This window comes from Oryctolagus cuniculus, chromosome 7 (assembly GCF_051225735.1).
Source record: "Oryctolagus cuniculus isolate XC-2025 breed Fujian yellow rabbit chromosome 7, ASM5122573v1, whole genome shotgun sequence".
Classification (NCBI taxonomy): domain Eukaryota; kingdom Metazoa; phylum Chordata; class Mammalia; order Lagomorpha; family Leporidae; genus Oryctolagus; species Oryctolagus cuniculus.
Genome location: NC_142873.1, coordinates 153968715 through 154094669, shown reverse-complemented (window position 1 = coordinate 154094669; position 125955 = coordinate 153968715). Strand labels below are relative to the sequence as shown.

General features: G+C 62.0%; 4 protein-coding genes across 12 annotated transcripts; 2 read left to right on the top strand and 2 right to left on the bottom strand.

Moving 5' to 3' along the window:
* Positions 1–24884: 24884 nt before the first annotated feature.
* Positions 24885–42363, top strand: NECAP2 (NECAP endocytosis associated 2). 5 transcript variants are annotated; one of them, XR_016211264.1, is made up of 9 exons: positions 24885–24993; positions 26769–26869; positions 29593–29697; positions 29780–29861; positions 30709–30817; positions 31628–31738; positions 33197–33374; positions 36316–36400; positions 42142–42363. XR_016211264.1 is itself a non-coding variant. In XM_089301438.1 (8 exons), the coding sequence occupies exons 1-8, from the start codon at positions 24902–24904 to the stop codon at positions 42173–42175; spliced, it is 786 nt and encodes a 261-aa protein (XP_089157564.1). In that variant the 5' UTR covers positions 24885–24901; the 3' UTR covers positions 42176–42363. The 5 variants fall into 5 exon arrangements, 3 of the variants coding, with proteins under 3 accessions (XP_089157564.1, XP_002724162.1, XP_008251444.1); XR_016211263.1 differs by lacking the exon at positions 42142–42363 and adding an exon at positions 38916–40054; XM_089301438.1 differs by lacking the exon at positions 31628–31738.
* Positions 42364–45718: 3355 nt separating this feature from the next.
* On the top strand, positions 45719–93091 carry CROCC (ciliary rootlet coiled-coil, rootletin). 4 transcript variants are annotated; one of them, XM_089301436.1, is made up of 37 exons: positions 45719–45794; positions 51801–51942; positions 53033–53187; positions 57334–57519; positions 57615–57698; positions 57786–57847; positions 57932–58097; positions 58547–58653; positions 63951–64175; positions 64546–64642; positions 65157–65240; positions 65658–65891; positions 66231–66430; positions 68681–68863; positions 70280–70424; positions 70825–70971; positions 71327–71557; positions 72529–72722; positions 72999–73126; positions 74596–74765; positions 75988–76167; positions 76749–76883; positions 77099–77242; positions 77645–77883; positions 78291–78450; positions 79881–80048; positions 81596–81968; positions 84842–85011; positions 85120–85240; positions 85387–85550; positions 88746–88961; positions 89529–89753; positions 90187–90336; positions 90554–90754; positions 90845–90976; positions 91799–91978; positions 92375–93091. In XM_089301436.1, the coding sequence occupies exons 3-37, from the start codon at positions 53053–53055 to the stop codon at positions 93074–93076; spliced, it is 6438 nt and encodes a 2145-aa protein (XP_089157562.1). In that variant the 5' UTR covers positions 45719–45794; positions 51801–51942; positions 53033–53052; the 3' UTR covers positions 93077–93091. The 4 variants fall into 4 exon arrangements, with proteins under 4 accessions (XP_089157562.1, XP_089157560.1, XP_089157561.1 ...); XM_089301434.1 differs by lacking the exon at positions 45719–45794 and adding an exon at positions 51182–51373; XM_089301437.1 differs by lacking the exon at positions 45719–45794 and adding an exon at positions 51186–51373 and having other exon boundaries at positions 92451–92919.
* Positions 93092–93888: 797 nt separating this feature from the next.
* MFAP2 (microfibril associated protein 2) lies at positions 93889–99562 on the bottom strand. Of its 2 annotated transcripts, none has more exons than XM_051828504.3 (9): positions 99187–99562; positions 96416–96492; positions 95829–95915; positions 95612–95638; positions 95436–95525; positions 95302–95346; positions 94793–94880; positions 94522–94595; positions 93889–94346 (listed from the first exon to the last, which is right to left on the bottom strand). In XM_051828504.3, exons 2-9 carry the CDS (start codon positions 96450–96452, stop codon positions 94243–94245), a joined length of 552 nt encoding a protein of 183 aa, XP_051684464.1. In that variant the 5' UTR covers positions 96453–96492; positions 99187–99562; the 3' UTR covers positions 93889–94242. The 2 variants fall into 2 exon arrangements, with proteins under 2 accessions (XP_051684464.1, XP_051684463.1); XM_051828503.3 differs by having other exon boundaries at positions 95829–95918; positions 99187–99367.
* A 3097-nt stretch (positions 99563–102659) lies between these two features.
* Positions 102660–122130, bottom strand: ATP13A2 (ATPase cation transporting 13A2). Its single transcript, XM_051828498.3, has 29 exons — positions 121911–122130; positions 115685–115779; positions 115421–115603; positions 115113–115171; positions 114875–114989; positions 114604–114683; positions 113719–113796; positions 113521–113590; positions 112641–112775; positions 112501–112567; positions 112279–112410; positions 110798–110953; positions 110355–110465; positions 109157–109203; positions 108893–109081; positions 107632–107838; positions 106875–106970; positions 106636–106795; positions 106418–106538; positions 106195–106319; positions 105405–105565; positions 105190–105306; positions 105028–105107; positions 104714–104866; positions 104535–104631; positions 103640–103863; positions 103413–103564; positions 103135–103304; positions 102660–103036 (listed from the first exon to the last, which is right to left on the bottom strand). Exons 1-29 carry the CDS (start codon positions 121918–121920, stop codon positions 102899–102901), a joined length of 3528 nt encoding a protein of 1175 aa, XP_051684458.1. The 5' UTR covers positions 121921–122130; the 3' UTR covers positions 102660–102898.
* Positions 122131–125955: the final 3825 nt, after the last annotated feature.

Here is a 125955-nt window from a genome sequence, read left to right as displayed (position 1 = left end):
CACACTCAACCCTACCTAGAGGAGAACCCCACAGTCCTCACCGGCCTTCGATCCAGTCTGAGTGGGCTCCGAGGGACTGCTTAGCTCAAACAAAGGAAGCCACGCTGCCTCCCCTTGCTCCCAAACCGCCAGGCCTAGCTGCTACGGCACAGCCGCTGCTAAAGTCCGTTCTGTTTTAAGGGAGAGCAGGCAGCCCCGGCGGCGGCAGAAGACCCACCCCCCGGAGCCGGGGCACTTCGCCGGGCACAGAGCAGACCCCTGTGCCTCCTGCAGATGTGGAGCTGCCGGCACTAGCCCCGGAGCCACACGCGCTGGCTCTGAGCGACCCAGAGATGCTTTTTGCTTCTTGGAGTTAGGCGCAAGAGGTCGGGACCTGCATCTCTCAGACAGGGTGGGGGCGGCCACAGCACGTGCCCAGCACCACCCTGGCATGCCCTGTGGGACCCGAGGCAGTCCCTTCTGTGTCCTGCAGCCCTGCGACCGTGGCTGGGGTGCTGTAATCGCTGGAGTGAGTCACGCCCACCTGTGGGACTAGAGGGCCCTATTTATACTCCTCTGCTTCCGGCTGGCGGCCACCAGTCCACAATCCTCAGCAGGACCTGCACGGGCCCAGTGGGTCCCGCAGCTCTGGGTCTAAGTCCTGGGGAGGATCCTGTCTACAACCCACCGATCCAGGCTTGCCGCTGCTAGTGCAACGCCCCCAGGATAACCTGAACCAACCCGCAGAAAAGGCAAGGCCGGGATGGTCACTGTCGGGGCTGTAGTCCACAGTTACAGAGTTCACCCCACGGGACCTGGGGAGGACCGACCTTATCTGCATTCTACCGCCCCAGACCCGTGCTTGCCAGTGCACAATCCCAGTGTCACCTGTGCACGCAACACGGGGCCTGGGTAAAATCTCCACTGCGTCCTGCAGCTCTGGGACAGCGACTGTTGGCTCAGGAAATCCTGGGAACCCTGCACTGGCTCTGTGGGAACGGGAAGGCTCCACCTCCAGCCCACTGCTGCAGGCCCGCAGCTGCCAGCGCATAGTCTCCGCATAACCTACACTTTTCCCGTGGGGCCTGGGCAAAGCACCCTTCCTGCCCTGCGGCTTCTGGGACCATGACCATTAGTACTCTGTTCCTTGGGGTCACCAGAACCCACCCTAGAGAAGATCCCCCCTGCATTCCAGTCCTCTAGGCCTACTCCTGCCAGGCACAATCCCCAGCATAACCCATCTTAGCCCCGTGGGACCTGGGCAAGGTACCCTTCCCACGGCCCCAGTTCCTGGGCTGGCGCTCCTGGTGCTACAGGTCCCACCACCACCCTTGCCTACCCAGCAGGACGTGGGGAAGGCCCCTCCACGTCACAGCTGTTGGTGCCACGAGTCCCAGCATTACTCAAGCTTGCTTGGTGGGACTAGGGGACAGCTACTCCTGTGTCCCACAGGAACATGGCTACTGCCATCACACACCCTAGAGTGACTGACATCCGATTCCTGGGGCCTGGAGGCACACATCTCAGGAAGTCCACCTCCACTCCGAGGTCACACTACTACCTCCGTGAACTGCTGCAGGCTAGGCGACAGTGGCTCCCAGACACGGCCGACATGGGCTGCAGCCGAAGAAATCAAAGAGCTTGTACTTCTGGGCTCAACTAGAACCAAAGCCGAAACAACCACCCAACTGACACCCATTCCATCGAAAGCAGAGATTCTTTTCCAGTAAAAGCTGCTCCAGGGAGAGGGAGGAACCGTTAGATGAGCTGTGCTGACAGCAACGTAGGGGACACAGGACACGTGAAAAAGTGGGGCAGCGTGATTCCTACGGAAGAACAAAACAAGTCTCCAGAAACAGATCCTGACTTGAAGGAAACCTGAGATGCCTGCAAAACAATTTAAAATAAGGACCCTAAGGAAACTCAAGGAGGTGAAAGAGGGTAAAGACGGATGAGGGCAGGGGTCGGGGCTTGGTGTAGCAGGGCAAGCTGCGGTCTAAAGCACCAGCATCCCATATGGGTGCCAGTTCGAGTCCCGGCTGCTCCACGTCCAATCCAGCTCTCTGCTAATGCGCCTGGGAAAGCAGGGGAGGATGGCCCAAATATTTGTACCCCTGCACCCCTGTGGGAGATCCTGAAGAAGCTCCTGGCTCCTGGCTTCAGATCAGCCCAGCTCTGGCTGTTGTGTGGCCATTTGGGGAGTGAACCAGAGGATGGAAGACCTCTCTCTCTTTGTCTCTCCTTCTCTGTAACTCTTTCAAATAATCTTTTTTAAAAATGAAAAAAAAGCCGGCGCCGTGGCTCAATAGGCTAATCCTCCACCTTGCGGCGCCGGCACACCGGGTTCTAGTCCCGGTTGGGGCGCCGGATTCTGTCCCGGTTGCCCCTCTTCCAGGCCAGCTCTCTGCTATGGCCAGGGAGTGCAGTGGAGGATGGCCCAGGTGCTTGGGCCCTGCACCCCATGGGAGACCAGGAAAAGCACCTGGATCCTGGCTCCTGCCATCGGATCAGCGCGGTGCGCCGGCTGCAGCGGCGGCCATTGGAGGGTGAACCAACGGCAAAGGAAGACCTTTCTCTCTGTCTCTCTCTCTCACTGTCCACTCTGCCTGTCAAAAAAAAAAAAAAAAAAAGAAAAAAAGATTTATTTATCTAAAATGCAGAGTAACAGAGAGCGCAGGGAGACACACACACACACACACACACACACACACAGATCTTTGATCTACTCACTCCCCAAATGACCTCAACAGCCAGGGCTGTGCCGGCCTGAAACCAGAACCTGGAACTACTCCTGGGTCTCCCACGTGCATGGCAGGGACTTAAGTGCTTGGGCCATCTTCCGCTGCCTTCTCAGGCACGTTGGTTGGGAGCTGGATCAGAAGCAGAGCAGCCGGGACTCGAACCAGCACTCTGATGCTGGAGTCAGTGGGCAGCGGCTGCCGCTGAGCTGCAGTGCCGCCCCCCCCCCCTTTCTTTGTGCGTTAGCTGACAATGGACACCTGGACTCACTCCCTCTTAGCCGCTGTGAGCAGCAATGCACGAACGTGAGGGAGCAGGTTTCTCTGATAGAGCAACTTCACGTCTTCTGAATACGCACCCAGAAGAGGGACTGCTGGGTCACATGGCAGTTCTGTCTTTAGTCGATACAGAAATCCCCATACTTTTTTTTTTAATGAACTTTTAAAAAAAATATATTTCCTTCCTCCCTTCCCCCCTCCCTCCCTTCCTCTCTTCCTCCCTCCCTCCCTTCCTCCTTTCCCCCGTCCTCCCTCCCTCGCTTCCTCCCTTCCTCTCTTCCTCCCTTCCTCCCTCCCTCCCTCGCTTCCTCCCTCCCTCCCTCTCTCCCTCCCTTCCTCCCTCCCTCCCTCTCTCCCTCCCTCCCTTCCCCCTCCCTCCCTCCCTCACTTCCTCCCTTCCTCTCTTCCTCCCTTCCTCCCTCCCTCCCTCGCTTCCTCCCTCCCTCCCTCTCTCCCTCCCTTCCTCCCTCCCTCCCTCTCTTCCTCCCTCCCTTCCCCCTCCCTCCCTCCCTCGCTCCCTCCCTTCCTCCCTTCCTCCCTTCTTCCTCCCTCCCTCCCTTCTTCCTCCCTTCTCACTCCCTCCCTCCCTTCTTCCTCCCTTCTCACTCCCTCCCTCCCTCCCTTCTTCCTCCCTCCCTTCCTCCCTTCCTTCTTCCTCCCTTCTCCCTCCCTCCCTCCCTTCTTCCTACCTTCCTCCCTCCCTTCTCCCTCCCTTCTTCCTCCCTTCTCCCTCCCTTCTTCCTCCCTTCTCCCTCCTTCCTCCCTCCCTTCTTCCTCCCTTCTCCCTCCCTCCCTCCCTTCTTCCTCCCTCCCTTCTTCCTCCCTCCCTCCCTTCTTCCTCCCTTCTCACTCCCTCCCTCCCTTCTTCCTCCCTTCTCACTCCCTCCCTCCCTCCCTTCTTCCTCCCTCCCTTCCTCCCTTCCTTCTTCCTCCCTTCTCCCTCCCTCCCTCCCTTCTTCCTACCTTCCTCCCTCCCTCCCTTCTTCCTCTCTTCTCCCTCCCTTCCTCCCTCCCTCCCTTCTTCCTCCCTTCTCCCTCCCTTCCTCCCTCCCTTCTTCCTCCCTCCCTCCCTTCTTCCTCCCTTCTTCCTCCCTTCTCCCTCCCTCCCTCCCTTCTTCCTCCCTTCTCCCTCCCTCCCTCCCTTCTTCCTCCCTTCTCCCTCCCTCCCTCCCTTCTTCCTCCCTCCCTCCCTCCCCCCTTCTTCCTCCCTTCTCCCTCCCTTCCTCCCTCCCTCCCTTCTTCCTCCCTTCTCCCTCCCTCCCTCCCTTCTTCCTCCCTTCTCCCTCCCTCCCTCCCTCCCTCCCTTCTTCCTCCCTTCTCCCTCCCTCCCTTCCCCCCTTCCTCGCTTTCCCGCCTTCTTTGAAAGCCAGAGGGGAAAGTATTGCAGCATAGTGGGTTGACCACTCCCTAAGGCACCAGCATCCCGGCTACTCCACTTCTGATCCAGCTCCCTGCTAAGGTACCTGGGAAAGCAGGGAAGATGGCCCAAGTGCTTGGGCCCCTGCACCCGCATAGCAGACCTGGAAGAAGCTCCTGGCTCCTGGCTTTGGACCGGCCCAGCTCTGCCCACTATAGGCATTCGAGGAGTGAACCAGCAGATGGAAGACCCCTCTCTCTCTCTGTTTGTCATTCTGACTTTCAAATATATAAATAAATCTTAAAAAAAAAAAAAAAGCAAACAGGCAGAGTGACAGGGAGAGAAAGAGGGAGACACAGAGAGAGAACTTTCATATACTAGTTCACTCCCCAGATGCTGTGGCCATGGCCTGGGCCAAAACTCCACCCTCATCTCCCACTCAGGTGGCAGGAGCCCAAGTACTGGCGCCATCACCTGCTGCCTCCCAGGCTTGTGTGGGAAGCTGGAATCAGAGGCAACGTGGGACTCAGTCCCTGACACTGTACCCGGGACGCAGGTTCCACGTCTGCCCCGGCCTGCTTTCACAGTGGCTGCACTGATGTACCCCCACCAAGAGTGCGTAAGAGGCCCCTCTGTCCACTGCCCACCAGCATTTGTTACTTTCTGTCTTTCTGATAATAAGCCATTCGAATGGGGTGAGGGGGTATTTCATGACTGGGTTTCTTTTTATAAAGATTTATTTATTTATTTGAAAGACAGAGTTACAGAGAGAGAGAGAGAGAGAGAGAGAGAGGTCTTCCACCCACTCGTTCACTCCCCAGATGGCCTCAATGGCCAAAGCTGAGCCGATCTGAAGCCAGGAGCCAGGAGCTTCTTCCACGTCTCCCACGTGGGTGCAGGGACCCAAGCACTTGGGCCATCTTCCACTGCTTTCCCAGGCCATAGCAGAGAGCTGGATTGGAAGAGGAGCAGCCGGGACTAGAACCGGTGCCCATATGGGATACTGGCGCTACAGACCAGGACTTTAACTAACTGTGCCACAGAGCTGGCCCCTTCATGGCTGTTTCAATACGCACTTTCCTGATGCTTAATGACAATGAGCATTTTTTTTTCATGTATTTGTTGGCTATTTGTATTTCTTCCTTTGAGACCTTTTCCTATGCCCATTTTTTAACTGGGCTCGTAGCTTTGGGTGTTGCATTTTTTTTTTTTTTTTTTTAAGATTTACGTATTGGAGCTGGAATTACGGCATAGCAGGTTAAACCTCAGCCTGCAGTGCCGGCATCCCATATGGGCACTGGTTCGAGTCCCTGGTGCTCTGTTTCCGATACAGCTTCCTGCTAATGCACCTGGGAAAGCAGCAGAAGATGGCCCAAGTCCTTGGGCCCCAGCACCCACGTGGGAGACCTGGAAGAAGCTCCTGTCTCCTGGCTTCAGATCAGCGTAGCTCTGGCCATTGAGGCCATTTGGGGAGTGAATCAGTGGAGGAAAGAACTCTTTGTGTGTCTCTATTCTCCTTGTAACTACTTCAAATAAGTTTAAAATATATATTTATTTATTTGAAAGTCACAATTATAGAGAGAGGGACACACACACACACACACACACCCCTTCCATCTGCTGGTTCACTGCTCAGATGGTCACACTGGCCAGGTTTACAACGTGGGTGGCAAAAGCCCAAACATCTTCCACTGCTTTTCTCAGGCCGTCAGCTGGGAGCTGGATAGGAAGTGGAGCAGCTGGGACTTGAACCAGCACCCTCATGAGATACCGGCAGCACCGGCAGCAGCTTTATCCACTATGCCACAATACCAGCCCAAATAAATTTTTAAAAATAGTGTATATACACAATGGAATACTACCCAGTTATTAATAAAATTCTGTCACTTGTATGTTGGGTGCAAATCAAAGAGAGAGCAAAGGAGTAAGTTCTAGTGTGACACAGCCCAGTGGGGAGACTACAGTTCACAATAACCTAGTATATATATGTGAACAAATTGAAGGAAGACGTTCCAACCACCAGTCATGAAGTAGTGTCAAAGAAGGGGAAATGGGGGCCGGTGCTGTAGCATAGTGGGTAGAACGGCCACCTGCAGTGCTGGCATCCCCTATGGGAGCCAGTTCCAGTCCTGGCTGCTCTGCTTCCGATTCAGTTCCCTGCTAACGTGCCTGGGAAAGCAGGAGAAGATGGCCCGAGTGCTTGGGCCCCTGCACCCACGTGGGAGAGAGGGATGAAGTTCCTGGCTCCTGGCTTTGGACTGGTGCAACTCCAGCCATTGAGGCTATTTGGGGAGCCAGCAGATGGAAGACTTCTCTCTCTCTCTCTCTCTCTCTCTCTCTCTCTCTCTGCTTCTACCTGTCTGTAACTCTGCCTTTCAAATAAATAAATAAATCTTTAAAAATAAAAAAAGAAAGAGAAATGTTAGCTACCCTGTTTTGATCAGTATACCTTGTATAGCTATACTGAAATGTCATGTTAGCCTGTAAATATGTACACTGTTAGTTTTAAACAGGGGGCCTTTAACACTGACTGATTTCAAGACTTATAAAGTTTCTATAATCAAGAAAGCATGGTATTGGAATACAGACAAATAGAACAAAATAAACGCAGACACAGACTCACACATACCAGGAGTCTTCAGAAATGCGTATTCTGAATAAACTATGCATGGGTTTAAATTTTTTTTGCAGCAAATACGTTTATCTTCCAGTTTCATTTTCCATGAACTGTTTGAAATCCCCTCATATACAGCAAATTGATTTTCAAGAAAGGTGCAAATCGGCAGAGAAAGGATGGTCTTCAGCCACCGAAGCTGGAATAAATGGATAGCCACATAGAAAGAACAACATTCACAGAGCACACACAAACTACAACAAGGTGGATCGTGAGGGACAGGCACTCGGTGCAGCAGGTAGGACGCCACTCGGGTGCCAAGGCCCACGCTGGAGCGCCTGGTTGAGTCCCAGCTCCTCAACTTATGAATCACTTTTTTGCTTGGACACACCTGGGAAGTAGGTGGTGCTCAAGGCCTTGGGTCCCTGCCACCCACGTGGAAGATTCAAATTGAGTTCCAGGCTCCTGGCTTCAACCTGGCCCAACCCTGACTGTTGTGGGCATTGCGGGAGTGAACCAGTGGACAGACGGTCTCTTTGTTTCCATCGCTCTACCTTTCAAATAAAAACTAAAAACTAAAAAAAAAAAAAAAAAAAAAAAAAAAAAATGGTTCATAAACCTAAACCATAGAATTCTTTGAAGAAAATACAGGAGGGGCCAGCGCCACGGCTCACTAGGCTAATCCTCCACCTAGCGGCGCCGGCACACCGGGTTCTAGTCCCGGTTGGGGCGCCACATTCTGTCCCGGTTGCTCCTCTTGCAGGCCAGCTCTCTGCTGTGGCCAGGGAGTGCAGTGGAGGATGGCCCAAGTGCTTGGGCCCTGCACCCCATGGGAGACCAGGATAAGTACCTGGCTCCTGCCATCGGATCAGCGCGGTGCGCCGGCCGCAGCGCGCCAGGCGTGGCGGCCATTGGAGGGTGAACCAACAGCAAAGGAAGACCTTTCTCTCTGTCTCTCTCTCTCACTGTCCACTCTGTCTGTCAAAAAAAAAAAAAAGAGAGAGAGAGAGAGAGAGAGAGAGAGAAAATCCTGTGACCTGGGCTTAAGGAAAAATTCTAAAATATATCACCAAAATATGTGGCGCAGCAGATTAAGCCGATTACAACATCTAGAGTCCTGGCTGCTGCACTTTAGATCCAGCTCCCTGCTAATGTACCTGGGAAGGCAGCAGGGGATGGCCCCAGTCCTTGGGCCCCTACACCCACGTGGGAGACCCAGATGAAGCTACTGGAACTCCTGGTTTCAACCTGGCCATTGCGGCCATTTGGGGACTGAACCAGCGGATGGAAGAGCTCTCTCTGACTCTGTCTCTCCCTCTCTCTCTCTGTAATCCTGCCTTTAAAATAAGTCTTTTCAAAAAGCAAAAATGGGAGGCCAGTGCTGTGGCATCATAGGTTAAGCCTCCACCTGCAGCACTGGCATCCCAAATGGGGGCTGATTTGGGTCCTGGTTGCTCCACATCTCATCTAACTCCCTGCTAATGGTCTGGGAAAGCAGTGGAGGATGGCCAAGTCCTGGGGCCCCTGCAGCCATGTGAGAGACCCAGAAGAAGCTCCTGGCTCCTGGCTTTGGGTCATTGCAGCCATCTGGGGAGTGAACCAGCAGATGGAAGACCTCTTTCTCTCTGTCTCTCCCTCTCTCTGTAACTCTGCCCCTCAAATAAATAAATAAGTCTTTAAAAATAAAATAAAAGGGCCAGCGCCACAGCTCACTTGGCTAATCCTCCACCTGCGGCGCCGGCAAACCAGGTTCTAGTCCCGGTTGGGGCGCCGGTTCTGTCCCGGTTGCTCCTCTTCCAGGCCAGCTCTCTACTGTGGCCCAGGAGTGCAGTGGAGGATGGTCCAGCACCTTGGGCCCTGCACCTGCATGGAAGACCAGGAGAAGCACCTGGCTCCTGGCTTCAGATCAGCGCAGTGCACCGGCCGCTAGCACGCTGGTTGTAGTGGCCACTTGGGGGGTAAACCAACGGAAAAGGGAAGACCTTTCTCCCTGTCTCTCTCTCTGTCTCTCTCTCTCTGTCTAACTCTGTCTGTCAAAAAATAAATAAATAAATAAATAAATAAATAAAATAAAAGCCTGTTTGGGGCAGTGTGTTTGCCATCAAAAAATAAAGCCAGACTGCTCCAATCTCTTCAAATATATATATATATATATATAGAAGCAAAAATGGATAAATTGCACCCTAAAAAAAACTTCTTCCAGTGTTCTACAGAGCAATACAACAGTTCACAACAATTTATTCTACATTTTGTAAAGAACTAAAGAGTTCCAAGCTCCTCATCACAAAGAAACGACACATTTTCCAGGAGAGGAGGTGCTGCCTGCCCTGGTCTGATCACTGAACACACTCTGTACACATGCACACTCCACAAACACGCCCAGTTATAAAAACATTTAAAGTTAAAATATTGTTCAGTTCTTAGAAAGTTGCTGTTAAAATAACGGAAAAAACACGTCACAGATTGGGCGCAACTATTCCCAAATCAGGTGTCTGATAAAGGACTTGCGGGCAGAGTGGGTAAGAGCTCTGAACCTCAATAATAAGGAAACAAACGACCCAACCAAAAACGGCGGCGGGGGAGGCAGTGAAAAGACATCCCACAGAAGGGGGGACAGTTACTAGTCAGGTGTCTGCTAACAGTCTGGACTCCGGGGACCGGCGTGCACCGCGAGAAAGGCTGCCTCCCGCAGCCCCGCAAGCTGAACGGGCGCCGGACGTGTCCCTGCTCCTGCACCTCCAATCCAGCTCCCTGCAGTCTGGGAAAAGCAGTGGAGGATGGCGCAAGTGCCTGGGCCCCTGCCACCCACGTGGGAGACCTGGAAGAGGCTCCTGGCTTCTGCCTGGCCAGCATTGGCCATTGCGGCCAGCCGGGGAGTGAATCAGCAGATGGAGGAAATTTCTCTCTCCCTGTCTCTCCCTCTCTCTGTAACTCAGTCTTTCAAAATAGATAAATACATCTTTAAAAAAAAAAAAAAGTCTAGTGTTCAGGACAAACAGAACTCTCTCATGACTCAATGATACAAGGACACAAAATAAGGGGTGGGGGATTGAACAGGCATTTCTCCAGAGAACACCTGCAAATGGCTGTAAGCCCGTGCCGAGACGCCCGGCATTGCCGGTCATGAGGAAAACGCAAACCAAGACCGCGGTGAGATGCGGCTGCACACCTCCGTGAATGCTAACAGTGAGAACGGCAAGTCTGCGGGGGTCCTCACGCGCGGCCGCTGGGGTCCGACCACGTGGGAGAAAATGCTGGGAGTCTTAAGAAATCCAGTCATTCCTACGCATTTGCCCAAGACAAGCGGATGCACCCACGTAGGCACAGACATGCACAGACGTTTCATACGACGATCAGAGAAGGACAGCAAGGTTGGCATCCATCAAATCACGGCATTCGTCTGATGGCGAACGACTCAGCAAAACAGGAATGAAGGTCTGACATTCAGCGTAGCACCGAGGGACCTCACAGCAACCCGGTTGAGGGAAAGAAGCCAAACAGCACGCACGCTGTACGATTCCGTGTGTGTGCGCGCAACTGCGGGAGACGGGAGCCGACCCCGGGGCTGGGCGGAGGGATGGGAAAGGGCACAGAGAAACCGCTGGAAGGCGATGGCCGCGCTTGCTTTCCTGACGGGGGTGACGGTTTGCTGGTGTGTGCAGGTACCCAAACATCCAATTGCACCCTTGCCACATGCATCAACTAAGTCACAACATGGAATAATGAAGCCGCACGGCTCAGCAGCTAATAAACACGTCCCAGTATTGCCAGTGAAACGACCGCCTGCCCCAGCCTGCGACACGCTGTGGTCCCCACTCCGGGCCCCAGGATACCTCCATGGCAGAGGGGGGCAGACCCAAGTGTGTCTGATCGGGGGGTGGGTTCCTCTGCCTCCCCTGTGGGTCGGTCATCCCATTCCCTGCTGCCCCGTTTCCTCGGGGGTTACCTGGCAACTCCTGGGAGGCTGCCCCTGCACAGAAGGCGGCCTCTCCAGCTCCTGCCCTGGCCTGGCTGGAGCCTGGTCCACTTGCAGCTCCCTGGGCCCTTCCTGAGGGGTCCAAGATGACTGCTTCTTCCTGGGGAGAAAGGACAAAGGCACCTTAGCTCCAGACTGGGGCACTGATTTCTTTTTTTTTAATTTTTTTAAAAGATTTATTTATTTTATTTGAAAGTCAGAGTTACACAGAGAGAGAAGGAGAGGCAGAGAGACAGAGGTCTTCCATCCCCTGGTTCACTCCCCAATTGGCCCCAATGGCCAGAGCTGCACCAATCTGTAGCCAGGAGCTTCTTCTGGGTCTCCCACGCAGATGCAGGGCCCAAGAACTTGGGCCATTTTCTACTGCTTTCCCAGGCCACAGCAGAGAGCTGGATGGGGAGTGGAACAGCCGGGACTCGAACCAGCACCATATGGGACGCCGGCACTGCAGGCGGAGGCTTTACCTGCTACGCCACAGCACTGACCCCTCTTTTTCTTTTAAATTTATTTATTTTTACTTATTTGAAAGGCAGAAAGACAGAAAGACAGAGAAAGAGAGATCTTCTATCCACTGGTTCACTCCCCAAATGCCCGCAACAGCCAGAGCCCAGAACACAATGTGGCCATTCAGGGAGTGAACCAGTAACTCTGCCTTTCAAATCAATGAGTAAATAAATATCTTCAATTCTGTATGTACACATAACTATCATTAACCATTTCCCTATTGTATGGGCATTTAGAGTATTTCAGTGTTTAATACTGAAAATGATGTGATGGAGTGATGGCTTAGTGAGGTAAACCACTGCCTGTGATCCTGCATCCCATATCAGAACGCTGGTTGGGGTCCCAGCTGCTCCACTTCTGATCCAGCTCCCTGCTGATGAGCCTGGGAAACAGTGGATGGCAGCCCAAGTGCTTGAAACCCTGCCACCCATGTGGGAAAACAGTATGGAGTTCCAGACTCCTGGCTTTGGTTTGGCCCAGCCCCAGATGTGGAGGGTTTTTGGGAAGTGAACCAGTGGATGAAGATTCTCTCTCTCTCTCTCTCCCTCCCTCAGTCACTCTGCCTTTCTTTCTTTCTTTTTTTTTTTTTTTAATTTATTTGACAGGCAGAGTTACAGACAGTGAGAGAGACAGGGAGAAAGGTCTTCCTTCCATTGATTCACTCCCCAAATGGCTGCCACGGCTGGCGCTGCGCCAATCTGAAGCCAGGAGCCAGGTGCTTCTTCCTGGTCTCCCATGCAGGTGCAGGGGCCCAAGCACTTGGGCCATCCTCCACTGCCCTCCCATGCCACAGCAGAGAGCTGGACTGGAAGAGGAGCAACCAGGACTAGAACTTGGGGCCCATATGGGTTGCCAGTGCCGCAGGCGGAGGATTAACCTAGTGTGCCATGGCGCCACCCCCCCCCTTTTATCTGCCTTTCAAATACATAAAAACATAAATTTTAGGGCCAGAGTTGTAGCGTAGCATTTAAAGTCACAGCCTGTGACACTGGCATCCCATATTTGAGCGCCGGTTGGAGTCTCGGATGCTCTGCTTCCGATCCAGCTCCCTGCAAATGCACCCAAGAAAGCAGCAGAAGATGGCCCAAGTGCTGGGGCCCCTGCCACCCACATGGGAGACCCAGATGGAGTTCCAGGCTCCTGGCTTCAGTCCAGCCGGCCTTGAGACCATTTGGGGAGTGAAACAGCAGATGGAAGGTTTCTTCCTCTGTCTCTCTGTCACTCTGCCTTTCAAATAAATGAATGAATAAATAAATAAATATTTTAAAAAGCTAAAGAAAGAGAGGTGCAGGTGCGGGTGGCTCTGCCTTAATCCGGGGAGTCTCTCTGCAGGGGGCTACCAGCTCACCCTGGTCTGGCAGGAGGCCTCTGCTCCTGGACCCGGAGCTGCGTCGGCCCCTCCTCGGCCACCTCGCCGTGTGCGGGCCCCTCTTCCGGCCCTTCTGGAGCGGATGCGGGCTGCGGCCCACGGCCCCCTTCTGCAGCACCCACAAACACAACCTGCAACAGAGATGCAATGGCTCTGGTTCCAGAGCTGGCCCGCGTACCCGTTCTGGGGTGAGTCTCCCCACTCGTGCTGGGTGTGCCCTGGCCTCGGGGACAGAGACCCGTGCCTACCTGCGAAGGGTGTTGGAGAGAGACAAGGAGGAGCCAGAGGCAGTGGGCAAGGGGGTGGGGTGCGGGTCGGCTGTTGTTCAGCACTAAGAGCCCGCCGTGGACCCGAGTGCAGATCTGCGGCTGAGCCAAGGTGCTCACAGCGAGGACAGCGTGCGGGGGCACCTGAGGGACTTGCCGCTCCTCACAGCTTCTGAGAAAGGCCTTCCATGGTGTCCACTGCTTCGGAGCTCCGGCTCGGGGCCTGGCTGGTCCATCAGCCCCCACTGGGTGACCTGGAGCAGCCAGTGCCTGAGACTCAGCTCCCAGCCTCGCCCAAGTCCACAAACTCCACACAACCGGGGGCAGCATCGGGCCTAGCGGGTGAGACGCTGCCGACACCGGCACCCTGTGCCCGAGTGCCTGGCTTTGAGCCCCAGCTCTGCTCCCAATCCTGCTGCTATGCACCCTGGGAGGCAGCAGTAGCGGCTGAAGTGCTTGGGTCCCTGCCATCCACGTAGGAGACCTGGACGGAGATCCTGGCTCCTGGTTTCGGCCTGGGTGAACCAGTGGGTGAGATCTCTCTGTCTCTATCTCTGTCTCACTTTCAAATAAATTAATGAATAAAAACAAACTCCAAATAACCTAATTACTTAATCGGCAGTAATTATTATAAAGATGCTGCTGGTGCCAACACTAACGGGCACCTATCACAAGGCAGGCCTGTGCCCAGTGCCTTACAGGGCGGAACCTCGTTAGTCCACACCACGAAACACGACACACGCCCAAGGTCACAGGGCTGACCGAGTGGTGGGCCCGGGACCCCATGGCTGTGCTTGTTGAAAACGCAAAGGATTGGGTGAAGGAAGCCCCGAGCGGGTGCCCAGCTGCCCTCCAAGACTGCTCCTCTGCGGGCCGGCTTCCCTCCCCAGGGACACCAGCATTGGTCTCAGAGGCTCCGGGGCGCCGGCCACTCTCAGCCCAAGGGAGTGTCAGTTGTCACGGTGACACTTTGGGCCCGTGGGAACCAAACCCGTCAGGGATGTCTGTGCTCTTTGTGCTACTCGGTGCTTTCGGAAAGAGAGCTGCGAGGTGTGACGGGGCCTCCGATGCAGGCGGAGGGGCCCGGATGGAAGCTCTGAGCAGCGGTCAGGGAATGAGGGATGGGGCGGAGGCCACAGAAGCACCAGGCGCAAGTCGGCAATTCTTGGTTTGCCCACCCAGAAGCTCCTGACGTTACAGAGGCCAGCGATCCTTTCCTTTTTTCTTTTTGCATTTCACGCTCTCATACTTAACGCTAAAGGGAGTTACACTAAAGCAGGCAAAACTTCAGACAAAACGGCATTGAAGACCTGCTTCATCAGACGGGGCTGCCTCGGGCGTGGGCTTCCCAGGTGCGATGCGGGCTCCCGCCTTCCCCTCCCGCTGGTTCAGAAACAAGCCGTCGCTGCCCAGGGTGGCCCACGGGGCCCAGTGGAGCTGGCTATGGCCTCTGTCTCCACTGTTCCATCGGCTCCAGGCCAGCGCCACCCCCACCCCAGCCCCAGCACGGAGGCCCATACTCCGGCCTGAGGACAGAACAGTGCTACCAGAGACCTACTCATCTACTGCAAGGAGGCTCTTCTTGTGGGGGATACTACTACGCCAGATGGCGCGAGGTAGGGAGGCGGAGATGGGAGCGGCCCGGGCCACCACCGCCGTGGCGCAGGGAAGCCTAACCAGGCAGCCGGGAGATGCTCACTGAGCACCACGGTCCAGCCCTCTCTGGACTCTGCCGAGGGATCTGTCCCTTCCCCCAGCTTGTGCTCTCATTCCTGCTTAATCCAGCTTGAACTGGGTTCTGTGTCACCTGTAGCCGAGACCTGAATTCCAGCAGAGGCGGAGGGAGCCTGGGCGGACGAGGGAAAGGTGCCGGCGGGCAGTGGAGCGCGCAGGACACGAGGTGCGGGCACCCACCTGGCCGACTCCCGAGAGCGCGGGCTCAGCAACAGCTCTCATTGGGATGTGCCTCAGGCCGGGACTCGACGGCGCCCCTGGAGCCTTGGTCCGACCCTCTGCGTGCACTGGGGTGTCTCTGGTGTCCATCAAGCCGGGTCCAGCAAAGGCACGGTGTGAAGGGCATCAGCTGCTGTGCCCCGGGAGGCCTCCAGGCAAGGGTCGGCCTGGTCTAATGGCTCACTGATGTGTCCGCAGCCCCCGGGAGCCTGGAACGCAGACAGCCCGGCTCAGGCCTGCACGGAGTGAGGGGCAAGACGTGAACCCAGAGAGCCCGCCCAAGGTCCAACACCCACGGGGTCACAGCAGGATCGGAACCCAAACCCACACCCTCCCCCCCCCATCTGCATTTCTGAAAGGGACCTTGCTCCCTAGAGGTGCTCCACGCGGCTTGGAAGGTGCTGGGTTAAGCAACATGGAACGGGCTCTTTCCTGCAGGGCCTCTGCCGGCCTTTAACACACTAACGTGCACTCTAAGGGGCCTGGGGAGAGGGCTGCGGCTCCAGACGGGGGCTCCAAGCTCTTACCTGTCCCTGTCACGGAGACCCCAAGGTCTCCGTCTGTGGTTGGCCAAAGACCCACACCCTGCCCTGGACCGTTCTTCGCATCTCTCTTGCTGCCTCCCCCCACCCCGCCCCGTCTCACAATTGCACAGCTTTCGGCTGCAGCCAGGGTAGATGCCTGCAATGCGCCCCCCCCCAGCTGCTGTGCCTGCCTCCCACATCTCTATCTCCCTAACACCCCCGCAGCACCCCGCAAGCGTTTACCTCTTCTCCCAATTTCCAACCACCTCGGCCACTGAACCCCTTTGGGGCAACACCAGCGCCACGTCTATGGGTACGTAGGGAGCCTTGCCACTGTTAGCTTCTGGGGGGAAAACCCTGACCCCGCCCAGCAAGCCCAGGTGACCTTTGAAGATGACCTTGATGGTACCTCTTGCCCTTTAGATCACAGCAGGCCAGCGAGCGTCCCTGGAGGAACCTTCTGTGTGCTGGACGTTTGCCGAGGGATTCTCCTCACAGCCCTGTGAGGTCAGTGGGTTCAGCCCTGTTTTAAGGATAAGGAAACCAAGGCTCAGATTAGCCCAGTGTCTTTCCCAACCCCACACAGACACTCCACAGAGGACTAGATCCAAGCCCAGGCCTGTCCCGGGGCAGGCGTTTGGTGCAGCAGGTAAAATGCTTCGTGGGGCTGCTCCTCCTCCTCCTCCTCCTCCTTCTTCTTCTTCAAGATTTATTTATTTTGAAGGTCAGAGTTAGAGAGAGAGCGAGAGACAGAGAGAGCTTTTCTACCTGCTGGTTCACTCCCCTGATGGCTGCAATGGTCAGTGCTGGGCCAGGCCCAAGCCAGGAGCCAGGAGCTTCATCTGGGTCTCCCATGTGAGTGGCAGGGGCCTGAACACACTTGGGCCATCTGCCACTGCTTTTATCAGGCCATTAGCAGGGAGCTGGATTGGAGGTGGAGCAGCTGGGTGAACCGCTGCCCACACAGGAAGCCGGCGTCGCAGGCAGTGTCCTAACTTGCTAGGCCACAGCACTGGCACCAGGGCATTCTACTTCGGATCCAGCTTCCTGCTCATACAGACCCCGGGAGGCAGCAGACAATGACTCAGGTATGCGCATCACTACCACCCGTTGGAGAGCTGGACTGAGTTCTGGGCTCCTGGCTTTGGCCTGGCTTAGCCCTGTCTATGGCAGGCATTTGAGGAACAAATCAGCAGATGGACGATCTCTGTCTCTGTCTCTCTGCCTTTCAAATAAAATGAAAATAAATTTTTTTTAAAGATTTATATATTTATTTGAAATTTGGAATGTCAGAAAGAGAGACAGAGACAGAGAGAGATCTTCCATCCACCGGTTTACTCCCCAGATGCCCCAATAGCGGAGGCTGGGCCAGGCTGAAGCCAGGAGCCAGGAGCTTCCTCCAGGTCTCCCACATGGGTGCAGGGGCCCAAGCACTTGGGCCGTCTTCTGCTGCCTTTCCTGGCTCATTAGGTGGGAGCTGGATCAGAAGTGGAGCAGCCAGGACCTGAACCAACATTCCAATGTAGGATGCTGGTGTTGCAAGCAGTGGTTTAAACTGTTGTGCCACAATGCTGGGCTCCAAGTTAATTAATTAAAAAATAAATAAATAAAGGTGGGGCCGGCATTGTGGCGCGGCTGGGGAAGTCACCACCTGCCATGCCAGCATCGCATAGGGTGCCAGTTTGAGTTCAAGCTTCCTGCTAGTGTGCCTGGGAAGGCAGTGGAGGATGGCCCAAGTGCTTGGGCCCCTGCACCCACGTGGGAGACCCGGAAGAAGCTCCTGGCTCCTGGCTTCAGACCAGCCCAGCTCCAGCCATTGCAGCCATTTGGGGAGTGAACCAGCAGATGGAAGACCTCTCTCTCTCTCTCTCTCTCTCTCTCTTTCTCTCTCTCTCTTTCTCTCTGCTTCTCCTTCTCTCTGTGTGTAACTCTGACTTTCAAATAAACATGAATAAATCTTTTTAAAAAAATTAACAATAAAATAAAAGTAAAAGTCCCACGTTGTGACCTGTTCAAGTCCTAGTTGCTCAGCTTCCAATCCAGCTCCCTGCTAATGGATGGAGCCCAGCTGGAGTTCGGGGCTCCTGGCTTCGGCCTGGCCCAGCCCCACCTATTGCGGCCTTTTGGGAATGAACCAGCAGATGGAAAATCTCTTTCTCTCTCTTAACTCTGCCTTTCAAATAAATAAATCTTAAAAATAAAATAAAACAGGCCAGCGCCGCGGCTTAGTAGGCTAATCCTCCACCTTGCGGCGCCGGCACACTGGGTTCTAGTTCCGGTCGGGGCACCGGATTCTGTCCCGGTTGCCCCTCTTCCAGGCCAGCTCTCTGCTGTGGCCAGGGAGTGCAGTGGAGGATGGCCCAAGTGCTTGGGCCCTGCACCCCATGGGAGACCAGGAGAAGCACCTGGCTCCTGGCTTTGGATCAGCATGATGCGCCAGCTGCAGTGGCCATTGGGGGGTGAACCAACAGCAAAGGAAGACCTTTCTCTCTATCTCTCTCTCTCTCACTGTCCACTCTGCCTGTCAAAAAATAAAAATAAAAAAATAATAAAACAAAACCAAACCCAGGCCTGACACCCCAGACTGTTTATCTCTTGGTATCATCTTGCCTGTCAAGAAGTCTAAGTCGAGCCGGCGCCGTGGCTCAATAGGCTAATCCTCCACCTTGCGGCGCCGGCACACCGGGTTCTAGTCCCGGTTGGGGCGCCGGATTCTGTCCCGGTTGCCCCTCTTCCAGGCCAGCTCTCTGCTATGGCCAGGGAGTGCAGTGGAGGATGGCCCAGGTGCTTGGGCCCTGCACCCCATGGGAGACCAGGAAAAGCACCTGGCTCCTGGCTCCTGCCAGGATCAGCGCGGTGCGCCGGCTGCAGCGGCGGCCATTGGAGGGTGAACCAACGGCAAAGGAAGACCTTTCTCTCTCTGTCTCTCTCTCACTGTCCACTCTGCCTGTCAAAAAAAAAAAAAAAAAAAAAAAAAAAAAGAAGTCTAAGTCTTTTTCATTTGACGACTGAGGCCACGTGCCGGTGCCAGACAGCCCGTCGGGCCCTAGGGATGCAAAGGGGCTCCACGGCTCAAGGCCTCCCTCACAGCTGCTGACGCCAAACCCTACTTCCTCCTCTTACCCTGTGGGTACTTCCTGTTGTTACACCCGAGCCCCCTCAATGGAAATAAAACCTCAGCTCCTAGCTGGCCCTGCCCCCTGCCCCAGGTGCAGCTCCAGCCCCCCAGAAGGACCCAAGCTCTCACTTGGGACTCCTCCGGGCCGTGGCCAAGTCCCTGTCTCTTCCGCTGGAGTTCCTCTCTTCTCCCCGGCCTCTCTCTCCCGAGGGTTCGCCTGACCATTCCCCCAGACTCTGAGCCTTCCTGTATTGGGGCGATGACCCATCTGGGGACAGTGTCCCCCAGGACACCTCACACACACCCCCCATTGTCCTCTGTCTCCACCTCGGAGCTCTCGGGCCCCAATATTCCACAAACTGTGCTGGAAGGGGACAGAGCCCCCGGGAGGCCCAGCCCCCTCGTAACTGTAAATTCTGTGAGAATTTACAGATAACAAGGGGGAGGGCCCCCCTCTGCAACTTGTCAACCACCAGAATTTATGGACATCAAGGGGGAGGCTGGGAACCCAAGGGGAGAATTGGGGGAAGAGGTGGCAAAGGTCCCCCCATCTTTCACACCCCACACAGTTCTCCCATTCAAAGTGTAACCTCATCAGTGTTGTATTTACAGTCTCACAACCACCACCACAGCTTCAGAACATTTTTATCTCTCCAAAGGGAAGTCCCGCACCCCTGCTCCTCACCCCGCCCCGTCTTGCTGCTCCGCCCCCAGCCTCGCAGAAGTAAATCCACTCTCTCTATCCAGTCATTCAACAGAAGTGGAGGCCACAACGCGTGGTCCGGCAACTGCCTTCTTTCGCTTCGTGGGCTGATTTCAAAGCTCACCCACGCGGCAGCGTGTACCAGCACTTCTCTCTCTCTCTCTCTGCACGCTCCGTGCTGTGCCACTGTAGGGACAAGTCAAGCTTCGTTACCCATCCTCAGTGGACAGACGCCATTATGAACGGCGTGGCTCTGAGAGAGCGCTCCCGTGCACTTCTATATGGGAACGTGTCGTCACTGTTTGTGAGCAGATCCCTGGGGGCGGCACCTCTGGGTCACGCGCTAACTGTTCAGCCACTTCGGGAGTGGCCCGGCTGTTTCCCACAGGGCTGCGTCACTGCACATCCGAGCCAAGTTCTCCACATCCGCTCAAATGCTTAATAACTCCTGCCTGTCCCTTATCCCAGCCATCCCAGCGGTGTGGCCGTGAAGTGTTACACAGAAGTGACTTGGACTTGCGTTTCCCTCTTGGCTGATGATGTTACCCACCTTTCCACGTGCCGGCTGGCCGGCCTGTAGCTACTTTGCATATCATATTTGTAGATGGTCATTTGTAAATGGCTATTCAGAACTTTTGTTCATTTATATTGTTTTTCCCTACTGTGTGCTCTTTGTAAATCCTAGATATGAGTCCCTTATCATATATAGCATTTCCAAAGTTTTCCTTCTGTGAACTGTATATTCAATTTTTTCTCTTGAAGTACAAAAATATTTTAATTTTGTTGAAGTCCCATTTGCCTCTTTATTTTGTAAAGATTGATTTATCAAGTTAAAAGGCAGAATTAGAGAAAGAATGAGAGAAAGAGAGAATCTTCCAGGCTCTGGATCATCACCAAACAGCCCCAAAGGCTGCTTTTCCAGGGTCATCAGTGGGGAGCTGGATTGGTGGAGCAGCCAGGACACGCACCAGTGCCCGCCCATACTGGACGCTGGCGTCACAGGCTGTCATCTCAAGGCGGGCCTGTGCTGGGTGCAGTGGGTTAAGCCACTGCCTGTGATGCTGGCACCCCACATGGGCACCCGTTCGAGTCCCAGCTGTTCCACTTCTGAACCAGCTTCCTGCTAATGTGCCTGGGAAGGCAGCAGAAGATGGCCCAAGTGCTTGGGCATCTATACCCACGTAAAAGACTCAGATGAAACTCCTGACTCCTGGCTTCCATTTGGCCCAGCCCTGGCCATTGCAGCCATTTGGGTAGTGAACCAGTGGACTGAGGACCTCTCTCTCTCTCTCTCTCTCTCTCTCTCTCTGTCTCTGCCTCTCTCCGTCTCTGTAACTACACCTTCCAAATAAACAAATTTTTTTAATGTGTCATATCTAGGAACCCATTAGATTCTTTATTATAATACAAATCCAATATCCTGAAGATTTATGCCTATATTTTATTCTAAGCATTGTACAGTTTTAACTCTAACATTTAGGCCTATGATTCTTTTTTAAAAAAGATTTTATTTTATTTAAAATGCAGTTACGTAGAGGCAGAGGCAGAGAGAGAGGTCTTCCATCCACTGGTTCACTCCCCAGATGGCTGCAATGGCTGGAGCTGAGCTGATCCAAAGCCAGGAGCCAGGAGCTTCTTCCAGGTCTCCCACATGGGTGCAGGGGCCCAAACACTTGGGCCATCCTCCACTGCTTTCCCAGGCCACACCAGAGAGCTGCATCGGTACAGAGTGCCTCAGCTGAGGAGTGGGAAGCTTGTCTCCAAGCGGCTATGCCGGCGACGGGCGGGTGGTGCAGTGGTGAAGCTGCCACTTGGGAATGACTGCGTATGGGAGTGCCCGGGTTCAAGTCCAGGCTCTGCTCCACATCTGGCTTTCTGCTAACAGGAACCCTGGGAGGCAGGAGGTGATGGCTCAAGTAGGTGGGTCCCTGCCACCCACATGCAAGACCTGGATTGCATTCCTGGTTCCCAGCTTTGGGAAGTGAACTAATGGATGGGAGATTCTCTCTCTCTCTCTCTCTCTCTCTCTCTCTCTCTCTCCTCTTCCTTTAAAAAAAAATTTCGGGGGGGGGGGGGTTGGTCCTGTGGCATAGCAGGTTAAGCCATCATCTGCAGTGTCAGCATCCCACATGGGCACTGGTTCAAGTCCTCACTGCTCCACTTCTGATCCAGCTATGGCCTGGGAAGGCAGTGGAAGATGGCCCAGGACCTTGGGTCCCTGCACCCATGTGGGAAACCAGGGAGAAGCTCCTGGCACCTGGCTTTGGCCTGGCCCATCCCCAGCCACTTGCAACCATTTGGGGAGTGAACCAGTGGATGGAAGATCTCTCTCTGTCTCTCCTTGTCTCTCTGTAATTCTGTCAAATAAATAAATAAATCTTAAAAATATTTCTATAGGCCGGCACCGCGGCTCACTAGGCTAATCCTCTGCCTAGGGCGCTGGCACACCGGGTTCTAGTCCCGGTTGGGGCGCCGGATTCTGTCCCGGTTGCCCCTCTTCCAGGCCAGCTCTCTGCTGTGGCCAGGGAGTGCAGTGGAGGATGGCCCAGGTGCTTGGGCCCTGCACCCCATGGGAGACCAGGAAAAGCACCTGGCTCCTGGCTCCTGCCATCGGATCAGCGCGGTGCGCCGGCCGCAGCACGCTGGCCGCGGCGGCCATTGGAGGGTGAACCAACGGCAAAGGAAGACCTTTCTCTCTGTCTCTCTCTCTCACTGTCCACTCTGCCTGTCAAAAAATAAAAAAAAAATTAAAAAAATATTTCTATGATGGCAGCAAAGCACAGCAGAGAAAGGTAAGTGACTTGCATTTCTGGAGGCTGCCAGGGAAGCTTGCTCACATGGGACGCCCACCTTGGCTGTGGCCTACCGGCCAGCAGCTACACAAAGCACGGAGAGACGTCGCACCCTCTCACCTCCTGCACACAGGACAGGCTGGACCTGAGCCTCCAGGCTGCCCGCCGGGCTGCGCTGACTGCGTTTGGCCCCGGTAGTTACGCTGCGAGAACAACAGGCCTAGCTCGTGTCAGCGACAGGGGTTTAGAAATGCCTTCTCGCACTGTCCAGCTAGGGGTGGAGAATCAGGCAAGGGGCCGTCTGGCCCCCTCCAGCTCCGGGATAGGCTTGTCACTGCCGCAGCCACCCTCATCACACAATGAGGACAACAATCGGTGCCCTGCCGACCTCACAGGGGCAGTGCCCGGGTAACCTCTGAGAGCCCTCCCTGCCAGCCCCCGGACCAGCACCAGTCTCTGCTCCCACAGCTCACTGTGGGCTTGCTGCTGCTTGTACTTTGTCTTTTCTTTTTAAAGGTTTATTTATTTGAAAGGCAGAGTTACAGAGACAGAGAGAGAGACAGAGAGAGAGAGAGAGAGAGAATCTTTCACTTCATGGTTCACTCCCCACTTGGCTGCAATGACTGGGGCTGGACCAGGCCAAAGCCAGGAGCCTGGGATTCCATCCGAGTCTCCCACGCGGGTGGCAAGGGCTAAAACACTGGGGCCATCGTCTGCTGCCTTCCCAGGAACACGGGCAGGGAGCGGGACCAGAAGCAGAGCAGCTGGGACTCCACCTGCGCTCGTATGGGAACGGCTGTGGCCCCGGGTGGTGGCTTAACCCGCTGCAGACAGCGCTGGCCCCGGCTTGCTGCTGCTTAGCCCTTCTCACCGGGCGTTTCAATGGCGGATTTTCCCTGCTCCCCGCGTCTGTGAACTCCACGAAGGCGGAGCTGGCCGAGCCTCCTCAGGGGCCCCGGCACGTGGTAGGGACTCTACGCCGGCTCCGTTAGCCTGAGTGGAACTGAGAGTGGTGAGACCTGGCTGCCCCGGCAGAGTGAGGATTCCGGGTGGCCCACGGGAAGGAAGCTGTCCCACCCGTGGCAGCCACACGGTGAGGTCCAACACTGTCGGAGTTGGAGAGGGGGCTGCCTGCGAGCCATCGCCCCAAAGTCGCACCCCTAAGAGCGGGTCCTCGGGAGTCTTCCCGCTGAAGTCTGACTCAGTGGGCCCATGAGCTCCAAGAGACACCTCGTTCTCCCCCCACACACTGACACAAGGAGCCGGGACACGGGAGAGAAACCCTGGAAGCTGTCCTCAGCCTGCTTAGCCCGGGACTGTGGCCATTTGATCACACACTCACACTCACACACTCACAGTCACACAGCCACACACACACACACTCACAGCCACACACTGTCACGCACACTCACACACACACACTCATGTACACACACAGCCACACACAGCCACACACGCTCACATACATACACACACGCACTCACAGTCACACACACAGTCACACACACATGCACTCAGTCACACACTGTCACGCACACTCACACACAAACGTACACACAGTCCCACACAGCCACACACGCTCACATACATACACACACGCACTCATAGTCACACGCACTGTCACACACACATTCACATACACACACAGTCACACACAGCCACACACACTCACAGTCACACACTGTCATGCACACTCACACACACTCATGTACACACACACAGTCACACACAGCCACACACGCTCACATACATACACATACAGTCACACACACAGCCACACACGCGCACTCACACACACACTCATGTACACACACAGTCACACACACTCACGTACTCAGTCACACACACTGTCACACACACAGCCACACACGCGCACTCACACACACTGTCACACACACTCACAGTCACACACACACTCACGTACACACACAGTCACACACAGCCACACGCACTCAGGCACTCACAGCCACACAATACCCCCACACCAGGGGTTGGAAATCGGGAGCCCCAGTGGACAGAAAACTATAAAAGGCTGTGTAACGCCACTGGGGGCCGTGGGTCGCCTTGCTTCGCCTGTCACTGGTTTTGGCGATATTCTGTTTTAGCCGCCGAGGGGACGCAACTCCAACAGCCAGGCCTGGACCAGGCGAAAGCCAGAGACGAGAGCTCCGCCAGGTCCCACCCAGGTGGCAGGGCCCCCAGGGGCTGGGCCGCACCCCTGCCTCCCAGGTGCCTAAGCAGGGTGCGGGCGGCCCGCCACAGCTTAACCCTCGGCATTCCGTTTAGGTTACCTCAGTAACCAGACCACAAGGGGCCGCGGGCACACAAGTGGGTTCGGCCTCCCGGGCTTGGGGGGGGCAGGGGAGATCTTTCTAGAAGCCGCCTCGGCGAGCCTGACAGGGGACACCCACGCAGGGGAGGAGCCAGCTGGGCCCACGCGTGAGGGGCCAGGCGATGGGGGTGATCCACAGCCAAGCAGACCCGAAGTCACGACGGCCGCCCTACTGAAGCCCGCTGGGCTGCCCCGGGGCCTGGGGAGGCCCTGGTCCCTGGCCATCCTCGCCTGGCGGCCCTCGCCGCATGTCTCCAGCAGAGGGCGCACGGGCGAGGCGGAGCGGAAGCCCGCGACTGCCGCTCTAGCCGGAGCTCGGGCATAGAGTCGCGCCGCTTCCGGTCCCGCGCGGGTAGCGGGGAAGGAGCCGGAAGTCCGGCGGGCTCCGGACGGCGAGATGGACGAGAACGAGTACGAGTCTGTGCTGTGTGTCAAGCCGGAGGTCCACGTCTACCGCATTCCGCCGCGGGCCACCAACCGTGGCTACAGGTGACCTGCCGCCGCCGGGCCTGGCTAGTCCCGCGTTGACCCCTTCCTTGCCGCCCCGACACACCCACTGCGGGAGCCGAGGACGGCCCTGGCCGCTGTAGGGTCGAGGGGGGACGGAAAGCCGCGGCTTCTTCCAGCTTGAGGCCGGAGCAGGGAGGGGACGCAGAGTTTCGGCCGTCTCCGCGGGACGCGGCGGGGAAGGCGTTCAAGTCGCGTCTAGCGCTGGGGGACCCCGGGGGACGGCCGAGTACCCCGACCTCGGTCGGGGTGGGCGTATCACAGATCTTTCTCTCGGAACGCTCGCCGGCGGCGGCAGAGACGTCCTAGAAGCGCCTTACGCGGGGACGAGGCCTGGCCGTGTCGGGAGCCGCCAGGGGGAGGGGAGGGAGCCCGGGGCCAGCCGAGAGGACCGGTCCTCGGGAGCTGCACACTAAAGCCCAGGGACCCCCTCGCTACCCCTGCCACCGCTGGTCCCAGCCTGTGGCGTTTGGAGGGGGCCCACCCGCACGTGTGGCGCGCAGCCGTCCCCGGAGACCCATGGGCTTGCAGTGTCTCCAGCGTCTGGAAGGGAACCCGGACTGGGAGAACCGGGCTTTGGCCGTGCACCCTCTCGTACTGTGTGCATTTTGTTCCCTCGCGTGTACCCGAGCAGAACAAGCCGAGAAATGTTAGAAGAAGAAAGATCTGCAGTAGCAGCCAGCCTGGCCCCTGGCTGTTTCGTGCCAGTGAGTGGGGCGAGGGGCTGGCTCCCGAGGGCAGCGTGCGCCCCGTGGCTCGGGGGTCCGGGCGTCCACACGCCTGGTCTCTCCTTCCGTTTCCCGTTGTGTTTGCACGCGCTCGTAGTAGCCGATTTCGACACGTACTGTTTCCGTGCTGTGATTTTAAGCTAGTGTGGAAGCGACAATGACAAGCGCACGTTTGCTCTCTGAAATCAGGGTGGCGATGGGCCACAGACCAGGGAAGCCCGTCCAGCCCCTCCGGCCTGTTGAGTCCCCCCCGAGAGCGAGACGAGCGAGCGTCGGGCTGGCTGGGCTGGCGCAGAGGAGGCTGCTGTCCCCTATGGCAGCCTTGGAGCCCTCTTCAGCCCCGCGATGAGGAACTGAAACTGTGGCCGCTGACTTGCGGACCGACAGTGGGTGTGGGCACAGCCCCGGAACAGCTCACCCAGGGTGTGGAGGGACTTCCTGGGCACGCCCACGGCCCTGGGTGTTCGGGGGTCTTACTGAGCGGCTGCTTGGCCCACCTGCTTGTACAGAGGCCGTCTCCGTGGGCGCGGGGCTTCCTGGGAGCGTGCTCCTGGGCGCCAGCCCCTGCTCTCCCTTTGTCTACTGGTGGCCGCTCCCCTGAGTGCGCTTCCTCTGGGAAGGTCTCCATGGTTCCACACGGACCAGAGGGCCTGGGCAGAGGCCGCGGTGCCCGCGGCAGCTTCCTCCACAGAAAGGGAACTGGAGGAAACCCCCTGCAGACGAGGCCGCCGTGGTCTGGAACGGGTGGGCACGGCCCAGCGCTCGAAGTTTCTGCTTTTGAAGTGGCTGCGGGAGATTCTGAAGACGGGTGTCTCTCTGGACAGTTTTATTGGACTACAGCCACACTCTGGAGAAAAGAGTTAAAGTACTTGGGAACAGCGACACAGCCCGCTGGCCTTGGCCGTGCGGCGCGGGCGGCTATGTGGCCTGCAGAGCCTGCCCGGGAAGAAGCCCCTTCCGTTCCCGTCCCCATGGTGGAGGGAGGAGCAGGAGCGCCTGGCTGAGGCTCGGTGGTTTTTGTCCCCGCAGGGCCGCGGAGTGGCAACTGGACCAGCCGTCCTGGAGCGGCCGGCTGCGGGTCACTGCCAAGGGGCAGGTGGCCTACATCAAGCTGGAGGACAGGACCTCAGGTACGGCCCTGGGCTGAGGCGCCCGCCCCGCTTCACAGAACAGCAGCCCAGGCCTGGACAGGCTGCTCGGAGGTCGGAGCCCCGGGGCCTGCCTGCATCCCCCACTCTGCCCTGTGAAGCCCCCGGAGACCTGCAGGGGGTCCCAGCAGGAAGCGCTGGAGCAGAGTGGGGTGAAGGCGACGACGGCTCTGTGCTGACCACGCCCGGTAACAGGGAGCTGGGAATGGCTGCGAGGCGGCGGCTGGCGGCTGGTGGCTGCAGCTGCTGGGGAATCCTCTCTGAGCGTCGCACACTGTGGCCTTTGGTGGGCTTTGGAGGCACCTGCCTGGAGCCATCCCAGCCCGAGACTGGGCGTGGAGATAGGGATGGCGCCCGGTCAGTGAGAGGCCGCGCTGCACTTGGGCCTTCCTTTTTCTTGTTCTTTTTTTATTTACTTGACAGATAGAGTTAGATAGTGAGAAAGAGAGACAGAGAGAAAGGTCTTCCTTCTGTTGGTTCACTCCCCAAATGGACACTATGGCCAGAACTATGTCGATCCGAAGTCAGGAGCCAGGTGCTTCCTCCTGGTCTCCCACACGGGTGCAGGGCCCAAGCACTTGGCCATCCTCCACTTCCCTCCTGGGCCACAGCAGAGAGCTGGACTGGAAGAGGAACAGCTGGGACAGAACCCGGCGCCCATATGGGATGCCGGCACTGCAGGCGGAGGATTAACCAAGTGAGCCACGCGCCGGCCCAGTCCTTTATTTTTCCTAACGTGTAGAGGTTCTCCTTTGTGGAGCAAAAGGAAGCACAGAGATTGAGAGGCAGAACTGGCTGCCCTTGTTTCTCAGCTGGCAAAGCTTGGGCAGGCCACGTGACCGCTGCAGCCTTGGCCTCCTTTTAGTGGCCGTGGAGGTCCCTTTAGTCCCTCTTCCACAAGGGGGTGGGAAACAGGGGGTGAGCAGATGCCGTTCCAGTTGGCTTATGGACTGCAGGTGGCCTGGAGCAGGGACTTGTGCTTCTGGGGTAGAACGCGTGAGTGTTGCGACACACGAGTCTGAAGAGGCAGCTCCGTGGCTACGCCGGAGAACTCTGACCGGAGACTGCTGGGTGTCCCGGGGTGTCACAGGGGATGGCAGTGACCAGAGACTTGCCGGGGTGTCCCGGGGTGTCACAGGGGATGGCAGTGTCCAGAGACTTGCCGGGTGTTCCGGGGAGTGTCACAGGGGATGGCAGTGTTCCTTGGGAAACTTTGGGACCATGGCTGCCTAATGCCACAAACACTGCTTAGGGCTGAGTGTCACCTAAGGCCCACCCTGAGGTGCTCACAGCTGCGGGTCACGGTCATCTCCGTCTCCTAGTTGGTAGTGAGCGGGTCACTCTCGGCCAGTTCTCAGCCTCTGTCCCGCTGACAGCTGGAGCTGGGCGAGCCTGTGTAGCAGAGGCTACCGAGTCCAGGTGGCCCCCAGCAGCTCCCTGGCTTCTGCCAGATGTCCGCACCTCCTGGGTTACAGCAGTGAAACATGGCTGCAGGTGTTCCTTGCCAGGAGGAGGAGGAGCAGAGTCACCCGGGAGAGACGAGGCTGGAAGGGTCCGGGTGGGCTGGGCCCCAGGGTACAAAACGGGGCAGAGCGGTTGACAAGGGGCTGCAGACTCGGCTCACTGGTGTCGATTCAGTTCAGCTTGGTTACGGGGTGGCCTCACAGCCCCAGGGCTCGTGCAGTCCCAGGCTCCATACTCAGCGTGGACACTGCCACACTGCTGGGGCTGTGCCGAGGGGCGCCTGGCACCGGGCCCCTTTCAAACCCGTCACACCTGTGCCCTGTCTGGGGGACTCCATCAGCCTGCTTCAGAGCCTTCCTCCTTTCCACACGGTTCCTCGCCCCTCTCCCGGTCCTGCCTCGCATCTCAGCCTTTTCTGAAGGTGTGACACACCCCCAGTCCAGGGGCTCAGGGCCCTGGGGGTTCAGGCAGGTCGCGTAAACGTGGGAACCAGATGGGCCAGGTGGGTAGCAGCTCCAGCCCGTTACTCTCAAGAATGGAGGGCCAGCACTGATGGAGCTTTTACTTGTAAGAAAAGCCAGAAGTCTGGGTTGTCTTGCCTGTGAGGTGATTCTGAGACGGATGCTAGCACGGCGGCCTGGATGTGACCTGTTGGCCGTCTGACGTAAACCTCTCCTCGCCGCCCTGGGCATTCCATGCCGTGGTGATCCGCCGCTCGGGACGTCCTCATCCCGTATTGGATTGCCGGGTGTGAGTCCCGGCTGCTCTGCTTCTGAGCCAGCTTCCTGAGAGGCGGCCGGTGATGGCGCGAGTCCTCGGGCCCCGGGCCCCCGCGCGGAAGACTGCGTTCCCAGCCCCTGGCGTTGGCCTGGCCTACCTCTGGCCGCTGTAGGCATTCGAGGAGTGAACCAGCAGATGCCAATCTCGCTCCACATCTGTCTCCCTCTCCCTTTCAATGACAATAAGTAGTGAAACAAACAAGCCCCATAGTTCTGCGTCTTCCCTTCGGTGAGAATGGATTTAGTCTGTATCCCCGAGTAAGGTGCACCCGTCAGCCTTGGCCTGTTGCAGATACCTTGTGGGAACAAGGCCCGATTGTGGACTGGGAGCACCGGGCTGGGCGGGCGCTCGGGGCTCGGCCGTGTGCCAGGAGCCCAGGCTGGGCGGGCGCTCGGGGCTCGGCGTGTGCCGGGAGCCCAGGCTGGGCGGGCGCTCAGGGCTCTCCTGACTTGTGCTTGCAGGGGAGCTGTTCGCTCAGGCACCAGTGGATCAGTTTCCTGGCACAGCCGTGGAGAGCGTGACCGATTCCAGCAGGTACTTCGTTATCCGCGTTGAAGACGGAAACGGTACGTGCGGGTCTGGTGCGGCCTTTTCCGGAGGGTTGGCTCCGCCCCTGGAAAGCAGGGTTAAGCGAGTGCTGTCCCCCAGGGCGACGCGCGTTTATTGGAATTGGCTTCGGGGACCGAGGCGATGCCTTTGACTTCAACGTCGCGCTGCAGGACCATTTCAAGTGAGTGGCGCCCGGACGCGTGCTCCTGCCTCCTCCCTGTTTCCCCGACAGAGCCGCAGCCCGGGTTGGGGTGCCGAGTGGCCGTGAGTGATTTGCCTGCGGCAGAGCCTGGGGAAACTCCCCTCCGCTCTGCCGGGCCTCATCTCCGCTGCGAAGGTGGCTGCTTTCCGGAGGCCACTCTGTTCTGTCCCAGACAGCCGGCCCGGTCTTCAGGGTGTCAGACTCCTCCCTTAACAGGCCCCTGAGCCGCCAGAGGCCTCGACAGGCCCCGTGCGCGCCCTGGCCCTGCTGCTCCGTGATGTAATGAGTGGCGCTGGGCACCGTGGTGTCCGTGTCGAAGCTGAAAGGGCCGGAGAGTGCTCCTCTGCCATCCGCGGGGCTGTTCCCCGCTGGTGCCCCCAGTCCTGGTGGCTGCTGGGTGGCGCTGTGCCGAGGGGAAGGCCTCTGTGGCGCCCGTGTCTGCTCGCCGCCTACAGGATGAGCACTCAGAGATGCGTGGGGACCGTGTCTTGCTGCTTATTCCAGCTGAGAACTTCAGTGTTGCTGGGGAGGTGGGGGCCAGTTCTCGAACTTCCTGGAGGTCGGTGTTAGCGGCGGGTACGGGCTGCGTCTCGTCCGAATCTCAGCGATCTTTAGCGCCTGTAGAGTGGGAGGAAGCTGCTCGGGTGCCGCCCTGTGAGGTCAGAGTCAGGATCTGGAGTCGGGCCGGACGCCGCAGCCTGCGCGCTCTGTGCTCCTGCCGCAGCCCCAGCGCCTCCCGGGCTGACCGCGGGCGGCAGTGAGCTGGGGCGGGAGCGCGGGGCCGCTGGGCGCTCGCTTCTCATCGTCTCTTCTCTTCTCTCTCCAGGTGGGTGAAGCAGCAGTGGGAATTCGCGAAGCAAGCCCAGAACCCCGACCAGGGTCCCAAATTGGACCTGGGCTTCAAGGAGGGTCAGACCATCAAGCTCAACATTGCAGTGAGTCCTGCCCTAGCTTGGCTGCCTTGGCCTTGGCCACGTGATGTGCGTGGCCGCCCAGCCCAGGGGCCGTCACTGTTCCCGCAGTTCCACTGCAAGCATTGATTGAGTTGGGTGCACTGTGCTGGGTTTACACCAAGGCTGAAGAAGAGGCTCCGCCCTCGTGGAGCTCACAGCTCAGCTGAGATGGGCAGTGAATGCGATCACGTCGTGGCCCAAGAGCTCCCTTACCAGAGGAAGCACACACAGCTGTAATTTGGGCAACCAAGGAAGGCTTCCTGGAAGAAGCAACCTGTTGGCACGAGAAGAGGGCTCAAAGGGTGGTCTGGGCAGAGCTTCTGAGTTGAGAAAGCGCATCAGCCCCCAACTAGTGGACCTGGGGTTCTGCCTGGCTGTTGGAGGGGGTCAGGAGGGGTCAGCGTGCTCAGCGGAAGCTGCGTCTTGGCCTGGTGCCTTGAGGAAAGGAGCCAGGCAGGAAGGCGAGGGGTGGGCGCGGGGAGCCAGGGCGGCCTCTGCTGGTGCTCTCCGGGCTCCCTGTGTCTTCTGAGCCACTCCGCAGCTGGCGTTGCGTGACGCCGTTGAATAGGGAAGGCAGGCCTGGGCTGGGGCGCCAGGCTTGGCCTTCCTTGGCTGCAGGGGTCCGGGGGAGATGGAGTTGGCAGTCAGGATGTGTGGGGACCGAGGACCAAATGGAACTGGTGGTTTTTTTTTTGAAGAGATTTTGCAACTCAAAAATGATGCTTTTCTTTACTTACCGTCTCTCTCTCCTCTTTTCTGCTTCCTGCTGGTGGTGACTTGGGACCTTTGCAGTTGGCCGCTGGCCCTTAGGAGAGCGAGGGCCAGCCCCTGGACTGGTTGGGATGTGATTCTTTCTCTTGCTTGGCGGAAACTAACACTTACTGAGCAGCAGCTGTGGGCCAGGTAGTGTTTTCAGGCATTTCTCGTTGAATTGAACGTCCTTCCCTCTGCTCGCAAAGGCAAGCAGGTCGAAGCCTGGAGGAGGGAGGGCACTTGCCTGGGCCGGGCGCCTCCACCCCAGCTCCGTGCGTCCTTGGACTCCAGGGCTGTCTTAACGTTTGGTCGAGCTGCTGCTGTCCTCACGGTGACATCACCTTCAGCCCTGCAACCGGCGCTGCTTCCCGGCTCTGCCTCGGTGCTCAGTGTCGCGCGCGTGTGTGTGTGGTTAACATTTTGTTGACGTATAATAAGCATATTTAAAAATGCACACATGTTAAATGCAGAATTCAGTGAATCCCCAAAACCTGCACTTAGCGACCTGGCCGCTCACTCCCGGGTCCAGACACAGAAGCTTGTCTCCACTCCAGAAACACCCCCCGCCCCCCATCACTGCCTGCCCGAGCAACCACGGCCTGGCTTCCAGTGCTCTGCACTTCCTGGGGTCTTTCTTTTTAAAAAAGATTTATTTATTTGAAAGAGTTACAGAGAGGGAGAGACAGGGAGAGGTCTTCCATCCACTGGTTCACTCCCCAGATGGCCACAGTGGCCGGAGCTAAGCTGATCCAGAGCCAGAGACCAGGAGCTGCTTCTGGGTCTCCCACACACTTGGGCTGTCTGCTGCTGCTGCTTTCCCAGGCCAAAGCAGGGAGCTGGATCGGAAGTGGAGCAGCCGGGACCAGAACCGGTGCCCATACGGGATGCCGGCGCTGCAGGTCAGGGCATTAACCTACGGCACCACAGTGTGTTCTTAACCTTCATGAGCTGAGTTGTGCACTTCGTACCCTTGAGTGCAGTTTTTTCTCTCAGCCGGTGTAGCACTGTGGGAGCCGCCTGTCCTGTCCCCTGTCGCGGGTTCATTCTCATTTCGCAGCCCGGGCCACAGGGAGACTGTCCTCGGCTTCCTTGCCTGTTTTGCTGGCGGTGGGCACTTGGGTGGCTCGCACTTCGGGGCTGTTGCAAATAGCGCTCCTGGGAGGCTGGAGTTCACGTCTCGGGTGCACTGCTTTCGGGTCTCTGGCATGGACTCGCAGGGTCCAGTTCCTGTGTTGAGCTTTATGGAGGCTTTCCAAGCGGTCTGACCCGCTGACGCCTCCCCGGCACCACGTGAGTGTCCTGGTTGCGCTGTGTCCTTGTCACTCCTTGACCGCGTTGTAGCCTTTCTGAGGGGGTGTGATGGTGACCCGTTGGATTTTTGATTTCTGCTGCCCTGGTGGTCAGTTGAGTTGGGTGCTGGGTTTTAAAATGAAACGTTTGTGGCGGATGCAGAACGTGCTGTGTCGGCCACAGCTCCTGACAGAAGGCGCTAGGTGTGCTCTCCGTGGGTTACACGGGGCCTGGGGGTCCCCTGTCCCCCTCATGGGTTGTCTGAGGCAGTGGGACTCCAGCAGAATGGACTAACACGCACGCTTCTGCTCTCTTTAGAACATGAAGAAGAAGGAAGGAGTGGCTGGGACTCCCCGAGCCCGGCCCGCCAGCACTGGAGGGCTGAGCCTGCTTCCCCCTCCGCCGGGCGGCAAGACCTCCACCCTGACCCCTCCCCCTGGGGAGCAGTTGTCTGGGGGCGGATCCTTTGTCCAGCCGGCAGCTGCTCCTGGTTCAGGTCAGTGCCCCAGGGTGACAGCTGGGGCCCGTGGCTTTCCCTCCTCCCATACATCGATTTGGTGTTGAGTCCTGTGTGTTTCGGGCTGGAAGGTGGGCACCACAGTGGGTCCTGCACACAGCACCCACTGGGTCAGGCGTCCCCTGGCGCCTTCTCCTGGACCTGACAGGCGCGGCTGGCGGCCCGTGTGTCACTGTGGGTTCCAGGAGCTCACTGGCTGCTCAGTGGGCGTGAGTGGGTGCTGGAGACGTGGTCTCTGCTCATGTCTAGTGGGAGAGAGGAGCCATAGGCACAGAGACCAGGTGTGTGCAGCAAGACTCACTAGTGCCTGGTGTGATACGGCGATGCTTCGTGGCAGCCTGGAGCCGGATTTGAAGGCATGAGATGGGGGAGGGGAGGGCGTTGGCATTTCAGGCAGAGACAGGAGCATGCATCAGGCTCAGACTTTGCCACCTGCTGAGTCTGGGGAGACGGCTGCAGTGTGAGGGCTGCCAAGGGGTGCTGGAGAGGCGGGGGGCTGAGCTGCTCTGGGGGCGGCAGGCGGCCCCTCCACAGCTCCACAGGCCGGGCCCACGAGCTCTGTGGAGACCTCCAGCTGACAAGCCAGTGTCCCCCGCCTTCCCGGGCTGGGCGGCTCTGCGTGCAGCTCTCCCCAGGTTCCTGGTCCCGGCCGGAAGCCCTTCTGCTTCACCAGTTCTGAGAGCCCCGATGTGTTCAAGCCTCAGCCCCGTGGGGAAGGCCCCAGCCAAGAGGGAGGCAGCATCGCAGCCAGGGCGCCTCTGCCCGGCACCAGGAATCACTCAGCGATTTCTCAGAGGAGGGTCCTGGGGCGCCCTGCCCTGGCATCCTGTTTACAGTCTCACCAAGGTCCGAGCCGCTGCCTCTGGCCGTGCAGTGGTGTGTTTGTTTGTTTTGAGATTTATCTATTTTATTTGAAAGAGTTACAGAGGGGCTGGCGCTGTGGCGTGGCGGGTAAAGCCACTCCCTGCAGTGCTGGCATCCCATATGGGTGCCAGTTCGAGACCCGGCTGCTCCACTTCTGATCCAACTTTCTGCTATGGCCTGGGAAAGCAGTAGAAGATGGCCCAGTGTTTGGACCCCTGCACCCGTGTGGGAGACCTGGAAAAAGCACCTGGCTCCTGGCTTTGGATCGGCACAGCCTCAGCCATTGTTGCCAGTTGTTGCCAATTGGGGAGTGAACCAGTGGATGGAAGACACCTCTTTCTCTCTCTCTCTCTCTCTCTCTCTCTCTCTCTCTCTGCCTCTCCTTCTCTCTGTGTAACTCTGCCTTTCAAATAAATAAATCTTAAAAAAAAAAAAAAAAAGTTAACAGAGAGGGAGAGGTCTTCCATCTGCTGGTTCACTCTCCCGTGTCCACAACGGCCAGTGCTGGGCCAGGCCAAAGCCAGGAGCCCGGAGTTTCATCTGGGTCTCCCACGTGGGTGCAGGGCCCAAACACTTGGATCATCTGCTGCTGCTTTCCCAGGCTCATTAGTAGGGAGCTTAATCGGAAATGGAGCAGCTGGGACTTGAACCAGTGTCCATACAGGATGCTGGTGCCGTAGGCAGCCACTTTACCTGCTAAGCCGCAGTGCCGGTCCTGGGCCGTGCGTTAACAGGTAACTTAGAGTACCTGCGGTGTGCAGGCGGCGTGTTAGGCACTGGGGAGCCTCGTGTTCTGAGGTGCAGGACTGGCAGCGGACGTGCCGATGAGGCAGTGGCGGGTAGTCCATCATGAACAGCCGCCATTTCCTCAGTGTCTACCGCGTGCTCCGGAGCCAGACTGGCTGAGTTAAACGCCAGCTTCCTAGGTAAGCCTTGGAAACCACTCAGTCCTCCGCACGTCAGTGCTCTCGTCTGTAGTAATGGTGCCTACAGCAGAGGTTCCAATAAGCCAGGCCATGCACAGCCCTTCGGGAAGTGTCTAGAACATGGTACGCGCTTATGGCTGTGAGCTCTCATGCTGATAATGCCATTATTGGTTCTCTGTGCCAGCCTGTGGCAAGCACTCTGTATATATTAACTAGTGTCATTCTTACACCAGTGCTAGGAAGTAGTTATTAGGAATTGATTGATTGATTGCTTTGAAAGGTGGAGTGACAGGGAGGGAGACAGATTACCATCTGCTGGTTCACTCCCACAATGGCTGAGGCTGGGCCAGGCTGGAGTCAGCAGCCTGGAACTCCATCCAGCTCTCCCACATGGGTGCAGGGGCCCGAGTACTAGGACCATCTGCTGCTTTCCCAGGTGCATTAGCAGGTAGCTGGATTGGAAGCAGAGGCATCACAAGCAGTAGCTTAAGCCCCTGGGCTGCAACATTGGTCCTTGTCCCCATTTTAGATAAGAAAACTGAAACGTAAGTGACCTGCGCAGTCACACAGCTGTCCTGGCCTGTCTTCCCCTCGGGACTGCGGTGACTGTCAGGGAAGGGGGTGGCAAACAGTGAAACTAAATCGCCGAGGTGTTCCTAGAGTTGTCTGGGCTCCCAGCCCAAAGCAGAGTAGAAATGGAAGCTGGTAGCAAGCTGGAAGGTGGCGGGCGTAGGGCCTTCAGGAGGGTCACTGGGCAGCAGTGGGGAGTACTGGAAGGGCACAGAAGCCGGCACTGCAGCCCTGTGACACCACCCACTCTGATAAGAGAGACACGAGGACCAGCTCCCATGTAGGCTCTTCTGGAAGGCTCTCCCCGAGCCCTAATCGGCCGGGGGCTCAGGGCTTGGCCCCTGTCTGGCACGTCGTATTCCCAGCTGTTTGCTGCAGACGCTGGGCTGTGGGCGCTCAGGGCGGCCGAGTCTCAGCCACTGCCCCCAGGAGACTGATGACTGAGTCCCGGGATTTGGGCACCAGGGGAAGCAAAAGAGCGGTCTCGGACTCTGCTGTCTCCAGCTCTGACTCTCCTGTCTCCGTCTCTCCCTACTCATCGGACTCGGGGACATCAATAGGAGGTGCCACTGTGTCCTGGCCACAGCCCAAGCCTGCCACTGCCGCCTCTGCCGACATCTGGGGAGACTTCACCAAATCCACAGGGTGAGGAGAGCCACGCTGTGTGGTGGGGCTGGGCCAGGGCTGTTTCCCTAAACGCTGGGGTGGTTTGTCTCACGGCAGCCAGAGGCTAGAGCCCCGGAGCCTGCTTTGGGTCGCACATTTCTCTCCAGGAAGGCTTTTTGCTGCTTTCCACTGCCAGGCAGCCTGGGGCTCCCTTCTGCAAATCTGTGTGGACCTTTAAGGCGTCTCACCGAGGGCCTTGGCTTGCCCCCAGTATTCCCCGTCTCCCCCCATCTCCAGCTTCCCAGCATGCCACGCTCAGGTTAAGACCCAGGTGCTCGCTTTAGCCCATCACGGGACCTCTGAGGCAAGGCGTAGTGTCTTCTGACTCCTTGAGATGTCAAGCCTTCACTTTGGGTCAGAGTGAAAAGATGCTAAATTCCTGTCTTGCCATTAAAATGGGGATGAGCACACATTTTATTTTTTAAAAAGATTTATTTGGGGGCCAGCAGTGTGGCATAGTAGGCTAAGTCTCCTCCTGTGGCCCTAGCATCCCATATGGGTACTGGTTCATGTCCCAGCCGCTCCCCTTCTATCTATCTATCTATCTATCTATCTATTTATTTATTTATTTATTTATTTTTGACAGGCAGAGTGGACAGTGAGAGAGTGAGAGAGAAAGGTCTTCCTTTACCGTTGGTTCTCCCTGCTCCCCTTCTGACACAGCTCCCTGCTATGGCCTGGGAAGGCAGCAGAAGATGGCCCAGGTGCTTGGGCCCCTGCACCCACATGGGAGACCCAGAAGAAGCTCCTGGTTCCTGGCTTTGGATCGGCCCAGCTCTGGCCATTGTGGCCATTTGGGGCCACAGATGGAAAACCAGTAGATGGAAAACCTGTCTCTGTCTGTAATTCTGCCTCTCAAATAAATAAATTCTTAGAAGAAGAAAAAAAGGGATTTATTTATTTGAAAGGCAGAGTTACAGAAAGGGAGACACAGAGAGAAATATCTTCTGTACACTGGTTCACTCCCAGATAGCTACAACAGCCAGGGCTTGGAAGCCAAGAGCCAGGAGCCTTATTCAGATCTCCCATGGTGATAGCAAGAGCCCAAGAACTTGGCCCATCTTTACTGCCTGTCCAGGTGTGTTAGCAGGGAGTTGGATCCAAAGTGGAGCACTCAGGACGTGAACTGGCACTCATTGGATGCCTGCATTGCAGGTGGCAGCTTGAGCCACTGTACCACAATGCCAACCCCTTATTTTTTTATTTATTTACCTGAGGGGCAGAGAGATCTTCCATCTACTGCTTCCCTCCAGTGTCTGCACTGGCCATGTCGACTGTCCCAAAGCCTGGAGCAAGAAACTCAATCCAGGTCTCCTGCGTGGGCGGTAGAAACCCACCTGAGGCATCAGCCTCCAGGATTCACATTAGCAAAGCTGGAGCCAAGAGTAGGGCATGCAGGCATTCTGTGGAACACAGCATCTGAACCGCGCCTTAGCCACGAGGCTGGGTGTGCACCCCTACATTTTCTTTCTTTCCTTTTTTGGGAAGATTTACTTACTTTATTTGAAAGGCAGAGCAACAGAGATGACATCTTCCATCTGTTGGTCTCCAAACGGCTGCAGTGATGGAGGCTGGCCCAGGATGAACCAGGAGCCTGGAAGCTACTTCCCCAGGTGCACTAGCAGGGAGCCAGGTCAGAAGTGGAGCCCCCAGGAATCGAACCGGCACTCCAGTAGGGGATGCTGGCGTCTGTCTGTGACTTAACCCACAGCACCCAAATGGCAGCGCTTCCCTGCCCCCCATTTCCTTTTTTTTTTTTTTTTTTTTTTTTAATTTTTCTGTCCCCCACCCCATTCCTGTAAAGGACTGGGCAGCAAATAGTTAATTTAATTATTCTTTAGAGATTTATTCTGTTTGTTTGAAAGGCAGAGTTAGGGAGGGAGAGCGAGATCTTCCGTCCACTGGTTCACTTCCCAAAGGCTGCAACAGCTGAGGCTCTGCAGAGCCAGGAGCTTCATCTGGGTCTCCCATGAGGGTGCAGGGGCCCAGGCACTTGGGCCATCTTGTGCTGCTTTCCCAGGTGCGCTAGCAGGCAGCTGGGTTGATAGTTGTGCATCTGGGATATGGGATGCTGGCACTGCAGGTGGCGGCGTCACCCGTTGCACAACAATGCCAGTCCCCAGCAAATAATTTAGGCTACTTGGGTCATGTGGTTTCTGTTCCAGCTGTTCAATTTTGTTGTGGTACAAAAGCAGCTACAGAGAATTTGTAAATGAATGGACATAACTATGTACCAGTAAAACTTCATTTGCAGAAATAGAGGTGTAATACAACTAATTTAAGAGTCTCTTATGAATGAAGTTTAAATGAAATACTAAAGAAACAGAGAGGGCCAGAAGTGGTCCCTGGGCTGTAGCTTGCTGAGTGCAGCCCAGAACAATTAGAGGCTGATTTGACGGAGCTCTTGGTGCCCAGGGGGAAGGAAGCTTTGGTCTGCTTTGTATTCTCTAACACCTAAGGCCTCCCCGCAACATCCCTCCCTCTCCCCGAACAGGTCAGCTTCCAGCCAGCTTCAGCCGGGGACAGGCTGGGTCCAGTTCTGAACACAGCTCTTTTCCTCCTGTGACTTCCGGGAAGCAGCCACTTCAGCTGGGCACAAGGAAGGAGGAAGAAGCCCTCCCCGCCGGCCTGTGGGGAGCGTAACTCTGCTGCCCTTGTCTGGCTCCCTTAACTGGCCGTGCGTGGTAGGAGTCACGGGCTCCTGTCACTGTTTCCTGGGATTCAGCACACATCCAAGACACAAGACGCTCCGGGATCCCTGTCCCCATCCGCCCGCTTGCTTGAGAGACTTGAGACTTGGGCGTCTCCCAAGTGACCCCTATTAAACACAAGCCCGAAGCAGGAGTGGGTTGTGTGTGCCGCGTGGACTCGACCGGCCCTCTTGGGGTGTGCATCTCTCACCTGCTTGCCGTGGCGGGGGTTTTGAGCACTCCCGTGGGCTGTAGTCAGGGCGCCTTCCGGAGCAAGGATCCTTGCCTGATTTCTAGCAGGGTCTTAGGCCGTGGTTGGAATAAACCATTGGGGCGAAATTGGAAGGGTGAAGCAGCTCTGTAAAATGTGTAATGATTTGCTTTCCTGCTGTGCTGATCTGCACTAACTGCTTGCCTTTGTGGAAGGGACCGCGCCGGCACGTCCTGAGCCGCCAGCAGCTGGTTCCGTGTCTGCCGGGCCAGGCTGGTGCTGCCGGCTCGAGGCTGTGCTGGAAGCCAGGTGGAACAGCGCTGGGGCCGGAAGGGGAAGCTGTGGACGTGGAGTTGGGTCGGCCTTCCTGCCTGCCTGCCGGCCGGCCGCTCTGGACTCACAAGTTCACAGTCTGCTCTGGGCAGACGCGGGTTTCCCTTGGGTGGATTCTGAGTGCCTTAACCTGCAGGCAGCCTCGTAACTTCCTTTTCTCCTCCAGGGACTGTGACAGACAGGCAGGAGGAGCGTCATGACCTGCACGTCCAGGGCAGCCTGGGCCCCGGGTTTAGAAGTTGTAGCCGCGTGCACCTCTGAAACGCCTTAATGCACTTACTTACCTCTCACTTGAAAGAGTGCTTTTGAAGGGTCGAGACCGTGAACTGAAAAACTGCTGGCTTTTCTGTGGGACCAGGTTTTTAAGATTAAAACAATAAATAATATTTGTACTTGTCAGTGGGTGTCAGAGGTGAGTGTGTTTTCGGAAGCATGGATGCCAGAGCTCCCGAGGGCTGGTGTGTGGCCCATCAAACTGCTGCTTGCGACTCCCACATCATGTGCTGAGTCCCGGTTTGGACGCTCTCGGTCCAGCTCCCTGCTGGTGTGACTGGGAAGGCAGGGAAAACAGCCCTGCCTCCCGCATGGGAGACCCGGATGGACTCCCCGGCTCCTGGCTTCTCTCTGGAGTAGGAACTTCCGGGTGCTTCGGAGGCTGGGAATGAAGGGCTGTTCCCGGGACTCGGGAAGCCCTTAGTGGAGCCACTGCCATTGGAGCAGGCGTTTGGTGCAGCAGTCCCGCGTCCCAGTGCTTGGTTCAAGTCCCGCTCACCCACTTCTGATCCGGCTTCCTGCCAGTGGGCACCCTTGGGGGGCAGAGGGAAATGGCTCAAGTCCCTGGGTCCCTGCCCCAGCTACCGTGGGCCTTTGGGGTTAACCCATGGATAGTACGTGTGGCTCTGCCTGCCTGCCTGCCTCGTTAGCAGGAAGCTGGAGCAGGACTTGAACCCAGGGACTCTGACGTGGGATGCAGGAGTCCTAGGTGGTGGCTTATTTTTTTTTAAAGCTTTTATTTAATATAAATTTCATAGCTTTTGGATTGTAGTGGTTCTTCCCCCCAGGTGGTGTCTTAACACTGTGCCAAATACCCATCCCTAAATGGGTTTTGGTCCAGGCTGTCCCCAGGTGAGAGGTGACCACGGAAGTGTCACTCAGATGGGGCATGCCAAGCACCAGCAGTGCCTGTCGTAGAGTTTGTCCCTAAATCACCTTCCTCTCAGGTGCTAAGCCTAGAACTCTTGTTGGCTGTGAGGAGGAGCAGCCGATGAGGCCTTGGCCACCAAGGACCTAACCTGCAAAGCACTTGGAGCAGTCTCGGGGGGACAAGGGACAGGTGGGTGCTCTCCATCACTGATGGGAGTCCCAGCTGGGGGAACAAAGAAAAAGATTGTTGTTAAAGTACCAGGATCGGAGAAAAGAAAAACGTTGTTAAAGTACCAGGATCCTTAGCAAAACTTCCTGATAACAAGCCAGGCATCTCTTCGATCCTACCCCTGCTGGAGCTCACAGAGAGGTGAGGGCTCCGTGAGACCTGGCTGCCCCTTGCATGTGGGAGCATTTGCCTACACTGGGGGCGTGGCTTCTGCTGCCCACAGGCTTGGGCGATGCCCTTCCCTCGTTGACCTGTGACCCCTGGCCAGTGGGACACAGCAAAGGCGGCCCGATGCCACGTCCATGGTCACGGAAGTGTGTACCCTGCCTTGCTGGTTTTGGAGTGAGCGGCTGCTGCAGTGTGGGAGCTGCCCCAGGAGGTGGTCGGGTGGCTGGAAGTGAGGGCAGCCTCCGCTGGCAGCCAGCGCAACCCGGAACTTCTCAGGCCTGCTGCAGCCCACCAGCGATGGGGATCCTTTCCAGGTGAGACCCCAGGCCTTTGACTGCAGCTGTGCCTGGGGCCCTGCTAATCTGGGCCAGACTCCTGACCCTCTGAGGTCATAAGCGTGTTCCGCCCTGGGCCTCACCGTCCCTTGTACAGTGAGATAGCTGTTGCTTCTGCAGACACACAAACTCCCTCATCTCAGCAGCCCTGTGCTAAGTGCGGGTCTGAATCCTTTCAGGCGCTGTAATAGGCCAGGTGGTAGGTGGCTTATGGATTTATTTCTCGCGGTGCTGCAGGCTGGGAAGTGCGAGGTCAAGGCACTGATGGAGCCAGGGAGGCCGTCCTCTCGCTGTGCGCTCAGTGGGTGCCAGGGCTGAGAGCTCGCTGGGGCCTCTTTTACCAGGGACACCCCTGCCCTCAGGAGGGCTCCACCCTCCCGGTGTAACCGCCCCGCCTCCTGAGGCCCCCATCACCTAGGAGGTTAGGGTTCAGCATGAATGGGGGTGGAGGGAGGGGAGGGGACACATTGTCTTTGGCTGTGGTCTTTCCCGTTTTTAAAATGTTGAGATGCCACTTGGGGGGCCAGCACTGTGACAGCAGGTAAAGCCACCACCGGCAGTGCCAGCATCCCATGTGGACGCCGGTTCTATTCCCAACTGCTCCACTTCAGATCCAGCTCTCTGCTGTGGCCTGGAAAGCAGTAGAAGATGGCCTGAGTCCTTGGGCCCTGCACCTGTGTTGGAGACTGGAGGAAGCTCCCGGCTCCTGGCTTCAGATTGGCACAGCTTCAGCCACTGGGGGAGTGAACCAGCAGATGGAAGACCTCTCTCTCTGCCCCTGCCTCTCTGTAACTCTGCCTTTCAACAAAAATAAATAAATCTTTAAAGTAAAATGTTGGAATGCGCAGTGAGGTCATGGCATTTGCCCAAGGTCACCTAGTTGGTAAGTGGCAGGGCTGGGATTTGAACCCAGGCAGTCTGGCTCCCGCATCCATCCTTGGCCTGCCGGGCCTGGCACGGAAGACCTGCTTACCGCGTGCAGGTTCCTATTCCTTCTGTAGGGAATAACGCGGCGTGAAGTGGCAGCTTCTGCAGCCAGGCCTGGAGGGGTTTCGTTCCTCTGTGACAGGTGCATCACGGACACTCACCCGTAGATGCTCAACGGCCGTGGAGGTCTCTGAGCAGAGGAGGAGAGCACACTCTGGGCCGAGCAGACGGCAGTGGGGAAGAGACCAGTGTTTTCCTTCCTGCAGCTTGAACGTAGACAGATACTTGGCAGTGTAGTATTCCTGGCTACAGACTGGAAAGCCGAGAAACCACAAAGACCATCAGAGCAAAAGTGTGGCAGCAGCCCACCTGTCCGTATCAGGTGTCCGCTGTGGGGTACCCCTCCCCCACCCCGGAAGTACGGCAGCTTAGTGCCACCACAGGCCGGGGGAGGGGGGGTTGGCACAGCGGTTAAGACACTGCTTGGGGTCGGCCGGTGCTGTGGCTCAACAGGCTAATCCTCCGCCTTGCGGCACCAGTACACCGGGTTCTAGTCCCGGTCGGGGCACCGGATTCTGTCCCGGTTGCCCCTCTTCCAGGCCAGCTCTCTGCTGTGGCCAGGGAGTGCAGTGGAGGATGGCCCAAGTACTTGGGCCCTGCACCCCATGGGAGACCAGGAGAAGCACCTGGATCCTGGCTTCGGATCAGTGCGATGTGCTGGTTGCAGTGCACCAGCTGCAGTGACCATTGGAGGAACCAACGGCAAAAGGAAGACCTTTCTCTCTCTCTCTCTGCCTGTCAAAAAAAAAAAAAAAAAAAAAAAAAAAAAAGACACTGCTTGGGACGCCCGCATCCCATGTTGCAGTGCCTCATTTGAGTCCCAGCCTCACTTGATTCCAGCTTACTGCAAATGTACACCCGGCAGGCAGCAGAGGACACATGGATTAAGTACTTACGTCCCTGCCACCCATGTGGGAGACCCACATTGTGTTCCTAGCTCCAGCGTGGCCCAACTCTGGCTGTTCTAGGAATGTAGGGAGTGAACCAGCACACAGAAGCACTATCTGCCTCTGTATCTCAAAAAACAAAAAGTTGTGTAACATTTGGGATGACATCATAGTATCCCATTATATGAATAATCCATGACTTAGTATCTCAGTTCCCTGTTGCTGGACTGTAAGTCCATTTTTAAAAAACATTTATTTTATTTATTTGAAAGAGTTACAGAGAGAGGTAGAGAGAGAGAGAGAGAGATCTCTTCCATCCGCTGGTTCACTCCCCAGATGGCTGCAACGGCTGGAGCTGCGCTGATCCGAAGCCAGGAGCCAGGAGCTTCCTCTGGGTCTCCCACATGGGTGCAGGGGCCCAAGGACCTGGGACATCTTCTATGCTATCCCAGACCACAGCAGAGGAGCAGCTGGGACTAGAACCAGCACCCATATGGGATGTGGGTGCTTCAGGCCAGGGCGTTAACCCACTGCGCCACAGTGCGGCCCCTGTATGGTTTTTTTTGTTTGTTTGTTTGTTTGTTTGTTTCTTTGGTTATTTAAGTCAGGCATTCTAGAAAGCCTTTGCATGTCGATGTTGGCCTTCAGTTACTCAGCAAATGCAGTTAACCAGAACGCCCGCCCTCTAAGCCTCCTGGTTAATGTGGTTTTGCGCGTGGTGGGCAGAGTCCACCCCAGCCGATCCGTGCCAGCAGCCTCCAGCCACTTGCTTCCCTGTCAGCTGAGCCGCAGGTTTCAAACCCCGTGCAGCCAGCAGGTGAGCACAGTGGCTGGTCCCGGGGTTGCTGGGGTGGGCACCACCTGGTTATAGGACGGGGTGACCGGTGGGCAGCAGCAGTGGGAGGTCAATGATCACAGCCAGGCTGAGCTGAGCAGAGCCAGCCGGGAGAGAGGAGGCTGGAGGCCCTCAGGGGCGGGCCGGGGTGCGTACTGGCTCCCCTGCGGCAGCTCCTGAGCACCGGGGAGCTGTTTGTCTCAGTGAGGCAGCAGGAACAGCATGGGATCAGAAGCCTTGGAACTTCCTGCTGTGTGTCCTGGGGCAAATGAAGGTGCCTCTCTGAGTCCCAGCCTCCCCTGCTTACAACAGATGATCCCAGAACCCTCACAGCTCCGCCCCTTCCTCACCTGAGCCCAGCACGGTGTGGCTCGCAGCCTGGACAGGCTGCCTGTGAGGTGTGGGCTCCGGTCACCCAGGGAGACCTGCGAGGCCCAGGAACAGGCAGGGCCCTGGAGGGAAGGGCACAGATAGGGACCTGTGCTCCGCCCGCGGTGCTACAAGCTCCTTGAAGCAGGCCACACGGACAGGCAGGACCAGACTGGCCTGGTGAGGCGGTGAGCCCGCCAGCAGGGCTGGGGACCCCAGGCAGGGTGACACAGACCTAGGCCATGCCAGGGCACCCTGGTGCCAGCTGTGCTGATTGGCAGGAGGTCAGCCAGGCCAGGCACACCCCAGGGAAACTGCCCTTCCCCCAACCTCCACACCACTCCCTGCACCCCAGGCCCCAGGGTGGCCCCTCGCCCACTGCGGGGTGTCAGAGCCCTAGGGGCCCGCCCGCGGCCACTGATGGAAAGGCCAGATTTCTCTCTGATGAAGATAAACTCCCCCACCCCCTCCTACCACCAGGGGAGCAGACCCAGCCGCTCAGGATCCAAGTACAAGACCATGGAGGCAAGCTCGCTTTTAAACAGGTACCCCCTCCCACAGCCCGGGCGGCCCCGCCTGCCTCCCCCTTTGAAAATGATCCGATCCAGTAGAGTGGAGACAGCTTAGGCCGGGGAAGGGACGCAGCGAGCGTGTGGCTAGGGTAGAAATGAACACGAGACACTTTCCCGTGTGCTCTCCTCCCCACTGCACCTGAGCTGGGGGTGGGGGTGGGGGCGGCGCCAGGAGCAGCGCAATTTCACAGGCGAACAGACTGAGGCCAGGAGAGCGTGTGCCAGTCACCGGACGCTTCCCTGTGGCTCCCGGGGGCTCCGGGGTGGCGGGAGAGGGGTCTGGACGGCCGGAACTTTTAAGGCCCGGCCTCCGCAGCGGCGAGGCCTGGAGCGCCGCGCAGCGTCTCCACCCCACTTCGTGCCAAGGCGCTCCTCACCGGCTCACTGGCCAGTGCAGGGAGGTGGAAGCCACAGCGCGCGAAATCAGAGCCTCCGGACCGCATAAGCGCGCTAAACGCTGGGCCCGCGGCACCTAGCTCCGCCCCCGCCCCGGGGCACGCCCCCGCCCCGCCCCGCGCCCCGCCCCCTCCGGCTCCGGGAGCGCGCACGCCCCCGCCCCGCCGGCCCCGCCACCGCGGCCTCGGCGGCGGCAGCGGCGGTCGCGGCGCGCGCAGGTAGGAGGCCGGCGGCGCGCGCGTGCGCTCGGGGGCGGGGGCGGGGCGCGCGCGCCCTGACGGCGGAGGCCACGCGCGGGGCTGGGGTGGCGGCCGCGCGCCAGGGGGCGGGCTGGAGCCGTCGCTGCCGCCGTCGCGGCCCTGGGGGGGTCCTGGGGGCGCCCCGGGGACCCCCGCCGCTCCCGGCCGCTGCTCGGCCCCGTGGACGCCCTGCCCGGGTTCGCGCGCGCCGCGTGGGCGGCGGAGCCCGGCGCCGGCCGGGAGTGGGGTTTGCCCGGCGCTGGGGGCTGCCGGGGGAGGGCCTTCCCGCCGGGGCCGGCGCACCACAGACCGCTTCCGGCGGCCTGGACAATGCCGGCCCGCCCTGGCCCTGCAGTGTAGGGCGCTGTGGCATCCCCAGCGGACGGATGAGGAGACAGGCCCAGAGCTTGGGGTCCTCGGCGTGGGGCCCGAGCCCCTGGACCGGCCCGTTACGCAAACCCGAGGCTGGGGACCGCGCGCTGGCCCTGACCCTGGCCCAAGTCTGCCTCCGAGTCTGGGGGCTTCGCGGCCAGTCCCCGCAGGAGGGCCCTGGGGTGCCACCTGGTCACTCAGAGTTCCTGTGTTCCCCTGCTTAACTCCCCGCAGGCTGAAGCCAGTCAAGGGGAACTGGTTTTCTTCTTTACTGTTTTTTTCTTGTTCTTTTTCTTTTTTCCATTCTATCTCTCATACTGTTGAGTATCCCTTATCCCAGCTGCTTGGGACTAGTGTGGGTTTTTCTGGATTTTGGAGTATTTGCATATGCATCCCGAAATTTCTTGGGAATGGGACCCAAGTCCCTTGTTTCGGGCACTGTTTGCACCTGTAGCCTGAAGGTGACCTTTTTTGTTGTTTTTAAGCATTTTTATGGTGGTGAGTTACACATGACAACTAAATGCTTTTCTTTTTTTTTTTTGACAGGCAGAGTAGACAGTGAGAGAGAGAGACAGAGAGAAAGGTCTTCCTTTGCCGTTGGTTCAACCCCCAATGGCCGCCGCGGCTGGCGCGCTGCGGCCAGCGCACCGCGCTGATCCGATGGCAGGAGCCAGGAGCCAGGTGCTTTTCCTGGTCTCCCATGGGGTGCAGGGCCCAAGCACCTAGGCCATCCTCCACTGCACTCCCTGGCCATAGCAGAGAGCTGGCCTGGAAGAGGGGCAACCGGGACAGAATCCGGCGCCCCGACCGGGACTAGAACCCAGTGTGCCTGCGCCGCTAGGCGGAGGATTAGCCTAGTGAGCCGCGGCGCCGGCCAACTAAATGCTTTTAAGAGTTATTTATTTATTTGAAAATCAGAGTTACAGAGAGAGAGAGGTTTTGCATCCGCTGCTCAGCCCCCAGTTGGCCGCAATGGCTGGAGCTGCGCCAATCTGAAGCCAGGAGCCAGGAGCTTCTTCCAGGTCTCCCACATGGGTGCAGGGGCCCAAGGACCTGGGCCATCCTCTACTGCTTTCCCAGGCCATAGCAGAGAGCTGGATCGGAAGAGGAGCAGCAGGGACTTGAACCATTGCCCATATGGGATGCCAGTGCTGCAGGTGGTGGCTTTACCCGCTATGCCACAGCACCAACCCCAAAAGATATCTTCTATCCCCTGATCTCCTCCCCAAATAGCTGCAGTGACCAGGGCTGGGCCAGGCCACTGCCAGGAGCCCGGAACCCCAACCAGGTCTCCTTCATGGGTGACAAGTCCAAGCGCTTGGGCCATCTTCCTCTGCTTTCCCAGGTGCATTAGCAGGGAGCTGGATCAGAAGTGGAGCAGCCAGGACTTGAACTGATGCCCTGTGCCGGCCTGTGGCACAATGAACTGGGTTTTTCTGAAACAGAGAGTGGGAATGCGGGGACAAGGACGCAAAGAATGGAGCCAAGACAAGTCCTGATCAAGGCTCGTTTATTGAATAAATCCAGTAGTATTTAAACATGACCAGTTGTTTACAAGAAGGAGCACAAAAGATTTACATATCAAAAAGGCTCTTAAGGTTACAAAGAGTTCCCAATAAGGTTCTTAATTATTGATTACAAGGGTACAATAAAACACTTAGGTGATAAATGCAGGTTACAGGTGTGACTGTATCATCTCTTGTGAAAGGTTTAGGTTCTTCCTGCCTCTTCCCGGAATCTCCCTAGCCCAATTGTCTGTGCCCGGGAAGTCTCCATTCACATGTTTAAGTGTAAACAAAGGGAGTGACTACCTGTGGCTGCCCACAATGCCCGTATGAGATGCTGGTGTTACAGGTGGCAGTTTAACCCGCTGCACCAAAGCGCCAGCCCCTTTAAGTCAAATTTTAAATAGATTTATTTATTATTTGAACAGCAGAGTGATAAAGACAGAGATCTATCTGCTGGCTCACTCCCCAAATGATCCCAACAACCGGGGCTATGGAGGCATTTGGGGAGTGAACCAGAGAATGGAAGACCTCTCCCTCTCTCTCTCTCTCTCTCTCTCTGATTTTCAAATAAATTTCTAAAAGAATTTAAAAACAAAACAACAAGAAACTTGGGAGCCAGGCAGGCCTGGGTCTCAGCCAGGGCTTCAAGTCTTCATGGCTGGGTGCATTTGAGCAAATGATTTGATGTCACTGGGCCTTAGTGGTGTCCTCTGTGAAGTGGGTAGAACGGTGCCTGCATCCTGGGGCTAACCTACCGCGATGTATGGTACAGACGGCAAGTTCTGGCCCCAGGGGCCTGGCTCTCGTTTGCTCCAGGGTCTTTGTTATAATTACCGGTCAGCAGTGAATACAGAAGGGTCGGTGGGTCAGAGCAGCTGGTGGGTTTGAGTCTCCCAGGTGTTCGTGGAAGGGCTGCAGGGAGGTCAGCCTTCCAGGGCAGGTGGGCGAGGGCCCAACAGGGTGGGGAGGGAAGGGGTGCGGAGCTTGGTGTTGCTCTGCAGTTACCCACTGGACAACTGCTGGGGTCTGGAGCCAGGGGCGCCAGCGTGAGTAAGGATAGCGATGCTAAGCGTGGTGATGACAGCAGTGAAGGCAGCCCTAGCCGAGGGGATGGCTACACCCGGGGCCTCAGGCGCCTAGCGCGTTAGAGGTCATTTCTCATTCACGCCTGCTGTTGGCTCATTGGCAGGTGGTCCTCCGGGTGGTGGCCCACGGACCCAGACCACTTCCATCTGGGGTTCCCCTGGGACCTTGCGGTTTTTCCTTCTGGCTGAGGGACAGGGCGGGACAGAGAGCAGTCCTCATGGGAGAGTTTTAACGGGTCAGGTCAGAAGTGGCACTCTCCTGTCTTAATTCTGCTGGCCCGAGCTCTATCACGTGGCTGCATCTGACTGCAAGGGAGTCTGGGATACGGCTTCTGCCAGTACTCCCTGGAGGAATCAGAAATCTTTCGTGGTGAATGTTAGGAAAAGTGCAGAACAGAGAGGAGGCAGTGTCCAGATCTACAGCCAGACCGATTTTATTCAGAGAAAATAAATTCGCAGAGGTGGGTGACCAACTGCTGGCGAGCACATTGATGGAACCCATGGCAGAGGGCCTCGACCAGGGGCAGGGCTGTCTTATATTTTAGGAGGGCTGGGGCTGGGGCTAGGATGGGGGTGAGGGGAGCAGGCGGAGGGGAATTCCTGGAACAGGTCTTTCAGGTTGGTGGGGGCCCTTAGGAAGCTGCAAAAGTGGGTGGGGTATGCAGGCTATGGGGTGTGAGACCCAATTGAGATTCAAGGGCGAGGAATACATTCCAAAGGTTACCTGTCTTTTGGGCAGAGAGCGAGAATGGCTGAGGCTTATGTCTTTGTTCCATCAGTGAACACAGCAGTTTCTAAGAGGCCATATACAGGCCCCCAGCTCAGCGTGGGGCATCTTAGTGTCCCACTGTGTGTGGGGTCGCACAGGCTGGGGAGGACCACAGCCAAGATTGAGTCCCGCTGTGATATCCGGGTACCTATGAAGAGCTCAGTCACTTGCTCTGGGAGGGGGGGAGCTGCAGGCCCTGGAGCTGGGACATCCACATGGGGATCCCTGGAACCCAGCAGGACACTAGGGCAGCGCTGGAGCCAAGGGTTGGAATCACCCAGTGCCTGGGGTCTGATGTCCTCCTTCCCCCGTGGCGTGGGGGCACTGGCTGGGGGAGGCACGGAGGAACCCAGCTCAGGTCAGCAGGCACATCCGAGGTGCCCGCCCTGCTGAACTGGGCGTGCAGTGGGGGTGGCATCCTGGCCTCCCCTGGCTGCAGCCTGCAGAGACTTGATGGAGGCCGGCTCTGCGGAGGGTGGGCCCTGGGTTTTGGGGCCCCTGGCTGGTTTGGTTCTGCCTGAATAGGTCTTGCTTTACCATAGCAACTTGGCGGCCCTTACCTTCTTGGCTGGGTGTGCCCTGTGTCCTGGTTTCCATTTGCTAGACAGAATTCTCAGCACCTGCTGTGTGCCTGCGTCTGACCTGGGCCCAGTGGTAAGAGCGTGGACATGCCACGGCGCTGGCCTGGCTCGGGGCGCTCCCTGGGAGGCTTCCTGGCCTGAATGGAGTGAGCTCGGGGCCTCCTGCTTCTGGCCGAGGTGAGAGCCCCAGCCTCTCTGGTCTGGAGATGGGTGGAGGTGAGGAGTTCAGGAGAGGATGCAGATATGCCCCCCGGGGAGCCTGGCACCCAGCGCTGACAGGAGCAGGAGCCCGGCGCCTGATGCTAACGGGGAAGCAGGCAGCAGCCACTGCCTAACGGATGGACCGCAGCCCCTCCCCTTTCTCCGCTGTGTGGCGCGTGTTACTATTCCTCTTTCAGAGATGAGCTTTAGCAGGGTCTCTGGATCCCGCAGCCCTCACGCTGTGCCAGCCTCCGCGTGGCAGGCGGGGAGCGCTGGGAGGCCGAGGGTGGAAGCCTCGGCCCCGGTGGGTGCCCTGGGGTGCGGGCGCTGTGCCGTTCAGATGAATGAAATCAGTGTTTCCCAAATGCCTGCCCGGTGAACTGGCGCCGGGCCGCGTGCGTGCTGTTCACGTTTTGTTGAACCCTCAGACAGCTCTGAGAGGCGAGTAGCAATGTTATCCCCAGGCTCAGGGGGAGGGGGGCTGGGGGGCCGGAGGGGGGATGGGCTTGTGCCAGCCCTGCACGTGCTGTTGGAAGCTGTAGTGCCCTGCGGACACTCACCTTCTTAGCAAACTTCGGGACGCCCATTCTGGGCTTCTGGCCTTTCCCGCCTCGCACTGCTGACCCCACCCTCTGGGTTGGAGGGCTCTAGGACCCAGCAGTTTAGGGAGGGTGGAGATGGTGTATGTAAGGGGGGAGTCCTTGCCTCTGGGTCCCGCCCCTCTTCCTCCCCCATCCCAGTCTTTTCTTTCTACTTCCCTCCCTCTCCACTCTCCCCCTCCTCTTTCTCTTGTCTCCTTTCCTGTTCCCTCCCCATGCCCCCCCCAGCTCCTCCCACTGCCGTGGTCACATGGGGTCACCGCCGGATTTAAGCTTAATCTGCCTGCTGCTCAGCACAGCAGCCTGGCCTGGGGCCCCCCAGCCTGACCCAGTCTCGGAGCCCTGGAAGAGGGGGCCAGAGGGGAGCCCACCGCCTCCCCCTCATGAACTTGGGGCTGGCAGAGTCCCTGGAGGCCCAGGTGGCACTGGAGACAGTTATCCAGGTGGGTCCCTGGGGCCGGGCCCACCCTGTCCAGCGCAGGGGAGTGAGGCCTGGCGGCGTGGTGAGCGGTGGGTGCATTCTGGGGTCAGGGGGCGGGGAGTGGTGTTGGGGGTGTGAGCCCTGGCAGGACTGGGGATAGAAGGGCGCTCTTATCCCGGTGTCCTGCCGTGGGAAGCGGTTCCTTCCCTTGATCTCAGGGTTCTCAGGACCTCTGGTAGGACAGCACCCTCCCCTGCTGGGCTCGGAGCAGGACTGCAGCCCCCAGCGCCGTGTGCTGTCCCCGCAAGCTTTGTGAGCCCGCCGGGTTTGCTTCGCTCGTGTGTCTGGCCATCACTGGGAGGTTTCCCAGGTGGCAGGACTTTGTCTCCTGCCCCCAGGCCAGAGGGCCCAGTATCCCAGGTCCCCTGAGACTCTCTCTTCTCCTGCAGACACTGGAGAGCAGTCTCCTGGGGCCGGGCCAGGAGAAGGGCCTGAGCACGTGGGACCCGGCCCCGGACTCCCCGTGCACCTGCCTGCCCGCCCGCATCCGCGAGATTGTCACTCAGCACCTCTCCCTGCCCGAGAGCCCAGGTACCACCACCTCCCCACCGCTCTTCTCGCATCTCTCCCCCGGCAGCCATCCTGAGCGTGGCCGTTAGCGCTCACTTCTTGAGAACACACTGCAAGGCGGGCATAGCCCCACGGTGCAGGGCCCACGTCCCAGATGAGGAAGTGGACCTCAGAGAGGTGAATTCTGGCTGTGTCCTCCCAGACTTACCCGCCTGGGATGCGGCCTGAAGTGGGGCTGAGTTTCCTCTCCCTGCCTGAACCCCAAAACTCCCAAAGATGCCCTCCCAGGGAAGGTGGGAGCCATCTGGGCCCCGGGGTGATGGGGCAGCGGGTGCCGTTGTGCCCAGATGTGAGGGTGGCGCCGCCCACCGCCCTCCTGGGTGGGAGGGCCGAGAGCTGCTGAGGCCTCTGCATGCCACCCCCTGGGCCCTGTGTGGGGGCTGGGAAGGGCCTGCACCTTTGCAGCGGGGGCGCTGGTGGCTCCACCTGACGGCGGGTTTGGGGCTCCCTGTGCAGGGTGAGGTTAGGGATGGGGGCTCTGCTGGGAGTCCCAGGCAGGGAGAGGCTGGAGCATGAGCCCAGCTGGAGGGGTCTAGTGGGCCGCGACTGCTGAGGCCCGTGGTCTCGGGGTGGGAGGGGAACCCACAGGAGCTGAGCAAATCTGCCTTTCCCTCTGGTCTTATTTTCCCCTCACAACTCTTCCTCCTCTTCTTCCTCTTAGCCCAGCCTCCCTATCTCAGCCTTAGAAGTTTCAGAAAGCGGTTGGCCTGAGTGAGGCACTCCCGTGTTTGTAACAGGGTCTGGTTGCTGTTGCACCCATTTTGCAGATGAGCATAACTGAGGCCCAGAGACTAGTAACTGGGGAAGGAAGGCACAAGTATTCAGATGTTGCCTCTTGACTTCTACATGAAGCTCCTCCCTGCATCTCCCAGGCCACACCCACTGCCCTTGGTGGCTCCTGCTCCAGGCCCTCTCCTAGCCTCGGCTCCCTGTGCAGGCCTGCCACTCCCACCAGTCTCTTCCCCAGGGCCTGGTTGGTCCTCTTGCCTGTGGGAGGGTGCCCCACGGGAACCAGGCGGAAGCCAACCGTGTCCCCACTGCCCCTTGCCAGCCCTGCCACCGGCCACAGAGATGGCGTCGCTGCTGTCGCTGCAGGAGGAGAACCAGCTGTTGCAGCAGGAGCTGTCCCGCGTGGAGGACCTGCTGGCCCAGAGCCGGGCCGAGCGTGACGAGCTCGCCATTAAGTACAACGCGGTCAGCGAGAGGGTGGGTACCGCTGGCCTGCGGCCGGGCCGGGCTCCCCTGCCGCCAGGGCCCGCCCCCCGGCCAGCCTGGGTTCGGACTGTGGCTGTGCCCCCTTGAACGGCCCGGAGATCTCTCCATCCTCGGGGCCTGTCTTCTGCCGTGGGCAGGCGGTAGGACGTGGTGTCGCTGTGAGCAGCCAGTCGGGAAGTGCACTCTTGTATTCCTGTCTGTCCCAGCCCGGCCTGGGCTGTGGGGCACAGAGAACGAGCCCCCTAGAGAACTTTCCCGCCCCTCGAGTCTCTGGGTGTCTTGCTGGGCTCCCACTTCCCTGGGCCCCGAGGCTGAGTCCGGATAACGAGGCAGCCTGGCATGGCAAGGGAAGGAAGGAGAGCCAGGCCTGTCTCCCTGGCACATCACCGGGGACCTGTGTTGCAGGCTTGTGGGGGTCCCAGAGCCTGAGGAGGGAGGTCGGTGGGGGCCGATATCAGCGCACAGTCTGCCTTGGACCTCCAGGCTGTGGAAGGTGACCCTAGGGAGCAGGTGGGGCTGCAGGCTGGCGCGACTGTCGCTCGAAGGGCAGAGTGTGTGTGTGTGCAGATGGGAGGTGTGCAGGTGGTAGTAACAGCTGTACTATAGCTAGTGTCTATTGAGTGCCTACTGTGTGCCTGGAGCATGCTAGGTGTCACACATTCAATGAACAGGGTCGTTATTCTGATGACTGGTTAACAGAGGAGGGGAGTACGGAGCCCAGAGTCAGGCACATGGTTGAGACAGCGCGGGTCCCTGCTCCCAGCCTAGGGCTTGTGTGGCAGTTTGTTTCCTGGGCATGAAAAGAACCAACTGGAACTGGGGTGCTAGGGCAGCTGGCCCCTGGAAAGCTGGAAGAGACCCAGAGGGCCAGAGGCTGGCCCAGGGTCCCCTGTGTGGTAGGTGGCAGAGCTGAGGTTAGCCCAGAACGCCTGAGCCCGGCCTGTCCGTGCTGAGGCCTGCAGACCCGCGCTGGGCAGGGAGCATGCATTCCTGCGTGTGGCTGCTGGTGTGCCGTGTCCTGGTAGCCGCCTGCCTAGACACGCCCCCGGCTTGTTGGGACTTGCCAAGGAGCAGAAAGGGTGCCGAAGGTGGCCTCCAGCATTTGGGACAGGCCGAGCTCCGGCTTCTTGTCCCTGGGGACGTGGAGGGCAGCCCACATTGTCCGTGGTGACATGGCCTTGAACCAGCCCCCTCCTCCTTGAGAGCTGTCCCTTTGGGCCTGTGGTGCGATGCCAGGCCCCTGGGGACTGTGCTGATTAAATGCCAGCTTCTGACCGCCAGTGAAGCTTGTGTGCCCCCTGGTTGGCCGTAGCAGGGAAGGAGGGGTGGGAGGTGGCAGGTCTGTGTTTGCAGGGGCCCGGCTACGGTGCTGGGGCTGCAGCATGGGGGGCTGGGTTAGTCTAGAAAGTTCCCTCACATGGCTGGGGAGGCCCTTCCAGGCTGTGCAGAGGGACCCTGGTGTGTGTGACTTTCCTATCCCAGATGGTCTGCGTGAGGCCTCATCTGGAGGTAGGGGGTGCACGAGAGTAACGTTCATGGCCTTTTTGGGGATTGGGTCTACAAAGGACATCGGAGCCTAGAAAACACCTTATTGTAAATGGGGAAACTGAGGCAAGGAGGGGTCCTGACAGACCCACAGTCCATGGTGGAGCTGGTGCGACACTTCCAGTCCAGTGTCCTGGAGCGGTTGCTCCCAGCTGCCCCCTTGTCCCCGTGCCTGTCCCTGTGGCTGTAACTGATGCGTGTTGGGTCGGGCTGGGGCAGTCGGCAAGCTTGTTCCGGTCCTCTAAAGCTCACAGCAGTGCGGGTGCTCAGCCTAGCAGTTAGGATGCCCGTGTCCCACACCACAGTGCCCGGGTTCGACTCCCCACGTGGGCTCTGACTCCAGCTTCCTGCTGCTGCACACCAGGGACACGGTGGTGATGGCTCAAGCGGTCGGGTCCCTGCCCTCCGTGTGGGAGACCTGGATGGAGTTCCCTGCTCCCAGCTTTGGTCTGTCCCAGTCCTGGCTGTTGCAGGCATTTGGGGAGTGAACTAGCGATGGGACAGCTCTCTCACTTTTCTCTCCCCTCTCAAATAAATTAAAAAAAAATTAAAAGTTAAACTTCACAGCATCCCTGGGGTGGGGAGTGGAGGCAGGGCTAGGATGCGTGTCTTGTTGACTGCTCTTTCTGCAGGGTTTCTGAGGCAGGGGCTCTCGGAGGTCACCTGCCTGGGCCAGAGAGAGGACCTCAGAGTCCCTGCGGAGCAGGTGGAGAGAGAGGCAGCTGGGAGCAGGAGAGGGAATGGCCACGCCCCCTGGCCCAGGAGGACAGATCCCCTGGGCTCTCCCAGTGTCCATGGCAACCTGGGCAGAGGGCACTGAATGCAGTTACAAGGGGGGCTGTTGCTAGGGGAGACCCGTAAACTTTTATCCCTGCTGCGTTGGCAGCTTCCTTGCCTTTTGAATTGCAAGCAAAATCGAGTGGCTTTGTTGAGGGGCAAAGTTGGTGGAAAGGGGTGAGGTGTGGCTCCGCATCACAGGAGCATACAGCTGCTGGTTCAGACGTTCGCACAGCACACACAGCGTAGCCACAGCCTGATCTCACTCGGGACGCACACACACACACACACATACACACACACACCCCGCCGACCCAGCCCCAGCAGCCCCAGCCTCCCACAGCACAGGCAGCACAGTGCACGGTCTCAGGTCTGGTGGAAGCACACACACGGGAAAAGCCGGCACACAGTCCCGGCCACATGCCACAGACCCCTCCTCAGACTCGCCACGTCCATCCGTGCACACGCCTCCCTGGCACACCGGTAGCCCACAGGAGCTCATGCCCTCACACACACACACACACACACACACACACACACACGGACCCAACCCCAGCACCACAACACGCCTGCGACCCGAGACACCCTGCTCCCTTGGGAAGGCTCAGACACGCACCCAGCACACACATGGAGACACACCGGGTCCCCTAGTGCCCAACGAGAGACGTGCACACACACGTGGCTGTGGGCACGTGCCCACCATCCATTCTGTGCAGGTGTTTGTCATGGTCCTGCCGCCGCCAGTCAGGCGCGTGCTGCCGCCTCCCTCAGCATGTGTGGCTCATGCTTCTCCCCAGTATGCCCTGGGGCTGGGCTGGGTGGGTGGTGAGGGGATTGTCCTCAGCTTTGTGAGTGGTTCAGGCTGTCCTGGGTGGGCAGCCGTCCCTGCCACTAACCCGGCCTGGGCCCATGTGGACGGCTGCTGGGCTGTAGCGGCCTGGCTCGGGGAGGTAGCTGGTGCGTGTGGGGCTGGTGTTGGAGTTCGCTGGGCTGGGGGTCGTCCCTTGCTTGTCCACGGCCCCTCTGTGCTCTCATCACCCTGCTCTGCTCACTCGTTCTACCCCTGACAGCTAGGGGAAGCTGGGGCCTCCAGGGCTTGGAGATGGCTCCGTGGCTAGTGGGGGCAGGCGTCCTGCCTGGGTGCGTGGGGGCCTGGGGAGTGGGGGGGCCTGGGGACAGAGGAAGGCGGCAGGGGCTTCCTGTGAGGGTGGGCGTTAGGAGGCAGGGGCTGTGGGGGGCGTTGGTTTCCTCTCTACTGACGCCCGTGTGGGTTCATCCGTGTCACCCCGGGCTGGTGTGGGTGTGCGTGTGTCTGAGCTCACATGTGCACACGTGTGTGGGTGCCTGTGATTTGAGTGTTCTCACACATGCCCGTGCCCTTGATTCATGATCTCAGCAAGTCCTCGCTGAGTGGGAGCAGTGCCCGACACGGCACATTTCCAGCTCTGCTGAGCTCCCCCGGTGTGGTCGGGGTGGGGGTGGGGAGACCTGGGCGGGAACCATCACAAGCCCCAGCAGGCCTGAGCGGCACGGGCGCGCGGAGGTGCCCCGTTTGTTTGCAGGTCCCCCTGCGGGTATCTGTGCAGGCCCCGTCCCTGTGTGCACACGTGCAGGGGCTGCGGCAGCCACACATGCACACAGCACCCTGGGCTTGCTCCCTTGTGCTTGCTACCCGCCCGCTCACCCCCCCCCCCCGCCCCGGTGCCAGGCTATCAGCAAGGCATTGTGGGGCGGGCTGAACCTGGCAACCCCCCCAGAGGCCTGTGCCTGCCTTCCCCGGAGGCCCCAGCTCTCACCCAGGGCCCTTCCCTGCAGCTGGAGCAGGCTGTGCGGCTGGAGTGTGGGGAGCCAGAGACGCAGGAGCCGCGGGGGCTGGTGCGGCAGAGCGTGGAGCTGCGGAGGCAGCTGCAGGAGGAGCAGGCCTCCTACCGGCGCAAGCTGCAGGCCTACCAGGAGGGCCAGCAGCGGCAGGCCCAGTTGGTGCAGCGGCTGCAGGCCAAGGTCAGGGACGCCCACCCCCGCTCCTGCCCCCACGCCGCGCGCTCACTTTGCCCTGCCCTCCACCCCGGGCTAATCCCTGCCCCCTCCACCCCCAGATTCTCCAGTACAAAAAGAAGTGCTCGGAGCTGGAGCAGCAGCTGCTGGAACGATCCTCGGAGCTGGAGCAGCAGCGGCTGCGGGTGGGTGCCGGGGAGGGGGAGCGGGGGGGGCAGGCCCTCCCTCCCAGCCCAGCCTGATGCCCCCTCCCCTCCCCCGGCTCCCGCCAGGACGCAGAGCACAACCATGACCTGGAGAGCGCCCTTCTCCGCCTGGAGGAGGAGCAGCAGAGGTGAGGGCTTGGCGCCGAGGGCCCGGGGCTGGCAGATTGCCCCCCACCCCGGGCGCAGGCCCACCGGCCCCTTCCCTCTACCAGGAGCGCCAGCCTGGCACAGGTGAACGCCATGCTCCGAGAGCAGCTGGAGCAGGCGGGCTCGGTCAACCAGACTCTGAGCGAGGACTTACGCAAGGTGACCGGCGACTGGACACGCAGCCGCCAGGAGCTGGAGCAGCGGGAGGCGGCGTGGAGGCGCGAGGAGGAGGTGGGCGTGGTGCTGGGACGCCAGCCTGAGCCGGGGGAGGGCCCTTTGTGGGGGTGAGGACCCAGGGCTGCTGAGGAGGGGAGCATCACAGCGGAGGTGCGAGTCCTGAGCGTCCCTGGCCTGGGTTACACGTTCCCTGCACGTGCCAGGCGCTGTCTTTGTGCTCATTAGAGACAGGTTAAGTGACTTGCCCACGGCCATGCAGGATGTGGGTGCAGGTGGCCGGTACCTCCTGCAGCCCAGCTGGGAGAGGCATCGAATCCCAGGCCCCCGTGCAAGAGGGAGCTGGGGAGGCCTGGGGGCAGGAGCATGGCCGCTCCTGCACAGGCTCCTAGCAGGCCCGGGTGGTGGGTGGCCGGGCGGCCGTGGTGGGGGGCCGGGGCCGGGGCCGGGGGGAAGGCAGCAGAGCCGCCTCGCGCAGCCCCCACTGTGGCCCCTCTCCCTTGCAGTCCTTCAACGCCTACTGCAGCAGCGAGCACAGCCGCCTGCTCGTGCTCTGGAGACAGGTGGTGGGCGTCCGGCAGCTGGTCAGCGAGGTGAAGATGGGCACTGAGAGGTGAGGCCCGGGTGGCCGAGGGGCCGCTGGGGGTGGGGGCGGCTGGGAGCCCGCCCTGCTCTCTGTGTGCCGTGCCTCGCACGGGTGGAGACACAGCTGTGCTGATGAGCTGCTACCGGGTGTCCTCTGAGCAGGGCGCCCCACACCTCGTGTCATCCCGCATTCACAGTGTCCCTCGCCAGCACCGCGGCTCACTAGGCTAATCCTCCGCCTTGCGGCGCCGGCACACCGGGTTCTAGTCCCGGTCGGGGTGCCGGATTCTGTCCCGGTTGCCCCTCTTCCAGGCCAGCTGTCTGCTGTGGCCAGGGAGTGCAGTGGAGGATGGCCCAGGTGCTTGGGCCCTGCACCCCATGGGAGACCAGGAAAAGCACCTGGCTCCTGCCATCGGATCAGCGCAGTGCACCGGCCGAAGCGCTCCGGCCGCGGCAGCCATTGGAGGGTGAACCAACGGCAAAGGAAGACCTCTCTCTCTGTCTCTCTCTCTCACTGTCCACTCTACCTGTCAAAAAAAATTAAAAAATTAAAAAAAAATTAACAGTGTCCCTGTGAGCCAGCGACGGCCACAGCCCATTTTCTAGCTGCAGATACTGAGGCTTAGGCTGAGTGATCTTCGCAAGGTCACACCGCACCAAGCCGCCGTTGGGATTTGAAGCTCGTGGCTTTTTTTTTTTTTTTTTTTTTTAACTCAAGGATTTATTTATTTGAAAGAGAGAGGGAGAGACAGAGATTTTTCTATCACTGGTTCGCTGTCTAGATGACTGCAATGGCCACGACTGAGCCAGGCCGGAGACAGGAGCCAGGAGCTTCATCCGGGTCTCCCACGAGGGTGGCAGGAACCCAAGTGCTTGGACGTCTTCTGCTGCTTCCCAGACGCAATGCAGGAGGCTGGATCAGAAGCACGGAGTAGCCGGGGCGCAGAGCCGCACCTGTACTGGAATGCAGATGTCCGGGAGCAGCTCAGCCCACTGCACCCCTGTGCCGGCCGCAGCCCCTGCCTTTAATTCACTATGGCTTTCAGCTTTGCTACAAGGCCCTTGCAATAGCTAGAGAGGAAAAGACCCTCAGAATCCTGGCTGGGGCAGTGAGTGGGCAGAGGGAATGTCCCGGACAGGTCAGAGCGAAGCGGAAGCTTCGAGGAGGGCAGGAGACAGCACTGGCCCAGAGCCTCAGGGGCTGGGTGGTGGGAAGCCAGCAGGGCTGGGGGCAGTGCAGGGAGGGGCACAGCACGGCCAAGGCTGGGAGGGGCTGCCAGTGGGGGGGAGCGGTGAAGAGCAGATGAGGGGGGGAGGTCCCGCCTCCGCTCGGACAGTCACCGCAGGTGAGGGGAACCCAGAGGCCAGAGACCAGGTGTCTCCTTGCTAACGAGTTTTGTTCGGGGCCATGGTTAGGCCTCTGCTCGGGATGCCTGCATCTCATGGGAGCGCTCCTGACGGCAGCCTCCTGTCAGAGTGCACCCTGGGAGGCGGCCTGTGCTGGCGCAAGGCCTTGGTCCTGCCCCCGTGGGAGAGGCCCACGGGGAGTTCCTGGCTCCCAGCTTCTGCCTGGCCCCAGCACAGCTGTGCACACATCTGGGGAATAAACCAGAGGAGGGGAGCTCTTTCTGTCTCTGTTCTCTGCCTTTCCAAAGAAATAGATTAAAAATAACACTAAACAGAGGAAAAGATTCTTTAAAAAATGTGTAATTGGTCATCTTTTGGTAATACAATGTGCAAATTCCTGACCCTCGTCACGGACGGTCAGCTGCACTTTCTGTCTGTAATCTGTGTGAATCAGGAGCCACAGAACATTTACAAAATGTAATTTTTTTTGTCTTTTTAGTCTCTTTGAGCTCATTTGTTCAGGAAAGCCAGCCAGTTGTCCTTAGAGCGTCCCATAAGGTGGCTTTTGCTGGTTGTATCCCTGGGGTGTCGTTTAACACGTGCCCCGTGCCCCGCACTTCCTGTGAGCTCCGTGGTGTCACTCAGCTGGGCAAGGTCGGGCTCCTGTTGTCCAGGTCAGGGCTGCCCGGGGCTTGGCTGTTTCCTTCTGCTGATGCTGGCAACTCTTTTTTTAAAAATTTATTTATTTCTCTGAAGGACAGAGTTACAGAGAGAGAGAGGGAGAAATAGAGAGAAAGAGAGACCTCTCCACTGGTTCACTCCCTAACATGTCTACAACGGCAGAGGCTGGGCCAATCCAAAGCCAGGAGCCAGGACCTTCCTCTGGGTCACCCACATGGATGCAGGGGCCCAAGGACTTGGCCGTGTTCTGCTGCTTTCCCAGGGGCATTAGCAGGGAGCTGGATCAGAAGTGGAGCAGCCGGGACTCAAACTGGTGCCCATATGGGGTGCCAGTGTCATAGGCAGCAGCTTAACCCGCTGTGCCACAGGGCTGGCCCAGTGTTGGCAACTCCTGCTGCCCAGTGCCAAGATCCAAACAGTCCTCAGAGACTGCAAAATGGAGGTGTTCCTCTGTCACCGCTCTGTGCATTGATAAGGCATTCTGGAGTGAGCCTCTTCCGGACTGTGGGGTCCCGTGGGACGGATCGTTCACGAGAAGGGAGGATTTACCCTGCATCACGGCTTTGAAAGGCCTTTGCTTTTCAATTCGCATTTAAAATATTTAAAAAAAATTTTAAATATTTGCATTTAAATTTAAAGTATTTAAAATAAATAAAATATTTACTCTGAAGAAGTCCCAGCCGCACAAGGTGCACATTTCAGAAGGGTGTGCAGTGAGGCCTCCCTCCTCTCTCTGGGCCCAGACACTGCCCTCACTTCTGGAGGCAAGAACATTCCTGGTGTCCTACGTGACCATCTGGGGGCGTTTATACAGGCAAATAAATAAGAGCACACGCACACGCACTCACGCAGAGTCATACACGCACAGTCATACACATACACACAGACACACTCACATGCAGTCATACATACAAAAAAACAGACACACATACTCTCACGTACACACACATGCAGAGTCATACACACAGACACATACTCATACACACACGTGCACACAGTCGTACACACTCTCACATAAACATGTGCAGAGTCACACATACACACAGACTCACACATACTCTCAAACACACACACAGGGTCATACACACTCATACACACACATACTCACATACTCACACATACAGAGTCATACAGACTCACATACACACACAGACTCACACACACATACACACTCACATACACACACATGCAGAGTCACACATACACACAGACTCACACATACTCTCAAACACACACACACAGGGTCATGCACACTCATATACACACAGTCACACTCACAGACTCACACCCACATGGGCTCACACACTCTCATAGACACACAGACACAGTCACACTCACACACCTTTTTGGTATGCTGTCAGCCCTGTGTCTGTGGCATCAACCAGCTGCAGATTAGAAACGCTGTGGCCTGGGGCAGGTGTTCCTGGGGCAGAGATGCCTGCGTCCCACGTCTGAGTGCCTGGGCCCGGCCTCTGAGTCGCTCCTGGTGGCAGCTTCCTGCCGATGCAGAGCCGGGCACTCCTGCTGCCTCTGCGGGAGATCTGGACCGCAGCTCTGCTCCAAACACCTAGCCTGTGCCCAGCCCAGCCCTGGCTGTCGCTGGCTCTTGCTGGAGTGAATCGGCAGATAGGTGCTCTCTTTCTCTGCCTGTGTCTCAAATAAATACATTTGAAGAAAAGTGTCTGAATGTGTATATTTTCCTGTTACTATTCCCTACAATACAACATAACAATATTGTCATAGCAATGTCATTGCATTAGGTTTTAGAATTAATCTATAGGGGCCGGCGCTGTGGCACAGCGGGTTAACACCCTGGCCTGAAGCCCCAGCATCCCATATCGGTACTGGTTCAAGACCCGGCTGCTCCACTTCCAATCCAGTTCTCTGCTATAGTCTGGAAAAGCAGTAGAGGATAGCCTAAGTCCTTGGGCCCCTCTGCCCGTGTGGGAGACCCGGAGGAAGCTCCTGGCTCCTGGCTCCGGGCTTCGGATCGGTGCAGCTCTGGCCGGTGCAGCCAACCGGGGAGTGAACCAGTGGATAGAAGACCTCTCTCTCTCTCTCTCTCTCTCTCTCTTTCTCTCTCTGCCTCTCCTCTCTGTGTAACTCTGATTTTCAAATAAATAAATCTTTTTTTAAAAAAAGAATTAATCTATAGCTGATGTAACATACAGTCATATACCAGGCCGACACCATTTTATAGAAGGGATTTTTGTATCCGTGAGGGGTCTTGGCACCAATCCCCTGCAAATCCCAAGGAACAACTCTATACTCCTGGAGGAATTTCATCTTTGAAGTTCTTCAAAATGCATTCTTATTTTTTAATATCTATGTATTTGTTTATTTGAAAGGCAGACAGGGCCGGCATTGTGCTGCCTGTGATGCCAACATCCCACTTATGGGCGCTGATTTATGTCCTGGCTGCTCCACTTCTAATCCAGCTCCTTGCTAATGTGCCTGGGGAAAGCAACAGGAGGTGGCCCAAGAGCCTGGCTCCCTGCCATCCACGTGGGAGACCTGGATGAAGCTCTTGGCTCTGGCTTTGGTCTGGTCCAGCCCTGGGCTGTTGCAGCCAACCAGCAAGAAGAAAGTTTTCTCTCTCTCACTCAAATAAATACATAAATCTTAAAAAAGAAAAAAAAAAAGGCAGAGTGACAGGAAGAGAAAGAGAGCGCATTTGATCTCTCATCCGCTGGCTCACTCCCCAGTTGCCCTCAACAGCCAGGACTGGCCCAGGGTCCAGGAATCCATCTGGTCTCCCATACGGGTGGCAGGGACCCACGTACTCAAGCCACCCGCTGCCTCCCAGGACACCGGCAGGGTGCTGGGTCAGAAACAGAGTAGCTGGGACTCAGTCCAGCACTCGGTCATGGATGTGGACGTAGGCGAGCTGTGGCTCAGCCGCTGCAGCAGGAAGACGGATTCTTCCTGTCCCAGCTGTGCTGGGCGCAGGCTCCAGGTGAGGCGGGACGCGCGTCCCCGTCGGCTTTTCTCGGCCGAATCACCCGAAGTGATTTACCAGCATGCCTCTGGTGGACGCTGGGCCAGCGCAGGAAGTCACCTGTGCCCAGGTCATTCCCCGGGGCTGCTGTACTGCAGGACACACCCGTGGAGGTGGTGGCGGAGAGGCTCCTGCCCTGCCTAGGTGGCTGTGCCTGCTGCCCTGGCTGCTGGCCCTGCTGCCCCATAGCCCACCACGCTGTGCGTTGTCTGACAGTGACAAATGGCCTCCCAGCATGCTCTCAATTTGCACTTGGTCGCCACCCGCATTCCGTCCCCATCCTGTGCTCTCTCCCCTAGGGACCTGCTGCAGCTGGGAGGGGAGCTGGCCCGGACATCGCGGGCCATCCAGGAGGCGGGCCTGGGGCTGAGCGCCGGCCTGCGGCTGGCGGAGGACCAGGTCGAGGCAGCCCTGGAGAAGCAGCGGCTGCTGGAGGCCCAGCTGCAGGACAAGGTGCGGCGGGAGAAGGACCTGGCCCAGCTGCAGGTGCAGAGCGACCTCGACAAGGCTGACCTCAGTGCCAGGTGCGTGGCGGTGGGCGCCGTCTGAGGCTTCCCCAGAGTGTGTGGGGTGCTCGCTGCCCGGCACCTGTTTGAGGCTCCGAGGCCTCTTACCCAGGGCACGGCAGGGGCAGTTTAGCTTCTGAAGACAGAACATTTGCCCTGCCTCCTGCCTCCTGGGCAAGTCCACAGATAATGCCCGTGGTGAGCTCGTTCCCACTTTACAGATGAGAAGCCTGAGGCCCAGAGGGACGTGCCCTGCTAGGGTGGGGGATGCTGGGGCCCCTGCTCAGGTCTGGGGAGGCGCGAATGACACAGGAGCTGGTGGGCTTGAGAAGCTGGGGTGTGGTGGGGGGTCCCACCCTCTCACCCTCTGCTGCTGCCCCATGTCCAGAGTGGCAGAGCTGGCCCGGGCAGTGGACCACCTTCGGAGCCAGGGCGTGGAGAAGGACCAGGTCAACAAGGCCCTCACCGAGAGGCTGGAGGCCCTGGTGAGATGCAGGACCCCGGGATGTGGCAGGGCAGGGGCAGGGCGGGAGACGGGCCACAGGCATGGCCACAGGCTCAGGCCTCCGAGCACCCCACTTGGGCTCAGGGTCACCCTTCTGAGTGTGCTCCCAGCTTAGTGGCAAGCACACTCACCCCTGCCCACCTGCCAGCGGCCCCGCGGCGTGACCCCCATTGCACAGGTGAGAAGATCAAGGCCAAGAGGGACAGTGCATGTGCAGAATCTCAGAGCCAAGGGCAAGGGAGACAGGACTGGATTCCTGCCTGGTCCCCGGAGGATCTCAGCTGTCACCCCTGAGCGTACCGCCTGCCTTGGTCATCGTCCTGGGTGGGGCCGGCCCCGGGTTCCGGGTCCAGCTGTCGTCCAACAGCCTGTGCGATAGTGAGGCTGCGGGGGCCTAGCAGGGGCTGGCTTGAGAGCAGCCCTGGAGGCCACCTGGTGGTGGCGAAGGAGAGGAAGGTCCGATTCCAGCCTTAGTCTACCTAACCTCTCCCCAGGAATCCCTGCGCCTACAGGAGCAGGCGGCCCTCGACACCGAGGACGGAGAGGGGCTGCAGCAGACCCTGAGGGACCTGGCACAGGTGCGTGGTGGGAGAGAGCCCAGAGAGGCAGGTCGGGTGAGGTGGGGACCCTGGGCAGGCACGGCCAGGCGGTTCTGGGCCGCCCGCCGCGCCCTCTACTGGCCTTGCACTGAATTGCAAGAGGGTAGGGGGCCTGGGGACCCCAGGCCGCGCTGTTTCGCACCCCTGCTAGCTCAGTGGCCTCTGTCCCGGGGGACCCCAGGCTGCGAAGGAAGGCACAGCACTTTCCGGGGCCACGTGTGAGAAATTCTGGCCTTTGTCTTCGCAATAAATGGGAGGCCTTACCTGGCGGGCTGGGGGCTGTGCATTGCTGGAGGTGGAATCAGGAAGACTTCCTGTAGGAAGGGACATTGGGAGGAAGCCTCCTTGGGCTCAGCTAACTCAGGCTGCCCCTCCTGCCTCTCCACCCCACCCCAGGCGGTCCTGTCGGACGCGGACAGTGGCGTCCAGCTAAGCGGCTCCGAGCGCACTACGGACGCGTCGGATGGCAGCCTGAGGGGGCTCTCAGGCCCGCGCACCCCGTCCCCGCCGCGGCGCTCCTCGCCTGCCCGCGGCCGTTCCCCGCGTCGAGGCCCGTCCCCGGCCTGCTCCGACTCCTCCACGCTCGCGCTGATCCACTCGGCCCTGCACAAGCGCCAGCTGCAGGTCCAGGTGGGGCGGGCACAGCCAGGGCCTGGGGCGGGGCCACGGTCCTGGGGGCGGGGCCACGGGCCGGGAGGCGGAGCCTGAGGCAGAGCCGTGAGGACTCTGAGGCCAGAGTGGGAGGTGCTTAGGCGGCTGGGGGTGGGGCCCGAGGAGGGGCGGGGTCCGGGGAGGGACCAGGATGTGGCGGGGCGGAGCCTGGGAGCCGGTTGGTGGGTTCGAGTTAGGCGGGAGGAAGGCTGTGCGGGCGGGTGCGTGGCCTCCCGGCAGGGCGGCGAGGGCGCGGGGGCCGGCGTGGGGAGCTGGGAGAGCGGGGGCCACCCCCGACTCGAGGCCCCCATGCCTCAGGACATGCGCGGGCGCTACGAGGCGAGCCAGGACCTCCTGGGCGCCGTGCGCCAGCAGCTCAGCGACTGCGAGGGGGAGCGCCGCGCCCTGGAGGAGCAGCTGCGGCGCCTGCGGGAGGAGGCTGCGGGCGCCGCCCAGGCGCGGGAGGACGCCCAGCGCGAGGCGCAGCGGCTGCGGAGCGCCGGCGACCTCCTGAGCAGGTGCGGGGCGGCCGGGCGGGCGGGCCTGGGCGCGCTCCGCACCATCCGCGGCAGGGTGAGGGGCGCTGGGTGACGCCGCCCCACGCAGGGACCCTCAGGTGTCTGGGTCGCGCTGGCCACGGGCCTACACGGCTCTGGAACATTCCTGGCGCCTCGGAGAGTTCTGGGCCGAGACCCTGCCACACTGTCCGCGCTGTGTTTAAGGAGTCCTTCTTTATCAGAAAGGCGGAGCTGCGGAGAGAGCGACGTGCGCCTCCCTCCCCCTTCACTCCAGGGGCCGGGCCAGGCCGCCGCGGGAGCCATCCCCGTGCCCCCTCCAGGGCAGGCTCCCCAGCGCTTGGGCCGCTCTCTGCGGCTCCCCGGGTGCGTTAGCAGGGAGCCGGATCAGAAGCCGAGCAGCCAGGGTTCGAATCTGCGCTCCCATATGGTGGTGGTGCAAGTGGTGGCGTAACCCACTGCGCCGTAACACCAGCCCCTGGAGAGGCAGAGAGAGAGAGTGAGCGAGTGCCCGTTCACTGAGTCATTCACCAAATGCCCACAACAGCCCTGGCTGAATCTGGAAGCTGGGACCTCCATCCAGGGCCCCCACACGGAGGGCAGGAACCCAGCCACGTGAGCCGTCGCCACAGTCTGCGTTAGCAGGAAGCCAGAGTCAGGAGTGAGAGCAGGCATCAGGCCCAGGCGTTCTCCCATGGGACACAGGCATCCAACGGGCATCTTTTTTTTTTTTTTTTTTTAAGATGTGTTTATCTGTTTGAGAGTCAAGAGTGACAGACGAAGTCAGGTAGAGACAGAGAGAGAGAGGTCTTCCATCCTCTGGGTCACTCCCCAGATGGCCACAACAGCTGGAGCTAGGCCAATTGAAGCCAGGAGCTTCTTCTGGATCTCCCACGTTGGTACAGGGGCCTTAGCACTTGTGCCATTTCCCGCTGCTTTCCCGGGCCTTTAACAGGGAGCTGGATTGAAAGTGGAGCAGCCGGGACATGAACCGGTGCCCACATGGGATGCTGGCGCTGCAGGCGGAGGCTTCACCTACTGTGGCACAGCGCCAGCCCCCAACTGGTGTCTTAACTGGAGCTAAACAGCTACCTCTCTTGGAGATTTTCACCCCATTGGAGTTTTACCTTTTTTATTTTTAATATTTATTTGAAAGGCAGAATGACACAGTGGGAGAGATAGAGAGGGTGGTCTTCCATCACTGGTTCACTCCCCAGATGGCCACAATGGCTGGAGCTGGGCCAGGCTGAAGCCAAGAGCCAGGAGCTTCTTCTGGGTCTCCCACATGGGTAGCAGGGGTAGCAGGGGCCCAAGTCCTTGGGCCATCCTCCACTGCCTTCCCAGGCGCATTAGCAGGGGGCTGGGTCGGAAGCAGAGCAGCCAGGACTCGAACTGATGCCCTGGCACGGGTGCTGGGGTTGCAGGCTGCCGCTTAGCTCGCTGCACACTCCTCAAGTGAGAGAGAGAGAGAGAGACTGCAAAGGCAGGGGCTGGGCCAGGCCAAAGCTGGGAGCCAGGAGCCAGGAGCTTCTTCCAGGTCTCCCTCATGGGCACAGGGCCCCAAGCACTTTGGGCCATCCTCCACCGCTTTCCCAGGCACATTAGCAGGGAGCTGGATCGGAAAGTGGAGCAGCCGGGACTCGAACCGCGGTCCATATGAGACGCCGGCACTGCAGGCATTGGCTTAACCCGCTGCACCACAGCGCTGGCCCATCTAGTGACAACTGAATCACTGCCCCAAAGGCCTGCCCCTAGAGTGACTTGTTAGGCAGCTGTGTTCACAGTGAATATGCTGTTTTGCATTCTGCCATTTTCACTTAATACATCCGTGTGTGGAAGTTGTTACTGAGTGACGTGTTGTCGGCTCGGGCAGCGGGAGGGGTGAGGTCTGGGCAGACCCCGCTCTGTTGGGCTTCCCAGAAGTGGGGGCCGTGCAGCGTTGAAGGGGCTTTCCCGAGATGCACAGCCTGGCAGAGTTGGCACCGGAATCACCCTCGTGTCCCGGCCTGGCCTCTTGGGCTTGGTCGGGGGCTTGAACATGATACCCGCACCTCCCTCCGTTCCACTAGGCCTGCACGAGGGTGCGCTGGGGGGAGGGAAGCCAGAATCCAGCTGCTGGGAGACACGGGGAAGGAGCTGGCCGTGGGCAAGGACAGGGTCGCAGAAGGCTTCCCAGACAGGTGCCTCCGGGACAGGAGCCGCGGCTCCCGGCCTCCCAGCAGCCCCTCTGCTCCCCCTCTCCGCGTCCCGCAGGGAGAAGGACAGCCTGGCCCATAGCCTGCAGGAGGCCCAGCAGCGGGCCGAGGAGCTCCGGCAGGAGCTGGAGAAGCGGCAGGCGGCCCAGGAGGAGCTGCAGCGCCAGCGGGACCGGCTGGAAGAAGAGCAGGAGGACTCGGTGCAGGCCGGGGCCCGGGCGCGCAGGGAGCTGGAGCGCAGGTGAGCAGCCCAGCCCGGCCTGGCCCTGCCTGCCGGGCCCCCCGCCTGCCGGGCCCCCTGCCCGCCGGGACCCCCGCCTGCTGGGACCCCTGCCTGCCGGGCCCCCCGCCTGCCGGGCCCCCCGCCTGCCAGGACCCCCGCCCGCCGGGCCCCCCGCCCGCCGGGCCCCCTGCCCGCCGGGACCCCCGCCCGCCGGGACCCCCGCCCGCCGGGACCCCCGCCCGCCGGGACCCCCGCCCGCCGGGACCCCCGCCCGCCGGGACCCCCGCCCGCCGGGACCCCCGCCTGCCGGGACCCCCGCCCGCCGGGACCCCCGCCTGCCGGGCCCCCTGCCCGCCGGGACCCCCGCCTGCCGGGCCCCCCCCCCCGCCTGCCGGGCCCCCTGCCTGCCAGGACCCCTGCCTGCCGGGCCCCCCTGCCTGCCGGGCCCCACCCTTCAGATGCACTCGGCGGCTCAGCAGCGCCCGCTGTGTCTGTCCCAGTGCCACTCTGTTCCCGGGTCTCCTAAGCAGCCCTGTTTGGGGAAATCGAGAACTGATAGGAGGGAGAGCTTGCGTGGTACTAACAATAATGAACATAAAAGCGGGAATAACAATAGTATCTTAAAAACTTAAGGTAATCATTTTGCAGTAATAATGTTAATACTAAATGCCAGACACCCTGTAGGTGCTTAGACTCGCTCATTTAACCCTCGTGGTAACTGTGATGTAGGGGATCTTGTTTAGTTCTCCATGTTATGGATGGTGAAACTGAGGCACAGAGGGGTCGTGCAGCTTGCCCCAGGTCACTCAGCTGCTTAGAACCAGCACTTGAACTTGCATCATTCACCCCTCCAAGGCTAGGTGATGAGGTTTTTACTACATTGTAGTAGTGAATTTTTTTTTTAAAGATTTACTTAATTATTTGAAAAGCAGAGATAGAGGAGAGAGGGAGGGATCTTCATCCACTGGTTCCTTCCCCAAATGACCGCGACAGCCGGGGCTTCTTCCAGGGCTCCCACGTGGGTGCAGGGGCCCAGGCCGTTGGCCCATCTTCCACTGCTTTCCCACACAGATTAGCAGGGAGCTGGAGTGGACGTGGAACAGCTGGGATTCGAACCCATACTGCACGCATATGGGATGCCAGCTGATGGAGGCTTAACCTACGTCACAGCGCCTGCCCTAGTAGTGACTATTTTTGTTTCTGAAGACCCCTGGGGGCGTGTGGCAGGCGCGATTTTAGGCACTTCACGCAGAGAAAGTGCATTGTTAACCCCACTATGCAGATGTGAAAGTGGAGGCCCAGAGTCACAGATAAAAGGCAGCAGGCTGGGCTGCCCTTCTGGATGAGGCCCTCGCCACCCCCCAGACTCCTGCCTCAGGCCTGGGCCCTGCAGGCTGGGGAGTGACGGGCACGCACCCACCCTGGGTCCCGCAGCCACAAGCAGCTGGAGCAGCTGGAGGTGAAGCGCTCCGGGCTGGCGAAGGAGCTGGTGGAGGTGCGGGAGGCGCTGAGCTGCGCCACGCTGCAGCGGGACGTGCTGCAGGCTGAGAAGGCCGAGGTGGCCCAGGCGCTGACCAAGGTGGGTCCCGCCCTGGCCACAGACCGACCTCGGGCCCCAGATAGGGACCTTGACCGACGGCGCGCCCCTGCTCTTCCGCGTGTCCTGGGGCGGTGCCTGTAGCTCAGGCCCATCCAGTCCCGTCTCGGGACGCAGGTCCTGGGTCGGTGAGCGTCCTTGGTGGGTGCCTGGCCCCGCCCAGCAGCCTGGGCCCTGAGCACTGCCGCCCTCTGGCCCCCTGGCCCCCAGGCAGTGTGAGCTGGGCTTCCTTCCTCCGCCCGGCTCTGCGGGTGTGGCTTCTTTCACACCTGCTCCTGGTGGGTTTGTCATCTCCTGTGGGTCTGCCCGAGGGCTCACCTCTCCTTGCCTCCTGCCTCTCCCGCCTCTTCCGCCCCGCTGCCTGGCCCTGGCCGCCCCGTAGGCCGAAGCCGGCCGAGTGGAGCTGGAGCTCGCCATGACCAAGCTGAGGGCGGAGGAGGCCTCTCTGCGGGACTCCTTGTCCAAGCTGAGTGCCCTCAACGAGAGCCTGGCGCAGGACAAGCTGGGGCTGAACCGCCTCGTCGCCCAGGTACGCACTGTGCCCAGCGGGCTCACCTGCCTGGCCCACCTGTCATTGCCCAGGTAGGCACTGTGCCCAGTGGGCTCACCTGCCTGGCCCACCTGTCATTGCCCAGGTAGGCACTGTGCCCAGCGGGCTCACCTGCCTGGCCCACCTGTCCGCTCCATCTGGGAGACCCTCTCACCCCCCCACCCTTGACCTCGTCACTGCCTCCATCTGTCTCTGTCTCCGCCCTCTCTCTCTCCGTGGACCCCTGGTCTCCCCACCCCGGGCGGAGCGTCCACATGGGAACCTCCCCTGGGCTGGCTGAGATGGGGGTGGAGGGCCCCTGCTCACTCGGCCCCACTCCCGCCCGGCCCCGCAGCTGGAGGAGGAAAAGACGGCCCTGCTGGGCCGGCAGCGGCAGGTGGAGCAGGAGGCCGCCTTGGCGCTGGGCGAGCAGGGCCGGCTGGAGCAGCTGCGGCTGGAGCAGGAGGTGGAGCGGCAGGGCCTGGAGGGCTCCCTGCGGGCGGCGGAGCAGGCTCGGGAGGCGCTGGAGCAGCAGCTGCCCGCGCTGCGCCAGGAACGCAGTCAGCTGCAGGAGCAGCTGGCCCAGGTAGGCCGGGCCTGCGGCCGTGCCGGGGAGGGCCAGGTGGTCTCCCAGCCTCCTGGGGTCAGTCACGGGCCCCGGAGCCCGCTTCTGTCCTGGAGTCCTGCTAGCTTCTCAACTCCCTGCCTCAGTGGCCCTGTCTGTGACATGGGGCTTGGAGGCCTTTTTTTTTTTTAAGATTTTGCCTATTTATTTGAGAGGTAGAGCTATGGACAGAGAGAGGGAGAGATAGAAAGGTCTTCTGATTTACTCCCTAAACGGCCACGAAGGCCAGAGCTGGGCTTATCCGATGCGAGGAGCCAGGAGCTTCCTCTGGGTCTCCCACGTGGGTGCAGGAACCCAAGCACTTGGGCCATCTTCCACTGCTTTCCCAGGCCACAGCAGAGAGCTGGTTTGGAAGAGGAGCAGCCGCAACGTGAACAGGTGTCCATATGGGATGCCGGCACCGTAGGCAGAGGCTTAGCCTACTGTGCCACAGCACTGGCCTCCAAGGAGTTGTTGTTGTTGTTTAATCACAAAAGGTTGTTCTGAAGGAAGTGTGAGAAAACCGGTGTGAGTGCCCAGCGAGTGCCGAGTGCGGGTGAATTATGTGGTGATAGGTAGATGTTTTAGCACTGGAAGCTTAGGCTTTTGGGGACCCTGGTGCAGGAGCTGTCTAGTAGGGCTGCTTCCCAGAGGGGCCTCCACCCCGAGGCCTGCAGAGCGGCTCCCCTGGGGGCTCTTCACGCGTCCGGCTGCTCTGCAGGTCCTGTGGCACCCAGAGCTGAGTGAAGGCCCCTGTGCTTGCATGCACGGGGCTGGCAGGTGTAGGGAGCTGCCACTTGTCCAAGTGCATACAGCATGTGAGGGTAGGGCCAAGGCTGAACCCGGGCCTCCTGCCTGCCAGGCTGGGCTGGGTGAGGTGCTGTTGTGGGTGCTTGCCTGCTGAGCGGCTGGGGAATTCTGGGAGTGGTGCTCACATCCCTGGGGGGCACCAGGTCTCCCGGCAGCTGAGTGGACGGGAGCAGGAGCTGGAGCAGGCCCGGCAGGAGTCGCAGCGGCAGGTGGAGGCACTGGAACGGGCAGCCCGGGAGAAGGAGGCGCTGGCCAAGGAGCGGGCCAGCCTGGCCGTGCAGCTGGCCGCAGCGGAGCGGGAAGGCCGGAGCCTGTCAGAGGAGGCCACCCGCCTGCGGTAAGGCCGGGGGCCGTGCCCCCTCCCCGGGGGGTCTGCCGAGGGCTGCACCTGCCCGCGGCCAGCCACGCCCTGGCTCTTGGCCTGCAGGGGCGTTGCTTCAGTTACTTAGGAGCCTGGCTTACCAACGCTGCGGCTCAGCCTTCCCCAGGGAGCGCGGGCCCAGCCAGACAGGTGGGCTGGCACTCAGCCCACGGTTGGCCACGCCCTGAGACCCACAGTTTCCTGGGGCTGGGAGGCTGAGTCCCAGGGCCTCAGGGACTGTGTGTGCTGCAGCCTGGAGAAGGAAGCCCTGGAGAGCAGTCTGTTCGAGGTGCAGCGGCAGCTGGCCCAGCTCGAGGCCCGCCGAGAGCAGCTGGAGGCTGATGGGCAGGCCCTGCTGGTGGCCAAGGAGACCCTGACTGGTACGAGGGCCCAGGGGACTGGGGCAGTCTGGGGAGACTGCAGTCCTATCCAGTTCTGGGGTTTCCCAGAGCTTGGAGTGCTGGCCTGGGAGCCTGGCTGACCAGGTTCCGGTCGGATGCCGCCGCTTAGATCTGAGCAAGCCCCTTCCCTCTCTGGGCCAGGGAGAGACGCTGGGAGGTGGGAGGAGGCAGGAACAGGGAGGGGAGGGAAGCCGGGCCTGGCGGGGGACTGGCAGCAGCGGAGAGGGAGTTCCAAGCCCTCTGGAGCCACCTGCTGCTTTGCCAAGGCTCTGCTGGCCTCGCAAGCCCAGCCTTGCTTCTCTGCGCGCTCCTCCCCCGGCCTCTGAGCTCAGGGTTCCGCCCAGTCCCCCCCCCCCCCATGAACTAAGCTCCTGCTTGGGTGCGCGTCCACCTGAGCCAGTTATGCCCCACCAAGGGCGTTTAGGGCCAGCTGTCCACAGAGCAGCTGCTTTGGGCCGGTGCTCCCAGCCCTGTCTGTTGCTGGGTTCCAGTGCCAGCTTCGCCCTGACTCCAGCTTCCTCTCATGTGGACCCTGGGAGGCAGAGGTGATGGCTCACTGGGTCCCTGCCGCCCACCTGGGAGACCTGGATTGAGTTCCAAACTCCTGGCTTTGGCCTGGCCTGCTCCTGACTTGTGGTGTTTGGGTAGTTAAGTGACAGAAAATATTTCTCTGTCTCTCAAATAAAATGAAAATAAATAAATACATACACTTTAAACTTCTTTTTTAAAAAAATCCATCTACGTATTTGAAAGAGTGACGCACAGAGAGAGACAGAGACAAAGATCCTTCATCTTCTGGGTCAGCCCCAGACAGTTACAGTGGCCCGAAGCCAGGTGCCTGGACTCCATCCAGGTCTGCCCCGTGGATGGCAGGGACCCAGGTAGCTGGGTCAGCGTCCGCTGCCTTCCCGGGTGCATCGGCAGGAAGCTGCATCGGAGTGGACCAGACGGACTGCAGCGGGCGCTGTGCTGTGGGGTGCAGGCGCCGTAAGCAGAAGCTTAGCTCCCTGTGCCACAACGCCGGGTCCCAGTGATGCCTGCTTTAGAAGGGAGGTGTCGATGTAGTGAGTGCTGTCCACGGAGCTCGCGCTTCCTCGTGGAAAGTGGAGACGAGGCTAACGTCACTCAGCACGTCGTGCACATGCATTGCATGTCTGCAGTGTGAGTGCTTAGCCCTGATCCGTGGCTGGCGCTCACTGATGGGGTGGCTGTGTTTCTGATGTCCTGCTTTTAAGGGGACCCTCTTCGCCATTTTGCCCTTGGCTTGGAGGCCATCCTAGGCAGGCAGGGAGGAGGACAAGGCTGGAGGACCTGTGCAGCAGAGGCAGAGACAGGCCCACAGAGGGCAAGCCGCCTCCCCGAGACAGCCCAGCCTCTCCCGCCGGGGTTTTGCCCACACCACTCCCCTGGCCTGAGTCCGCTTCTCTCTCCCCGTTCCTGTGGTGTAGGGGAGCTGGCGGGCCTGCGACAGCAGATGATAGCCACAGAGCAGAAGGTGGCCCTGGACAAGGAGCTGATGGCCCAGAGGCTGGTGCAGGCCGAGCGGGAGGCCCAGGCCTCTTTGCGGGAGCAGCAGGCAGCCCACGAGGAAGACCTACAGCGGCTCCAGCGGGAGAAGGTTGGGCCACGGGGAAGGGCGGGCAGGGCTCTGGGCCTCTGTCCTCTGGGGCCTCCTGCCAGTCACCCTTCTTCCTGTGCCTCGGTCTCCACATCTGTGAAGTGGGACTCATTTCTGCTGTGGAGGCCTCGGGACCAGCTGGGGGGATCGCCGGCGGTTCTTTTTAGCCGTGCAGATTCCTGGGCCCCAAACCTGCCCCCGCCCTGGTGAGCCTGGTGCCGGGGACGGTGAAAGGCTGACCTGGTGTATAGCAGAAAAGCGCTTTCGTTCGTGTAGAAGTCCTGCTCCTGTGTGGGGGACCCCTGGGCGGGCAGCCCAGAAAGGCCGAGGGTGAAGGAAGTGGCTAGAATGCTGGCTGTGGACTTAGCGACTTGAGGCTGGCCCTGGTCACAGACTGGTGCCACCCCTGCCCCGGCGCCCTCGTGTCCCCATCTGCGGGATGGAGGAGGATCGTACAAGGTGCTGTGAGCACGAGGGGAGATGGTCCACAGGAGAGGCGCGGCACCGCGCCCAGCGCTTGGCCAGGGCTGGATGCCCTCCGCTGGGGCCCTGGGTCTGCAGGGGGCGCCGTTCACCTGGGTGGCCGTGGATCTGGGTGGCTGTTACCACTCCTCTCCAGCAGGAGGCGGTGCAGCACTTGAAGAAGGGCTTCCTCAAAGCTCCAGGGGCTGCTTCCACCCCAATGGGCTGTCCCCACCCACCCACTCCACCCCAATGGGCTGTCCCCCCCCCCACTCCCCAGGGAGCCAAACCTGTGACCTCCCCTTACTCCTCTTGCCCTTGGGACCTCCTGGCTCGGCCTCATTAACGTTCCCCAGTCCGTCCTCTTCTCTCGGCCCCTACTACTGTGGACCTCAGAGCCGCGTCACCCCCACAGCTGACCCCAGCGCCCAGCCCTCCTCTCCCCCACCATCCTCAGACCCCCCGTCTAAGCGCCATTTGGCTCCTGTCTCTGCCCCCAGTGCTCAGAATCGTCCAGGCCCCACTGCTCTCTTGCACCCTCAGTTTCCCTGAGCGTCCCGGCCATTCCTTCCTCCAGGCCAGCCGGGGCTGCACTCCTGGCTGGGGGGCTGTGTGCCATGGCGCTCTCCCACAGCCTTGTCACCGCCTGGAGTCGCCTGGTCACCCATCCTATCTCTCGGGGTACCTGCTGCAGATGTCGCTTGCAGGGCGCCACCTGGGCCCAGCCTGGTGTGTCACACGTGCCTGGGCCCGCCCCTAGGAGGCTGCTTGGCGGGAGCTGGAGACAGAGCGGGCACAGCTGCAGAGCCGGCTGCAGCGGGAGCAGGAGGAGCTGCTGGCGCGGCTGGAGGCTGAGAAGGAGGAGCTGAGCGAGGAGATCGCCGCCCTGCAGCAGGAGCGCGACGAGGGCCTGCTCCTGGCCGAGAGCGAGAAGCAGCAGGTCCGTGAGTCGGCGGCCTCCGCTGCGGCCCGCGGGGCGGTGTCCTGGGGCCGGTCCCGCCGTAGCCACTGCACAGCCGGGCGCTCCTCACGGGGCCTCCGTGTCCCGCCTGCAGGCTGGGGGAATGGGAGCATTGGTGCGCCCTGTGGAGGCTGTGCCTGGCACACGGGGGGTGTGGGGAACAGCAGCAATGGCCGCCCCGTTCCCTGGCCCTCACTCCACCGCAGGCTGGGCGTGGTGTCCCGTGGGCATCCGCTGACCCTCCCCAGAGAACGCACTCCAGACCTGCAGTGCAGTGGAGCTGCCCAGCCGGCGTCCATCTCCTGTCCGCGCCGGCTGTGTTACCCTGGAAAGTCACGTGACCCCTTTGAGCCTCAGTTCCCCGCCTGCAAAGTGGGGCTACTGAAAGGCTCTGCCTCGGGTCACGGTTGCTGCCGTTGGCCCTTCTGCAGGGGTGAGCACGCACCTCCGCCCCGGGCCACCCCCAGGCGGGCTCGGTTCTCAGAGCAGGCAGGGAGAAGGCCCAAGCGCGCCCCCACAACCGGCCAACCCCTAGCCCTTTGTTCCCTGCCTCTGCCCAGGCCTTGTCCCTGAAGGAGTCCGAGAAGACGGCGCTGTCAGAGAAGCTGATGGGTGCGCGGCACAGCCTGGCCGCCATCTCCCTGGACATGGAGCGGCACAAGCGAGATGCCCAGAGCCGGCAGGAGCAGGACCGGGTAGGGCAGCGGGGCCCCCCTCTCCAGGCTGGGGGGAGACCGAGCCCCTCATTTGGGCGTCTCCATCTCATCTGAGGGTGACATGAGCTGCGTCACCAGCAGTCACTGGTGTTGCGAGGTCAGGAGAGGGGCTGGGACGGGGCCGTGCTCGGAGCTGGAAGTGGACAGGGCAGAGGGCGCGTGGCAGGCCGGGTCTGAGGCGCTGTGTCTCCCAGAGCACCGTGAATGCCCTGACGTCCGAGCTGCGGGACGTCCGCGCCCAGCTTGAGGAGGCCGCGGCGGCCCATGCCCAGGAGGTGAAGCGGCTGCAGGAGCAGGCGCGAGACCTGGGCAAGCAGCGGGAGTCCTGCGTGCGCGAGGTGAGTGTCCATAGGTCCTGCTGGGGGCGGAGGCGCTGGGTGTCCCCGGGGGCTGTGGCATGTGGCCCGGGGGGCCCGGGAGAGCATAAGGTACCCCCCTGCACTTAAGGACAGATGAACTGCTAGCCCAGAGAGGAGGCAGCAAGCAGTTATTAAGCACCTGCTGTGTGCAGGTGGGACTTGGGGGATGGGGCCCCCCGCCTGCCTGGTGTCACCCACAGGCTGTTCCTGATGGATCAGGGATTACTTCCGGCCAAGAAGCTGCTGACCCCAGCTTGCCTTGCCCCAGATCACGACGCACGGCCTGTGGTCCGAGCGGCATGGGAGTTGGGGTGGGGGGCGCCCTGTGGTCAGGGAGTGGAGCGCTGGCCGTTCCCGCTGAGCCCTGTCCTGTGCTCACAGGCCGACGAGCTTCGCACTCAGTTGCGCCTGCTGGAGGCCGCCCGCGACGGGCTGCGGCGGGAGCTGCTGGAGGCGCAGCGCAGGGTGCGCGAGAGCCAGGAGGGCCACGAGGCCCAGCGCCAGGAGGCGGGCGAGCTGCGGCGCAGCCTGAGCGAGGGCGCCAAGGAGCGCGAGGCCCTGCGGCGCTCCAACGAGGAGCTGCGGGCCGCCGTGAAGAAGGCGGAGGGCGAGCGCATCAGGTGGGCGGCGCGGGCCCTGGCTCCTCACCAACTCTCGTCCCTGGGCCCCAGCCCCCCCCGCCCCCCCCCACACCGGTGCTGGAGAAGTCGCACAGATGGGGCTTCTCTGGCCCCCAACAGTCCAGCGTGCAGGTCATTTTAGGTGATTTCCTTCCTGTACCAAGAGCACGGGTGACAGCAGGTGGGGTTGGTCCAGGCTGGGACCCCACCGGCCTTCATCACCCCGGAAACCGGGCTCCCTCCTGGGGTCACTGGTCCTCCTCCCCCGGCCGAGGGCCTGGCCCCAGCCCTGGAAGGCTGAGCTCCGGGGGCCGTGTGGGCAGGCAGCAGAGCCCACCAGACCCAGCCCAGGAGTTAGGGGGAGGGTCTTCGTGTAGAGCGGCAGCCCCGCCCTCCACCCGCTGCAGCCTGAAGCTCGCCAACGAGGACAAGGAGCAGAAGCTGGCGCTTCTCGAGGAGGCCCGGGTGGCCGCGGGCAGGGAGGCCGGGGAGCTGCGAGCCGGGCTGCAGGAGGTGGAGCGTTCGCGGCTGGAGGCCCGGCGGGAGCTGCAGGAGCTGCGACGGCAGGTACCCGGCCCGTGCCCCCTCCCCGTCCCGCGTTGGCTCCATGCCCGGGGCCAGACAGCAGCACCTGCGTTCCCCTGGGTGGGAAACCAGGGCCTGGAGCTCTGGCCGGGCTTCCTTCCTGACCTTGGTGCTAATGCGCAGGCTTGCAGAAGCCCTTGGCCCTCGGAGACTATGAGCCAAGGCCTGCACGTTTGCCTTTTGTGGTTTTGGAAGATTTAATTACTTGAAAGGCTAGAGAGAGAGAGGGAGAGAGGGGGAGACCTTCCATTCATTGGTTCACTCCCCAGATGGCTGCAATAGCTGAGGCTGGGCCAGGCCGAAGCCAGAAGCTGCGGGCGGCAGGAACCCCAGTACTTGAACTTCCCAGGCATGCCAGCAGGAAGCTGGATGGGAAGCCGGGGGGCTGGCCTCTGCACGCCACGCCCCTGCCCCCTCCACCCAGGCCCCTTCCCGAGACGCCGTGGAGCCTAAAGGGGCCGGCAGTGTGGGGCCAGGCTCTGGCTGGGTGCATGAGTGCTGCAGCAGGAGCTCGTGTTACCCTCCCTGTAGTCTGCTGCTTGGGGGTCGTGTCCCCCACCCTGTGAGCCTCAGTTTTCTCACCTGTTAAATAGGGATAACGTAGTGCCTACCCTTATAGCGCTGCAGGACGACTAGGCGCATTAGCGGAAGTGAGGTGCTCACAGCAGAGCCGGACACGGGTGCGCTCGCCAGCAAAGGCAGCCCTCCCTGGCCGCGCCGTGGTCAGCGTGCTGAGCCAGCAGCCCACATTCAGGGCCAGTTTGGGTCCCAGCTACTTTGCTTCTGATCCAGCGTCTTGTTCATGTGCCTGGGAAGGCAGCAGAAGATGGCCCAAGTGCTTGGGCCCCTGCACCCACGTGGGAAAGCAAGATGGAGCTCCAGGCTCCTGGCTTCAGCCTGGCCCAGCAGCAGCTGTCACAGCCATTTGGAGAGTGAACCAGTGGATGGAAGATCTCTCTCTCTCTCTCTCTCTCTCTCTCCCTCTCTCTCTCCCTCTCCCTCTCTCTCTCCCTCTCCCTCTCTCTCTCCCTCTCTCTCTCCCTCCCTCCTCCTCTCTGTTGCTCTGCCTTTCAAATCAGTAAATGAATAAATAGTTACTCGTCATTGTCGGGGAGAAGGGTGACCCCTGGAGCTGGGTCCCTGCCCTGGGGCTCTTCTGCTCTTTCGTGGGGCTCAGCCCTGCACCCTCCACGTCCCTCAAGAGCAGTGTGGGGCCCCCAAGTTAAATGGTAAACAGGCCCCCTGTGCCCAGGTGCCTGGCGTGGCTCCAGCTGGGTGGGGTTACCTGGAGCAGGCTCCCTCCGGGTGGACGTGGGGTGGCATTCGACGGGGGTAGTTCCTGAGTGCCCCTGGGCTGGGCTGGGTGGGTGTGAGGGCAGAGCTGAGCAGGCTGCTGCCCTCTGCTCTCGTAGATGAAGACGCTGGACAGTGAGAACGCCAGGCTGAGCCGGGAGCTGGCGGAGCTGCAGGGCCGCCTGGCGCTGGGCGAGCGGGCAGAGAAGGAGAGCCGGCGGGAGGCCCTGGGCCTCCGGCAGAGGCTACTGAAGGGCGAGGCCAGCCTGGAGGCGGTGCGGCAGGAGGTACCTGGGCAGTGAGGGGCTGGGGGGGGAGGTTCTGGGCTGGAGGTGGTACAGGAGGAGGTACCTGGGCAGTGGGGGGCTGGGAGGGGAGGTTCTGAGCTGGAGGTGGTGTGGGAGGAGGTACCCGGGCAGTGGGGGGAGCTGGGGGGGAGGTTCTGGACCGGAGGTGGTACCTGGGCAGTGGGGGGGCTGGGGGGGAGGTTCTGAGCTGGAGGTGGTACAGGAGGAGGTACCTGGGCAGTGGGGGGCTGGGGGGGGAGGTTCTGGGCTGGAGGTGGTGTGGCAGGAGGTACCTGGGCAGTGGGGGACTGGGGGGGAGGTTCTGGGCTGGAGATGGTATGGGAGGAGGTACCTGGGCAGTGGGGGGCTGGGGGGGAGGTTCTGGGCTGGAGGTGGTGTGGCAGGAGGTACCTGGGCAGTGAGGGGCTGGGGGGGGGGGTTCTGGGCTGGAGGAGGTACCTGGGCAGTGGGGGGCTGGGGGGGAGGTTCTGGGCTGGAGGTGGTATGGCAGGAGGTACCTGAGCAGTGGGGGGCTGGGGGGGGAGGTTCTGGGAGGTCGGGGCTGCCTTCCCCTCGCTCCAGCAGGAAGCAGGTGGGCACTCCAGAGGCCACTGCCAAGTACTCTTTCTCTGCCCACGCCCTTTCAGAAGCTTTCCCAGTTGTAGTAATAGCCAGAACAACAGTAGAAAGAACAGCAGGCCTACTGTGTGCAGGTGTAAGATAGGGTAGGGGGAGATGGAGTGGGGTTGGGTTCTGTAGACATAACCTTGATTCTTCCAGCAGCCTCATACGTAGGTGGTATTAGTCCTACTTTCTAGGGAGAGCCAGACACTGGGACCAGAGAGGTCAGGGGATCTCCCCAAGGTCACACAGCACCCAGGTCTTCCTTAAGACCTCACTGGAATATACCATGTGACCCTGACTTGTCACTCAAGCTCCCTGTGCTCCAAGTGCTCCCGGGAGAGGGACCAGCCCCGCAGGGGATGAGGACAGTCCTGGGCACAGGTGCTGGCGCCTGCTGGGGCTCAGTAGGTGGGCTCCCAGTGAAACCAGTGACCAGGAGAGGTGGGCGCACGCTCTAAACCCTAGGGCTGTTTGCACATCTGTGCCCATGCACTGTCATGTGTGTCCCCACCGTGTGCACTGAGGGGCAGTGTTGTCCAGTGGCTAGAACAGCCTCCAGAGCTAGTGTGCCAGGCTGGGGGTCCTGGCCCTGCAGCGGGCGGGCTGTGTGACCTGACCCTCCGTGCCCGTTTCATCACCTGTAGAATGGCCATGGGGCCGGCGCGGGGTCTTGCTGAGGCCTGTCTGTGCTGTCAGCTGTCACTGCTGACCCACTGTGTACGCTCCAAGGCTGATACTCACAGGACAGAAAGCAGACTAACATCTCCAGATTCCAAGCAGGGACGCGCGTGCTTGGGTGGAGACCACTGAAGGCATGGTGTGGTCACCTGGGCTGGAGGGCTGCAGGCTGGGCCCTGGGAGGTGGGGTGTCGCTAGGGGCGGCTTTGCTGACCCCCACCTCCTGGCCTCCCCCCCCCCCCCAGCTCCAGGGAGCGCAGCGGAAGCTGCAGGAGCAGGACGGAGAGTTCCGGGTGCGCGAGCGAGGCCTGCAGGGCTCCCTGGAGGAGGCCCGCGGCGCCGAAAAGCAGCAGCTGGAGCGCGCCCGCGGCCTGGAGCTGAAGCTGGAGTCGGCCCGGGCCGAGGCCGCCGAGCTGGGGCTGCGGCTGAGCGCGGCCGAGGGCCGGGCGCAAGGCCTGGAGGCCGAGCTGGCCCGCGTGGAGGCGCAGCGGCGCGCGGCCGAGGCCCAGCTGGGCGGCCTGCGCTCGGCTCTGCGCCGCGGCCTGGGCCTCGGCCGCGCGCCCAGCCCCGCCCCGCGGCCCGCGCCCGGCTCCCCGGCTCGGGAAGCGCCCGCGGGAGGTGAGTCCCGTAGGCCAGCGGGGAGAGGGGGCGGGGGCGGGCCTCGCCGGATCCCCGCCCCTAGCCCCGCCCCACCCTCTGGACCACGCCCTTCAGTGCCCTGCCCCAGGTTCCTGCTGCGGCTCCCTCGCCGGCTCTGGGGCCCCAGCCTCTCCACTCACCTGCGCCCCCTCCCTGCCAACACCCCGTCCTCTGCCGCCGCCCGGCCCAGCCCCACACCGGGCTGTGACCCCGACAGCTCCCCTCATTTGTTTATTCAGTCACTCTGTACTTAGTAAGCACCTACTGCGTGCAAGAGACAGTTCAAGTAATGGGGGCGGAGCAGTCAGCAGCAGGGACACGTCTGCTCTCAGGGAGCTCGAAGTCGCGGTGTGGGAGTGGTGGACAGGAGGCTGGTGGGTGAATCGCGGTGTGGGAGTGGTGGACAGGAGGCTGGTGGGTGAATCGCGGTGTGGGAGTGGTGGACAGGAGGCTGGTGGGTGAATCGCGGTGTGGGAGTGGTGACAGGAGGCTGGTGGGTGAATTGCGGTGTGGGAGTGGTGACAGGAGGCTGGTGGGTGAATTGCGGTAGGACGTATGGGCGGTGGCAGGGCTGGAGAAGAGGCGCTGTTGACTGGTGCAGCCCCTGGTGGGAGCAGCAAGGCTGAAAGTACGGTAACTGAGATCCAGCGACGCACTCATCCACGAGTAGCACAGACTGAGAACAAAGTGGGGGACAGGCAGGCGCTCGCCAGCAACTGCACGTGGTCTGTCTCCCGGACGGGCGCTCACAGCCACGACACGGACCGCGCGCGGCGTGTGGGTGAGGCCTGGCTGCAGTATGCCCGGTGGGACAAGTCAGTGGCAGGAGGACAGCGAGTCCGCCAGCGTGGCCACCTGGAGCAGGTGGAGTGGTGACCAGGAGGCTACTTTGGGATCCCAGCGTCTCTGTGAGGCGGTCTTGGTCCAGGCCCTCCCTGGGTGTCCACGGAGACTTGGTTCCAAGGCTCCCCAGCCGCACCCAGTGCCGGTGTCCAGTGGCGTAGCATTGGCGCATCCTTGCGTTCTGAGCCGGCTCTGGCTGCCGGTAGGGCCCACCGCAGTGGGGCCGCTGCGTGAGCGGTTGTCAGGCGGTGTTGCTTAGGGAACCACAAGGAAAATGTTCCGAACGGGCTCAGTGTGGATGCACTTTTCTTCCCCAAATACTTTCCGTCTGCACGTGGTGCTGATCGACTGTGCAGGCACAGAGCCTGCAGATTCCAGGGCCAGCTGTCTCAGGCTGCGGGGCGGAACCACCAGGGCCAGCTGTCTCAGGCTGCGGGGCGGAACCACCAGAAACCCCGGTCTTCCTATCCTGGGGGCCACATGTGTGAAGTCCAAGTGTGGGCGCCGTGGCCCCGGGCAGCTGCCGGCCAGCCCCTGAAGTGGACGGCAGCCTGGCTGCAGGCAGCCCTGCCGCAGGCAGCCCATGGTGGTCCTGTGCTGTGTCTGTCCACATGACCCCTGTCCAGGACAGCGGTTGCACTGGTCTCGGCCTGCCCTGTCCAGGGTGACCTCAGTGACCTCTTTCCAAACAAGGTCTTGTTATGAGGTCCAGGGATGGGGGGTGATGAGAAAGGTGATGGGTAACCCGCGCCACTCAGCGGCGCCCTGAGAACTGGGTACTAACGTTGGCCCGCTTTGTCCCTGCAACGAGAAGACCGGCAGGGGGCTGGGGCTGTCGGTGGAAAACGAGGAGCCTCACAGAGGAGGGCGAGCAAGGTGTCCAGGGAGCGGCAGGGCTGGGACCCCGGGGGGGAGAGGGTGGCCCTGAGCCGCAGGGGTGACAGAGGGGCAGTGCGGCGAGCAGGGTGGGGTGTCGGGGACATGGCATGCGTGGGCGCTGCCTGCAGGCTGGGAGAGGGGGCTGGTGCTTACGCGGGGCGGGGGGTGGGGTCCCGCTCCTTTGGGTGACCCTTGGCTGAGACAGGAGGATGTAGAGGTTAGGGTCCCCTGTCCTGCAGCTGCGTGCTCTGCCCCCCCCCCCCCAGCCTCGCGGTCCATCATCTCCCACCCAAGTCCCCGGTTTTCCTGGCTCTGAGACCTGGTGTTGAGATCTAGCAAGCGCTAAACTGTTTTGAGCACACCTTGCCTGTGAAGTGCGCACGCGCGCGTGCGTGTGTGTGTGTGTGTGTGTGTAGTGGGGGTTGCCTTGCCTGTCGGGTTGTGTGAGGAGGAATTGAGGCACCGCGGGGCTGGCACTGGCCCAGTGCTCGGCACATCGTAGGTGCGTGGTCCAGGGAGGTGTTGCGGTGGTGGCGCATCTACCTGGGCCATGGCCCTCATCGTGATGGTCATGGTCTGGGGGGGCAGACATTAGACCCCCATGAAGGGGGAGGAGCTCGCTCCCACCCAGCCTGGGACCAGGGAAGTCTGAGGAAGGGGCCTGAAGTGCGGGCCAAAGAGAAGCCAGGGGCGGGGGCTGGGCAGGGGGAACAGCATGTATGGAGAGCCGAGGGCAGGAGCAGGGAGTGTTCCAGAACACGGGAGCAGAGGGTGGTGCAGGGTGGCCAGTTTTGAAGGAGTGAGGGGGTGGTGCTGGGTGGCCAGTTTTGAGGGAGTGAGGGGGTGGTGCAGGGTGGCCAGTTTTGAGGGAGTGAGGGGGTGGTGCAGGGTGGCCAGTTTTGAGGGAGTGAGGGGGTGGTGCTGGGTGGGCCTCCGAGCTCTCTCTCTCTCCGAGCAGAGAACTTGGATGTGATTCTGAGGGCCGTGGGGCTGGCGAAGTCCTAGCAACAGCCTGGCTGGGCACACGGCAGGGAGAGCATGAGCGAGCGAGACACTTCAGGAGCCCGGAGCGCCATTCTGGTGGGACAGGCTGGTGGCTCCCGCAGCCCTGAGCGTGTCCTGTCTTCTAGGAAGTGAGGAAGGGTTCAGCAGCCCCAGCCCCTTGGAACGCAGCCCTGGGTCCCAGCCACCGTCCCCAGGAGCTGCCACCTCCCCAGCTCCTCCAGACCTGGACCCGGAGGCAGTGCGGGGGGCCCTCCGGGAGTTCGTGCAGGAGCTGCGGAGCGCCCAGCGGGAACGCGTGAGCCTGGGTGGGAGTGGCTGGAAGGGGAGCAGGTGGCCGAGGGTCCTGCTGGGGCTGCAGATGTCAGAGCAGGGGTCTTCCCTTCTCCCCCCACTTGGGCTGCAGGACGAGCTTCGGACCCAGACGGGCGCCCTGAGCCGCCAGCTGGCCGAGATGGAGGCCGAGAAGGACAGCGCGACCTCGCGGGCCAGGCAGCTGCAGAAGGCGGTGGCCGAGAGCGAGGAAGGCGAGTTTGACTCGGGGTCCTGCCCCCTTCCCTGCGCTCCTGGCACTGTCTCCCCCGGGCCCTGTGGCGGGTAGGGTGCAGGCTGGGCATTCCGTGGTCTTGGGGCTGTGCCTGGCCATGCCTGACGGGGCTGGTGACGGCCACAGCCCGGCGCAGTGTGGATGGGCGGCTGAGCGGGGCCCAGGCGCAGCTGGCACTGCGGGAGGAGAGTGTGCGGCGCAGCGAGCGGGAGCGCCGGGCCACGCAGGACCAGGTGGCCGCGCTGGAGAGGAGCCTGCAGGCCGCTGAGAACGAGCTGCGGGCGAGCCAGGTGGGCAGGCGCTGAGGGCCAGGGAGGGTTGACTGTGTGCCCACGGGGGTCAGGGCCGCTGGGGCTTCTGTCTGCCCGAGTCTCTGCAGCCCCTCGAGTCTGTGAGTCCCCACAACACCCCATCAGCTTCTTTTTTTTTTTTTTTTTTTTGACAGGCAGAGTGGACAGTGAGAGAGAGAGAGAGAAAGGTCTTCCTTTGCCGTTGGTTCACCCTCCAATGGCCGCCGCGGCCGGCGCGCTGCGGCCGGCGCACCGCGCTGATCCGATGGCAGGAGCCAGGAGCCAGGTGCTTTTCCTGGTCTCCCATGGGGTGCAGGGCCCAAGCACCTGGGCCATCCTCCACTGCACTCCCTGGCCACAGCAGAGAGCTGGCCTGGAAGAGGGGCAACCGGGACAGACTCCGGCGCCCCAACCGGGACTAGAACCCGGTGTGCCGGCGCCGCAAGGCGGAGGATTAGCCTAGTGAGCCGCGGCGCCGGCCCCCATCAGCTTCTTACCTGAGATCACCAGACTGTAGAAAAAGGGGCTTTTCTTGTATTAAAAAATTGATTTGAAAGAGCAAGGGAAGGAGAGAGAGAGAGAGAGAGAGAGAGGAGAGAGAGATCTTCCATCAGCTGGCTCATTCCCCAAATGGCCTCAATGGCCAGAGCTGGGCCAGGCCAAAGCTGGGGGCCTGGCCCTCCACGTGGGTCTCTTGCGTGGGTAGCAGCGGCCAGGCACTGGGCGAGCCTCTGCTGCTTTCCCAGGGGCGTTAGCAGAGCGCTGGATCAGAAGGGCAGCAGCGGGGCCTCCGGCTGGTGCGCAGATGGCATGCTGGGTCGCAGGTGGTGGCTTAACCTACACACCACAGCACTGGCCCCAGAGCGCGATACACTTGAGTTCAAGTCCGGCCTTGGCCAGGCCAGATGTCTGACCCTCATTTTCGCCACGTGAGACAGGGAGGCCAGTAATGGCCTCACAGAGGCGACACACGTTAAGATTTAGTACACGGGGCCGGCGCCGCGGCTCACTAGGCTAATCCTCCGCCTTGCGGCACCGGCACACCGGGTTCTAGTCCCGGTCGGGGCGCCGGATTCTGTCCCGGTTGCCCCTCTTCCAGGCCAGCTCTCTGCTGTGGCCAGGGAGTGCAGTGGAGGATGGCCCAAGTGCTTGGGCCCTGCACCCCATGGGAGACCAGGAGAAGCACCTGGCTCCTGCCATCAGATCAGCGCGGTACGCCGGCCACAGGGCACTGGCTGCGGCGGCCATTGGAGGGTGCACCAACGGCAAAAGAAAGACCTTTCTCTCTGTCTCTCTCTCACTGTCCATTCTGCCTGTCCAAAAACAAACAAAAAAAAAAGATAAAAAAAAAAAGAAAGACTTTTCTCTCTGTCTCTCTCTCTCACTGTCCACTCTGCCTGTCAAAAAAAAAAAAAAAAAAAAAAGATTTAGCACACGGGTGGTGGTAAATCTCCATGTCTCCACAGAGAGCCACATGAGTGCTGTTCTGGGGGTTTTACATGTGTCTGTGTGTGTGTGTGTGTGTCTGTGTGTGTCTGTGTGTGTGTATATGTCTGTGTTTGTGTGTCTGTGTGTGTGTATGTCTGTGTGTTTGTGTGTGTCTGTGTGTGTCTGTGTCTGTGTGTGTGTGTCTGTGTGTGTGTCTATGTGTCTGTGTGTCTGTGTGTGTCTGTGTGTCTGTGTGTGTCTGTGTGTGTCTTTGTGTGTCTGTGTGTGTGTGTGTTTGTGTGTCTGTCTCTGTGTGTGTGTCTGTGTGTGTGTCTGTGTGTCTGTGTGTCTTTGTGTGTGTCTGTGTGTGTGTCTGTGTCTGTGTGTGTCTTTGTGTGTCTGTGTGTGTATGTGTTTGTGTCTGTCTCTGTCTGTGTGTGTATGTGTGTGTGTCTGTGTCTGTGTGTGTATGTGTGTGTGTCTGTGTGTGTGTCTGTGTGTATGTGTGTGTGTCTTTGTGTGTGTGTGTGTGTCTGTGTGTGTCTGTGTGTGTGTCTTTGTGTGCATGTGTGTGTATGTGTTTGTGTGTCTGTCTCTGTGTCTGTGTCTGTGTGTGTCTGTGTGTCTGTGTGTATGTGTGTGTGTCTGTGTGTCTGTGTCTGTGTGTGTCTTTGTGTGTCTGTGTGTGTGTCTTTGTGTGTCTGTGTGTGTATGTGTTTGTGTGTCTCTGTGTGTCTGTGTGTGTCTGTATGTATGTGTGTGTGTCTTTGTGTGTCTGTGTGTGTATGTGTGTGTATGTGTGTGTGTATGTGTCTGTGTGTGTGTCTGTGTGTGTATGTGTGTGTGTCTGTGTGTTTCTGTGTGTGTGTCTCTGTGTGTGTATGTGTGTGTGTTTCTGTGTGTGTGTCTGTGTGTGTATGTGTGTGTGTGTGTATGTGTGTGTGTGTGTCTGTCTTGTCTGTCTGTCTGGGACAGGAAGCCCTGGCCCTGGTGGTGGCAGAGTATGCTGCCAGAGCTTGAGATTTCAGCCAGCGACCCCCTCCCCCCCAGGCTCTCTCACTTCTCCCCCTGGGCCCTGTGTGACCACTCCCTTGTGATCACTGCCTCAGTCCAGCCCCCGCCTCTGGCTGGGGCCCGGCTGTGAGCTGGGTTGTTGTGTCTGGAGCCTCAGCTCTGGCCCTGGGCCCAGCCACAGGGGCTGCGGGAGGAGGCCAGAACAAAGCTGGGCAGGAGCCAGAATGGGGGCTCTGGGCCCAGGCTGGGCAGGGTTGGGGCTCTGAGCAGGGCAGGAGCTGGGCTGGGCTTGGGGTGGGGGTGGGGAGGCTGTAGACACCGCCCCATGACCCAGCCCGTCTCCAGGGCAGTGCTCGGGCCTCAAGGACCCCTCGTCTGTCTTCCTGCCCCGTTCCCAGTCCCCAGCCTCCCTCACTGGGAGAATTCCCTCTTTGAACCCTGGAACAGCAGCGGCCCCAGGAGCTGCTAGCTCCTGGGCCAGCCCCTGGGGGCAAAGGCAGGGGCCCTGGAATCTGCATGTGTCGGTGAGCCCTGGGCTGGGGGGCCCCAGCCTCCCGCTGTGCAGACCAGAAACAGAGCCCTAGAAAAGGGGCGGTCCTGGGGCGCAGAGCTGGCCCTTACTGCACGTGCACCGGGGGCCTCCCCTGAGCCCTGGCGGGTCTGGCCTGGTCCCCACTGGGCCCCAGGGCTCCCGAGGGAGGCGGGGCGCGGACCGGTGGGTGGGGCCTGGGGCCTGAGCCTGCGCACCTGCAGGAGAAGCTCAGCAAGATGAGGGCCAACGAGGGGAGGCTGGAGAGCGACCGGCGGCGCCTGAAGGAGGTGCTGGACGCCTGCGAGGGCCGCGCCGTGAAGCTGGAGCTGCAGCGGCGCTCGCTCGAGGGGGAACTGCAGCGCAGCCGCCTGGGCCTGAGCGACCGCGAGGCGCGGGCCCAGCTCCTGCAGGACCGCGTGGACTCCCTGCAGAGACAGGTGGGTCGCTCCGAGGGTGCGCGTCGTCCCCATTTTACAGAGAGGCAAACAGAGGCTCAGCGAAGGGCCAGCATCGCTCAAGATCTCGTAGCTAACAAAAGGCAGGGCCAGCATGAGTGTTCAGGACTGTTTGGTGCTGGAGCCTGCGCTCGCGGGAGCCACGGGAGACCAGTCAGAGGTGCAGGTCTCGCGGATTCTCTTCGGCCTTGGCTGCTGGGAGCTCAGCTCTAGCTGGGATGTTGGCTCACCCTGCTCGCACTGCACGGGCACCAGCCAGTCACAGGACAGCACACTCGAGGGTCGTGGTGCTCCCAGCATGGAGGAGAGGGGAGCAAGGACAGAGACTGGCATCCGGGTCAGCCCGGCTGATGGGGCTCTGGGCCAGGGCGGTTAAGCAGCCGCAGACTGGGGCCCGGGCTGCAGCAGCTGAGTCTGTGGGAGCTCCTGGGAACATAGGGTGTCAGCCGCCGAGGCCCGGAGAGAGGTGGGAAGGCGTGGGTCGGACACGCGCGGTGGAGGCCGGGTGGGAGCGGAGCCCCTCGAGCACCGGCTCTGTCCTCCTGCCAGGTGGCAGAGGGCGAGGTGAAGGCGAAGACCCTGCAGTTAACAGTGGAGCGGCTGAGCGCGGCCCTGGCCAAGCTGGAGGAGAGCGAGGGGGCCCTGCGGGACAAGGCGCAGGGCCTGACGGAGGCCCTGGCCCAGAGCAACGCCAGCCTCACCAGCAGCCAGGACAGGAACCTGCACCTGCAGAAGGCCCTGACGGCCTGTGAGCACGACCGCGAGGTGCTGCAGGTACGGGGGTCCAGGCGCTGGCTCGGTGACGGCGGGAAAGGGCGGGCTGGGGGGGACCTGGTAAAGACCCAGCCAGTGGGACAGTCACTGGGAACCCTGAGGAGCCAATGAGGACAGGCTTGGAGAGAGGGGCGGGCCCAATACGGCATCAGCCAATGAAGGAAGCCCTGGGGGTTATGCCCAATAAGACCACAGCCTCCTAACAGGCTTGGGGGACCTAGGAGCAGAGTTAATGGGAGAGTCAGGTCCCAGTGGTTCCTGCCTTAGGCGGGTCTGGGCAAGCTGTGGGCTAGACTTGGCTGTCCGGCTCACCTTCCACATGAGATCACGCCTGTCTTACGGACTGTGGACTGCCCCCGGGGTACGGAGTAGAGGGGAGACCTTGCCTTGGGGCTCCCAGGCCAGCCCGGCCCCATCAGCCCCTGTTCCCCAGGAGCGGCTGGACGCCACCCGGCAGGCATTATCTGAGGCGCGGAAGCAGAGCAGCTCCCTGGGCGAGCAGGTGCAGACGATGCGGGGCGAGCTGGCGGACCTGGAGCTGCAGCGGGCAGAGGCCGAGGGCCAGCTGCAGCAGCTGCAGGAGGTGAGGGCCGGGGGCTCCTCTGTCCTCAGGATGGCCGGCTTTGGGACCTTCCCCCCACCCCGCCTTCATCCCCAACTCTGTTCACTCAGCCCACACCTCCATTACACAGATGGAGAAACTGAGGCTCCGAAAGAGCTCTCTGGGCTCAGGAGACAGTTCTGCAACTCGGGCCTCGGTGGGCCAGAGGGGTGAGGGCCCTGCCTGGCTTCCGCCCTAGGTGCTGCGGCAGCGGCAGGAGGGCGAGGCTGCGGCTCTGCACTCGGTACGGAAGCTGCAGGACGAGCGGCGGCTGCTGCAGGAGCGCCTGGGTGGCCTGCAGCGCGCCCTGGCTCAGCTGGAGGCCGAGAAACGCGAGGCGGAGCGCTCCGCCCTGCGGCTCGAGAAGGACCGCGTGGCCCTCCGGAGGACCCTGGACAAGGTGGGCTGCGCGGGACCTCCCTGCCCGCCCCCTGCCCGCGCCGCTGCCCCCGGGGCCGGTGTGAGCTCCTCCCCCGCTCTCCCTGCCCAGGTGGAGCGGGAGAAGCTTCGCAGCCACGAGGACTCGGTGCGGCTGAGCGCGGAGAAGGGCCGCCTGGACCGCACGCTCACGGGGGCGGAGCTGGAGCTGGCCGAGGCCCAGAGGCAGATCCGGCAGCTGGAGGTGCGGCCCCGCCCCCAGCCTGACCCTCTCACTGCCCCTAGCCCAGGACCCGAGGGCAAAGCAGTCCCAGGCAGAGCCCGCCACCCTCGCCACCTCACTGGTGGGATGGGGATCCCTGGGTCCCCTGATGGAGGTTCACAGGTTCAGTGTCAGGCCCAGGAGATGCGGACCAAGCAGGTTTCTTCTGCATTCCGCACCTGCACTGGCTGTGTGCCCATCACGGGCACAGGTGCACACACACACACCCCTGACACCCATCACACACACACACACCTACACACACCCCTGACACCCATCACACACACACACACCTACACACACCCGACACCCATCACATGCACATGCACACACACACCTGACACCCATCACACACACATGCACACACACACCTGACACCCATCACACACACACACCTGACACCCATCACACACACGCACACACTGACACCCATCACACACACATGCACACACACACTGACACCCATCACACGCACACACACACACACCTGACACCCATCACACACACACACCTGACACCCATCACACACACACACTCACACACCTGACACCCATCACAAACACGCACACACACCTGACACCCATCACACGCACACACACCTGACACCCGTCACACACACACACATACACCCACCTGACACCCATCACACACACACACCTACACACACCCCTGACACCTATCACATGCACACACACAACCTGACACCCATCACACACACATGCACACACACACACCTGACACCCATCACACACACACACACACGCACGCACACGCGGCCAGAAGCCTGAGTGGCAGCCCCCGCAGGCCCAGGTGGTGGTCCTGGAGCAGAGCCCCAGCCCCGCGCAGCTGGAGGCCGAGGAGCAGCAAAGGCAGGAGCTGCAGCAGGAGGTGGAGCGCCTGCGCAGTGCCCAGGTGCAGACGGAGCGCACGCTGGAGGCGCGGGAGCGGGTCCACCGCCAGAGGGTGCGTGGGCTGGAGGAGCAGGTAGGCAGGGTCCCCGCTCTGGGGGGGGCGGGGCTGCAGGGGCAGAGGGGCCGCCGATGGCTCCCCAGCCTGAAAAGGGACCAGGGTGGGTGGATGCTGGTATCAGCCTGGCTGGGGCTCAGCCCCCTCCGGCTCCACGACCAGGTGGGCCCCCTCGCTGGGCGGCACAGGTGGCCTTGCCCAGGAGAGGCCGGGAGCACCGGCACCAGCCCAAGGGCCTCTCCTCCCTGACGGCCTGCGCCCACCGCGACTGCAGGGCACGGCTGCCCTGATCGGCCAGGCCTGGTCACGCCCAAGGGATGATGGGGGACAGGGTGGGAGTGGGGCAGCCCCAGCTGCACACGAGAAGAGAGGGGCACCCTGGCTCCCCCTGACAGCAGACTGTTCCCAAAACAGGCAGCCCCGGGTCCCGCCACGCCCGCCATCTGTAAGTCAGGCGGGGGGCTCGCTGGCCTCACGTCTCTGTCCCCAGGTGTCCACCCTGCAGGGACAGCTGCAGCAGGAGCTGCGCAGGAGCTCAGCGCCCTTCTCCCCGCCCTCTGCCCCCGCCGAGAAGTGAGCCCCCCCCCCCCCCGGCGCTGCAAGGCAGGGAGCAGCCCCTCTGCCCGTGACCGCCCGGAGCTGGCGTGGGGTGGGGGCAGCTGTGGCTTCCTGGCACCCCCAGGGACCCCCAGGTCTCCAGGGACGTCCACTCTAGATTGTACAAGGCGGAGCGGAAGCTGGAACCTGGGCGAGCTCTTGTCTGGCCAGCCTGCAGCAGGGGCTCATGGGAAGGAGCGGGAGTCAGACTCGGGCCCTGTCTCTGGCTGCCCAGAAATCTCTCTGCCTCAGTTCAGAGCGTTTATTAGGACATTCCTCAGAGTTACTGTATTTTTATACCTTTTTCTAATGTTAACAGTTGAGAACCGTGTTTTTTGTAATAAGAACCCATTTTCTAAAAATGGTGTGTGCCAACAAGTCCCTTTCCTATACCAGAATGTGCCTCGTCCACCTGGGAGGCAGTGGACAGGCAGGGCCCTGGGACAGGGGGATGGGACCCCTGGGAAGCAGTGTTGGGGGGTCCTGAGCCAGCCCCCACCCACCCCATTAAACAGATGAGACTGTCGAGGCTTGGGGCTGACGCAGCCCGCAGCCTGCCCCATTCCTAACGCTTTCTTGCCCTTTCTCTGGCCCCTCCTCTGGACAGTGACTGGCCAACCAGGCAGCGTGGGGGCAAACTCAGGCTGAGGGGACCCCGTGGGGCAGTCCTGGGCCCACCCATCTGAGCCTCACTGTGCTGGCTGGGAGGAGCCGGGCTGGCCAGTCCTGCCCTGCGCTGGCTGTGGCCCCCTGGGTGGTCCCTGATGCCCCTGGGCTCCCTTTCCCTCCCTGGAAGGTGGGGGTACTGTCCACAGCACCCAGGCCTCGGTGGAGGGCACAGAGCTCAGAGCTGGATCCCACGTGCCGGGCAGCGGAAGCGGTTTCAGCCGCGGGCCTGGGGCCTGGTTTGTGCCTCTGTGCGGCCGCAGCCTTTCCCTCCCAGACGCAGGCCCTGAGCCTCAGGGTCTGAGCTGCCTCTGGCCTCAGCTCCACCCCCAACACACACACACACACACACACACACACGCGCGCGCGCACCCCTTCTGCCTCCCTGGTCATGGGGCGCGTGCCCGCATCCAGCAGCCGGGGTTCAGAAAGCGCCTCCCTGAAACCTACTTCCAGCACCCTGGCCCTGGGGGCGGTATCAGGCCCGCCCTGGGCAGGTCCGAGCAGACGCAGGGACAGGAGGCTGGGACGGCAGGGGTGAGGCCACCCATTCCGGTGAGCGCCCTCTCCAAGGGGTAGGGAGCTGCTGGCGGGGGCGGGGGAGCAGCCAGTGTTGGAGCCCCTGGCTGCCCTGCTGCACTCTGGACCCAAAGAGGGACTGGACCTTTTGTAAAAACTCATGTTTAATTTTGTATAAAACAAAAGTGGCCCATGCCCGGGAGACGGCCAGCTGGAGTGAGCTCACAGCCCATCCCGGGGCTGTCCCCAGCGGGACGGAGAAGGCACATCGGGGTGCAGGTCTCACAGAGAGGCCTGAGATGTCCCCACCCCGGGGGCAGAGAGTGGCCCAGAAGGAGCCCCCACCCCATGGTGGGCATAGACTGACGCGCGAGGCACCACGACAGCCCCCCCCCGGGGCCGCAGTCCACCCACTGTTGACAGAGTAGGAGGGAGGGGGTGGGGACAGAAGCACCAGTGAGGCAGCGCCTGGGGTCCAGGGCTGGGGTGCCCGCTCCGCCCTAGCAGCCCCCGCAGCTCCTGGCGCAGGAGACCGCCACTGAGTGGCACAGGCCGCTGCTGGCCATCACGCCGCACTTGGAGAACTTGTCCCGGCACAGGTCAGCTGTGGGGGCAGGGAGGGGCAGGGGTCAGGGGCTTCGGGCCGAGGACAGACGGGAGCGGGGCGGGGGGGTGGCGCAGGCTCTGGCCGTGGGCCCTGAGTTGGGCTCGGCCCACGGTAGGGGCGGGGGTGGCAGGCCGGGCAGCGCGGGGCGGGGTCCGGGCCAAGGCCCTCCTACCTCGGAGGAGCTCCTCATGGGCACACACGGTGCGCACACAGATCTCCTTGTTGACAACGTACACGCGGCGGAGGCTGGGGGACACGGTCAGGGCAGGTCTCAGCCCCACCTTCGCCCCCACCCCCCGGGGGCCTTCCAGTCCAGCCTGGCCCAGGCTTCACCACAGGCAGGGTTTGCTGTCTCCCCAAACGCCCGCCTGGGTGGGTGGGAGCTGCCCTTTCCCCACCCCACCCCACCCCACCCCTCATGGCGGCTCCGTGCCTGCGCCCACCTGTAGAAGCAGACCTCGTTGAGACACTGTTTGCAAGGCTTGTGTATGGAGTAGAGGCGGGTGCACGGGTACTGCTCCTCTCGGCAGTCTGGGTGGCAGGCGGGGTCAGACCAGCGACCCCAGGGTCGGGGTGCAGCCCCCAGCTCGGCCCACCTGAGACCCCAGGCTCATCCCAGACGCCAATACCCACACTTGGCTGGGGTGGCCCAAGGGATGCCTCTCAGCCAGCCTGGGCTCCCTGCCCCTCTGGCCCCACCCCTCCCTGCGCCTCCCCTGGCTGGGGCCAACGCAGCCAGGCCCACGGGGGAGGGTGGGGTCTCCAGAGCTGCCCGGGTGGGGGTGGGTGCTGGAGATGCCAGTTGAAAGCAGGGGGTGGTGTGCAACTGCCCAGCGCCCCACGTCCCCACCAGCAGCCCACACTCCCCAAGCCGGCCAGTCCACCAGCGCCGCCAGCTCCACCCCACGCCCTGGGCCATGCCTTGGTTTCCCCGGCAGGCAGGAAGTCTTACCAAGGGGCCCAGGCTCCGTGGGCTCTGTCTCTCCGTTTCCTGGTTCTGTCGGGGCAGGCGGGGCTCATGGAGTGAGGTGTATTCAGGGCGGGGCAGGTCCCCCTCCCCTCCCGGAGCAGGGGCCTGTGGCCCACCTGGGGTGGGAACGGGGATGACTTCCTGTTGCACTTGCTGCTGGGACTGGAACTGGAACTGCTCCTCCTCCGAGGGCCGAGTGCTCATCTCTGCAACAGGGCCATGAGGGCTCCGCCCGCCCGCCCTCCCAGGCTCCCGCCCAGCCTGGCCCTCCATCCTGCCCCAGCCCCTTTACCGTGGTATTCGTAGTAGTCCGGGGTTTCTGAGAGCAGAGGAAGGGGGAACGAGTGTGAGTCAGGCTAGGCCCTAGCCCCAGGGGCGGGTGAGGCCACAGCTGAGCCAGGGCCCAACCCCTGGGGGCCCCCATGAGCCAGCCCCTCCTGGTCCCTGGCAGAGGCACACACAGCTGGGGAGCTGGGCGAGGGGGCGTCTGGGGGCGGCACAGCCCTTACCGATTTGGTCGCCGTAGTGAGGGTACTGCCCATGGTCAGGGAACGGCGGCAGCGGGTCCAGGTCGTATTGGCCCTGAGCCAGCAGGCCTGCTGTGGAGACGCAAGCCATGGAGGAGTGCCCCCCAGGGAGGACAGCAGGGTCCTGGAGGTGGTCACAGGGCCGGGGACCCGCACCCGGACTCAGGCTCACAAGACCTCATTCTCCAGCCTCAGTTATAAAGGCCCTTCTGCTAGCTGGTCCTGTCAGCCTCCCTGACCTCACCCTGCCCTGGGACGCCTGCTTGCCCCAGGGCCTTTGCACAGGCCTCTTCCTGGACCTGGGCCACCCGGGTGGCTTCTTCAATTTCAGGCCTCACCTTGAACTTCAGCTCTGCCGAGAGGCTGTCCCGGCACCCACCCTGTTGCTTCCATCACAGCACAGTCTACCTGGTGACTGCTGTGTCCCTTTCCTGGGCTGGGGCACCAGGAGGGCAGGGCTTTGTCCAGTGGACAACAGGAGCCCCACGTGTGGCCGATGAGCCTCTACCAAAGCCCACTCCCCCCCTCCCCGGAGTGAGGGAGCCCCGCCCCCTGCCGGGGCCTCTTACCGGGCAGCAGGAGCAGGAAGAGGGAGGCAGCTCTCATGGCCACGGAATGCAGAGGCAGGGGCTGTTTGTAGAGGCAGCTAGAAGGAGAGGAACACGGGAGCTGCAACTCAGGCCCGCGGAGCCCACTCTGTGCCTGGAGTCCTGCCTGCCAGGGGCCCTCAAAGAGGAGCCAGGCATCTGGACGGCCGAGGGCTGTGAGCAGGGCCCACTCGGCAGGGACCCCCGGGGGCTGCCTCACCAGGGCCAAGGCCTCCCACCTGGCTGCATGGCTGATTTTTTTTTAAATTTATTTTTAAGGCAAAGTTACGGGGTGGGCTGGGGGAGAGACACAGGGAGATCTTCCATCAGTTGGTTCACTCCCTGCAACAGTGATGGCTAAGCCAGGCCGAAAGCCAGGAGCTTCCTCCAGGTCTCCCATGAGGGTGCAGGGGCCCCAGCACATGGGCCATCCTCCGCTGCTTTCCCAGGTGCGCGAGCAGGGACTGGAATCGGAGCAGCCGAGATTCGAACAGGTGCCCACATGGGACGCCAGGATTGCAGGCAGCGGCTTCACCCGCTGCGCCCCAGCGCCAGCCACTACGTGGCTGGTCTTGACCCATGAGCACACCCCACGCTGTGCCCAGTCCTCTCGGGGCACCCCCAGCCCCGTTCCTCACACCCGTTCCTCACACCCTGGGGGTGCCCAGTGCACTGCCTGTGTGGATCCTTGTCCCCAGGCTCTTCCTCAAGACACCAGCCCTGCCCAGCCAGCATCATAGCCGGGACCCAGCGTGCCGGCCCAGCCCGCCACCTGTTCCCAATTAGCCCCCCGGCCCTGAGCATCTTGCTTGGCAGGAAACCACATGCGGTGAGGGGCCCTGGAGCAGCCCGCGCCGGGCAGGGCTCCCAGCCCCCAGAAGACTCCGCTGCTGCCAGGCCGCCGGCCTCCCAAGACCTGGCTGTCTGCGGCCCAGGCCCAGGCACGAGACTGAGGCTGTCTGTCGTCCGCACGGCCGGAAGCACTCAGGGCAGGGCCTGCACGGGGCGCCTCAGGCTCTGGGGGGCCCAGGCCGTGATGTGGCCAGCCCAGGGTGCTGCCCTGAGACCAGTGGTGTGTGTGGGGGAGCTGTGGGGGGGCCCCGGCCGGGGCTTTCATCAACTCCCTGACAGCGTCCCATCACTGGTCTTGGCGACCACAGTGTGTGTGCGTGTGTGTACTGGCCCATCTGTCCAGGAGTGTGTGTGTGTGTGTGTGCTGGCTCATCTGTCCAGGAGTGTGTGTGTGTGTGTGTGCTGGCCCATCTGTCCAGGAGTGAGTGTGTATGTGTGTGTGTGTGTGTGTGCTGGCCCATCTGTCCAGGAGTGAGTGTGTATGTGTGTGTGTGTGTGTGTGCTGGCCCATCTGTCCAGGAGTGTGTGTGTGTGTGTGTGTGCTGGCCCATCTGTCCAGGAGTGAGTGTGTGCACGTGTGTGTGTGTGTGTGTGTGCTGGCTCATCTGTCCAGGAGTGAGTGTGTATGTGTGTGTGTGTGTGCTGGCCCATCTGTCCAGGAGTGAGTGTGTATGTGTGTGTGTGTGTGCTGGCCCATCTGTCCAGGAGTGAGTGTGTATGTGTGTGTGTGTTTGTGTGCTGGCTCATCTGTCCAGGAGTGAGTGTGTGTGTGTGTGTGTGTGTGTGCTGGCTCATCTGTCCAGGAGTGAGTGTGTGTGTGTGCTGGCCCATCTGTCCAGGAGTGTGTGTGTATGTGTGTGCTGGCTCATCTGTCCAGGAGTGTGTGTGTGTGTGTGTGTGTGTGCTGGCTCATCTGTCCAGGAGTGAGTGTGTGTGTGTGTGTGTGTGTGTGTGCTGGCTCATCTGTCCACGAGGGTCCCCTCCCTGTCCCAGCACCGGAAGTTCCTCCAGCCGGCTGAAACCCTAACTTGGCTCCCTCTTCCCCTGGAGGGGAGGTAGGGGCAGGGGGGCCCTGCGGATGCAGGGGGAGCATCGGCTGCCCTCAGTCCTGGGCGGCTTTGCTCTTGGCCTTTTCAGCCATCAAGACCTCACTGTGGTGGGCGTGGGCGTCCCCATCCCCCACCCACCCACCCCCCTTCTGAAAACCCTCAGTCTCCGCCCCAAAGCCCCCCCACCCCCACCCAGGCCTGGACAGCAGTGCCAGTGGAGCTGTCACTTCTCAGGAGCCCCTGAGCTGGGGATGGGGTGGGGGTGGGGGTGCTCTCGGCGCTGCACGGAGTCTTCCTCCCCCTGAGGGCTGGGCCGGGCCCAGGCTCACTAGGGGTGGGCTGCGGGGGTCGGGGTCCCTCCTGGCCCTAAGCACTATTCCACTGCGGCCTCTGGGGCTGCCCCACCCCCACCCGGCCCCCTCGCCTGCCTCGGTGCTGCTGGGGGAGGGAGCGCAGGGGCCCCAGGCCGGCTCTGCGTCGGGGAGGCCAGGCCGGGCGCCCACCACCCATCGCCGCCAGAGCAGCTGTGCAGCCCGCACAGCTGGGAGCAGTCAGCGCGAGCCCACGTCTCTGGCGTCGCTTTGTCTCTGCGTCTCTCTGGCCTCCCGGGCAGAACAAAGCCGCCCCGTCCCTCGACGCCCCCATGGCGGGCTCCCCCAAACCCAGGCTCTCTGCTCTCCCCCACGGTGACCCCGCAAACTCCAGGTGGCCCCTTCACATCGTCTCTGAAGGCCCCTTGATCGGGGTCTCCGGCAGCCCACCCCCACCCCTCACCCCGTTTCGGGGGTCCTCCGATGCCCCGGCTCGCACCCCGAGCCTCTCCCCGGCCCCAAGCGCCAGGGCCGCACCTACCTGTCCGGGTCACTCCGCCGCTGCTCCGAGTCCGACGCGGAGCTGCCCCTTGGCCCGCTCAGAGCCCCCCTCTGGGCCCCCGACGGTGCCGGCGCCCGCCCCCCAGCCCAGGAGCCGCTGGGTCCTAACGCGAGGCGCCGCCCGGGCTGCCACGCCGCGCCCTCGGGGCTGCAGCCTCCATGGGGCAGGCCCTGGGCGGAGGTGTTGCCCACGGGGCTTCACTTCCGCCAAGCGCTCCCCGCGGGTCTCGCCGGGCCTCCGGTGACGGGCGAGGTGGCCGCTGGCCCTTTTCACAGAGCAGGAGCGAGAAAGGGAGCGAAGGAGGCAGGGTGCTCTCCGGCCCGCCGGCCTCCAGGGCTGCGGGTTCCCGCCGGTCCCAGCTCTGCCTGCACTGCCCACCGCGGGCCAGTGTCTGCCCCCACCAGGGCCCTGTGGCCGCGGGCTACCTCACCTGGCCGCACCCGTGTCTCCAAGGCACCCCAGAGCCCACCAAGCAGCCCGGGGCAGGTGTTCTGCTAACAGGGGTGAGTCCACTGGGACCGGCGTATCCCACATGGGGTCTGAGTCCTGGCTCTGCTGAGTCCAGCTTCCTACTAATGCCCACCCTTGCAGGCAGCAGGTGAGGGCTGGGTCCCTGCCACCCACGTGGGAGACCCGGATGCAGCTCCCAGCCCTGCCTCTTGTAGGCATTTGGCGAGTAAACCACTGTTAGTCTCTCTCTGCCTCTCAAATATAACCTAAAAAATTAAATCCAGGGGCCGGCACTGTGGTGTAGTGGGTAAAGCCACCGGCATCCCATATGGGCACTGGTTCAAGACCTGGCTGCTCCTCTTCCGATCCAGCTCTCTGCTATGGCCTGGAAAAGCATAGAAGATGGCCCAGGTCCTTGGGACCCTGCACTCACATGGGAGACCCGGATGGAGCTCCTGGCTCCTGGCTTTGGATCAGTCCAGCTCTAGCCATTGTGGCCATTTGGGAAGTGAACCAGGGGATAAGAAACCCCTCCCATCTCTGTCTCTCTGCCTTTCAAATACATACATATTTTTTAAAAATTAAACACAATTAGAACTGTGAAACGCTACAAGTTCACCACCTCCTGACCTTGGTCCTTTCATGACCCAGGCTTTCCCCGCCCTCCATCCCTGAATCCAGTCCAGCGCCCACCGGCTGAGTCTCCCTCGTGCACGCCTGGTGTGAGGCTGCCCGCTGTGCCCACCCCAGCACAAGCCGCCATCGGCTCTTGCCTGGGCTCCAGTGGCCTCCACCTGGGCCTTCGCACCTCAGCGCACGGCCATCGGCTCCTCTGAGCGTCTTGGACCAGAGCTGAACAGCCCCCCCACGCCCCTCCAGGGGCCGCCTCCTCCTCCTCTTCCTCCCCCTGCAGCCACAGGGCCTGTGCTCGAGCTCCCCCAGCTGTCCGGTGGCCATGCTGTGGCCGTGGTCATTCCAGCGCTGGCCCTCCCCGCCGGTGAGCCTGCAAGGTCTGTGCTCGTTGGGCACAGTGCGGGGAGCGGCTTCTGTGGCAGGAATGAATGAGCCGCGCGCTCACTTCTGGGAGGGCAGACTTGTGGTGGCCATGGTGGAGCAGGCAGGTCCCCTGCCTCGGGGACAGCCCTCAGTCCTGGGTCTGAGGCAGGAATTGGGGGCTGCAGGCTGGAGACTTGGTGTCCCTGACTCTGCCTCTCACTACCTGACCTCCTTGCCTGCCCCTTAGACTCTGGCGCCCTTATTATTATTTTTTTTAATTAATGTATTTGAAAGGCAGAGTTACAGAGAGGCAGAGGCAGAGAGAGGGGTCTTTTATCTGCTGGTTCACTCTCCAGATGGCCAGAGCTGTGCCAATCCGAAGCCAGGTGCCAGGAGCTTCCTCCAGGTCTCCCATGTGGGTGCAGGGGCCCAAGGACTTGGGCCATCTTCTGCTGCTTTCCCAGGTCACAGCAGAGAGCTGCATCAGAAGTGGAGCAGCCGGGACTCAAACCAGCGCCCCTATGGAATGCTGGCCCTGCAAGTGGCGGCTTTACCTGCTATGCCACAGCGCCGACCCTGTCTGGCACCCTTATTTAGGCCCAGGCTAGTGGGTTCCATGTGTCCCTGTTCCCCAGGGCTGGCTGATGGTGCCACTTGCCTCCCGCCATGTCTATTGCCAGCACCTTTGTCACCGGGCAGTGGCCTGCGTGTTGCCAGCTCAGCCCTCTCCGGCCTCCCTCACTGCTGCCATGAGCAATCCCGTAGGGCAGGAGACGAAGCGGCCTGGCAGATAGCGCCGACCCCCACACTGTACTGAAGTGGGAACTGAGGCCCCCAGGCTGCCGACTCCTGTCCTGGCCCCATCCTCACTGCCCCGCCCTCAGGACCCGAGCACAAGTGGCAGCTGCCTGCCGAGGGGTAGCAGGTGTGGTTGCTCCCCTCACGCGTGACCTGGCTTCCTCCCTGCCGATCGCTGCCACAGGTTGCGGCCACGCCATCAGGCCCCCCTCTGTAGCCCCATTCAACAACAGGCTTCGGGCAAGGATTTGAACCCAGGCTTCGGGCTGGCCAGTCTCGCCTTAACGACTTCTACCACCCTGCTCCGTCGTTGGCTGGCGGCCCGCCCCTGGCAGCCCCCCGCCCAGCTTGCCTGGAGCTGGCCTCTGTCCCCACTGCCACAGGCCTGGCGGAAGGCAGGGAGCCGCCTTTCTCCACTGGTCCCCCCTGCCCAGATGGGCCGGGCTGCAGAGCTGCCTCTCCGGAGGAGAGGGGCGTGGCTGGCAGCCAGAGGGCTGGATGAGGTCAGAGGCACCCACCCTCCCCCGGGGGACGGGGCCATGGGCTCAGAGCCCGGATTTTATCTGAGGGAGGAACTGGACCACAAACATGTCCCAGGATCCTGGAGAGGCAGGGGGAGGGGCGAGGTGGGAGAAGGGGTGTGGCCTGGGCTAGCTGCCTCCTGGGTGCTGGCATTTCACCCCCAGCGGGGCAGGAGGGTGAGCAGCACAGAAAGTGGCAAAGTGATTTGGTTCCACGCTGTGAGGACAGAACAACGTGTGCAAGCCGCTGCACACTGGGGCATGGGCGTTCGGCCGTGCTTAGGACAGCCCCCGCTCCCGGAACTCAGGAGTGCCCGTCTGAGCCCCAGCTGCCTAACGTGCGCCCCGCGAGGCAGCAGACAGTGGCACAGCTGGCTGGCTCCCTGCCGCCCACAGGAGAGACCCGGATGGAGTTCTGGGCTCCTGGCTTTGGCCTGGCCCAGCCCCAGGAGTTGTGGGCATTGTGGGAGGAACCAGCAGGTGGAAGAGCTGTCGGAAAAAGTGAAAAATGAGGGGAAAGATGCTAGACAGAGTGCGGGGGGGGGGGGGGGGGGCGCTGGGCAGTGACCTGGAAAATCGGGGTGCCGGGCACAGACCCACGCCAGGGGCTGCCGGCTGGCGCCGAGCACGCCCCCCGGGGCAGGTGGGAAGGGCCACGGTGCCCACACAGGAGACAGGCACTGCAACACCAGGAAAATATCACTTTATTTGCTACACTGCCAGCAGCGCTGGTAGGGCCGTCCCTCCCTGGGATGCCCTGAAGGTGGGGGACAGTAGCCACCACCGCCCCAGGGCGGGGCCCGGCCAGGAGTGTGCCCACGGCCGCCCCAGGGGCGCGGGGAGCCACGGGGGTGGAGGCGTCTCTAGGGGTGGGGCCGGTTCAGAGGCGGGGAGCTCTGGCGGCCCCGCGCCCGCCGAGGCCAGCGCTACCTCCCGGGGCCGGCGGGCAGCGGCGGCCAGGGCTGCTGGGCGAGCTCCTGCTCCAGCTGCTTGAAGCGCTTCTTGGAGGTCCGTTTGGGCCGGAGCCGCCGCAGGCAGGCCGGCAGGCACTGGTCCAGCACGTTCTGCACGAACAGGGCCGTGTGGACACGGCGGGCAGCTGGGGCCGCGTCCCCACCCCCACCCCCACCCCCGGCCTGCCGCTGCGCGCCGCGGGCCCCACCTCCAGCAGGAAGGCCCCCACGAGGTTGAAGGCCACCAGGGCCAGCAGCAGCAGCTTGAAGCAGGTGTCAGCTATGTTCTTCAGCGCCAGCGGCCCCTGCAGCAGGCCGGGGGCCAGGATGAGGCCCGCCAGGATGGAGCCCAGGAGCGCCAGGGCCACCAGGAAGGGCACTGGGGGAGGGGTGGTCTGTCAGCAACAGCCCCTCGGCTCACCCCAGCGCCCTCTCCATCCCTACGGCAGCACCGCAGGCCCCGCCCCCAACCCGCCCCCAGCAGCACCGTTGGTGTACAGCGGCCGGCGGAAGGGCGCCCCCTTGGACACGGCCGCGGCCAGGATGAGGTACTGGAAGCCGGACAGGGAGAAGACCACGGTGTTCTCGTAGTTGGGGAGGTTGTCCGGCGCGGGCACGGTCCTGTTCAGAGGCACGAACCTGGCGGGGCGGGGGCGGGCACGCGGTCAGGGTCGGCACGCGGGGCGGGCGCGGGGCAGGGCGGTGCCTACTCACCAGGGCTGGGCTGTGGTCAGGAAGTAGCCCCCGAGCTGCACCCCGGCCACCAGGGCCACCTGCCCCAGCAGGCTGCTCAGCACCGGCACACTCAGCAGTGCCCCCGGTGGCCGAGCGCGCCCCAGTGCCAGCGCCGGCCCCGTGCGGCTCATGAGCACGGCCACCGTGGTGGTGATGACCAGGTCGATGGCCAGGAACTGCACGTCACCCAGGTTGGTGTTGATCTGCCCGCAGGGGAGGGGGAGGAGAGGGGAAACTGAGACCCGGCCCTGGCCCAGCCCCAAGGAGCCCCCGGTCTGATGGGGGAGGCCTGTTCCCTGCCTTTCCTTTCGGGAGTCTGACAAGGAAGGCCTTCCAATCTGATGGCGGCAGGCAGCCTGAGAGAGGAGGCACGGCTCCTGATCCCAGACAGCTCGCAGTCTGATGGGGGAGGGGAGTCTCTCAGCGGGGGGGCAAGCTGCCCTCCCAGCCCCGCCTGGCAGAGAGGCTGGGGCTCTGCCGTGGGGGACCCCAGGTTCCCGGGGGACAGAGCTCCTGCTGTCAGGAAGTTTCTTGCTATGAGGGACACATGGGGATGGACGCTGGCATTCAGCGGGCGAGCGAGGCAGGCTCAGGTGGCACGGCCAGCCTGGCGCAGAGCAAGTGGGTCTGGTTAAATCCCACAGCCGCCGGGGTCCGCCCTGGTCTTCCCTGCAGACTGTGAGCTCCTGGGGTGAGGCATGAGAAGCCAGCACGCTACAGGGACCCCCCACCTCCGCAGACCTACTGTGCACCGCGCTCCACGCCCAGGGCTCTCATCGGCTCCCACGGGCCTGCCGCCGGAGCCACACGGCCAGGAAGCGGTGGAGCCGGGAGACGAGCCCACGCCCGGGGACGGAGCCCTGTGGGAGCTCACCGTGTAGAGGATGAGGACCGAGATGAACTGGGTCAGGCTGTACAGGGCCATGTACTTGAAGACGCTGAACGACGTGTCCAGGGAGCAGCGGCCCTCCCTGCGGGGCAGGCGTGGGCATGAGGGGCCCAGGCTGGCGACGGGCCCGGCCACCCCCCGCCCAGCAGCCCCCGCCGCCTCACCTGATGACCACGGGCACACACTCGATACTGGCCATGCTCGAGGTGAAGGGCGAGACCACCGAGGCCTCGGCCTGGGACAGAGAGATGCCCACGTCGGCCGCCTTCAGGGCTCCGCAGTCGTTGGCGCCATCCCCACACATGCCCACGCAGTACCTGGCAGCCAGGCGGGCAGGCGGGGCCGTGAGCTGACCTCGCCCGCCCCCTCCGGCTGCTGGCGGGACCCCTGGGGCCACGCGGTAGCCCGAGAGGGTGCGGGGACGATGCCCCAGCTCCCGCCGGCCGCCCCTTGCCCACTGCCCGCGTGCGGCACTCACTGGAGCTTCTGCAACTGGCACACCAGCTCCGTCTTCTGCTCGGGGGCCATGCGGGCAAAGACGGTGCCCTGGACCAGGACCTGGGGGCACAGGGGCCGGCGGCTGCAGCAGCCATGGGGAGCGGAGCCGAGCCGGGCCGAGGGGGCGTCGGGGCGCCCCTACCTTGGGCAGCAGCTTGGGGAAGTGCTTCACGAGGACAGCGAAGGTGGGCCCGCTGAGGGCCAGGTGGCTGCATCGGGGGTCCGGCTCCACGGCGCAGCTTGTGGCCTGCTCGGGATCCTGGGGGCACAGGGAGCCCAGCCCAGCTCAGCTCCCCCTGCCGGCCCTGGGGAGCTGGGGCCTGGGGTCAGGCGACCCAGGGCTGGAGTCTGCCTCACCTTAGCCCCGTTCACGGCCACGGAGGACTCCACCGGCAGGAACTCCAGGGAGGCCGGCCGGCCCTGCTCGGGGTGCGTTGCGTGGACGATGACCAGACGCTCCTGGGGGTCCACCATGCCGCAGCCGCGGGCCACCGTGACCGCCGTCTGCAGGTTGTCCCCTGCGGTGTGTGGCAAGGCCAGGGTCCAGCGCTGCCCAGGGGGGCCCTCCTTACCCGGATCCCCATAGACAGGAAGACTGTGGCCCAGTGCGATCCATGGCCACGGTGGAGTGAGCCAGGGCAGTTAACGCCGGCTCCGGCCCCACGCGTCGAGGGGGCTGAGGAGGGGGCGGGTCTCTGGGCTTGAGGCCACATTTACTGCTTCCTGCCGGATGCCATGTGTGTGTGTGCGTGCATGTGTGTGTATAAGTGCATACTGTGTGTGTGTGTGTGTGTGTGAGTGTAGCCGGGGGCAGGGCAGACAAGGAGACCGACGCAGCCCCAGCAGCACACCCAGGCTAGAATCCCTCTGGCGCCAGGTGATTTGCACAACCTTCGTGGCAGACACCACTGTCCCCAAGCTCAGAGGGGGCCCGGGACCCAGAGCAGTCACCCAGCAGGGCAGGTGCCACACTTGGCCCCACTCCTCCAAGCTGCAATGTGCTCGTCTGTCCAGCAGGGGGCGCAGTCCCGGCGCAGGCAGGATCGTGTATGAAGGCCCACCCCGCGTACAAGAAGCGCCTGGGGCGAGGCAGGCACCCAGGAGGCGGCCCCAGGAGGGCAGGCTGGGCACCCAGGGGCCATGGTACCTGTCACCATGACGGTGCGGATGTGTGTCCTGCGCAGAGTCTGGATGACCGGCGTGGTCTCCGGCTTCAACACGTTCCTCATGACCAGCAGCCCACGCAGGCTCAGCTCCCGCTCCACGGCGTCCCTGGAGCGTGGGCAGGCCCAGGTCAGAGGTCAGCAGTGACCAAGGCCCCCTCTCAGTCACAGGGGCGAGGGCCCCACCCAGGCCCGGGACAGGCGCACCTCGTCAGCTGCTGTGCCACCGCCAGGCTGGGCGCCACGGGCAGCGTCCTGCTGGCCAGGGCCACGACGCGGTAGCCGGCAGCCGTGTAGCTCTGCAGCACCGGGGCGAAGTCGGGGGGCACTGCCAGGGAGACGCAGCGTCACTCGGATGCGCAGGGGCCGGCAGGGCCAGAGGCTGGACACCCACCGGCCGTCCTGTGCCACCGTCCTGCCGTCACCTGTCTCGGGGTCGCAGAGCCCTGCCACCAGCTCGGGGGAGCCCTTGACGTAGGCCTCGGGCTGAGCGGCCCCCGGCCGCGCCACCACCACGCTCATGCGCTGCAGCGCCGACGAGAAGGGGAAGCGGCAGAGGACGCTCACGGGCGCGGGGGGCTCCTCCTGCAGGTGCGAGAGGACGCTGTGGCGCCCGCTGTGGAGCCCCCCTGCCCCGGGGCGCCCCCTCACCCCCTCAGCTCACCGTTCCCTGCAGCCCGGGCTCCCGGGGCGGGGGTCTCATCACCGCCAAGACCGGGGCCCCGAGCACCGAGTCGGCAGCGGGCGCCTCCTCCAGGACCTGGGAGGCGGCGGGAGATTCGGTCAGACCCCCAAGCCCTCCTCCCCGGGGACTGCGTGGGGCGCAAGGCGAGGGGCGGGCCCTGGAGTGGGGGGGGGCTCGCGCTCCTTAGGCTTTTTTTTTTTTTTTAAGATGTATTTAAAGGCAGAATTACAGAAAGGGAGAGAGACAAAGATCACCCATCTGCTGGTTCCCTCCCCAGGTGGCTGCAATGGCCGGGGCTGGGCCAGGCTGAAGCCAGGAGCCAGGTGCTTCCTCCTGGTCTCCCTCGAGGGTGCAGGGCCCAAGCACCTGGGCCATCCTCCACTGCCCTCCCAGCCAATTAACAGGGAGCTGGATGCGAAGTGGAGCAGCCGGGACTGGAAATGGTGCTCACAGGGGATGCCGTGTCGCAGGTGGCGGCTTACCCTGCCGGCCAGGCGCTGGCCTCAAATTGAAACCCTGTCTCTGAGAGCCCCTTTCAAGGTGACCTTGGACAGGGGCCGCCACCCCCCTCAGCTCAGTCTCTCTCCTGGGAGGCCGGTTTCAAGCTGGGGCAGGGGAGGGGTCCACGCGACAAGGCCCGTGCCGCAGAGGCTGGCCTCGCCCTGATTATGAATAATGGGGAGGGGGAGGGGCATGTCAGAGACCCAGAATGAAGACGGGTCGGGGGCCGCCTCACCCAGCCAGTGGATTCCACCATCTTGAGGTCCATGGGGTCGCCCACCAGGGTGTCCTGGAGCCGGCTGAGGGCGTGGCAGGTGGCCAGGGCGTGGAGCAGGGGCCCTGCGGGCAGGCGGCGGGGCTCTGGGAGCAGCGGCAGGAACGCCTGGCCCTTCAGGGGCACCACTCCCATCACGTCCAAGCCGTCCTCGGTGAGGGTGCCCGTCTGCGGGGACAGGGGGACCCTGGTGTGAGGCGGGGCTGGCCAAGGCCTCTCCTGACCTCCGGACTCCCACCCGCGTGGTTCCTCCTGTGGGGGTCAGCCTCGAGTCCCCACGCTTCATGGTCTGGCTTTGTTTCCGGGGCTGGGGAGTCTGTGCCCTCGGTCCCACCTGTGGCCTCTGTGCTCTGTGGCACCCAGAAAGAGCTGGCCCATGGTCAGCACTCAGCCTGTTTGTTGATTGAGTGACTGATCTCCCACACGGGATTCCAGCTGCCCAGTCCCTCGCCCACGAGCCGTGTGAAGCTGACCGCGAGCCCCAGCCCCTGAGTTTAGAGAACTCTCTGTGGCCCCAACACTCAGGGTAACGTTCAGCCTCCAGCCTCGGCCAGCCCGGCGCTGCGTGCCTGCCCGGGCCCTGCCGTTCACCCTGCGTGTTCCACAGGGGCCATGCTGCTCTGGCCTCCCCACCCGCCCTCAGCAAGGCCACTCCGGGGAGCCCCTGCAGCTGGGTGCCCCCTCTCTGCCCTACTTGCCTCCCTCCTAACTTTGGTTTTAAAGATCTATTTATTTGCAAGGCAGAGAAAGAGGGTGAGACAGAAGGACTGGGGTGGGGGGAAGGGAGGGGGAGAGAGAGAGGTCTTCCACCCACTGGTTCACTCCCCAGATGGCTGCCATCAGGAGCCAGGGACTCCAGGTCTCCCACGCGGGTGCAGGGGCCCCAGCACCTGCGCCATCTCCCACTGCTCTCCCAGGGAGCTGGGTCGGAAGTGGAGCAGCCCAGGAACCTACACTATGACGGGGATGCCGGTGTCACCAGCATTGGCTTAGACTGCTGTGCCACAGGGCCGGCCTCTGAGACCCCCGCCCGCCCCGTGCACCCACACGATGACCACGAGGCCGTCTGTGTCGCTCACGGCTGCCCCTCCAGGGCACACAGGAGGCCCTCGGTGATTTTTGAACAAGTGACTTGGCGCGCTGCTCTGAGTGTGTCCCGAGGAACGTGGGAGTGCAAGCCCGGCCGAGGCCTCCGAGGGCCCCCCGCGCCCAACGCACCCACCTTGTCGAAGCACACCAGCCGCAGCTTGCCGGCCAGGTTGATGCGCGCCGGGTGGATGCAGAAGATGGCCTGGCGGCGCAGGCGGCTCTGCGCGTAGAGCGTGCACACGGTCATGGCGGCCGGCAGCGCGGGCGGCACCACCACCGTCACCAGGTCCAGGGCCCGGAGGACAATCTCGTCCACGGCCACCTGCCAGGAGGCACCGTGAGCGGCGGGCTGGGGCGGCCCTGGGCCCCGGGAGCCCCGCCCGGCCCCGCGGCTTACCCGGTTGCGGTAGAGGATGAAGATGCTGTAGACGGTGCCCAGCAGAGCTGCGGAGACAACGAGGGACACGGTGGGACGTGGGGCCGGGGGGAGGGGGGGCTGCTTACCCAGGACAGAGAGGGACACGGTGGGACGTGGGGCCGGGGGCGGCGGGGGGGGCTGCTTACCCAGGACAGAGAGGGACACGGTGGGACGTGGGGCCGGGGGCGGCGGGGGGGGCTGCTTACCCAGGACAGAGAGGGACACGGTGGGACGTGGGGCCGGGGGGAGGGGGGGCTGCTTACCCAGGACAGAGAGGGACACGGTGGGACGAGGGGCCGGCGGCGGCGGGGGGCTGCTTACCCAGGACAGAGAGGGACACGGTGGGACGAGGGGCCGGCGCGGGGCTGCTTACCCAGGACAGAGAGGGACACGGTGGGACGTGGGGCCGGGGGGGGGGGCGGGGGCTGCTTAACCAGGACAGAGAGGGACACGGTGGGACGTGGGGCCGGGGGGGGCGGGGGGGCTGCTTACCCAGGACAGAGAGGGACACGGTGGGACGTGGGGCCGGGGGTGCTGCTTACCCAGGACAGAGAGGGACACGGTGGGACGTGGGGCCGGGGGCTGCTTACCCAGGACAGAGAGGGACACGGTGGGACGTGGGGCCGGGGGGGGGGGGCGGGGGCTGCTTACCCAGGACAGAGAGGGACACGGTGGGACGTGGGGCCGGGGGGGCGGGGGGCTGCTTACCCAGGACAGAGAGGGACACGGTGGGACGTGGGGCCGGGGGGGGCGGGGGCTGCTTACCCAGGACAGAGAGGGACACGGTGGGACGTGGGGTCGGGGGCGGGGGGGGCTGCTTACCCAGGACAGAGAGGGACACGGTGGGACGTGGGGCCGGGGGCGGCACCAGTGCAGCAGGGGGGGCGGGGGGCTGCTTACCCAGGACAGAGAGGGACACGGTGGGACGTGGGGCCGGGGGCGGGGGGGCTGCTTACCCAGGACAGAGAGGGACACGGTGGGACGTGGGGGGGGGGCTCACCCAGGACAGAGAGGGACACGGTGGGACGTGGGGCTGGGGGCGGCACCAGCGCAGCGGGGTGGGGGGGGCGGGGGGGGCTGCTCACCCAGGACAGAGAGGGACACGGTGGGGCGGGGGGGGGGGCGGCTCACCCAGGACAGAGAGGGACACGGTGGGGCGGGGGGGGGGGCGGCTCACCCAGGACAGAGAGGGCAGCCACGAACTTCATGCTGTGCTTGTAGAACTTGAAGCTGATGGGCCGCGGGTGCAGGATGGAGCTCACCAGGCCCCCTTTGGCCGTGCAGAACCCTGGGGAAGACAGGGAGCCACGGAGGGGAGGCGGAGGGAGAGCAGGCGTCTCTCAGCACTCGCCCACCCCAGCTGCACTTGGCTCGGCTGTCACCCAGTCTGGGGTCACGAGCGATGGCCAAGGCTTGCCCACTCGCACTTCAAACCCAGGTTCAGGTGGACCCCTTCTGCTGCCACACCCTGCTCGCCCGGCACGTAGGGCCCTGCCGGCGACGGCGGACACCACGGGGCTGGCCCGTCGGGCTTCACTTCTGTTAAGCTGGGACCCCAGAGGCAGCAGGGGTGGGCATGGGGCCAGGACCCCGCCCCCTGCCCAGCCTCCTGATGCGTACCTGTCCGGGTCACCACCGCCAGGACATGCGGTCCCACGTAGGCCCGGGCCTGCAGGACGAGGGTCCCGCAGAAGAGCGTGTGCCGCCGGTGCGTCTCCGGGCAGTAGGGGCCCGGCCCCTCCGGCAGTGCCGTCTTCAGCACAGGGACGCTCTCCCCTGGGAGGGACGCTGGGTGAGGCCACGGGGGTCTCGGGGCCGCCCCCTCCCCCCGACAGTACCAGAGGTGTGCGGGGAGCTGTGCCGGGAGCCCCAGCTCCCCCTGAGCTGGGACCGCGTGTGGAGAAGAAATCACGGCCCCATTGTACAGAGAGGGACACTGAGGGTGAGAGACGCCAACCCGGAAGCGGACTGGGCGGCCAGTCACGGAGATCACCCTCCTGGGGGGCTCGGGGGACGCACCTGGCCACGTCCACGTGTGGTGGGGGCAGGGGGAGTCTAATGCCTTCTGTCAGAATTATTTTTATAGTAAGTGTGCGCTGCGTTTACAATTCAAACCAATAAAGATATAAACCGGGGTGTAACCTCAATTAAAGCCTTGGGCAGACTGCCGGGTATAATCCCTTACCGAATGCCTGTGAGGATGCAGTTATTGAGCGCCTACTGTGTGCAGCTTTCTGGAAGGGACTAAGAGGCTACCCAGGCACGGGGCGGGAAAGCGGGGAAGGGGGGCTAAGCTCAGGGCGTGTGTGCACGCGCCACGCCAATCGCCGTTCTTATCATACAAACAACACGCCCCGGGAGCCTTCCCCGGATACGGCCACTGCCCCGCGGTTTCCAGTGATCACCAGCATCCACCCAAAGCTACCGCTCTGCCGAGCCGGAAGTGCCTGCACGCACCGAGAGACGTGGCACCCGGCTGCTCGTGGGGGCGGGGGCGGGCGGGGTCACACTGTGACACTCATGGCTGGGGGCCCGCTCGGGTCAACGGTGCTTCTGCGCAGCCCTGGGGGGCGGCTGAAGGTGCAGGGACACGCAGGCCGTGAACAGCTTGAGAGGCCACAGAGGTACGGAACGAGGCCTCGGGTGCAACCCATGTCCGGGACAGAGGGGGCGCACCCGCACGTGTGCAAGCTGCCCTGCGCACAGCTCACGGGGAGAGGGACGTGGCTGCATGAACCCCCGCCTCGGCTTTTCCCAACCCGCATTCCCCAGGGGCTTTGCCCTCGCATTAATGCCCGGAGGAAGGCGGGAAGAGGCCTCGAGCCCTTCCCAGTGGCTGTCGGGGCGGGGAGGGCACTGGGCGTCCCAGCGGGCGCGTCCCCTGCTCTGCTGTGCTCGCAAAGGCAAACACTCACACGGGAAGATGGCACACAGCGGGTGCTTACTGTGACCACTCTCGCTCCTAGGCCCCTGCACAGCCCCATTTCGCAGGGAAGAGGCCCAGGCACCGGGAGGGTAAGCAACGCAGCCCGAGGGCGCGGGGCTGGCAGGAGCGGAGAGAAAAAGGAAAAGAGAACTCGGCGGGGCAGCCGGGGACTCACCGGTCAGAGAGCTCTCGTTGACCACGCACTCGCCGGCCACCAGGGCGGCGTCGCAGGGCACGAGCCCGCCCTCCTGGGGCAGGACCAGGCAGTCTCCCGGCACCAGCTCGCTGGAGTCGACCCACTCCTCCTCTGCGGGCGGGCAGACGGGAGCTCAGCACGGCCGGGGCTCAGCACGGCCCCGGCGGCGGCTGTGGGCCCCCTCCCTGCCCAGCGCCTCACCTCCTCCGGGCCGGCACACGCGCACCTGCATGGACAGCTTGACCATGTCCCGCAGAGTCTGGCTTTGCTGTGGGCAGGGGGACGAGAGGCGGGTGGGTGGCAGCCCCGGGGGGCCCAGCGGCCCGCCTCCCGCCACTCACCTTTCTGGTCTTGTACGCGGACAGGCAGATGGAGACGGTGGAGATGAGGAAGATGCACAGCGCGTACCAGTAGTAGCGGTCCGCCAGCCACAGCGCAATGCTGAAGGCCTGGAACCCGTAGTAGGGGTTCAGCGCCTGGGGAGGGGGGAGGCAGGGTCAGGCCCGAGGCCCCTGGGGTGGCCCAGCCGCTGGCCAGGTCTCCTGTGCCCACGAGAGCAGGGGGCCCTGCAAGTGGCAGAGGACCAAGGCCCAGGCTCTGTCGGGGCTCGTCCCATCCCCCGGCCGGCCGTGTGCCTGCTCTATAGAGGCCGGGGGCATCTGCTGGGCCCCCGACACCCGGCCCTTACCAAGCACCTGAAGTGTCATGGAGTGCGGATGGCGAGTCAGGGTGGACCCACCACTGGCTCCATGGTACAGACCAGGAGACTGAGGCTTGAAGGGTCAAGTCACTGGCCTGAACCCAGCTCGCTCCTAGGGGCAGACCCAGGGGCTCTCCCTCTCCCAGGTTCTGTCCTGGGGTGAGGATGTCACCATGTCGCTCTGGGTGTCCCCTCTGACGCCCAGGAGCCTCATGGGTGAACAGAGTTCAAGCCCCACTCAAAGGGAGTGGGAGGAGGGGAGTGGACGTCGCATGGAAAGGGGCCTGGCTCTGGGCAGGCGGGAGGCGCTCAGGCTGCCCCCGGGCAGCTCCTGGCCCCAGCCCACGCCTTGGGCGGGGCCTCCAGTTCCTCTACCGGCTGGGCAGCCCTGGAGGGGCCTGGGGTGACCCGTCCTATGCATAGGGTCCACACGTCTGGCCTGCCACCCCCAAGTGGCCCCGAGGAGCAAGCGCCAGGCTGGAGCCACACGCAGCCGGGGCGAGGCCCAGGGACGGCCCTACCTCATCCGCCAGCAGCCGCGGGTATGACTTAACGGGCACGCCGATGACGTTGGGGCCGTAGATGGTCTTCCTGCAGGGGGAGGGGCTGTGGTCACAGAGCTGCCGGCCAGGGAAACAGGGGCCCACGGAGCGCAAGTGATAGGAAATCAGCGCCTGTCCCCGCCCTTGCCCCCCTCCCCCCGCCCTGGCCCTGCCCACCTCACGGCTCGGTCCTGGGGGCTGAGGCCCAAGTGGCAGCGGCGGATGTCATCACAGGTGCGACCCTGGTCCAGCAGGCTGTTGGGTGGGGGAGGGGAGAGGAGTCGCTGCGCCCGGGCCACCCCGGGGGTGGCCCGGACCTGCATCGGCCACACCGATGCACTGTTTGCTCCTCTGACCGGGTCCCAGCCCATCTGCCCCGGGAGGGAAGGGGGGCCACGCTCAGGCCCACAGAGCAGCGGTCACCTGTGACAGAGCTGCCACACCTCTCTGGGCCTCGGTGAGCTCCCGGCCAGATGGGGGCAGACAGCAGCTGCCTCCCAGGGCCGTGGGGGTGAAGCGTGCTCAGCCGTGGGGCGCTCTGGGCAGCGCCCGGCTCTCACGGGCGACACCGCGCGCCCTCCACACTCGCCTGTGCGTGCACCTGTCTCGGGACCAGCTCACCCACGCCAGCCAGAGCTGGAAGCAGGGAGGGTTCCAGTTTTGCCGTGGCAATGACGTAGGGGCCATGGCCCTCGCGCCCTGGGGGACTGAGCTCCTGGGGCCACGGTGGGCATCGGCCTGAGCAGCCCCTCCGTCCCAGCGCTGACTGCTCCAAGCACACTGCCCACATGCGGACCCTCATCTGGAGGCCAGTTTCCGGGGGCCCCCAGCTAGGATGGGCAGGCAGGGCAGAACAAGCAGACGGAACCGTCCGGAGCCCCCAGGCTGACCAAGCTCACCTCAACACGACCCTAGGGGGCAGGGGTTCCCCGACCCCCAGTACACCCTGACGCCGGAGAGGCTCAGGAACGCGCCCACGGCCTCTCCGGGCCACGTAATACCGCACCTGCTCCCCCCCACCCTGCGCATGCGTGCCTACATGGTGCTGGCCAGAGCCCCTACCTGACTTGGAGGAAGGCCTGCCGGGACTCGAGCCACACGTAGCGCTGGCCCTGGAAGAGGTAGTAACGCAGCAGCCGCTTCTGGGCAGAGAGGAGAGAGGTCGGGTAGGGCCAGCCCGGCCTAGGAGCACGTGGGCACTGGGGGCAGCGGGCAGGGCCCCGGTCGCAGGACAGAGGGGACGGGGCTGAGAAGGGGAAGGTTTGGAACGAGAGGGCCAGGATCGGTGGCACCAGATATGGATGCACAGAGCGCGCCAAGGACCTCTACTCACCGCCTCCTCCCTCGTGTGCAGCCGGGCTGAGTCCTCCCACTCGCCCTCCGGCACCGCCCCCACGGCCGCCTGGCTCCGGCCATCCTCCCCCGGGGCCGGTGGGGGCAGCTCCAGGCTGGGGAGGAGGGGAGGCCGCCCTGCACCTCACTGTCGCCACAGAGCCAGCGCCCCTCCCTGGGACGGAGGCCCCGGGCTCAGAGGGTGCGAGGGCTCCCGGGAGGGCTGGAGGCCGCCTCACCTGCCTTCGCCGATGGCCGCCGTCTGCACCTGGACGGTGAAGAGCTGCCACGAGCTATCCTGGAACCCAGAGGACAGGACTCAGCCGGCCCCGCCCAGGCCCCGCCCACCCAGGGGCCCCTGCGGGAGGGGGGGAGGCAGCAGTGGAGGCCCGAGGCGAGCTCCTGCCCACTGCGCAGATGGGAAAGCTGAGACCCAGACCCTGGCTGCCCTGCTCTGGGCAAGTCCGGGGCAGCTCGGGCCGGGAACCCTCGTCCTCCACGCCCCCAGCGTCGGCCACTGCGGTCCCTCCCCAGCCCTGGGCCTCACCTCTTTGTCTTTTATTTCGATGACGAGCGTTTCGGCGCGGGCCAGGTGGCAGGGCCGCAGCCGCAGCCGCACGCCCCACCAGGGCTTCCACCGGAAGAGCAGCAGAGGGACCCCCGCCATCATCCAGACCACGAGGTGGTAGCCGATGACCCTCCAGGGGGTGCCGCAGTAGCCGCTGAGCCTCTGCGAATGCAGGTCACAGGGCCTGGCGGGGCGGGCCGGGCCGGGGCCGGGGGCCGATCCCACTGCCCCCCTCGCACCTACCACGGATGAAACTGAGGAGCTGAGGGGATCGATCGACGTCTCCATCGTCAGGGTCCCATAGCCGGCGGGCGTGCTGCCCACCAGGGGGCTGCTGTCTGCGGGCGGGAGGAGAGGGTGGCTGGGGTGGCTCCCGCTCCGTGAGCCCAGACAGCCCAGCACTGCTGTCCGGCCGTGTCTGTCACCTCTGGCTGGGTGTGGCCCGCAGCTGAGAGCAGGTGCACGGCCACGCCCACCTGTCAGCCCCCTGGAGCCCCGGGCCCATTTCACCTCTCCTCATCCACTCCTGGGCTCGGGGCTGTTCCTCCGCCTTCAGTCCCGCGCCCACTGGGGCCTGGCAGTGAGATCAGCCAGACGCCGCGGTGAGGCTGTGGCTACAGACGGGCAAACTGAGGCCTGGGCGCCAGCGTGTGTCTACTGTGGAAATTCTCCCCTTACCTCGCTGCCGTGGGGCTGGGGGCTGGGGGCTGGGGGAGGCAGGGCGTGCAGGGCCCGAGGGGCTCCTCTGCGGCTGGGACCCCCGCAGCCCCCACTGGACACGCAGCTGCCCGGGCCCTGCTGGGGGCCCCCGGGCGCTTCCCAAAGCCCCTGGAAAAGTCCCCGCGCAGGCTGGTGCAGGCTGCTGACGCCCAGGCTCCCTCCCCCCACCCTCAGCTGCAGCCTTCTGAGTTCCCACCCAATCAGCCTGCATGGTCCCGCTGGTCCTGCCGACACAACCCTGCCTTCCCTGCTGCCCTGGCTCTGCAGCCTCCCTAAGCCCAAGTCCCAAAGGCCGGCCTTCCCCAAGGGCTCACCGCCCACAGGCTCTGGTCCTGGGCCTTGGTGCACAGCCGGCACCGTAACCCTGCCAGGCAACCACGGTTATGATCCTCGTTCTAAAGATGAGCACAGGGACCAGAGAGGTTGAGTCACCTGCCCAGATCACACAGCGGGTACACAGCAGGATCAGGACAAAGTCCAAGAGCCAGCTCTAGGCTGGGTTCGCTTTTAATTAAACAAGAGGTTTATTTGTTTCATGCAAACAAAGAAAAGAGTCTAGCGTTGGTAGCCAGGGCTGGTACGAGAGCTCTGGGCCCTGGCTCCGTCTCTGTTCTGTTCTCAACGGTGACAGCTGCTGGGAGGGGCAAGGCAGCGGCCTGGCTGGTTCCCTGTCACTTCTCACTGCCAAAGGCCATCTCACGGCCGCCTCCGGCTGCACCGCGACCAGGCTGGGACGGCTCCGTGCCCTTGACGGTGAAGGAGCCATGGAGGGCCGGGGCTGGTCTGCGTCTCAGCCGCCCCTTTAGCTCTGCACACGTCTGCCCGCGTGCTGAGCGGTAGGGGCGCAACAGGTATCGCCGCCCATGCAGGGGGCTGCCGGGCACAGCAGCAGAAACTGCCCCTGGGGTGCCCACAGCTGCTCCCCGCCCCCTCCAGCCTCCTGGGGGCAGCGGAGGACGGCCCAGTGCTGGGCCCCGGCCGCCCTCGTGGGAGACCTGGAAGAGCTCCTGGCTCTCGGCTGCAGCCGGCTCAGCCTTGGCTGCTGCGGAAGTCTGGGGAGTGAACCAGTGGGTGGGAGCACTCGCGCACGCGCTCTCTCTGTGGGGAGTGAACCAGTGGGTGGGAGCACTCTCTCTCTCTCTTTCTCCCCCCCTGGCTCCACCTTTCAAGTAGATGAAAATAAATAAACACTTAGATCTAGAGAGCAGAGAGGGCTCCAAGCTTCAGACAGAAGTGAGTGATCTGACCGGTGCTCCCGCATAGACATATCACCCTCACCCCATAAATAGGTGCAGTTATTCAAGCTCATGGAAATGTACAAGACCCTCCTAGGACACACTAAAAAAATCCTCTCCAGCGGTTATGACGCCACGTGGGACACGTGCATCCCCTACTGGAGTCCTGGGTTCGAGTCCTGGCTCTGCTTCTAATCCAGCTTCCCGCTCATGCGCACCTGGAAGGCAGCAGGTGACGGCCCAGGCACGGGGGCCGCTGCCACTTACAGGGGAGGCCCAGCCTTCTGGCTGGCCGCTGGCTCCAGCCTGGCCCAGCCCGGGCTCCTGCAGACATTTGGGGAGTGAACCTGTGCAGTGAAGATTCCTGTCTCCCTGTCTCTCTGCTTCCTGATAAAAACATTAAAAAGAGTCCTGGGGCCAGCGCCGTGGCTCACTTGGTTAATCCTCCACCTGCAGCGCCCGCATCCCATATGGGCGCTGGTTCTCGTCCCGGTTGCCCCTCTTCCAGTCTAGCTCTCTGCTGTGGCCTGGGAGGGCAGTGAAGGATGGCCCAAGTCCCTGGGCCCTGCACCCGCATGGGAGACCAGGAGAAGCACCTGGCTCCTGGCTTCGGATCGGCACAGTGTGCCGGCCGTAGCAGCCATTTGGGGGCAGTGAACCAACGGAAGGAAGACCTTTCTCTCTCTCTCTCTCACTGTCTACCTCTATCTGTAAAGTAAAAAAAAAAAAAAGAGAGTCCTTTATTATGAATAAAATGGACCCAGGAGTACATAGTGTGTATTTGCCTGAAACTGACCTTCCCCAAGTCGGTTCTCAGAACTGGAGACGACACCCACCCAGCGCTGGGGCCCCCAGCGCTGGGGCCGGGTCGCAGCCCAGCGGACCCGGCGACTCAGAGCACTGGCGTGAGCCCCGCTGCTTCGCTTCTGACCCGGCGCCTGCCAGTGCACCTGGGAAGGCAGCGCATGATGGGCCACGCGCTTGGGCCCCTGCGGCCACACGGGGGACCGGATGGAATCCCAGGCTCCTGGCCTTGGCCGTTTGGGGAGTGAACCAGCAGATGAAGATCTCTCTCTTGCCCTCTGTGACTCTGCCTTTTGAACACATAAAATAACTATTAAGAAGGCCACCCACTGGGTACTCAGGGCGGGCCCCGATCACCGCTCAGCCCCTGGGGACACCTTGAGCACTGGGGCCTCGGTCCTAGCCCACAGGCGCAGTCCCGCGCGCTCCCATCACCCCTCAGCACTCCCCGGCGTGGACAGCACCGCCCAGGGGCCATTCTCCGAGCTCCTGGGGATGCACTGCGGAGGGCTCTCGTCTTGCTGACTCACAAAGGAAGGAACTGGGCAGCGAGGCCCCGAGCCAGGAAGCCGGAGACCCCACGCCTGAGGGCTGCTTCCGAGGACGGGGGCCCTGTGCCTCCGGAGGCCTCTCCCAACCATGACTCAAAAACCAAACGCACCCAAGTCCCACCCCCGGCCAGCCCTCGCCCGGGCAGCACCTGACTCAGAAAGCAGATGCCGGCATTGCGGCTCCCCCGAGAGCCTGGGCCACACAGACGCGGGAGCCTGCGGCCTGGGGGCTCGGGCGGCAGAGCAGGGTGGGGCAGGGGCACGGCTTCTGCCCCTTCCTGGTGTGGCCCAGGGCAGGCAGGACGAGGGCCACAGTCAGGCTACGGGGGGGGGGGGGTGCGTTTCCTGCCCCTCCTGCACAGTCCCAGTATTGGGGGAGGGGTCCCCACTGTGTGTGTGTGATGATGTATTGATTTGAAAGGGAGAGAGGGAGTAGGAGTGACCAGTGTTCCATCTGCTGGTTCACTCTCCAAATGTTCATAATAGCCAGGTGGAAGCCAGGAGCCTTGAACTACATCCGGGTCTCCTACATGGATGGCAGGGGCCCAAGCTTTTGGGCCGTGTTCCACGGCTTTGCACTGGGCCCCGCTGTATCTCTGCCAGAGCCCACCCCAGAGGTGGGCTCCTGGAAGTGGGTGGGGGCAGGAGAATGTCTCACACTTCAGGGCTGGGCCAGGCTGAAGCCAGGAGCCAGGAGCTTCTTCCGGGTCTCCCACGTGGATGGCCGGGGCCCTAGGACTTGGGCCATCCTTGGCTGCTTTCCCAGGCTATAGCAGAGAGCTGGATCGGAAGTGGAGCAGCCAGGACTTGAACCCGCGCCCCTGTGGGGTGTCAGCATGAGGCGACAGCTCCACCCGCTACACCACAGCGTCGGCCCCCCCGTGGACTTCCTAAAGCCCTCTCGTGTACTTGCTCGCGTCTTCCTCAGCACAATCTCATGAATTCCTCTGCCCCCCACTTTTCAGGTGGGGAGACTGAGTCCCAGGGACGTGACCTTGCCCAAGGGCCGCAGGGCGTCATCATGAATCATGCCCAAGGCAAGCTGGGTCTTGCCCAGCCTCTCCCGGCTTCTACGTGGTCCCGGCCCTCGGAGCACAAGCAGAGATGCGCGTGCAGCCGCCCTGGGGTAGGCGAGCGGCCCGCGGGGTGGCGCAGGACCAGGCAGCTGGCTCCCTGCCGAGGAGGCGTGGCTTCTGCCTGACCCACTTCTCAGGCTCCCACGGGCTCTGCACCCCCAACTGTGCCGCTGGTTCCCCGGGGCCACCCACCAGCTCCGCACCAGACCCAGAGGCGCCCGGGCCTGCGGCAGGAATCAGGAAGGGAGGGAAGCCCGCGGCGGGTCGGGCCACGGGGACACATCCCCGCTCCTGAGTGCCACCCCACCTGCACAGTGGGCTCTCCCCACTTCACAGACGGGAACGCGGAGGCTGGCCAGCACCTGTCTTGGCACCAGGTCCTCTCTGCCCAGCACCAACTGGGGCTGCCGCTCACCCTGGGGGTCAGGAGACGGTGAAGGAAGGCCCGGGCGCGTCGCAGGCACAACAGAGGACGGGGGCACAGTCCCGAGCCCACCCCCTCGCTGCCTTGCTTTGCTGTGAGCTGCCGAGGTGGCAGCCACCTGGGGTTTTCAATTGGAGAGCCAGAGAGCAGAGAGAGGGAGGGAGACCTATCCACTGGCTCATGCCCCAAATGCAGGCAACAGCCAGGGCTGGGCAAGGCGGAAGCCAGCATCCAGGAACCGGACTCAGGTCTCCCATGTGGGCGGCAGGAATCCAGGGGCGGTGGGACGCGGGCATCGTAGCTGCTCTGCCAGACGCCTGCCCCTCCCGGCCACTTCCTCCGGGGTCCTTGCCAGAGACCCCCCAGGATGCACGCAGCAGCCCCTCTGGGAAGTTCTTCCTGCGTCTGTCGCACACCCCTCATTCCCTGAGGACTCTCCCAGGAGGCGGGGGGAGCTGGAGGGGAAGCCGGGGCAGACCCTCGCCAGGCCAGCCGGGCCCTGTTTATCTCTTCTCGCAGCTCAGCGCCCCAGGAAGCCTGCGGCCGGCGCGGGCACACCCAGGCTCCAGGGAGGAGAACGGGTTGTTCAGGCTCCTCTGTTCAGCGGCGTCTGGAACCGAATTTTCCCACGCAGCCCCCGTCCCGGGCTGCGGCACGGAGCTGCGAAGTCCCTCGCCCGGCTTATTCGGGCAGAAGCTGGCGACATCTAAGTTCCTCTTCGCGCACACAGCCACACAGCCACGCACTTGACCCGGGCCCGGGCTGATGACCGGGCACACGCACTGCAGGGCAGAGGGGCCGGAGCCCAAGCATTCGGGAACCTCTCATTTCCTGCGGGAGGCCCATCTTCCTGTGGCAACAGGGCCCTGGCGGGGGCGGGGGCCTCCGCCCTCCCGCTGGATCCCCAGTGGCAGGGAGCTCCTGCGCCCACCAGGCCGGGACGGGCAGCCAGGGGCCATCTTTCTGGATTCCTGCCCCTCCCTCACCCCAGGTGCCCTCCAGGCTTTGAGGCTGGGGGCGTGGGGAGGGAGAGATGGGGTCTGCGTTGCCTGGGTGGGCCCTTTACCGGGGTCTGGGGTCTGCGTGAGTGACTGGGGATGAGGCCCTTCCGGATAAAAGCGGTCTCCTGGCCTCATCTGCTGCAGGGGGCACATCATAGATAAGGCTGCAAAGGGTGAGCCTCCTACGCCCGGCCTGGGAGGCACGGAGGGTGTGGCCCTTGGAACAGGCTGCCAATCCCAGATTCATTCATTCATTCAGACAAGGGAGGCGGCTGCCCCGAGCCCCCCATGCCGCGGCCTCGCACCTGCTCCCCGACCTGGGCCTCGGACACTGGGGGCGGGAGCTGATCCGTGCGAGTGGGCCCGCCTCCCAGGCCTGGCCTCGCCGCGACCCCCAAGGACCCCCTTGCACCGGCGCCCGGAGCCTCCTCCCCGTCGGCAGCCGGGGCGCAGGAAGCCGGGGAGGGCACGGCTGTGCGCGGCGCGCCCGGCGGCGGGGGGCGCCGTCCCCGGGCTCGGCCTCTCCGGAGCGGGCCCCGGGCCGCTCGCGGGCTCGTGCCCCTGCGGTGGGCGGTGTCGCCTCCCCTCCCTGCACAGGTGCGACGGCGGGCGGGCCGGCGACTCCGCCGGGTCCAGAGCCCCCCGGCCCCGCACTCACCTGCGCTCATGCCGGCTCCTCGCGCTCATCGCCGGCCCCGGCGCTGCGGCCCGCGGCCTGGGCCCCGGGCGTGCGCAGGGCCCCGGGCGGGGGCGCGGTCCGAGCGGCCCGGGGGCTCGGGGCAGGCGCCGCGGAGAGCCGCTCGGGGCGCGGGGCGACGGCTCAGCTCCGCGGCTCCGACCGTGCCGCAGTCGGGAGCGCGCCGCGAGCGCCGCCCAGCCCAGGGCGGCCCGCGTCCGCGGCGGCGCCCGGGCTGCTGGGACTTGTAGTCCGGCGCCGCCGCCGCGCACGCCCAGGGCCGGGAGAGGACTTGCGCAGGGATGGGACGGAGGCGAAGGCGTGTGTGGGGACCGAGATGTGGGCCGGCTGCGGGCTGGTCCTGCCGATCCCTGTGGTGTGGGCTGACGTCTCGCTTCATCTACACCTGCAGCGACACTTCCAGCGGGGACGGGCTGCCTAACGTCCCAGAGCCCCCCTGGCCTCTGCCAGGACTTTGCCCAGGGAACCCAGCCGCCCCGGGCAGCAGCATGACTGGGTTTGGAAATGGTAGCTCAGATGGCCCTGCCAAGAGGCGAACAGGACAGTGACAAGGGGCTGGGCACTGGCGTCAGAAAGTCCCTGGTGCACTTGTCACTTCCTAGCTGGGCACTGGCGTCAGAAAGTCCCTGGTGCACTTGTCACTTCCTAGCTCTGTGAGCTTCCAAAAGTCACCTCCCTCTCCCTTCAGCTGTGCGGTGGAAGCCGCTGGAGCAGCCAGTGGTTCCCTGTAGATCCTGGTGCTGGGTTAGGGGCTTCGCAAGGGGCTGAAACGGTGGTGCACGCATCTCATACCGGAGTGCTTGGTCCAGTCCCAGCTGCTCCACTTCTGATCTAGCTCCCTGCTTATGTGCCTGGGAAGGCAGCGGAAGATGGCCCAAGTCCTTGGGCCCCTGACCCCAAATGTGGGAGACCCGGATGGAGTTCTTGGCTCCTGGCTGCTGCCTTTGGCCTGGCCCAGTTCTGGGCTTTGCAGCCATTTGGGAAGTGGACCAGCAGATGGAAGACCTCCCCATTTCTTCTTGTCTGTCTGTCTGTCTTCTACTGCATTCCCAGGCCACAGCAGAGAGCTGGATGGGAAGAGGAGCAGCTGGGACTCGAACCGGCATCCATATGGGATGCCGGCACTGCAGGCTGGGGCTTTAACCTGTCATGCCACAGTGCCGGCCCCTGTTCTGCCTTTCAAATAGAACTGAAGAAGCTTCACAAAAGCAGGAGCGTGGCGACCGCATGGCGAGGTTCCGCCCTTGCCTCCAGACTGTGGACTCTGCCTGGCATGACCACGTCTCACATCTCTGTCCCTGAGCCGCCTGGGGCAGCGCTGCACCTGCGGCTCCGCCCACTTCCTCCACGGGGCTGGAGGACAGAGGATGTGGGGGCCCTGCCACCTGCTGGGGTGACCTTTGGGGAAGTGGCTCTCCTGTGGTCGTGCAGGCGGTCTGTGGGTGGCTGTCCCTCGACATAACTGGGGCTGAAGTTTCCAGTCACATGCGGGCCAGGACTTTCCCTTCCGGCCGCCACCTGCCGCACCAGCATCCCCTAGGGCTGTTCCCCTGCCGACCCAGCTCCCTGCTAACGCTCGGGGAGAGCAGCAGACGATGGCCCTGTGGGAGACCCAGAGGAAGCTCCAGGCTTCTGGCTTCCACCTGGCCCAACCCTGGCCATTGCAACCATCTGGGGAGTGATCTCTGTAACTCTGCCTTTCAAACAAATAAATACATTTTTAAGAGGAAGAGATGTTTGTGTCAAAGCTTCCCATAGTGGTATTTTGTAAATGGGGCATAAAAACAGCTTCCAGGACAGCTGACAGCTGCCTGCTGCCCGCTCAGGTCTCTGGTTTTATCAGATGATAAACCTTCAGCTGATAGCATAGCCCTATTTTTTTTTGAAAGGCAGAGTTACAGAGGGAGAGAAAGAAAGGTCTTCCTTTCCGTTGGTTCACCCCCCAAATGGCCGCTACTGCCGGTGCCCTGCGCTGATCCAAAGCCAGGTGCCAGGTGCCTCCTCCTGGTCTCCCATGGGGGTGTAGGGCCCAAGCACTTGGGCCATCCTCCACTGCCTTCCCGGGCCACAGCAGAGAGCTGGACTGGAAGAGGAGCAACCGGGACAGAATCCAGTGCCCCGACCGGGACTAGAACCCGGTGTGCCGGCGCCGCAAGGCGGAGGATTAGCCTAGTGAGCCGCGGCGCTGGCCAAGCATACCCCGATTTCCCCGCAATTCGAATGGGGAGAGTGACCTGCAGCGGCAGACGTGACAGGTGGTGAGGTGGATCCGTGGTGGCACCGTGTTCATCTTGGCTCCAGCACCTGGCCTCCCACAGTGCCCCAGGCATCACCCCTTCTAAAGCCAGAAATGCTCACTGAGGCCCCGGCACCTTAGGCCTGGATGCCTCCGTTTCCAAGATGACAGGAAAGCGTCTGGCTCCAGCCAGGCGGCAGCCTCGTCAGCTCCTGTGAGTGCAGCAGCGGGTGTCAGAGGACAAGGTTACAGCTCCATTTCAGATCTGATCTTTTTGTGAAAGGCAGAGTTAGAGGGAGAAACACACACACCACACACACACACACACACACACTGAGAGAGAGAGAGAGAGAGAAATCTTATGGAAGATTTCATTGGTTCACTCCCCAGATGGCCACAATAACCAGGCCTGGACCACACTGAGGCCAGGAGCCTCTTCCAGGTCTCCCACGTGGGTGCAGGGGCCCAAGGACTTGGGCCATCTTCCACTGCTTTCCCAGGCCACAGCAGAGAGCTGGATCAGAAGTGGAGCAGCCGGGACTGGAACCAGCGCCCGTAAGAGATGCTGGCGCTGCAGACAGCAGCTTCCCCCGCTGTGCCACAGCGCCGGCCCCTAGTTTCAGATCTTAATTGGCTTTCTTTTTGATCCCAGCATCAGGCAACATCTGATTCCATAAATTAGAAGAAATGTTCCCCGAGCCTGGCAGAGGAGGCTGGTTTTACAGACAGAGAAGGGCTGAAGGTGGAAAAAACTGAAGCAGACTGGCCATTTCAGAGCGACTTTCTTTGGAAGGTGAGGGCGGGGAGGCAGCACAATGGGGACCGATGATTGGCTGAGCTCAGGGGCCTGCTGGTGTAAGGATTACAGAGAGGGAACTGGGGACTGCGTGCTGGCTCCTGCCAACAGAAACCGCCTTGCTGGGGCACTTGCTCCCTTCCTGACCCTGAACTCGTGGAAGGTCAGATGGGCAGCGCAGGGGCTCAGCCTGCTACCCCGACTGCTGTTAGCGTCTCCCCCACCCCGCCCCCGCCGGGGACCACTGCTGGCATCTGAGGAATGGCCCATGGGTGCGGGCTCGCTCCCTCTCTCTCAAATAAATGAACAAAAACTTTAACTGGGGAGACCGGGATGGAGTTCCGTCTCCTGGCTTTGGTCCGGCCTGGCCCTGGCTTTTGTGGGTATCTGGGGGGTAAACGAGCGATGAAAGACCTCTCTCTCTCAGGTCGATGAACAATTTACAACCAAACAGGGCGCTGGTCGAGTCGGGGTACACCCGTGCCACAGAGCTCCCAAGCCATTGTTACAAAGGCTACGGAAGGAAGTGAACTTTCCACACACACAGTAGCTTCGTGATTAGGAGTCCCTGATGTATCGTGGGGCAAAGGCCGCAAGCCGCCCCTGGGGTGTGGGGGGCTCCTGCGGGCCTTGCAGTAGGGACTATGCGTCTACAGGGAGGGTACAAACCGCTTGCGGGGTGTAGGGGCTCCCACTGGCTTTGCAGTGGGCATCAGGGGACTGTGTGTCTGCAGGGAGGGTACAAGCCGCCCGTGGGGCGTGAAGGGCTCCCGTGGGCCTTGCAGTGGGGACTGTGCGTCTGCAGGGACGGCGCCTGCTCACAGCTGCCCTGGGTCACGGCCCTGTGCTGGGGAACCTCAGTAATTCCACCACTAAAAACTACAGACTGCGGCCCGCAGTAGCACTACTGACCGGCCAACGCCTCCGGGTGCTCAGAGCGGGTGAGGCCCGGCGGGTGAGGCCCCAGCAAGCAG

Coding starts and splice junctions, on each gene's coding strand:
- NECAP2 (XM_008253222.5), top strand. CDS start 24,902: ATGGACGAGAACGAGTACGAGTCTGTGCTGTGTGTCAAGCCGGAGGTC. Junction 24,994..26,768: donor GCCACCAACCGTGGCTACAG/GTGACCTGCCGC, acceptor TTGTCCCCGCAG/GGCCGCGGAGTGGCAACTGG. Junction 33,375..38,915: donor GGCAGCTGCTCCTGGTTCAG/GTCAGTGCCCCA, acceptor CTCCCCGAACAG/GTCAGCTTCCAGCCAGCTTC.
- CROCC (XM_089301434.1), top strand. CDS start 51,314: ATGAACTTGGGGCTGGCAGAGTCCCTGGAGGCCCAGGTGGCACTGGAG. Junction 77,884..78,290: donor GCGGAGGGCGAGCGCATCAG/GTGGGCGGCGCG, acceptor CACCCGCTGCAG/CCTGAAGCTCGCCAACGAGG. Junction 89,754..90,186: donor ACGACCGCGAGGTGCTGCAG/GTACGGGGGTCC, acceptor CCTGTTCCCCAG/GAGCGGCTGGACGCCACCCG.
- MFAP2 (XM_051828503.3), bottom strand. CDS start 96,452: ATGAGAGCTGCCTCCCTCTTCCTGCTCCTGCTGCCCG. Junction 95,639..95,828: donor TCACTACGGCGACCAAATCG/GTAAGGGCTGTG, acceptor CTCTGCTCTCAG/AAACCCCGGACTACTACGAA. Junction 94,596..94,792: donor AACGAGGTCTGCTTCTACAG/GTGGGCGCAGGC, acceptor CGTGTCCCCCAG/CCTCCGCCGCGTGTACGTTG.
- ATP13A2 (XM_051828498.3), bottom strand. Junction 115,604..115,684: donor GCTCCTCAGTTTCATCCGTG/GTAGGTGCGAGG, acceptor CTGCATTCGCAG/AGGCTCAGCGGCTACTGCGG. Junction 105,108..105,189: donor TCCCCAAGCTGCTGCCCAAG/GTAGGGGCGCCC, acceptor CTGTGCCCCCAG/GTCCTGGTCCAGGGCACCGT.